General features: G+C 43.8%; 2 protein-coding genes across 5 annotated transcripts; one reads left to right on the forward strand and one right to left on the reverse strand.

Annotated features, from left to right (window-relative positions):
- The first annotated feature begins 19,077 nt into the window (after positions 1–19,077).
- On the forward strand, positions 19,078–23,165 carry LOC131592360 (class E basic helix-loop-helix protein 41-like). Its single transcript, XM_058863818.1, has 5 exons — positions 19,078–19,315; positions 19,573–19,636; positions 19,919–20,026; positions 20,250–20,361; positions 20,479–23,165. Exons 1-5 carry the CDS (start codon positions 19,254–19,256, stop codon positions 21,489–21,491), a joined length of 1,359 nt encoding a protein of 452 aa, XP_058719801.1. The 5' UTR covers positions 19,078–19,253; the 3' UTR covers positions 21,492–23,165.
- Positions 23,166–37,263: 14,098 nt separating this feature from the next.
- Positions 37,264–110,223, reverse strand: LOC131591904 (ras association domain-containing protein 8). Of its 4 annotated transcripts, XM_058863019.1 has the most exons (7): positions 110,066–110,218; positions 108,899–109,046; positions 74,184–74,264; positions 57,533–57,728; positions 44,664–45,553; positions 42,569–42,713; positions 37,264–41,485 (listed from the first exon to the last, which is right to left on the reverse strand). In XM_058863019.1, the coding sequence occupies exons 4-7, from the start codon at positions 57,633–57,635 to the stop codon at positions 41,364–41,366; spliced, it is 1,260 nt and encodes a 419-aa protein (XP_058719002.1). In that variant the 5' UTR covers positions 57,636–57,728; positions 74,184–74,264; positions 108,899–109,046; positions 110,066–110,218; the 3' UTR covers positions 37,264–41,363. The 4 variants fall into 4 exon arrangements, with proteins under 4 accessions (XP_058719002.1, XP_058719000.1, XP_058719004.1 ...); XM_058863017.1 differs by lacking the exon at positions 108,899–109,046 and having other exon boundaries at positions 110,066–110,223; XM_058863021.1 differs by lacking the exons at positions 108,899–109,046; positions 110,066–110,218 and adding an exon at positions 109,179–109,227.
- Positions 110,224–144,179: the final 33,956 nt, after the last annotated feature.

Consider the following 144,179-nt stretch of genomic DNA (forward strand, 5'->3'; position numbering starts at 1 on the left):
GACCCTACGTAACGATAGGAAACTCAAAGGGATTGCCTGGTTCTGCCCAACAACATTAGAGGTTAGAGAGGACACGATTGATCTATAAATATCCTGTGTTAAACTTAAAACAATGTTGGCACAAGGACAAATGGATACAAATGGCCATGAGTGTGTTTAGCCTGGGAACCATTCTGGCCATTGGAGCAGTGAGGGGGAGGAACAGCAAGGAACAGCTTGTTGTAAGGCACTGCAGCATCAATTTTTGAATTGTACCATTTGACATGGGGCTGGAAATGATTCAGTGATACAGAAAGTGCCTTCCCTTCCAAATGCCCATTATGGGTATGCTTTTGGAGCCTTCTTGCTCATATGGGTGCCCTAACTCGGCCACAGGAGAAGGCAAGGCTGTCAATCCCTTGACTAGTTGTGTTAGGGCTTGGCATAATCGAACTCCTAATTTGTTAGTGGAAACTATTTTGATTTCATGCATTTCTTACAGAATAAACTGGAGGCTTACATCAGTAACCAGTTCAGTTCCCCTTTTTTTTTTTTCTTTTTTTTTTTTTTTTTGTAGTTAATACTTTGTACTTATATAGCATCTTTCATCTTTCAAAGTGCTTTACATACATTAATTATTTAATTCTCCCCGTACCCCCTTTGATCTAGGCAACTATTATGATGCTCAGTTTACAAGTGGGGAAAGCAAGCATAGAACAAATCCTTGCTGCCAGGCTCATCCCACCAGGACTGATGCAGCTTTGTGGCTCGAAAAGGCAAGGAAAGGTTCCATGATGTGCACAGGGTCCACAAGCAATCCAGTGAAAGAAATAGGGTGACAACTCTCCTGGATACCCCCTTGTTCCGAAGAGGGAGCAGACAGCGAGGCTGCCAGTGAGGATGCTGTAAGGATAATAAAGGACTAGAAAGTAATGTGCCTTGTGCTCCAGAGAAAGACCCAGAACTCAGTTTCATCAGAGCAAGCAGAACAAAGCCATCACAGTGGCTAGGTGACTAAGGCCCAAGGAACAGGAATAAATACACACAGTTAGAAGTAGCAAATGAATAAGAGCTGACATCAATCTGTGTAGACATGCATTCAGTGGAATGATGTGAGTCTTCCCTCTCAGTTACAAAAAAAAATAACATCTGATGTATTTTTGATTGTTCTTGTGTTGAATGTTTACATCATTTTTCAGAGTGACTGTCAGAGTCTGACCTGGAGATTTCATTGCTAAATAACGGAGCCACTTTTCTTGCAAATTCACAGAGTGATGTTGTTCGTGTGTTTTGGGTTGCTGTGATGATATCAGAACACTGCAAATGCGCTCTGCCTTGTTCCAAAGAGAAGTCTCATATTCCACCTCTCTTTTTCACCCTTTTTAAAGGACATTTTTTGTCTTATAGGGGCAAGCAGTGTAGTTTGTGAGGCAGAACAGAAACCTGGGAACAATACACTTGAGAGCCAGTGCCCATTCTGATGATGGTTTGGAGTCTGACATTGCTGCATCTCAGTGGCCAGTGCCCAGAGTGGGAGTTAAAACACCAGGGTACTGACTTTGACAGGTACTGACTCATTTTGAGGCCAAGAGAATGTCATTCAGCACTAACTCACTGTCCAGCCTTATGGGATCAGGAATCATGGCCCTGTGCGTCCTCCTCCTGGCACAGCAATCACAGCTTGTGCCCAGAGCAGCTCCTGTGCTCCTCTGGGTCAGTCAGCACTTTAACATAATGTCCTTTTTTGGGGGAAAAAAGGGGGAAAGGGCCTGAATTTAGTCACATTTTTCCTGCAGCAAAACTCTTTCCTCTTCCTGCTAGCATTAATTCCTAGAGAAGTAAAAATGGCTAAGGTTTTTTAATTTCACGGCCATTTTGATATGCTAAATGGTGCCAAGAGAGTCAGTGCAAAATTAACAGAGTTCAAGTCTCCATGGAACATGGAAAATGTAGTTAAAATAGTGCTGCTAAAGATTTTGTAATTAGCAGAAATTATTTTAAAGCGTAGCATTTTTAATTAGCTGCGAATGCCGCTCACTCTACATCAGTATTACCCACAAAATTGGCTACACCTAAGACAGTTAAGCTCCTCACCTGCACAAATCCCTCAGGAATCCACAGGTTATAACTGAGATCCATGGAGCTGTGCACTAACTGAAAGGGAAACTGTGATAATGGAACAATGCTGAAAGCACAGTCTTCTAACAAGCACAGTAGAGTCAAAGATGCCGTTGGCTATTGTCTTGTTGGTTCACTCCCTCCTGCCAGAGATCCTCTGTGTTTCTTAGTATTAATTTCTTATTCTCCATTCCTCAGGACCTGTGTTGAAGCAGGGTTCTCTTCTACCCCACTCGAGATCATCCCAGCTCACTGCAACCACGGACTTCCTCAGTATTTGGTAACGGTCCTTAATTCCAGAAAATCTCCTTCTGCAGTTGTGGACTTGCCTTCCTCTCCAGGCCCTTTTCCTTTCTTTGGGAAGTCCCACAGTGTGAGAAGAGCAAAGCAGCATACCTCAGTGCCCAGCCTGGCAAGGTGTGCAGGGAACTGGCTATGTAGGAGGAGACAGAGGCTGCCCAGATGATGAGAGAAAGGCTTTCCTGAGGACCCTCGGTGTCCACAGGGTGCTCAGGCTACCTCCAGGTAATGCATGGGATGTGCATCCCTAAATGAGGCTGGTGAGCTGGGCTGAGGTCTGTCTGAGGTCATACAGACAGCCTGTGGCAGGGATGGGAGTTGTCCTCCTACCATCAGAGCCCAGGCAAATGCCTTTACAGTAAGGTCACTCATGCCTTTAATTCCTCTGCTGCAGAGGAGTTATTAGCTGTATATTAGAAACACTATGCCCAGGGAAATTTAAACTTCAGTTGGCCGCTCATGTAGCACTGTTACAGTGACATTTATAAAAATCAGTTCACACACAACAATGAGACAACAGGGAGAGACAATTACTATGGGCTGTCCATGTGGCTGAAAACCCACTGACCATCCTGTGGTTCAGGACCATCACTCACACAGCTGTGCCCTGTCAGTGCTAGCCTGGGGGTTCTCAGGTATCCAGACAAAAATTGGTGGGTGGATGGCAAATGGTGAGGCCCTCTCCTAAACATCTCTTCCATGTCATTGCTGCACAAGAGACAAGGAAGAGCATTTCTTTCAGGATACACAGCATTTGTGAAATCTCAACTGGTTTCAAATGTGGAACTTCCAGTTCAAGCTATGTTGAAAAAAGCACCAAAAGGTTGGGGGTTATTAATATGTTGTAAATGAAACTACAGGAAACTTCAGATGGAAAGGCCAGCTATGTGGAATGAAGAAAGCAGCAACAGATATCTCTTTTAAACCAGCTTTGGACAGTGAATTGAATTTGCACAGGTCAGTTCAATCCTGGTACTTCTAAACCTCTCAATAATTCACTGTGCAGCTGTAATAATTTCTAACACAACTTTCTTAATGTAGTTTTTCAAATCACAAAGGAGCAGAAATTCCACAGTCTCGTGCCCCTCTGGCAGTCCCATGGCTCATCAGCAGGGCTGTAAAAGCAGGAGGTACCAGGTGAGACACCTCAGACAGCCCAGGGACTGACAGCAGCAGAGAGGTGGTGCAGGATGGGAGGCAGTGGAAAGACCCATGGCAAACCCCTAACATGACACTGAGCCCTCGTGCCAAATTTCAAACCCCTGCTCTAAAGCAAGGCTGTGCCCAAGCCATTCAGCAAAAAGGTCACCAGAAGCACTTCACATGGTGCAAAACAGTTCCTTCTGCCCTCTCCTCTTGTGCTTGGTGCCAGGTGTTGGCCCAGCCCATTTGGCTGGATCATTCCCTTGAAGATGTCAGAGGCATCCATACAGCATGGAAAAAATCACCTCAAAATGCTTGGCAAAGCTTTAGTTGTCTGAAAAGGGGGTTGTATAATGGGATGTCTTGGGAGTAACTTGAAAAGCAAACATCCTTACCAGAGCTGCCTATAGTGCAGTTGCCTGTACAAGGTGTGTAAATGCCTTTTTTTTTAGTGTTTTTCCAGCTGCAGTGTGTTCACCCAGCCTTAAAATTATGTCAGTGGTATCTGTGACTGTCATCTGCTCCTGCCAGCACAGGCCACTTTATATGGGTGCAGTCACAGGGAGTCGTGCCCTTGGACATCCACTGCTCCGGGAGCATCCAACCTTGAGCCCAAACTACAAGGCAAAAGCAAAAACAGCCTTTTGTCTCAGGCATCCATAAGCAGCTTAAACGGGCAACAAGAGGGCCTCCTCTGCAGTGACAGCAGTGTTTTCTGGCAGCTCAGGCTTTGCCTGGTGTCCAGAGCCCAGGAGCTCTCCTCTGGGCAGCCACAGCCCAAAGTTGAACTGGGAACACTTGAAGGATCTGTTTTGTTCTCACAGGCACTTCCAAAGGGATGATGCCAGTCAAACCCTCACTCCGGTGGCTCTCCACGTACCATGTCTGTGCTAGATTAATTTTTTTTGTCTCTCTGATAGCTGTAATAGCTCTTATAATCCCTCTCCTATTCTTTTTACACCTGCTCTATCTGCCAGCACAACCGAGAGCAGACTGCCTGCTGCCTGCTGCCAGCACTGTGGATGCCAGCCAGGGATTATGGACATCCATTTTCCAACACAAAATGAGGTCTCTGGTGCAAGTGAGGCCTTGTGCAGCTGTGTAACGGGTCCTGCAGGGTCTCCTCCTGTAAGGAGGTCGATGGCCTCAGTGACACAAGGAAGGTGAGGGTGGAGGTCTGGCCTGCCAGGGTGAAATAGAAGTTGCAGGAAGGAGTTGCCAGGCCCTGGCTGATGGCCCTGCTGTAGATCTTGGCCCATATCAGGGTAACAAAAGCAAATCTTATTAGTAACTTGGCAGAGACAGCTCCTGATTTCAGCACAGTTTTATCTATAGTTTGAGTCTCTGTGCCCAGACCTCAAAATAATCCATATCACATCTGCAGTCCTGGTGAGGAGCAGTAAAGGAGAGGGATGCTCAGCAGGGCACGCAATTCTGTGTCTCGAGGGCCAAAGAGATTCCTGCTCAAGACAACTGGAAAACTCTTGGGCAAAGGTGGATCATGGGTGGAGGGGAATATTAATAAAGGTGGTACTGACTGATGGATACAGAGATCAGAGAGCAAAGCCTAAGAGAGGCTGGGGCAAGAAACTCCAGGGCATGGGAATGCTTGATTTGATTTTAAAAATGAGCAGCGAATGGCAGGAGGAATGGGGATGTGCTCAGCAGAGCATTGCAAGATTGGGATTCACTGCCACCGGAGATTGCCGAGACGCAGTGCTCAGGAGGTCTGAAAAAAATGCATGGGCATTTATAAAGGTTGTGGATATCTCCAGAGTTACCTGGAGATAATCAAGCAGAAGGGATATAAAACAGAGCTTTTCAGGGGACATGCCAAGTGATACATGCCTAGGGTTAGGAAAATATTTTCCTATAAGCAAGTTAGGATTGGCCATTCTGGTGTTTCTCGTTCTGGGTTTACAGGACTCGGCAACAGGGCACCTTCAGAGAGAAGAGAGTGGAGTAGATGATCTGAGAGCCCAGTTCAGCAGCAGTGCCTCTGGTCCTGCATCCTGCTGCGTGAGAAAGCATGTGAGGAATTATAATTCCCTTTGGACATGTGACCCAAATTGCAGCGGGAATTTGCATTCCTGGTTCCTGCTTCCATTTCATGTCTGCCCCCCACTGCACAACAACACCTGCAAGAGGGCTTGTTACAGTTTCTGAGAGCACAAGCTCAACAATCTTCTCAGAGACATTAAGAAGAATATCTACAAAGGAAACCAAAAGGTAAAGAGGAGTCAAAGATAAGTCAATGCTGTGTAAAAGCTTATCCATACAAAACAAACTTGCTCAAAGAAAAATCAGCTGTCACTTTAAAATCTGACATTAAGTTTCTCAAATCGCAGACCTTAATCAGGAGTAATACTTGAAGAGGAACAAAGAGAATTTATGATGAAAAATCAGGACAGCTGAGTGCTAGGCTCAGCGGGACTAACTGCATGACAATATGGATAAGAATGATAATTGCATTAGTTTAGCCTGAAATGACTGGCCAGAGCTGGTTCTTTTTGGTCAGCTGAATTTCTGAAATGGCTTCATTTACTTTTTAAGCAAACTTGGAAGGAGAATTACAACTAGATTGTGACATGTCCATCTACTCTCTTAGAGGAAAGGAGCATTTCAGAAAAGCACCCTAATATTGGCTTAGAGCTCTTTGAAATGGGTTAAACCAAGTGCCCCTTATAGGTTGTTTTTCAGAATGACATTAAGAGGTAAAGGTATCTCCTACTGATGAAAGATACAGGATCCAAGCCCATGATGATCACACTTTATTCCACACGTTGTACTTTGACCCCAAGCACCTGTCAGACCCTCCCCATGGTGACATTCTCACTTAATCAAATTTTTACATTTTATTTACCCTTTTAAAAATTGGGATAGCTTCAAACAGGCACTAATCCTCTGCCTGTTAAAAACAACAAGATGCCTCCACCTGAGTCGACATTTTCTGCAATAGGAAGCTGTGGGTTTATCTCCCAGCTCTACAGTCAAATTCTGATTCAAATTATATCCCAGTGATCGCAGTCCCAATTCCAGCTGCCAGCTCCATGTTGCTGAGACCTGGTGGGAATAGTTGGGGGTTCTCAAAGCAGTGTTCTCCTAAAACAGTGCACCTTGAGATCGCAGACAGGGGAAGTAGCAGCCGGTGCAGATGGGAGAGAGGGGGCAGACATTCCCCCACAGCCCGCACCTGGACTGCTGCTCTCACTGCTAAGTATTGCTCTGATGGAACGTGCGTTTGCCCTTAGCAAAACCTGGAGCCTGAATGAGGCAAGGGAGATGTGAACCGCAACAAAAATTGGCTGATCATGACAAATCTGCTGCTGTCCCATTGCAGCATCAAATATGTGGCAGTGCTACATCTCTTGGTGCTGCACAGAGGGACAGATGCTCTGTAGGATGGGCCTGTCCCTGTCCTTGGGGCAGGAGGCAGTGAGCCCTGTGGCACAGGCAGCACTAGCTGGGACCAGGCATCTGGGACTGCCTCTCTGCAAAAGGGAACGAGTTACTTTAACTTGTTCTGCACAAAATAACCAAAACATCTGTGTCTCTAATTCCTCCTTCAGCAGCAGCGGCAGCGCCCTGATCCCATGGTGCTGCCTGGCAGGCAGCACAGCTCTCCTGCAGCCAGCCAGAGCACCAGCTGCTGCTGGATGTGCTCAGGACACCTTCTCTGAGCAGCCTGGCTGCTGTGCAAGCCTCTGGTGGGTCTGTGGGGCTCAGGAGTGGCCAGACGGGTGGTGTCCCCTGTCACACAGGCCGCCTTCGCCGTGACCTGGCCAGCACACGCAGCTCCGATTGCAACACAGCCCGCCTCGCTCACTAGCTGCTTTTATTCGTCTTCCTCAAAGGCTTAAATAAACAAGAAACAGGTTAAAAACAAAATCTTGGCCCTGGCCCCTTCCTGAGCTGGCTGTTCCATGATGGCTTCCGGCCCCGTGCACGAGCTTCGCCCTGCAGAGGGAAGCAGCGCCGTCCTGCAGCTGCCTCGAGTGGGAAATAAGGCCAAGTACCTGCCTTTGATATCGGTGCCAGGCCACTGGAGCAGCGCTCTCCACACCATCCTGGTGCTTTCCACATCAAGTGGGAACTCAAGCGTGCTGGTGGGAGCTGGAAAAGGTTTGCCTTCCCAGGGCCACGGCATAAGGACACAGGGATGGTCCCTGCTAGCTGGGTGCCAGCTCCACGTGAGGGGGCATTTCCAGAAGACAAGTCTTGCACACCTCTCCAAAGCCTTTTCTGAGGGGAAGAGGAATTTTATTCCACTTGCAATCTGTCATGGACACGAAAACAACCTTGGAGGAGCCCATCAAACCAAGAGCTTTTGCCCTCAGGACCCACAGTGCAAACTGCACTGGAATAAAGCTCCTCTGGCCATTTTGCTGAAGGGACATTGGGCACCTATTGCAGTGACCCCCTGCCCGAGGTCACTGTATGACAGCTGGGCAAGGCTCCCAGGGCTTTCGAAACGATTCACGTGCACAAAATTGCCTCAGAGCACCTTTGCGATGGATGTTTTCTATTCTTGCCATTCAGAACTTCCAGAAACAGAGAAAAAGATGCCAAGGTACACAATGGGACTCTGTGCCAGCTGCTGTGCATTTTTTCCTGCCCCCAACTTCCCACTTTCTTGACAAGGCCCAAATGATTTTCCGTGCAGAGCATTTGAGGTCTGGTTTTCTGTGTGCATTAAAGAGCTTTATGTCCATCATATTGCTGCTAAAACATGCCACTATCTAGCGCTGGCAATATGTTCTAGGGCTTTAGAGTGTTATAGATAAGTTATGTGGCGTTTTCCATTTAAATTAAAATAGATCAAGCTAAACTCAAGGGAAGCTGATAGCTGCACTTTCATTTTATTTCATTCTATTTCCTCTTTATGATCCATGTTACGCTAATAATCAAAACTTTGATTATAGGTCCCTAAGGCACACAGGCCAGGCTGGAAACTGCCTCCAGATCTCCTATTGCCAGGGTTCCAGCTGCTAGACAATGGCAAAAGCAGGGTGATTGATATCAATGTGGCATTTTGGGGTCTTTATCCTCCCTCTATGGATAAGGTCTCTGCATCTTGTCTCATCTGGTCTGAATTCTCCAGGCATGAAGATCTGAAATTTGCCTGATTCTGGCATCCATTGCTGGTGCCAGTGGGGATCTTGAACTGCCAGTGTATACTTTGCTACCCTGAGCTGCATCCAAATGCTTTGAGGGGACTCTGGTGGTGGACAGCCCCAGAAAGGAGGCTAAAAAACCCCCAGCTTTTGAGGGTAGTGCCCCTGGGAGTGGATAGACTGGCCTCACAGAAGATGGAGACATAAAGGAGACACACTGTCCCGCTGCAGGCACTTGCCAGCACCCAGCTGCTGTCCCTCTTCTGCAGAGCTTTGAGAAACTCCTCAAAATCGTTTTGGCTACACCAAAAAAAGGTGTTTAAAATGAAAAATATAACAGGAATTATAATGTTAATCTGCAAAAATGGGAAGGTAATTAAAAAACTCTAAGCTTCCTTGTCTCAGGTTTGTGGAGTTGAGGAATCATGCAATCATAGAATGGCCTGGATTGGAAGGGACATTAAAAATCATCTAGTTCCAATCTCCTTACCACGGATGAGTATGAATGGGGATGTGGTAATGGTCCTGCTTGCCTGACTCTGCCCAGCTGAGCATTCACCTTAGCTCAGCTCCAAGGGCAGGTACAGGTGTTTGTACCTCACAGTGCCTCTGATCGTCAGGAAAAAACTGTGCTGCTCCAGGTCTTACTGCCTTGCTAAAGACTTCACACACTGGGGGTTTTAAAGAGTGGCTTGTACCATACAGGAAATCCCATAAGTAAAACCTCCTTGCGAAGGCCTGGACTGTGTGCCAAGATCCGTGGGCTGAATTTTGGCCACAGCTGTTTTAGAAAAGTCACAGAGTAAAGTTCAAAGAAAGTACTGAAATGGCTGCATGGCTTCTTCTCCTCCAGCAGAGCAGATTTGTGGGGACCTCCTGCCCACCCTGCTCTGAGTGGGAGGGTGGGGTGAGTATCACCCACTGCTTTGCCTGGCTTGCATGTCACGCCTCACCTGCTCACTTCCGTGAGTCCTGCACCCCTCCAGCCTATGGCTTCCTCCTCACACCTTGTTAGGACAGCAAAAGAAGCAAAGGGCAATAAAACAGAACACTGACCTTTTCATAACACAGACATTTTCCAACTTTGACATAAATTCATGAGCTTTAATGGGCACATGCTGAAGCCTTGGGTTTGGTGATTTAATGCCTTTCTCTTTGCCAAGGCCACCAGCGGGCATGGCAGGTTTGTGCTTGGGGTCTGGGATGCAAAGCATTTTTATGCAAAGGTGATTTGGACCCTCACGGCTGTGGGGTGCGTGCACATGTGTGTGTGTGTGGATGATGGAACAGCAACCTCAGCAATGCCTGGCTGCAGACAGGGGTCCCTGGTGGTCCTGCTGGGGTGCACAGGCTGCACGCCACTTTCTGCCCAGGGGCCAACACTAAAGCCAAGCCATGTGCCAGCACATCCCACAGGTGGGCCATGTGGGTGGCACTGTCTCCATCCTGTGATGCACCCCGGGTTCTTTTTCCAGCACCCTACATCCCTCCCCACCAGGGTGAGTGTCCCTGCTGCTCCTGAGATCAAAGCACTACGCCTGGGGAAGACCCAGGGTCACCGCCACCCTCGCTGTCCCTGCCATCAACGTGGGAGACCGGGACCCAGCGTGGCCTGGGTGGGCAGGGGCTCATCGTCAGGATGTGCCTCGGGCACGGCGCCTCTGCCCAGCTCTGCTTTCTGACCGCACAAAGAAAACATTTGCCCAGACACAGCCCGGCCCCTTGCCACGTTGAAAGCCTGGCTGCCGGCAGCTGGGTCATGCAATGCCTCCCCAGCAGGAGACAGAGCACAGGACTGGGAGATGAGTTAAACGAGGCTGGATTTTAGAGCCTTCCTGAAATCCTCCCTCATAAAAGGCAGCTGTCTGGAAACCTGCTCACCGAGGGGAGGAGAGCCTCCCTGTGAAGAAGGGAGGCTTGCCAGGCCTGCCACCACTGCTGCTCGCATGCAGGCGGTGCTCCCGCCCTGGCTGCAGCAGCCTGGTAAAACACCGGGGAGGTGAATAACAGTGCAGGCAAGTGACCCTGCCAGAAGGATTTGCAAGAGCTTCAGAGCCCCACACACCATGGGGTAGCTTCCTGTGGCACTGCACGCCCCAGGGAGCACTGCAAGCACAGGGGACCAGCTGCCATCTGCTCTGGGAGCAAAGGGCACCCTGGAGAGTGCAGGGAATTCAGGTGCAATGGTTGAGGGGGTATTTCCCAGCTGGTGCAAGGTCCAGAGGTATCCTGGATACGTCCTGACAAGCTAGGATGGGTCTAAGGGCTGACTTATCCTTCTCTCTGGGACAGTGGGGTTTAGTGATCCTTCCATGTGCCTGTCCCTTCTCCTGAGTGTCTGTGCTGAGCTCTGTGCTGTCCTGCTTGTGATCTGGGGTTGGACTGCAGTTGTTGCCTATGCCTATGGAATACTTTGGCTTTCCAGTCCAGTGCTGTTTATACAATGCAGAGGACTTCTCCTTGCTTGCACATTCCAGGTAGATCTGGGGTGAAGAAGACAGGCACCAACATATCCCCTGATTTCTCCTCCTGTCCTTCCAGCTGCAAAGCTCAGCCCTTCCCAACTAGAACCCAGGAGGACTCATACAACAGCAGTTGGGCTCTTTGCTCAGAGTCAGCCTGCTCCAAATAGCATCTGTACCCAAAAACATTCACTGGGCTTCTCCTCTGACTTCTCTCACATCTTCTCAGCACTCACCTGTCTGTGGCCAAGTGTCTGGAATGGGGTGGTTTCTGTTCCACGGAGGAGGGAGACCGTCTCTCCTGTCTTGCACACTTGCATTTAGAAGGACTTGGCTTCTCTCCCACACCTGACCTCTCAGCCTACTCCTTTATTCTGAACAAGCTCAAAATGATAAGGCTCTAATAAACCCACCATCCTGTGAATGAGGGAAAATAATTTAAGAAGTGATGAATGACACATTCTTATTTACTGTAATTACACTGTGTGCTTCAGGAAGGTATTTTCTTATCGCTAATCCAAAACATTTGCACTCCTCTTTCTCTTAGTTTTCTGCTCCTTGATTTCCCTCCAGGCAGCCACTCCCAGAGTGCTCTCAAGGTGCATTCAGTGTTCCTGCAAATCTCTGCCCCTTTGTAGCTAGCAGTGAGGAAAGGGATCTGAGCTTCAACTTCTCCAGCCTCAGCTTTCCACAGCTGCATTTGCAGTGAAGGAAGGACAGAGGAAGAGTGAAACCCTCAAGTTTTGTTTGCCCAGTGTGTTGTTTTCCTACTACATTTCCTAATGGGCCTTGTGATGGCCTGGGACCTCACTGTAGTGTGTAACCACCACAAATATCCAGGTCAGTACCATATGGCCTTATACAGCAAGTCCAACAGTGTTGCTCCAGGTTTATCCTTTTAAAGACTTTCACACTGTTTCTTCTAAGACTGTAAAATATCCCAGATTTCCACTTGATTTAAAAAATATTAAAAAAAGGAACATGTGTTTCTATGCATGACCCAAAACTCTTTCTTCTTCTCCCAGAAGTCCATAAAAAGGCATGCAGAAGGCCTTAGGTTTTCATCAAAATGGTGAGGAAGTGCTTTGCTTCTCCTGGGGCCTCCCAAAGGACTGGAATATGCTGGGTGTTACCACTTGAGGCAGTTCTGAGTAGCAAGCCACTTGACTGGAAGAGTCTGCAAAAGAAAAAATACCACTAACCCTTCAGGCTGTGGTCACATGGAGCTGTTTTAGGGATCCCAACCACCCCAGAGAAGTGCTGCAAAGTTCTGGATTCAGTTTCTCCCTTGAGCTTTGTGCAATCCTCCCATACCTCCTAGGACTTGGAGGGAGAGGACATCTTTCACTTGGACATCTGGCACTGGTGTCCCAACAGACAAGCTCCAGGGCATTTTGTGAAATAGTCTGCAGCCTTTAGAATCTGCTTCAGACAGAAACCCAAGGACACCAGGCAATGCAGCCCATTAATGGAATGAGTCTGTCAGATATTGTTTCACGGGGTGTCTCTGTGTTTCTGTGGGACTGCTATTTGCAATAGGGACATTCATCTCCTGCATGCATTTTCTACATCCTTCCTGACTCTTAACCAGTGTAGGACTTTTTCCATTAGCTTAGCTAAGGCTTGTTAGAAATGTACAGAAATACAGTGTGGTTTAAAATGTTTGCCAGCTTTTAAAATAACGATCTCAGAACTTCCTGCTCCAAACATCACCTAACAACGTGCTCTATAGGTTGCTTCCATGCACTAAACTTTTATGCCTTATTTCACCTTTCACTCCAGGCTTTTCCACCTTGACCAGAATGCTTTTCCCTTGGTTTCCAACACTCCATTGTGCTCCAAATGTATATTGCGCTCTAGGACAGTGGAGTTTCCCAGCTCATTTTCTAATTGTATCCTACTGGGATTCTTTCTGTGATGAACCTTCAGGAGCCCACATTTTTCCTCTGGCACTTCCCTTCCTTGGTTCTCCTGAGTGAACTGGAAATATTTGCACATCTACAAGCAGTTTGAGAGGAAACAAGCATCTCCCTCTCTGCATTCATCCCTCTGAAGAAACAACTGTTTATGACACTGTTGCACAGCACCCCAGAGGTTCTGCCTGGATTAGGCATCCCTGCCACTCCACTTATGACCAGAGGTGTAGTTAATTGTACAGCTGGAAAATTGCCATTTTCCTAAAGAGTTGGGCAAAATGCATTTGGGAATCCCACAGCATGAGCTAGTGCAGGGCTTCATGGCCTGCACCCCTGTACAAATCAGTACACTGATTACACTGTTCCTCCTGTGCAAATACCAGCAGAGCTCATCAGTAAATTTAACCACTGGCAAGAACTGCGCAGGTGGAAATGGCTAAATCTCATTCTGCTGGCCACTGAAACGCTCTCCCTCTGTCACTATGCCCAAGCAAGGTTTTGCAATGTTAGCACATCTACAAACAAGACATCTCCTTCTGTAACAGGAGCAGAGTCCTGTGGACCTGCAGCTCCGGGGAGCGGGCCAGCTCAGGCAGTCTCGCTTTTGCTTTTTTTTCAGTGGAAATTCCCCATCACCAGTTTGTGCAGCAGGCTGAAGTTACCTGCTCTTGGAACAACTCCCTTTTCTTTGGGACCAGCTACAGACTGTCAGCCTTGAACTTATCACAGGCCATGTTGTCCATGCACCTACCACTTGTCCAAAGGTCTCAGCGTGTACCCATAAATAGCTTAAGCACAACAGACCTCTTGGAAGGTTGAGGCCATCCAAGGCCTCCTGCTGGCATGGTGTGCCCTACCTTCCCACCAGCCTCTCCAGTGCAGCTGGGGCTTTACATAAGCCCCCAACCATCACTAAAATGCCAGGTCAAGCTTTGTGAGAAAGCAATTTTCCCATCTTTTTTTTTCTTTGTCTTTTCTGCCTGTTGATATACAGCTTTCAGATCTCTTGTGACTGGCCAAACTGAACCCATCATCCAAGGGGCCTTCATGACCAGACAGAGCTCCTTTCCAGGGACTTCAGAGGGGAAACTTAGGGGGAATGTTGTTTTGCTTGTTCCTGGTTGATTTGGTGTTCCTGGAAGGCATCCAGCAGACAGATGGAGATCCTTTCTGTATCACATACCCAAGATCTGACCAACCTGCTGGGAAGAGTCAATGAAGGTCACAGGATTCCAGGCAGGCTTCAGACTCTCCCATCAGTCAGGGCCAGCAGTGACCTCAGAGTGGAGACACCTTTATTTTTTACTGTCCCTGAAGGCAAGACAAGTTCTCAGCTACCTGCAAACAATTAGCTTCACTGGAAACACACCTTTAAAGGGAATTTACAAATTGATAGGGTAAAGCACAGTTTGTGGTATTTATCAGGACATCACCATGCCTCACTTACTGCTCCAGTGCCTTTCTGACTTTCCCGGGTTTGGAAGTGTCTACATTTTCCTGCCACCACTATCTACTACAAGCTGATTAGCTCGGTCACTGTTAACCCATGGGCTGGCTTGGGAGACTGGCCCATCTCTGCTATCACCTATTTCACATGGCCTAAAATGGGCCAAAGTGACCAGTGTCACCCTGGTAAGGTTTTTGCACCAGTCCTTCACAAAAATGTGGTCCTGACTCTGTCCCCCAGCTGGATCTCCTCCCATTTCCTCATTTTGCAACTCTGCAAAGGGCTCGCTGCACATTGTGTCTTGTCTTGGCCCACCACCGTCCCACACTCATGTTATTTATTTCTGCTTCTGAGCTCAGCTCTGTTTTTGCATGGCCCCTGTCTCTCTTGCTTTACATATGTTGGGGGTGTGTGGTACTCTCTGATGTGGAAGTTGTCCCTGTTTGAGCCACAGAGCTGCACTGACAGGACTGACCACCTTCTCACCACTGTCTGCTTCCTGGCCTGATGCTCTGTTGCAGCCCATGATTTAAAGACCTGGCACATTCTTCAGCCTCTTAGAGCATATTTGCCTTCCCATTAAACACAGAGATATCATTCCTGCCTCAGGAAGTCTCTGCCCGGCAGGCCACCAGGACCTGGGAGACATGAGGAGGGAGCTTTCATTATATCCATGCTCTGTCTGCTCCTCCTGAAGCATCCCCTCCTGGACTCCAGCTCATTTTCTCTGATCCAGCTCAGGTTTTTATGTGCTTGCATTTCTCTTTTCCCCCGATCTCAATCTGATCATTCCCTTACTGAAAAATATATTAATAGCTCAATGTCCAATTTCCCCTGGTTGAATACCTTGTTATTCAACCAAAATAATCCAGATCCTTCAGCTGAATTATCTTTGTGGCACACAGCTGACCAGCTCTCTCTGATTTGATGGTTGATTCTAGCCACACAGCCAGACTGGACAATTTAATCTCTTTTCCTGAAGGCAAGTCCTCACTGACATAAGAGCTGATCCCATCAAATTGGCTCCTAGGCCTCCCATTTCAGAGCCATTCCCTCATGCTGTGGTTATGGACGGAGCTGAACAAATCTCCCAGAAGTATTTTCCTCAAACACCATGGCTTTTGCACTGATTCAGATGGGACAAATAATCTGATTCCTTCCTCCTGGAGACTGGAAATCCTGGTGGATGTTGGTGGTAGGCTGTGTGCTGGCCAGCTCTTGTCTGCAGCAGGAGGCTGTTTTTTCCTGCAGTAACCTGCAAGCCTTTTATTTATTTTTCTCACCAATTTTCTTAATTTCTTAACTCTTTGCTGTGGTTCATCTTGGCTTCTAAATTGGCCAAAGCTTTTGTTGTGCCACTTGTTTTCTGGAAGACATTCTTTTGCATGATACACACACTGATGATCACCTCTTTGATCCATCCTGCCTCTTTAAACTGGGAATCTTCCAGAAAAATTTTGCACTCTCTCTGGACACTGAAGTCTTTTATCCTTGTCTGCAGGTGACCTTTTATAAAACTCTTAGAAGTTTCCAGATGTTGCTTGAACTCCTTTTGCAAAGTCTCCAGCTGTCTCGGCTCATGTTTTGAGTCTTTGGCAATTTTGAATTTCCGCTCCCACTTGGTTGCATAGGAATCTCAGAATTAGGACTTCTCCTAGAAGCTGAGTCTCACCCTGGACATTCTTTCCATGATTTGAAGAGCTGTAGGCTGTTCCAGAGAGGATGAAGCTGGCAAAGAAATGCCCCAGAAATGCTCCAGGTGCTCCACAAGGAGGTTGCTCCAGAAATGTTCACCCTCCCCTGCTCCCCACCGTCTGTTACTTACAGAAACCGTGCAAAGCCCTGCTTTCCTGCCCATGGGAACAATCACCTGCAGGGAACTGTTTTCTTTCAGAGTTCAAGCTCCCTTTGAGTCAGCACTCCCCCAAAAGGTCTTCATGCGCTTTATTTCAGGGTTAAGCTCCTTCTTTTACTTGGGCTGTTTTCTTGATGCTTTTTCAAGGACCAGTCCAGTGAGGAGGAGAGGAATATCATGCTGAAGCTGCTTATTTCTCTCCACTGACTAACACGAGGGCCCACAGGTCTACCTTGGATGTCCTAGTGTGGATGACTGACTCGGGGCAACTGATATGTCCTTGATGAGCAAGTTTCCCTTGCAGTCTGTGGTCCCCCTTCCCGAGGGAACTGCTTTGTAGTCCAGGCTTACCCGAGGTAATGTCCCAGGGGAGATTTAGGTTGGATTTTAGGAAAAAGTTCTTTCCCCAGAGGGTGGTTGAGCACTGGAACAGGCTCCCCAGGGAAGTGACCATGGCTTCAAGACTCACGACAACGCCCTCAGGCACTTGGTAGGATTGTCCTGTGCAGAGTCTGGAGCTGGACTCCAGGATCCCTGAGGGTCCCTTCCAACTCAGAATATTCTGTGACTCCATGAACATGTGTAACTATTTGCTTTTCTCACCAGCAGCAGATTCTCCCACCCACCTCTGTAGCAGTCCACAAGCCTCTCCTTCTGACTCCCCACCCCTGTAACCTATAGGCACGTGGCACACATGTATGTTATTTATTTTTGTCCCCGGTTTAGCTTCAGGGACAGTGTGGAAATGCCATCAAGTTAACAGGGAGAGAGCTGTACAAGCCCGCAGTGCCGCTTGCTGCCTGCCAAGCAGGAGCCTCAAACACCTCATCAGAGCCTTCGCTGCTCCTGAAACCTCATTCGCACTTTATAGACGGGCAGTGCGGTTCGGCAGCCACCCCTCCACCCCCCACCACCCCCCCGCAGACAAAAATCACGAGTTACCCTCCGGGCCAGATTACCTGTAAAGCACGGTCGTTAGACAGGAATGATGTGAGGTTCCCGTCTCTGTTTTGGCAGGCGGGGGAGTGTTTAGTGTTTATCGGGGTAATTCCCCCGCCTCCCCCAGCCGCCAGATTCTGTGGGAGCCCGGGTGTGGAGGTCACGCACCTCCAGGAGCCGGAGCCCGCGGAAGGAAGGGAGCGAAACAGAACCAAATGAAAAGCAAGCGGTCAGCGCTGGCGGTGGGGATAAACACATCGCTATGGATCGCCTCAGCTGACATTTCCCGCCTGCGGTTCTCGCCGGGAACGCCGGAGAGAAACCCGGCAGCCCGGCTCTGAGCGGGGGTGGTGGTGTCGGGAGTGCCCGCTCTCCCCGCCCCGCACGTGGGGCCGGGGCCGCTGCGCTCCCCGCACACGCTGCACACCCCGCACGTTGCAGGGCCACACATGCCGCGCCGGCGTGCGGGCACGGCGCACACGCGGGGACACGCGGGGACACACACGCACGCACAGACAGCGCAATTGCCCGGGGCACGGGAAAGAACAGCATCCCCTTCCCACGGGCACGCCGTCCTTCTGCTGGCAGGAGGGTCCTGGCGGGCTGCCCGGCGGGGGGCGGCGGGCGCGGGGCTGCCCGGGGCTACAGAGGCACGGTCCGCGCTAGCCCGAGCCGGGGGCGCCCGGTGCCGCTCGGTGCCGCCGCCTGCTAGCGGGAGGCGGCGGGGCAGGGCCGCCCGGTGCAGCCCGGCGGCAGTGATGTGGCAGCAGGTCGGGTCACGTTGCCGGCCCTGTGCTCGTACCAGTGTGAGACGGGATTAGGGAGGCGGCTGTCGGTGCCGCCGGCAGGGAGCGGGGGCTGCGCGGGCGCGCCCGGCGCGCTGGGACGCAGCCGGGGGGGCGGAGGGGGGATCCCGCCCCGCCCCGTCCCGGGGCTGCTGCGGCCGGTCACGCTGCGGCGGTGCAAATCCTCTGCCAATGTCACCCCCTGCGCCCCGCAGGGATGGGGGCTGCCCGAGGGCAGCGTCAACAGCAGATGCGTTTAGAGACAGACATATTTTTATGTATATGTGCCTCTCTATACGTGAAAAATATAGAAGAAGGGCTTCTGCCGCGGTCTGGCGTTGCAGGCAGATCCGGCTCCCGTCCAAAGGTCGGGAGGGAGAGCTGCCGGGAGCAGCGGCGGCCGGGCGGGAGCACCGGGGGGACGAGAGCTGCGGCACGGCGGCGCCAGGCCAGGGTGCGCTCGGCGCAGCAACACGCGTGTGCGCCCGTTCGTGCCCACGCATCCTATAGAAATCTATAGAAAACGTATGGCCAACGTGACCCCCTAACCACCCCCTCAAAAGAGTGGCTCGATTATTACCCCCTTCCTCCCCTGGGCACGTTTTCCACCGGCGCGTCTCCTCTCCGAACACAAATAATAATAAAAAATATTAAAATACAACAATAAAAGTAAAATTATTTCATAATTATTAAAATTACAAAAATCATAAAACCCATAAAAACACAGCGAGAGTGGCAGTCATCGCGGCGGTAACGCTGACGATGACAGCGACAGCGGCAGCAGCAGCAGTAACACGGGGGAAAGCCGCTGTCTCGCAGGGCGGCCCCGGGCGGGCGGCGGGACCCCCCCGTCCCCTCCCCGGTCCCGCCCCCGGCCGCTCCGCACGTGAGCCGGGTGCGGGGCTGGCTGGCGGCGCGCGTGCCCCGCGGGCAGGCGCGGCGGCGGCGGCGGGAGCTGCGGGCGTGTGCGCGGGGAGCGCAGCGAAGGCGGGCGGGGGGAGCGGCAGCGGCGGCACTTGCAGGGTGGGGGGGGTGGGGGGACGGGGACGAACCGCCGCACACTTTTGGCCACTGCACGGGAGAGGGGGGACGGAGGCTGCATGTGCGCAGCGTCGCTCGCAGATCTCCCGAGACTGATCTCAGCATCCCGCAGGCTCAGTCAAAAGCAGCGACGAAACATCAGCCGCTGCCAGACATGGATGAAGGAATCTCCCGCTTGCCGGAGAGGCAGCTACTGGAGCATAGGGATTTTATAGGGTAAGGCGCCGGGGCAGCGTCTCCGTCTCGTATCTCTACGGCGTTTCGTCTTCTTGAGAAAGTGCTGCGAAGCGCTGGGAGCGGCGCCGGCTCCCCGGCGGGGCGCGGGGCTCGCCGCCTCCCTCCGCTGGCGGACCCGGGCGAGCCCTTGCCCGGCCCTTCGGGCAGAGCGCTCGGCGCCCGTGTGCCCACTCGAGGAGGGGCTAGGCAAGCTGTCGCTGCACTTGCCGATGCTGGATCTTTGTGTTTTTCTCCAGGCTGGACTACCCTGCCCTGTATATGTGCAAACCCAAAAGAGGCGTGAAGAGGGACGAGAGCAAGGTAAGAATAAGTTTCTGGGGCTCTCTTCTCGCTTAACCGCTTAGTTTGGGGTCGCTGAATTTTGCAGCATAGCTTCCCTCCCATGAGCATCCCCGGGAGGCTGCGCATACAACTTGCCCCCCGAATCGCAAGTGGGTTTACGAGCGAGCTGGCACGGCGGGGAGAGCGGTGCCTTGACGATAATTTGCGCGGCATGTGGTCCGCATGACATTTGTTTTGGTTTTGATCGGCGTTCCGAGGGACTCTGCCTAACACTTGGCTTTTCCGGGTTTTGCTAATTAGGAAACGTACAAACTGCCACATAGACTGATAGAAAAGAAGAGGCGAGACAGGATTAACGAATGCATTGCCCAGCTGAAGGATTTACTGCCCGAACATCTGAAACTGACGGTAAGGTGCCCAGGAGCGTATATGGCCACGCGGATGCAGGCGCCGACAGCCTGGCCGCTGCACAGCCCCCGGGACGCTGGGCTGCCTGCCTGCTCCCGTCCCGCCGTCCTGGCCCTAATGCCTCGGGGACCGCTCTCTGACCAAAGTTAACGGAGGCGGCGTTTGGCTGTAGCCAAAATGTGCCGGGAGGTAGCCAAGCCGCCCCCTGCCCTTGCCTTTGCAGACACTGGGACACCTGGAGAAAGCTGTGGTGCTGGAACTGACTTTGAAGCACTTGAAAGCGCTAACAGCCTTAACAGAGCAGCAGCACCAGAAGATTATTGCTTTGCAGAACGGTAAGCGGGGCCCGGGGGGCACCGCCGCTGGGGCGCACCGGGGGGGGGAGGCGGGGAGCGGGGAACCCCATGCCGGAGCCGCGGGTAATCGCTGTCCCCTCTCGGTCTCCCCCGCAGGGGAGCGATCCATGAAGTCTCCAGTGCAGGCCGACCTGGACGCTTTCCACTCGGGCTTTCAGACGTGCGCGAAGGAAGTGCTGCAGTACCTCTCCCGCTTCGAGAGCTGGACCCCCCGCGAGCAGCGATGCGCGCAGCTCCTCGGCCACCTGCACTCCATCTCGTCGCAGTTCCTCCCCGGCCCTCAGCTCCTCTCCCCGCCGCCGGGCCCCCTCAGCAAGCGATCCTCCTCCTCTTCCTCCCCGCCCGCCCCCCCCTGCGCGCCGGGCCACAAGCCGGAGGGCCAGGCTAACTGCGTGCCCGTCATCCAGCGGACTCACGCCGCCGAGCTCAGCGCCGAGACCGACACGGACACGGATAGCGGCTACGGCGGGGAGGGCGAGGCGCGCCCCGAGCGCGGCCCCGCGGCGGCGGCCGGCGGAGCGCTGCCCGCCCTGGCCATCAAACAGGAGCCGTCGGGGGACGAGGTGCCCCCGGCGCCCAAGCGACTGAAGCTGGACCGCGGCGGGAGCCCCATGCCCGGCCCGCCGGGGCTGGCGGCGCGGGGCGCCGAGGCGGCGGCGGCGGCAGCAGCGGCGGCCGCGCTGGTCAGACCCGACGCCGCCCTGTTGGGCTCGCTGATGGCCCTGGGGGCGAGCGGCGGCGGGGCTCCCTTCGGACAGCCGGCGGCGGCCCCTTTCTGCCTGCCCTTCTACTTCATCTCCCCCTCGGCCGCCGCCGCCTACATGCAGCCTTTCCTGGATAAAAGCAGCCTGGAGAAGTATCTCTACCCTGCCGCCCCCATCCCGCTCCTCTACCCGGGCATCCCCGCCCAAGCGGCCGCCGCCGCGGCCGCCGCCGCCGCCTCCTTCCCCTGCCTTTCCTCCGTGCTCGGCCCCGCCGAGAAGGCGGCGGCGGCGGCCGCCGGGCTGCCCCCGACGCCCCACCTCCCGCACCCCTTCGCTGCCGCCGCCGAGCCCAGCGAGGAGCCCGAGCCCGCAGCTGCCGAGGAGCCCGGCGCCGAGTGCCCGTGAGACGTCCCGGGGGCTCCCCGCCGCCGCTGCCCTCCCCTCGGACTGAGGGACCGTCGGGCCGGCACTTGCGCCCCCGGGGATCCTACGGAGGGCAGGGGTCGCCGGGGCCGGCGATCGCCGGGAGCTGGCGGCCGCGGGATGCCGGGCCTGGCCCGGGGGAGTCCCGCTGCCGGGGCGGCGGGTCCCGGAGCGGCCCCCGCAGAGGACCGTCGAGGATAAAATTTGCTACTCAGTATTTTTTTAATGTTTGGCTTTATAAATGCATAAATAAGAAAGAAAAAAAAAAAAAAGAAGAAGAGAAAGGAAGAAAACATAGTAAGGATACTTTTTTTTCCCCCCCTCTATATAGAGTAATTAATTGTGGCACCTTATTTGGAATGGGTTTATACAGTGTGTCTCTAAGTCCCACTTGGGAACCTGCACTTGTTGTCCGGGAGACCTGGATGGGTTCAGGGTGAGGGCGGGGAACGAGGCGAGGGAGGAAGGGCAGAGCCCAGCACCTGTGCTAGCACTTTATGGAGAACCGGAGCATGGAGGATGCACCCTGAGCCCAAACCTGCAGTGCCTTGAGCACCCGGGGATGCCGCTGGCTCCAGCAAGTTTTGGGTGTGCAAGGGAAGGAGGGTCAGACCCATTACATAACCTTGTGTTTATTTTATTTTATTTTATTTTTTTTTGCTAAGGTATACAGGTGTGGCAAGTGTATTTGTTCTCACCCCATCTTTATATAATTCAGTATGTTCCCGAGAGTTTTTCTTCCCCCCCAAACCTTGCTGTATAAAATGAATGTTACTGCACTGAACTACAAAAAGAAACCCCCTTCTCTCCCCCAAGAAAACACAGAGCAGCTTGTCAGTCTGAATTAATTTTTTCCTAAATTCCAAGTGACACAAACTGGAGGCCGTAGGTAAACACCTCGCTGTGCAATCAGAAATGATTAAACCAGTTGGGATAAGTTTCCCATATGGTTTCTTCCCTCATCCCATGCTCAAATACTGAGATTTCCCTTTCTGGAGACAAACCAGACGCCAGATAATCACACAGATAAAGCTTTTATAATAAGGCTTAAACCAAGACCTTGCCTAGATATTTTTAGTTTGTTGCCAAGGTAGCACTGTGAGAAATCTCACTTGAATGTTATGTAAGAGGTGAGACACCACAGCCTGGCGAGGAGCATGTGTGTGTCCGGGGTCCGTCAGTCCGTTTGGTGCATCTGCTGCTGCTGTTGCTACTGTTTGCCTGAAACGCTGTGTTTAAACAACGTTACAAAAAAAAAAAAAGTCTTACTAGCCTACAGAGTGGCTGTATGTAAATAGTTGTTAATACATCCAATTAATGATGTCTGACATGCTATTTTTGTAGGGAGAAAAATATGTGTTAATGATATTTTGAGTTAAATATCTTTTGGGAGGACTTGCTGAAAAAGTTGCACTTTTGTTACAATGCTTATGCTTGATACAAGCTTATGCTGTCTTAAATTATTAAAAAAAATAAATCCTGTCTGCAAGAAACCAGCTGTTTTAGAACAGTTTAGTATGTGATATATTAGAAATCAATCTTTATATTCAGTATTTTCCAGCACTCCATGAATTCTATTATCTAAATATTTCCACACTATTTTGTGATTAAAAAAATTCTTACTAAGGAATAAAAACTTTAATACACAAAATGGGGCTGTCTACTAATTAAAAATGTAATGATAATTCATTATAATTGGTGCATTGAGCTTCAAACTGTATGATTGTGTGGCTGATGATGATTTAATTCACATTTTTAATCTGGGTTTGAATTTGCTGGGTTTCCTTTAACTCTCTCTGGCAAACTCTGGTTTGATATGTGCACATTTCAGAAAGTGAAGGGTGGAACACACAGTTTCTTCCTGACATCTACTTTTTTCCCTCTTCTTTTTGCAAAATACTAATCTTTAACAATTGGCAGCTCTGGCGCTGCATGGGACCTCTCTTTGCTCACAAGGAACAAACTTTATGATTTGCCTGACAATCTAATGACGTATCATAATCTCTGCAGGAATGAATGATGGGTGTCCCAGTTTGGAAATACTCTATGAAAACCGAATATTTTGTGGTGGGGGGAGAGGAAGAGGAGGAATAGAGTGGTGGAAGCAGACAGATCATTCCTAGCGTGGAAATGCAGCATCCTAAAGGTTTCTACATATTAAATAGGAGAGCTGCAGATGACATTTCCATGCAAAAATTCTTGCAGGGAAATAAAATTAAAGGAACCCCTCAAACAGTAGCCAGTGTTTACGTAAGAGAGAGATGAAGGGAACGTTCCGTGCTCCCTCTGCTGGTTTTCCAATACCGCTGACTGCACTGAAAAGGAATGAAGTCGGAATGGAATAAAAAGCTCCTAAGAATCAGGTTAATTCCATCAATCCCTTAAAATACAGGACGAATTATAAATTGGATGAAAAATAAGCACTCTTTTTAAATTACTCGAGTAGGATTGTTAAGAAATAGGCGTCTTCACATGGAACCTGTAGTAAATTTAATTCCAATTAGAGATACAGGTGGGCTATCTACAAATACCAATAGACACATAGACAGGTTTTTTTTTTCCATAAATAATGGACCAAAGGCTGCTACAGTGCACCACTTTACCTGCAGAAGTAAATTACTAGGTAGGGAAATGGGAAAAAATCTGTGTCTGACTCCATCTGTCTTTGGATCTGTTTGTGCTCCCTGTGCTGTCACAGGAATAAAAGTGAGCTGGGCTCATCCCTTCCCCTCAGTAACGTTGACCTGCATACTTGAACAGTTTAACACTTGTTAGGCCAGTATTTAGGCTGGGATGAAGGTGCTCGTGTATTCCAACTCCAGCCAGAGTTTGAGCACAAAGCCCTTCCTGCCAGATCACCAAGACAAATGGTGGAGCCACAAGCACCTCATAAAAAGCTGTGTCCGTCCTGAAGAGCACAGTTTAAAATCTAAGCATGAGCAAGGCTTTCAGTCTCCTTCAAATTTCCTTCCTTTGGGAATATGAATCGGTTTAGGTTTCACTGGGCCATAAACCCAGATCCTTAGAAGGCTTTATCAATTTCAGCATTTACCATGTACAGTAACAAGGCTTGTTTTTATTAGGCCTTGAATCAAATCTGCCAAATGACTTCACGCCAAGTTGCAGCATCAGTGAAATCTATTACATTTTATGACATAAAACATAAAGGCAAATTATGTGTGTTCTGATAATCCCAATGCCTAACAAAAGCAAACATGGGGGAAAAAGGGTTTGTAATTGAGGCTGATAACCCACTGCTGCTGGAGGCTAAAGGTAAATGACAGGAGGGACTCTAGTGTCAGCCTTAATTATTAAATTCCGGGATTCCCCGGATCCCTTTGGAGCCTAAACCAATTTGTATGTCTTGAATTTCCTTGAGGTTAAAAACAATCACAGAAACACTGGACAAGAACTTCCCATCTTTAAATGGAAGTGCTGAATGTGCAAGACTGGATGCTACATTTACTGTTTACACTTAAATCCATATTCTGTTGTCCCATAAACCACAAGATAAGTGATGCAAGCTTGATTTCTTAAGTAATAAATGTTGAAAACAGATTTTATAATCTGTTTATATATATAAACAGATTATAATATATATCTAATATATATTATTATATATATATTATAAATAATATATATAATACTGGCATGACAGGCTCCACTGGAGTGTGTTAAATAAAGATGTTTGGGATTGTTAAGCCAATAGAAGGCAATATGTACCTCCAACTGAAGGACAAGGAATTTTTGTATTTGGGTTACAGTTACAGAACTTGACTATGAGCCCTGTTTGAGAAAGGCCTGACTTACCATTTAAGTCATGTGAATCCTTTCCTGGAGCACAATGGGCCCCAGAGTAGGTCCTGAGTTTGTGTTTTGGACTTTCTTTGCTTAATTTTCACTTTAGCCAGGGCAGACCGAATGTCTGACAGCCAGCAAGCCTGGTGTGCAAGGTGTGTTTCAGCACCTCTAAATTCCTAGCCTGCCCTGAAACCTGGGTCTTGCAACGCATTTCCTTTTCCCTTCAAACCTCAGCTCCTGGAATCATGTGATCCCTCCCCTCTTTGAGAAGTTTCCTGCCTTCTAGTTGCAGAAATGAACATGAAACTACAGCCTCAGAGAAAGAAAGTAACAAAAATGCAGGATTTCTTCTCTGCAAAAAAAGCCTTGGATTTTTTAAAGCCAGTTTCACTCAGGAAAGTCTGAATCTCTGTTGACCTGTCTCCGGTTCTCCTGCAGGCTCCGAGCTTGCTGGGAAGCAGCAGAGAGAAGCCGGTGGCTCACCTGCCGCCAGCAGCAGCTGCGTGAGCCCCGGACACGTGTGGGCTGGATGTGAGCAAGGGCGAGCTGCTCCGCTCTCTGCATCCTTCCCGTGGCCCCAGCATTTCAGCCTGCAGGGCTGTCAATCTGTCACAAGCAGTAAATTCACGGCAGCCTCGATGACGGCGCTGCCGCGGGCTGCAGGAGCTGCCCTGCCCGGGACAGGCTGTTCTGCCTCGCTGAACTCACGGGGCACCCAGTGGCAGCGCACCTGCTGCTGCCGCTGCTGCAAACATTCCCCTCCCTGCGTGGCCCTGCCGGCGCCCCAGAGGATGCCTGGGACAGGAGAGAAGAGATCCCCTTCTGTTTCAGCAAGCAGGGACTTTGATCCAAGGCAGCTCTACCGGGTCATAGGGACCAAGGAGAGTTGTTTCTCCTGCCTCCATAAAGCCCCGTGGATTGTTCATTTGGGTTTTTTCACTTTGCTTTTTGCTAATGTTTTTTAAGGATGCTACCAAGGCACTCTCACAGCGAAGCAATTTCTAGGGAATAACGTCAGGAAAAGAGCCATGCAAATATGGCACCTTTTTCCTCAGCAGAAAATTGTTTCCCCAAGTGTGTTTGGATTAATACCCGCAGCACAGAGCCAGATGAGCTGACAGACGCTGAAGTGGACTCTATTCTCACTGTACAAGGTTGCCAAGGCTCCAGCCCTGTGGGTGGCAGGCAGGCCCACAGCCTTCCTTACACATGATGTTGTTTGCAAAGGAGCCCATCTGGGTGGGAGCAGCAGCCCCTCTGCATGGGCCTGATAATAATAGACTTGGTTGGAATGCACTGCATTGGCTTCAGGTTTGGAGCCTGTGAGTAGCGACCCTGATCAGCATTTCTGTAGCATGGAGATCACAGCTTCCAGCAAAGCTCATAAGGCCGGGCCCTAGGTTCCAGATGCAAGACCTGGAATATGAGCATGTCCATCAAAAAGAGTCATAACCATCAAGAGCATGACTTTGTAGCAATAAGGCAGCCTGAAATGCAGGGAGAAAAGGCTTCTCTTCACAGAATCACAAATGGGTTGGGTTGGAAGGGACCACAGTGGTTCATCTGGTCCCACCTCCCTGCTCAAGAAGGACCATCCCAGAGCACAGGGCAAAGGATTGCATCCAGATGGTTCTGGAATCCCTCCAGTGAAGGAGACTCTACATCTTATCTCGACAGCAAGATTTCCAGAAGTGTTTGCAGGACTACCAGTAGGAGAAACTGTGTCCTTTTAATATGGAAGTTGAACTTTTTTGTTCTGCACGTGACTGAGAGGCTGGAAAACAACTAAAGCTGAAAAATCTTTATATGCTTCACTTGAAACAAGAGGGCATCAGTCTTAAGCTGCACAGGGGGAGGTTTAGGTTGGACATGAGGGAAATTTTTTTCACTGAATGGGTGATCAGACATTGGAACTGGCTGCAAAGGGAGATGGAGTCACTGACCCTGCAGGATTTTAAGGAAAGACTGGATGTGGCACTCAGTGTCATGGTCTGCTTGACACACTGCTCTTCGGTCATAGGTTAGACTCGACGATCTCAGAGGGCTTTTCCAGCCTAAACGCTTCTGTGATGCTGTGAAAAAAGAAGGTCTGTCCCACTTGTGCAAGCTGGGATTGTCCGGAGGGCAGGAGCGCTCGGGCAGTACCTGCGCATCCACCAGGCGCCTCAGTGCGGACGGCAGTCCCGGAAAGCACCACAGGCAGCCACGGAGCCGTTTCTCGGTGACTTTGCCAGAGAGTCCCCAGCAGCCCCGCCGGCTCCCTGGCGATCCCGCCCTGCTCCGTGCCGCTATCCTTCACCCCCCCGCCCCGCCCGGCGCTTCCCGGCTCCCGCCCCGGTCCGAAGTGCGCGCCCGCCCCTCAGGCCGCCGCCGCCGTCACGCGCGCGCCCGCGTGACCGCCGCGCACGCTGCCTGGCACGTGCGCGCGGGGCCGCGCCCGCTGCGGGGAGGGCGGGGGCAGTGGGCGGGGCCAGCGGCAGAGGCAGCTGCCATTGGCTGGCGTGCGGGTCGCGCTCCGCCTCCTCTCCCGTGGCCCCACCTCCCCTCAGGAATGGCTGCTTCTGCGGCGGCGGGGGCCGGGGCTCCTCGGACGGAAACACGGGGTCAATTAGGCTGGAAGAGTCCTCTGTGGTCGTCGAGTCCAACCCGTGACTGAACACCACCGCATCAACCTGATCTCGGCACCCTGTGCCACGTCCAGCCTTTCCTAAATCACCTCCAGGGACGGCGATTTCACCGGCAGCCCATTCCGATGTATGATCATCCTTTCTTCCTGAACAAAATCTTCCTACTTTGTACTGTTGCGGTCTCACCTTGATTATTGTGTGCAGTTTTGGTCACTGTAATGTAGGAAAGAGATTAACCTGCTAGAGAGTGTCCAGAGGAGAGACATGGAGATGGTAAAAGGCCTGCAGGTGAAGCCACACGAGGAGCAGTTGAGGGCACGTGGTCAGTTCATCTGGGGAAGAGCAGACTGAGGTCAGAGCTCACAGCAGTTCTGCAGCTTCCTCACGAGGGGAAGAGGAGGGACAGGCCCTGAACTCTGCTCTGTGTGACCAGGGACAGGACCTGAGGGAATGGTGGGAGCTGTGTCAGGGGAGGGTAAGGGTGGGTATCACGAAAAGGTTCTTCCTCCAGAGGAACAGGGTCTCCAGGAATGGTCACAGTCCCAAGCCTGACAGCTCCAGGAGCTTTTGGACAGCTCTTGGGTACATGATGTGTGGATCATGTGTGCATGGAATATACACAGGGGATTGTGTGTGCAGGGACGGGAGTTGGGCTCGATGATCCTTGTGGGTCCCTTCCAACTCAGCTCATTCTGTGATTCTGTAATGTCCAACCTAAACCTCTCCTGTCCTCTCAGAAAGGGCTGCAAGGCATTCAGAGTCCTGGCATTCAAGAGTTTTGCTCGATGCACATTGAGCAACCAGAATGCAACATTATGCACATATTATGCGAATTCTGTACAGAAAATATTAATAAAGACCAAGAGGTTTACAACCCCCGAAAGCACCAGCTGGAGGGTTAACAAATCAGGGAAAGCCTTAGTAGAGGCTGCTTTTAATCTCAGATCCTTCTGAAATAACAATGTTGTTACTGTGATATGGAATCCTAGAATGGCCTGGGTTGGAAGGGACTTTAAACACCATCCAGTTCCACTCCCCTGCCATGGGCAGGGACACCTTCCACTCTCCCAGGTTGCTCAAAGCCTCGTCCAACCTAGCCTTGGATACTTTCCAGAGATCCAGGGGCAGCCACAGCTTCTCTGGGCAACCTGTGCCAGGGCCTTACCACTCTCACAGGGAAGAATATCTTCCTAATATCCAATCTAAACCTGCTCTCTGTCAGTGTGAAGCCATTGCCCCTTGTCCTGTCACTCCAGGCTCTGTAAATAGTCTCCCTCCATCTTTCCTGTAGCAACTTGTAGGTCCCTTTATTTCCAAAAAGTTGGTGGTAGCAGCACTGATGCGGTGACACCTGTTGGACAGAACAGCAAGATCAAAAGGTAACACAGCCACCTGAGAAGAGAAACTGAGGCTCCAGCCCTGATATGCTGCATGTTTATGCATTTTATATTGTAAACTCACTGGAATAAAACCAGATCTTCATGGGAGCAGAAGCAGGAGCTGGCACTGTGCTTTCCTCTTCCCCAAGTGCAGGTTCTAATCAAACAGGCTAAAGCTATTTCTCCGTAACTGCTTAATCATCCTGTGCAAAGTAGGGCAAGGTCCTAGAGGATCCAAGAGGAACAGTGTGCACATCTCTGAGAGCAGCTTTTGGCACAGGGAGCAGGAGATGCAGAGGTGAACCTCGCAGGAGGAAGAATATTCAATCACAATCACCTACTGAGCGATAAACACCCTGGGTCCTGAACCATGACTCAAAGGCAGGGCTGCTCCTCTTCCAGCGCTTTGTGTGAGGAGTGGTGCCCTCTGTTGTTCCAGGGAGAAGGTGCTGGGAGTTAGGGAATCGAAACCACGAATGTGAGGTGGGGTTCTTTCCTCCAGTGTTGCAGACTTGCAGATGCTCTGGTTTGGACACAGGGTCTGTCATGCAGAATGCACTGCCATTAGGACTTCATTTTCCAGAGTAAAGTCAGAAATGAAACGTGTAGAGGCAAATGGATCAACATGACTAGGAAAAAAAATGCTTAACAATTAGAAAAGTGTGTAGAATAAGCAAAAAAATTCCTTAATTAAAGCTGCTACAAAGGTAATTGAAGGGTATGGGAATGTGTGTGGACAAGGGCCAGAGTTAAGGCTTTCTGTGTTCCCTTCAGCATCTGTTCTCTAAGAGAGAAGGAGCTACCTTTGCTTATCAAGCTGTCATCATCCTGGGCACTTCTAGTCTGTCTGCAAAGGAAAATCTGTTTGTATGAACTTGGGCTGCACGAGTTCCTGCTCCTTGGCACAGCAGAGAAGTTGTGTTTGGAGTGCAGTTTGCTCTGCAGAGTGCAGAAACAAGAACAAAAAGATTGATCCATGTCTGCAAAACGTGAAGTAGCTTTGAAAAATGCCTAACTGGTCACAGGGCTAATGCTGGTGTTTTAAGTGATGAGGTAAGTACAGTTATTTAAAATGACCTTTGAGAGCAATCTGTGTGCCATGCCCCAGGAGCCAGCCATGGGAAGCACACTCCCATCAGTGTCCTGCCAGGCCTAGGAGGCATTTCCAGGACTCCAGCTGTTTGCTACGATTGCTGAACATGCAGAGTCTGCAATACCTGCTTTTAAAAGTACACAGTAATGTCATGGGCTTGCTTGAGTTTAGTAACCCCAGGGCAGTGCCTTCCAAGGAGTAGAGGGCAATTCAGCTGCCTGGTAGAGCAGTGGGAAGGTACGGCATATCCCTGACTTTTGTTTTTCACTGAGATCACCACTTGTACCTTCAGGAACAAAGCTGCCTGGGCTGGGGCAGCATGGTAGTAGTTTAGGGCTACCCTAGCACTTTCATGTTGGGTACAGTCACATCATAGAACAGAATCACAGAATGGCCTGGGTTGGAAAGGACCTTAAAGCCCATCCAGTTCCACCCTCTGCCATGGGCAGGGATGCCTTCCACTATCCCAGATTGCTCAGAGCTCCATCCAGCCCAGCCTTGGACACTTTCAGGGATTGGGCAGCCACAGCTTCTCTGAGCAACCTGTGCCAGGGCCTCACCCCCCTCAGAGGGAACAATTTCTTCTTCATATCCAATCTAAACCTGCTCTCTGTCAGTGTGAAGCCATTCCCCCTTGTCCTGTCACTCCAGGCCCTTGTCAAGAGTCTCTCTCCATCTTTCCTGTGGGTTCCCTTCAGGCACTGCAAGGCCACTGTGAGATCAAACCATCTTTACTTGTACAAGCCTGTGAAAAGGGATCTTCTCCTTTCCCCAGATGTTTCTGATGCACCCACACAGCAGTGCCTTCAGGATGCAAGCCTGACTCCTTGACTGAAGGCACCTCCACAGCACAGGAGAATTTTGTCAGCTTCTGGCTGACACCAGAAGCAATAACATAATAATATAATAACTAGGCAGAATTATCTGAAGAGGAAATCAGAACAGACTCAAATCATGCAAGAAGCTGAACTCCTGCATATGCTGAAACCAGTGTGCTAAAATCAACAGTAAATGAAGATACTGATTTTGCAAAGTTTTAAGTTTGAGACAGATTAATCAATTAGATCTCAAAGGTAAAATCTTCATTGGTCAAACCTGGTGCGACACTTGCTAAAGGAGAGAATAAGTCTCACCTCTTTTGAAGTGCTCTCATTGTTCAGTTTAGAAGGGATATAAATCCTCTGCTATCAGGAAGAGGTTTAACCTGAGTGAAGAGTTAGGGAAAGCTTCCTTTGCAAGTAGGTTATTTTGGTAATGCTACACCAAGGGTAGTGAGCTGCATGTGCCCAGTCAGCTCTATCTATAGAGCTCAAGGCAGAGTGTTAGGCTAGGTGACCCCCAGCCTGACTGAACCATTGCGGGACAACTTTTTGTTGGTCAGAACACACATTATAGCAAATGACCCATGTACAAAAGTCAGTACATGGAGATGAAGGGCTTGTCCTCCTCCTGGCAAAGCCTTGCACATTCCTGGGCTTTAGTTTCCCAAGCTGACAAAAGGGATAATGACATCTAATGACTTGACTACATGCACATATATGTATGTTCATATATAAAAATTGTATGACTGGGATCATTTTTATAGTCATAGTAACATAAGGAAGTAGGGTTTTTTTCCTTGGTAAAAATGTCTTCTGCCACTGAACAGAGAAGTTAAGGTACTCACACTGCCCACGCTCCTGCTTTTGCAATTGCTCACAATACCTGAATTATGTGCTTGTCCTGTGTGACTGCACCCTGGGGGCAGTCCATTCTTCCTACCAAAGGAGGGAGATGTTCCTAGAAGTAGTTGCCTCCTACTGTAAAGTTCCTCAAATAATGTACAAAGGTAGCAGCAAGAACTTTATTGAGCAGGACGTGAGATAAGGTACTGCAGGACTGATTATTTATTGCCCTGTCAGATGCCAGCAGCTACGCTAATTATTATTTCAAATGCGTTCAGATGGCAACATCTTTAAATGATCTTTGGCCTCAGAACTGAGCAGAAGGGACTCTCTGTGCTCAGACATGCTGAAGGGTGCTCATTCTGGGCAAGACTGTGGTATAAGTGCAGCTGAGGTATTTGTTAGTTAATTAAAATTATTTGGAGCATGTAGAAAACACTTTGGAGTTGGCAAACAGCAAAAAAAGGCACCTTCCTACAATTCTAACTCTTGTGTGCTTTATCTCTTCAGCCACTAATACCAAAGGGCACTTGGGTATCAATGGAAAATTGTGAGATGGCAGCCTGGCATGGTACATTCATTACTGGTTACATGCACAGTGCTAGAATGTCCTAAGACTTGTGGAAACACTGGAACATTTAGGACCACCAAGCAAATCTCAGCCTGTTCAGTCAATTGTTTCCATCAATTAGGTACAACACACTCCCAAGCAGCACTTGCAAAAGGATTTAGGCTGCCTCTGGCAATAGCAGCACTTTGCAAAAAGAGCAAAAGTTGAAATGAAGTTTTATTCCTTTACTTGCTTTCCGTTTTTACCCCTTTAGAAAAAGAAATCTACTTAAACTAAACAAGAATTAACCTTCAGAAATGCCCAGCTCCCCTCAGCACACCTGCATCTTGCTCTTACTGCAAGGTAAAGCTAACTCTGAGTGACTTCTTGGTAGGATATAAAAATACATTTCATGCTGCAGTATCTGGATGGCACAGCCAAGTTCAGGACCACGTTGTGCTCAGTACTATTTGCCAAACAAATAGGAATCGAGATGCTGTTCCTCACGAGGCCTGCTGTATACATCGACAAAGTCAAAGGGGATGAGGCAGTATTATCTCAGGCTTACAGCTGGGGACTCTAGTCCACAGGGATTATAGTAGCTTGCCCAAGGTCACACACAGGAAATCTGTGCCAGAGCTGGGAAATGAAACAAGAGCTTCCAAGGCACAGGACAGTATCTGACATGGAATGTTTCAACCCACATCTGTACAGGTTTCAGACAGCTTCCAGGCCTGCTCAGAAACTGCAGGAATGACATCATTTGTGCATCAGTTACACTGACATTGTGCATAAGACACATCTCTTTGTAAGTATTACTGCGTCCTTTCTGAAAGAACACATTTAAAGTTGGAATGTTGGGTGTCTTACGCGATTCCCTATCACGTGCTGTGCATTCCTAGAAAACCTGCTTCCCCCATAGCAGTGCATGGCTGTTGCATGTTCTGCTGCCCTCTCGTGTGGGCCTGCTGGGAACTGCAGCGTTGGCACAGTCGAGGAGACCTGATTATCTGCTTCCTGCCTCTGGCGTAATCTTTCATCCCAGCCCTACAGCTAATGGACATTGTTGCCTTTTTAATTTGCACTGTCACTGTCTCCTCCACGCTCATTTTGTGTGTGACATAAGCGATGTGACAATGGAGAATCCCGGTCAGAGTCTTGGCAGCCACGCCTCAGGTCTGCCAGGTCAAGGAAACACTTAAGACAACTTTGTAGCAACAAAATGTTGTCAAAGGTCAGCTGGCACTCTGGGGTTTCCCTTCAGTGTGCCAGGAGGGCCAGTTCCACCTCATCGATCAAAGTTCACCTCAGGCTGATTGGGACTGCTAAAGCCAAATCATCTGTTCTGGGCACATAACATTTCGTCAACAGCAGTTTGATACACACAATAAAAGATGTGACAGGTAGTAATTTAGGAGAAGCTCCACAAGCAACCACGAAGAAATTCCAGTTATTTCCCACTTAAAGGCTGGCCTGAATTTCATTTTAGCAATAGCTCCTGATGGTACTTCTGTGATACCATGTGACTGGCTCCAAAGCTACATGATTCACTTTCCATCACACTAGCACTGGAAGGGACTTCAGGGCAAATACGAATCAGGTTAAAGGTGTTTTACTTAGTCTAAATCTTACTCCCCTCCATCCATCACCCTTCCCCCCCCCCCCCCTTTTTTTTTTCCTTCTTCTTTTTGTTGTTGTTTCTGTTTTAACCAGAAGCCCTCCTTTTAAAAATACCCAGGCAGGTAATTACTGGCACTAATTTGTGTTGCATTGGATAAGGTGGGGTTTTTAAGCACACTTTCCACAAGCCCAGCTGAAGCTCTTCTGAATGTTTTTTCTTTGAACTTTCGTTCATTAAAAATAAAACATAGAAAACCTTTCTTCCCTACAACTTGACCCAAGATTGAATATTAGATATTTTATGCTATGTTTTCCAACTAAGTCTTCTAATTACCAACTATCTTCCTCCTTCTGCAGAGGAGTAGAACAAGACAAAGCATGTAGCTGAAACATTAAGCAGTCTGGTGTAGTGGTATTTCACCTCTATCAGCTTCCAGATGTCTGAACAGAAGTGTGATGACACTGTGATGACACTCTCTCACTCTTCCAGAGATCCCTGCAGCCTTTTCACACCCATTCAGATCCAAAAAGCCTCTAGAAATCAAACTTCAGATTCCATGGGGGTGAAGCTCCAGGGCTGCCTGTGTGGCAGCAAGGAGGGAGGAACACACACAGCCACCAGAAGTGGCATAAGGACACTGTCAGTGCCCGAGTTGCTCAGACAAGCGGTGAGGTTGCTCAGGGAAGTTTATCAGCTCTGATTGCATCAGCTCCTTGTTGCACTAGCAAATGCCGAAGAGGCTCCTTTCCAGTCAGCCCTGGACAGCACACAGAGCTCACTGCAAAGGATGGGGGAAAAGAAGTACACAGCATACTGTGTACTGTATGCTGGAAAAAGGGAGCAAAATAGACCAATTGAGATTGTCTCCACCCAGTATTTCTGGAGAAAGTTAATGATGAAGCAATGTCTGACACAGAAAGTACTCATTAACATTAGCTACAATATCAAAGGTAGCAAATACATAATTTTCGAGCAAGGCAATTAATGGGGACCACTGTTCATTGTGCCCTACTTCAGACACCAGACATTTTAGTTGAAATAATCATTAAAAATTTGGGTTATAAAGGAATACTACCTAGCTGACACAGGCATGACAGGCAGAAGAATTCAGGCTTCTGAACAAAATGGATCATTGATCTCGACTGGTTTTGCAACTTATTAGTGGTCCAGTTACACTGAGCTAGTTAGTGCTGCAGCAGCCACATACAAATACACCACTTCATTCTTTAAAGGCAAAGCAAAAGATCAGAACCATCAGCTGTAGCCCTGTCTCTGCTGAGCACACTGGGAAACCTTACTTACCACAAAAGCCAGCCAGCTAACTGGCACAGGAGCAGGAAAGGGCATCTTTCGGAGCACAGGGCCTCCACAACTTCCACAGCCCTGACAACAACAGTGCCATGTGCTAGGGCTTCAGTGGAGTTCATGGCATTGTCCTATTGCCAGTCAACAGTGCCACTACTGTTAGCTCACTTCTCACATCTAATGAGATTAGGCTCCTGTTAGCTTAGGAAAATCCATTTGTTGGGATATTAGACTAAGGACTGCATTTGGATGGCTTAAATCACAGGTCTCCAGCTGTATCAAGTTCCCAGCCTTGATTAGCTCAAATGATCTCGAGCAAGCTTCACACTCTGTCTGGTCTCAGCACAGTACCTACACCTGAATCTGGCCTAAAAGGCCTTCTGCTTCTCCTTCAAAGATTAATTTCTTTCTGCTCCCTGAAGCATCAGGGCACCCTGCATTTGTTGTGGGAAGAAACTGTACATTCAGCTTCTCTCCCTGATCACCTCCAAGTGAACCTCTGCCTCTTTGCTTTAAGTTACACTTGCCCTGAGTCACTGACCAATTCTGTCATTTCAGGGTTACTGTTAATTTTAATAACAGTTCCTCAGCTGAAAACAAGCTCCTCTTCCCTCCTGCAGTGCCTGGGCTTGATCTGATTGAGATTACAGCACATTTACAGTAAAGGAACTCTTGTCTGCCATAGAGGCCCCACACCAACTAGCTGTGTGTCCCACACCTCAAAGAAATTGTCATTTAGGAGAGTGCCTGTGGCCTAATGCTGGACTGGAATTGTTTCAGCTGGACAGAGCAACTTTGGCCTTAGCCCTGCCTTCAGGCCCAGTGTTCTGTGACAGAGTTGCAACAACTCCGTTGTGAGACATGCGCGACACGAACGGTGCAATCCCAGTGAACCATGAACTGTAAAGACCCAAAGTTTCAGAGGGGAATTTATTGTATGGGAGCATCTCCAATATTTTTTGTCAACCATTCATGAGAATAATAAAAAATAGAAGCTTTTTAAATGACAAAAAATATAGTTACATATAATACAGATTTTCATCTTGCATTGAAGCGGAGCAGTAATAAAACGCTCACTCATGTTTTCACAGTTTGTGTTGCTTCTCTAGGTTAAAGCATCAGCAACTCAAATGTTCCAATCAGAACCCCTAGTTAGCAGTTTCATGGGATGACGGTGAGGGTGAATGCTCTCAGCATTCTGACACACTTCCCAAGTACAGCAGGCACATTTTCAGAACTACTAAAATTCTCAGAGGTACCAGCTACACTTGAAGCATCCTTGCTGCAACTGAAAGGGTTTTGAATCAGAACATTTTTAGGTCCCAGTCAGAAACACATCTGTGGAACTCTCAAGAATGTCCTTAAATCCAATGTGGTTCAAAGGGCTCTGAGTTGATCCTTTGTGACCCCCCTGTTCTGCCCTCACAAGCTCCACACATGGGCACAAAGCTCTAACCGGTACTTGGTCACATGTGTAAAGTGCTTGCAAGAGATTTAACATTCTTCAGCACTCCACTTAGAGACCTAAAGGCATTCACTGCATGCCTACATTGGTATTGACTACACACACTTAGACCCAGCTCCCCAGTATTATTGCAGTAATTCCTTGCTGGTATAACAGCTCATAGACCAAGCTTCATTTATTTAGTTTTCTACAAACATAGGATAAAAAAACCCCACCTGAAGAGAGCTAGAACAGCTTTCAATCAGTCACTATGTTGGCATTGAAAGCTTTATTTTGAAAACTTTAAGCAGCAATACTGAATAAATAGACAGAATGATTGTTTTGTCATCTCCATACAAGTGATGGCCTTCATCCAAAACATTAAAATACTGTAGCAAACATAATAAACATGCACATTTCAATGTTCTAAAAAAAAACAAAAAACAAACAAAAAACAACAAAACAAACAAAAAAAATGAGGTGTAATATAAAAGTAACACTTCAACACTTTTTTTTTAATACAGTACAGACCATTAGAGACTATTTTCTGGAAAAAAAATATCTGAATACAGTTTTGTTATTTACATGTATCATTAAGGCCCAATTCACTCAAGTTAATGCACATCAGGAATTTATATGCTTCAAGGTAACTCACTAAAAATTACAAGATCGATGTTCCTTTGATCATATGATCCCAGTTCACTAAAATAATGCAATACTCTTCATGCTAAAAACAAGGCAATTGCTGCCCCAAGAGGAGATTTTTATTTCACTGAAGGATCTTCTTCCCTATTACCTCATATGTTTGCATATTGCTAATGCTAGTAGTGGTAGTTCTCTTCTTCAAGAACTTCCTCCAAACTTGCCAAGATTTTAGAAAAGCAAGCAATCTCAAAGCTAAAATACCATTTCCAGAAACAATTCAGGCACTTGGGAACCTAAGTCCCACTGAAAGAAACTGGGAGCTGACTTGTCAGAGTGGGACTTGGTTTCTCCCTTGCTCATGCATTCAGTTCACCTTAGCCTTAACCTACTGGCTTTTCAGATGGTCACCCCCCTCTTTTCCCCTAACAACATAGCATCTCCAGCAAAAATAAACTGTATCCTCATGGATGAGAGAGGTAACACAGTTAATTTCCATTAGTAATAAATTACAGGAGTTCTCCATATAAATTCCCTGTGCACTGGAAAATAGTGCTTGTGTATTCAACTATATAACGCAAGCAAAAAACCCCATTTTTATCATGCTGCCCAATAAATAATATGGCACTTGTTAAAATTAGTAAGTGTAGCTTCCTTTCTGCTAATGCCCCAGGAGGTTTGGAACACTTCTGAAAATGGACTTTTTGTACAGTTGTAAAGAAAGAGTGAGTTTCTGCAGTTGATCAGAAGCAAAATTCTAAATGCTGTAGTGTGAGGAATTTTTCTAACTGTTACACATGAGTCAATTCACATTTAATGCAAGGGCATGCCATTTCTTTTTGGTTTATTTACAGAGAGGGTGAAAATGCTACGGAACTTCAGCCTGGGTGAAATTCAATAAGCAAGAGGAGTATGGTGGGGGCAGGGGAATTTGTCAGTGTCTCACAACTGGCAGGTCTGGATACCAAAGCCTCTCCTTGGCCACAGGAGTGGCTGAAGCTGCCAATGTTTTTCAGATCACCTTGACATGTGCCAAAGCCCTGGCAAGGAGGGACCACTCAAGGGGTGCTGCAGTGGTCACTCCTGAGCCAGCTCCAGGCTGGCCCCTGTGTCCAACAGCTGCTGCAGTCAGCAGGTGCTACTTTATTACTCAAAAGGCAAATTCTTCCCTTGATTCTATGACAAAGCTGTAATTCAAGCCCTCCAAAGCTGCTCTTACTCTTCCTTTTAATCCTTTTCCTCCTCCTCCTTCTGTCTTACAGAATAACCTGGCAGAGAAAGAGAGCCCAAACTGACATCTGTGGGAGATGGACCAGTCAGAATATGACAAAATCATTAGCTGGGGTAAATATGCTGATCTCCCTTAAAAATACTTCATCTCAGGACAAGACTTTTTCCCCCCACCCCGATGCAGCATAATTTGGGCCAGACTTTGCAAGGTGCTGAGTGCCTCAGTTCTCTAACATCAAGAGGTGCTGAAGATGCAAGATATCCACTGGAGAGGGCCATTTAATTTCTGTAAATTGAACCCAGAATGTAAGGCATATATGCTCAAGTACCTTGGACAGATATTGTCCCCAAACTATGTATATTTTACACTTTTTATATATATATATATATACACATTCTTTCTTTTTTTTTTTTTTAATACAAAGTTATGGGCACAGTAAACGTGAGCACAGAATTGTGATAAACTAACAGTAAAATGGGTGAGCACTGCAAAGGTTCCTCAGGCAGGAATATCTCATTTTCCAGTTTGCTCACAAGGGAAGATGAAAAAAAAATGGCCTGATAAGTTAAACAGTAAAAATTCAGAGTCCATTTGGAAAGGTCCTTTATATATTCACAGCCTTATCTGTTGCTGTTAATCTAAATACAGCAGCATTTTTAGAATATATGGTGCCATTAATAAGTGGAAAGGAAAAAAAAAATGCATTAAACACTCAAGAATCCTTCATCTTCTGCTATATCTTTTAAAACTTCCATTTGTCAGGAAGCTCCTTTTTCAGAAAAAGAGACTTAAATTAACATTTATCTGCACATCAGTGAATCAACACAAGAGGATGCTAGGAGTATTTCTCTATGGCTAAAAGCTTGGAGTTTCCTAGTAGTGGTAAAATCCTGATCCTGCCAAGGAGGACATCAGGAGCGCAAGTCTTCAGCACTGCGGTGAGGGCACAGTGTCCCCCTTCATTCCCCAGGCATCTCCAAGGCGGGAATGATGCTGTGAGTTGCTGTTAGAACAGGAAATCTAAACTAAGGAAGGCCCATCCCTTCCCTAACTCATCCATGAGGTCAGCCCCCAGCGCTTACAATGTGTTCCACTGATGCCAGTCCCTTTCTCCACAAACCTGGTGTCCCCTGCAGCATTCTCACTTCAAGGCCTGCAACGAATGAGCAATTTGGGAGTGGATACTTTCTGCAGGGAACCCTTTTTGTCTAATTCTTTCTTAGCTTTGATTGCATTAGAGCAACATCAAGATGTGATAATGTTCTCTTTTCATATGTTTTGTGAAAAATGGCCACCAAATGTGTCAATATTCTGCTTGGAAGCTTTACATTCTGTAAGTGACTGTCTTTCAAAGGGACCAAATGTCTCCACCAGGGAGCTGAATGAAATCCTGGCCTCACTCCTATCAATAAGAACTGCTATGAACTTCATAGGACTCTGCCAGGATTCTTCACTTCACAAAACTTGAGTGGATTCTGGAAGGTTGGAAGTGGATACTTATTTGTGTTGTGTCTTTCTTCCCCTCCAACAGCAAGATTTGTAACAAAACAACAACACTGTAATGGCTAGTGAAAAAAATGAAGTACAAAATCACACACAGTGAAAGCCTCCTACTCTCTTTTGGTAAGATATATGAAGACAACTTCTTACATTGTTCTTTTCTCAAAAGGCATATACAATGTGGCAAAATATTTCAAATATACATTCTATATAATAAAATATCATCTAACTAGTGCATCCTCAATCATATGCTGGAAATATTTTTACCAAGCCAAGGTTTAAAATCCATAAATCTTTTGAACACTAGGTGCTTCATTCAAGGCAGATACAATAGCAAGTAAATCCCATAAGCTCACTTTTCAAGCCTTAAAAGGTAGCAATGGATGGAACATGACATATGATGACCCACGACAGAAATGAACAAAGTTAGTGGTGAGAAACCACTGCAATGGTTCAGCACCCCTCAGAACTCTGCATTGCAGGTTGCTGTACTTGATCAGATGGGGAATGTTGGTACACACAAATTAAAGTCACCTCGTCAGACTGATACACAGCCATACGTGATAATTCACAAGTTAAAAATAAAAATATAAAAGGTCAACATTCACAGGTCCATTGACTAAAGGGAATAAATTAAACCTCATAAGTTGCATACACAGTTTCCTTCACTCTCAGTCTTCCATTTATGCCTATACAAGGAACAATACTTTCCCAAACACTTCTGAAGTGGCAAAAACAATGAAGGTTTTTGCACTCAAGCTGTGTTGACAGCAAGGTCATCCTTGCCAGTTATGAACTGAGACAGTTCCTGTCTCTTTAGCATCAGTGCACAGGGTATGGCTCCAAGTAGTGTTGGAGGAAGAAGAAAAAATCACACGGTGGTGTAACAAAAAAACAAAACAAGACAAACTTCTTCCATTCATCATTGGCAGAATAAAATAAAGTGTATCTTGTCCAGGGTACCTTGCTAGGTCCTCTCTAGAAGAGGTATGTACTGTCATACATAAATGCCCTCCGGGTTAAAACCAGATGACAGGGGGTTCTGTAGGATCCGAAGGTTACTGGGGAGCTGCCTTGATGAGCCGGGGCGCTTCAGTGACCCAGATTGAAAGGTTGGCTCTGCATGAGAAAAAGGCAATTAGAAAAGTCACCAGCAGGGGTGCACCTCTCCTCCTACAAAAAACTAATTCCACCTGTAACAAACTACTGAAGTGCCTGAATAGGAAGTGAGAAGATCTAAGGTGCACACTTCCTACTTATTTCAAAACAGAACAAAACCCACACAGAAGAATTACCCTCCCATGAGAAACACGTACACAGCCACAGACACACACTTATATGGTGATGTGCAGGAAGAGCTTGAACCTGTAACATAACTCAAAGCTTCAGCTTCCTGTCCACTTAATGTTCATCATACAAGTGCTGCATTTGTAGGCTGGGTTGTCTTTTCTTCTCTCCCCACCCCCTTGCCCTCCCCATGCCTTTTGGTTTTAAAGTTTTCTGAGCAGAGGGACAGACCCAGCACAGGAGAATGCCAAAACAAAGAACCCCTTGGAAGCAGAGTGCTGGAAAAAGCACACGACCATGCTGGTGCCGCAGCTGTGACACGCATTCAAACCGCTCCGTGGTTCTGCCCAGGGAATTCTGAATGCAGATGTGGGCACGTGCAGGCTGCACTGATCTCACTGGGGGCAAAGTCAATTCGCACCCGCCGTAACAGCCATCTGTGCAGGGCTTCTGCATAGCTGGCAGCCCAGCTGGATTGGCTCCTATTCCCGTGTGGCTGCTGTCTGGGATTTCTTGGGATCCAGACACATTCCTTTTTCCGCTTTGACAACCTCCCCACCAGAAGAAGAAGAACCCAGATGAACAGCAATGTCAGAGGTACAATCACGTTCTGTGCTGGCAGCCAGCCATGGCGGCCGCTCTTGAAAGCTGCAGGCTTAATGCATTGCTGATGGGACAAACGCATGCCCTGGCACAGTGGGAGAGAAGTTCTCCACATGCTGCTCTTTATTTAGAGCCTGCTAAACCCTTGGAATGAAAAGACGGATTCAACAATGCGGCTCTCATAGTGTTTTACTATGCCTTCGCTAAGGGAGCATTCACTTTGCTAGGAGTGCCAGCATTAAGCGTCAGTAAAGGCACTGCCCGCCCCTTCTCCCTCCTTCCCTCCCTCCGAAAGCATTCCGAGGGCTGCACCTCTCTCGAGCTCCACATGTGGGGCCTCCACCTCCATGGGGTCTGCCGGCAGCACCGTCACCTTGGTTCCGGTTTGCTGGATGAACTGCTGCAGGTTCACCTGGCGCAGCTCCTTGGTCAGTTGCTCCAGTTCTTGTTCCCTGTCCTGCCAGGAAACAGAAAACATCTGCTGAGTAAATAAAGCTGCAGCATTTCATGACCATATTGACAGCTGGGCAACTAATGCTTCTCCTTTTGATGAGAAAGCAAATTCAAGAATTTAAAGGTATTTTAATCTTGTATTTTATAAAGTGAGTCAACACTCACTAGCACTTACTAGAATCACAGAAGCAATTAGATGGAAAAGACCTCTGAGATCATGAAGTCCAACCCATGGCCCTAATTGGGCTTTTCTTAATGTATTTTATTTTTATATTGCTTCTTGGATGACTAGCAGCTGTTTCTCATACCACCTGAAAAAAACTTTGGCACATCAGCATATAAAGATAATAGTGTGAATGCTGAAAAAATAATCAACTGGGCAGGAGCAGTCTGGCACCAAGTCTTACTTCTTCCTGAAGTGTCCAGCATGGCTTAGACAGCTCATTTAATTCTTCTGATCTTAAAAGGAGTAAAATTATTTTCTCTTCTTATTATTTGTATTTTCTATTTAAACGTTTTTGGCCAGAACTTTCTCATTCTGCAAGGGTTTTGAGCAATGAAGCCAAAGCCTGGCTGGTTCCCCACCCCTTCACAGCACAGATGATCATTTAGGATCTTTCTATGCACTTCTGTCACAATATGCAAAACTTACAGCTCTGCTAGATTACAACAGTCTTGGACTATTATTATTCCCACACACAGAGATTGAGCCGCTTTAGCAGATATCTTTAACTTTAGGTACACAATAAAATATTTGTCTATTTCCTCCCCTGCAAAGCTCCATAATGCAGAGCTCAGTTTATTTTCTTGTGGACTTCCAGATTTGCGCACCTTTAGGCTTAGAACAAGATTGGAAGATCTGAATTGAATGGGAACTTTCCCAAGAAAACCTAGACTACTAAAAAAAACCAAGCCAGAAATATTTTGAACTCCATCATAGCCTCAGTAAATGTGACTGAGGATAGATAAAACACATAAAGAAGACTTGAACCTTTCCATCAGTGCAAATCCTTAAGCACAGCATGTCTGGAAACTTAGCCTAGATAAACATGGCCAAAACTGCTTACAGTTTTCATCCATTTTGCTTTGAATTAAAAGATCGCTTTTTTCCCCCTCATCATCTCGTAAAGAAAGCTCATACTGACATAGTTCTAAGGCAGGAGTAAGGATACAAAATCCTCTTACATATTCACAGTGGAATCACCTTAATGCCACTGCAGCACTGCAGAATATACTAACTGTGAACCCTGGGAATCAGCAAGAACTACAACTCCAACGACAAACAGCGTGGTGCCTTAGGACTATCTTATGAGGCACATAAAAATCTCAGGAGCGCCAATCTTTCCTCCACCTCATCCAGCCAGCAGCTGGAGTTCCTTTATTCCTTCATGCTCTATCAAGTTCCAAGTTATATCATTAACTTTAGCAAGGAAACAGGGACTGGACTCTCTTTAGACACATGTGCCACAAATGCCTGAGGTGTAGAGAAAATAAAATCCTGAGCATCAGCGAATCAGCCAGGAAAAGAGGGATGCTGTTCTTTAAAACCAAAGCCCTATAAGGTTGTGCGTACTTTACTTTTAGCTCTGTACCTTTCCAGGTGCTGCTTTTGGACTGTTGTTTGTAATTCATCTCTTTTGGTGGCAGACAAACCTATCAAAGATCATAAGTTTATCCCCAGAAAAGGCTACGATGGTGCAAATTACTGCTTTTCTTCTCAGACAGTTTAAATGAGCAAGTTTAAACACAGGTGAAATAAAAACTTGTCTGCTCTTCAAAAAAAAAACCCACAAACTGAAACGCATTTTGAAAATGAAAGCAACACTTTCCCCCTTTTACCCTGATTCACTTTGGAAACTTTCTTGTGTTTTCTTTCATGGGCTTCAGATTTGTGTAAGAAAAATTTGTCACAGTCTTTGACTGTCTCTAGCTATGGATAAAAAGACAGTCTTACCTGTAATCGCTTGGTAGCTTGGCCCAAAGACCTTTCTACCGCTTTAATGCCATTTTCCAATCTCAGGCTTTGCTGGCCCTGAATATCAATTTCTCCCTTCACCTTCTCGATCTTTTCCTTGACCTCTTCTTCATTTACTTGGGACTCTTGAACTTCCCGCTGTAGCTTCTCTGCTTCAAGGCCACTCTCCATGTTGTGGATCTGAGACACATAGTCCTTGAGCTTGCTCTCACACTCCAGGATCCTCTGCCTCATCTCCTGTAGCTGCTCCGTCAGCTGCTTTTCATTCTCCTGTTCGATCTGCAGCTCGTTTTCCCAGAACTCTTCCTCTTCAATCTCCACTTCATTCCGTTTGATCTTCTGCTCCAGTTTGAGGATTTCTTCTTCCAGGCTGGCGTTGTACTTTTGCTCCCAGTAGCGGATCTCGGCTTCGTTGGACTCCAGCTGCTTCTCGATACACTGAAGCTTCTCCGTCTGGAGGTGGATCAGTTTCTTCAACTCGTCCGCTGTTGTTTTACAGTTGTTGAGCACCTTTTGCTTGAACTCAGATTCCTTGCTCTTCCCGAAGATGTCCATCAGCCCCTTGGCGCCACCGGTGAAGGTGAGGGATTTCCTTTTCGGCTCCCTCCTCTTCATGGCCTTGTCCCCGGGTGGCCTCAGCTTGGCCAGGGGCGGCAAGCTCTGCCGGTACAGAGTCCTCTCGGGGATGCGCGCCACACTGTCCGACGTGGGCCGCTCGCTCAGGGAGGGTCCGGTGCGCCGCAGGATCAGCTGCACGTCGCTGGCGTACTGTCCCCACTTGTTGAGGGACACGATGGGGTTCTCGTGCGGCGCCAGGTGCCGCTCCGTGTCCCGCCACTTCTCGATCAGCGTGTAGCGCCCGGTGCGCCCTGCAAAGGAGCACAGCGTCAGCGCGGCCGCGGGGGGGCGCCACCGCGCCGCGCTCCGCCCGTGAGGGACGGCACCGGGACACGGTGGGACACGGTGGGACACGGTGGGACACGGTGGGACACGGTGGGACACGGTGGGACACGGTGGGACACGGTGGGACACGGTGGGACGGGACCCTCCCGCCCCCCACAGGCTGTTTCAGAGCACCTGCCCGTGTTGCGGCAGACGCTGCCTCACGGTGCCCGCACATCACCGAGTTCGCCTCCAAACCCCCTCTGCGCAGGGCGGGAGCGGCAGCAGTGAAGGATTGACACCGTGAGAACCGGCAGAACTGCGCAACCCCGGGGCTGCCGCCAGGCTCGGAGGAACCGATTCATGGAATCACACAACGGTTTGTGCTGGAAAGGACCAAAAGATCATCCAGTTCCAGCCCCCTGCCATGGGCAGGGCCACCTGCCACTATCCCAGCTTGCTCAGAGCCTCATCCAGCCTGGCCTTGGATACTACCAGGGATCCAGGGGCAGCCACAGCTTCTCTGGGCAACCTGTGCCAGGGCCTCAGCACCCTCACAGGGAAGAATAAAGCAAGTGACCCAGCAGTGTTGGTAACCACCACATAAATACACCCAATGCAAACCTCTAGACCAAGAAAACAAGGAGTCCCACATCTTTCATACAGCCATGTACAAATGTCAAATGTGGAGGCAGTGTGTTTGCTGTTAAACTTTCATCAATCAGAGGCAGCTGTTAATGACTGACAGAGCCTCAGTCCCGTGTTCGTGCACTCAGACGCTGATCCAGCCTGGGCCACAGCCTGTGGTGCCCGTGGCAGTGCTGCTGATGTGACAAACCTTCACTGAGGAGAGCAGCAGAGGCTGCCTAAACTGCAAACAAGCAATCGGGGTCCCTCCACAATCTTGTTATCTGTGACAGCAGCTCCCAAATCCCCACTGGGGCAACTCAGCCCTCAGGAAGAAGCTCAAGTCCTCTCCTCTAAGTGTTGAAAGTTTTTCTGAGTGCTCTATTGACAATACTACTTAGGTTCATGGCTTCATTTGTGTTCTTATCAAACACACTTCAATTCAGCTCAGCAGTCTTCCTCCTTCAATGCCCCTTATGGGATATTTTTCTAAGCACTCAGACTATTCTGAAATAAAGCATTCTCCCATTCCAGAAGAGCTTCCCCTATTAAAGTAACCTCACTTAAAAGCTACAACATTATTTACAAAAAAGATGGGAAAGATCAACTGCTTTTAAAGCATTTGATGCCAATGAATTTCTGAACGGCTCCACAATTGCCATTAACCTTAAAAACATCATTAATTACTTTAATGCATTACCCACATTCATTTTCATGAGGAATGATCATTCAAGTTATTTATTCCAGCACATAAAAGCCTGAAATATCTGTCATATATGCAACCACAGAAGGGAAGAGTTAGAAGAAATGTAGTTATCAGTGGTAATGCATTCAGTGTGTTCCCTTACCTTGTACTACCTGCCAAATCCTCACATTTTTCTCAAAAGGACAAAAACATCCTAATCTCAGGCTGGAGATCTGTGACCTCCAGTCGTAACACTCACATGAACTCCTCACTTCAGATTTACAGGAAACAAGCTGCGCTGTGGTGATTAATGCACTGTGCACCCCTCTAGAATCAGACACTGCCTTCTGAAGAGCTTCCAGAGCTACAACTACTGTGTTGGAAATGTTCCTCTGCTCTCACTTTCTCACAATTAGCTCCCAAAGCAAAGAATAAGAACAAAAATTGTCTGCAGAGGCACCACCTAGAGAACAGGTGGTTTTGGCTCATCCCAGAGGAACTGGTTGGCATAGTCATAGACCAAAATGTCCACATTCACTTCCAAGTTAGGAGTGAGGGCTGAAAGATTTAGCTGATGGAAGTCAGCAAAACAAGGCAGGCAGCATGAGAACAGCAATCCACCACCCCGAATGCCATATAAATTAATTACTCTGGGGGTAGAAACTGGGGAAAAAAAAGAGGGAAAAAACCCCCAAACCTATTAGCATACTAACATGCTTGGCGAACACTCTCAGAAAGATATTTAAGGCTTATTTTAATAAAGTTCTTTAAAATCAAGTTTATAAAGGTTTATGGTATAAAGTGAGAGATTTTTGCTAATTCACAATATTGCAAATTGATCCATGAAGACTTGTAGTTTGTAGTAGGCATTGGTATTGTTACAGGAAAAATAAACCTACTACTGTTTGCCATAGCATATGAACAATAAAAGAAGAAAAATCAAATAAAAACATACCCCAGGACAAAAACTGCACTTCACTGCTCTGTTTTGTTCATCTTAGAAGTTTCCAGCTTGTAATCGTGGTTGTGCTACTAAAGTTCATGTTGTGTCAGAAACACTCAAGTTCAAAGAAGTCCTGAAATTGTAAACTGAAGTAGGTACCAATAGGGGAGCGAGCAGAGTGCAGTTTCTATTCACTCTGCTATTAAATTCATTACTTAAAAGAAATGTAACAGGAGACAAAAGGAAAAAAAGGAAAATAAAAAAGAGGGGGGAAGAGAATAAAGCTCTAACAACCTTGACCAAAAGTAAATTAGAGAATTAAGCACAGACTTGCCAAGAACTATTTTCATCTTAGCTTAGGATTCCAAATCAACACGCAGCCCTAAATAATGAACTCGGCACTCAAGTTCCACATAAAAGAAAGTGTTTTGTAGAAGTAATACTTGCACAGTTCAACAACCACACCTGGGGCTCAGGACTGCTCTAAAACAAAGCTGTTCTCTTCCGAGATCATTGCCCAGGTCTAGTGCTCAGCCTGTGCATGACGCAGATTAACAATACCGAGACAACCACAACTGTGATGTTTGCCTGCATTAGAGGGGATTAATTCACAAATGAAAGGGTGAATGAGTTTATTCAGAACTAATGACAGAGTATTTCAGAACACAGGCGTCCCTGTAGCAAACTGCTGGTTTTGATGTGCAGCCACCACTGACAGGGAGAAAGCAGCTTGCCTGGGTTGTTGATGAGGAGCAGTTTGACACCTGCATGCTGCTTCTTGCCCTGTGTGTTGTCACAAGCTTCTAAACACAAAAAGCACCTGGCAGAACTCAGTCCACCTTCATTCATGCCATCTTATTATTACTTCAAAAACTAAGTTACATTCGCATTCAGGTTATGGCCACGTATCAGCAATGTATGGCATTCCTTAAATCGCAGTGTGTTTCTCCCAGCTGAGTATTATATTGAATCCCACACAGAATTTTGCAGTATCTCCAGGGAAGGTTCAGTGACCAGTTCAGCAGTGAATAGCCCTAAAACTTCTGAAATAAAACTCTTCTTTAACTGCAACTAGAACATATTGGACTACAAAGCCTGGTATTGATAGGAATGGTAGAGAAAACCATCCAGACAGGCAAAAAAAGCACAAGCAATGCTACGTTCTTCAGTTTCCTCTTCAGAAAACAGGGATTCAAGGGCTGGAGAAAGCACAGAACTTCCACACTGTATTTCAGGTCCAGCTACTTCATGGGCAGCAGGGGAAAGGCAGTTCTGCCTCACTCTGCTGAGCCCCCGCTGCAGGGCTGCATCCAGCTCTGGGCCCAGCACAGGAAGGACAGGGAGCTGCTGCAGCCAGGCCAGAGCAGGGACACCAAGGGCATCAGAGGGATGGAGCAGCTCTGCTGGGAGGAAAGGCTGAGGGAACAATTGGGATTGTTCAGCCTGGGGAAGAGAAGGCTTTGGGGTGACCTCATTGTGGCCTTGCAGTGCCTGAAGGGAACCCACAGGAAAGATGGAGAGAGACTCTTGACAAGGGCCTGGAGTGACAGGACAAGGGGGAATGGCTTCACAGTGACACAGAGCAGGTTTAGATTGGATATGAGGAAGAAATTGTTCCCTCTGAGGGGGGTGAGGCCCTGGCCCAGGTTGCCCAGAGAAGCTCTGGCTGCCCCATCCCTGGCAGTGTCCAAGGCAGATGGGGCTCTGAACAAGCTGGGATAGTGGCAGGTGTCCCTGCCCATGGCAGGTGATTGGAATGGGATGATCTTTAGGGTCTTTTATATTTCATGCCATTCTATGATTCTGTGATTACTACATGGTCCCCAGAATGGGGACCCTACATGTACCATATGGTATTACCATCTTAAAACAATCACCAAGAAGTTGTATCTGTTTTGAAGACAGCAAATGACAAGCAGGTAATAACAGAAGCAGATACGTATTTACATCCCTAAAGCACACTGTAGCTGCACAAAGGGCAGAGTCAAGGTTAACAGGTTAAGTTTCCACCTGCAGCTCCCTAAGCATACAAACTTATCACAGGTTCTATTAATACAGGAACACCTCCAAAAGAGTAATTTCTTTCAAAATTGAGAGACATCAAAAAAGGAAATATATATGGACTCCAGAATGCTGATGTTCTGACAACTTGCAAATAGCTGTCATGAGTGGTTTGAACCTGGATTTCTTGTGACATTAAATGGCAAAATGCACTCAGTGTCCTAGATCTGGCTCTGCTGCACAGCCAAACACAAGCTCTGGACCCAAGTGCCCAGGCTATGTGCCCAACCACTGTAGTCTTAGCTTGGGATTGATGTAATTTGCTAATTTAAACACAGATTCCATCACAATGAACAGTGATTAAACTAATGAAATATAGGTACTAGGTAATGAACATTTTTTTAGACTCTCAAGAGGCAGATTTTTAAGTTATACTCCATGAAGGTAATAGGACAACATTACTCACTTTAAGCTCCTGTATATGCTTTAATATTTGCAGCTGACACAGTAGACAGAGCAACCACTTCTGCTGCCAAAAGTGAAAATGAAACTCCAAAGGAAAGAAGCAGTAGCAACACTCTTGGCAGTGAGAGGTCATCAATTCCCTTTTTCAGGACAGAAATGATTCATCCCATTACTCCCACCCAAATGTCTATCATCCTCTACAAGCAAAGCACTTCAGGCACTACTTTTTTTTTTTTTTGCTATGCAGGTAGTATTATATACACACCATGAAAAAATGTACCTGTGCCTTATCATTCCCACCAGGCTACAAACGTTTAGGCCAAGCACCAAGCAAGATGCATCTTTCCATTAAGTGTCTCCCATGCTTCAGAGCCAGGACCAACAGCAGTGAGTCAGTGCAAGCAGGTGACTCATTGCCCTGGTCTCACATTTCTGGGAAAAGTGGTGGGAGGAGCACTCTTAAACAGGAGGGTACCTCTCCTTCTCTAGAAAAGGGGTTGGGGTGGGCAGGAGCAGGTCTTTGTCACCAGAGGTGATAAGAATAATTTAGGCTGGAAAAGACCTCCAAAATCAATTGAGCCCAAGGTGTGTCCGATACCCACTTCACCACCCATCCCAGAGCACTGAGTGCCACATCCAGTCATTCCCTGGACACTTCCAGAGACAGGGAATCCAAACCTCCATGAGCAGCTCCTTCCAATGCTTAGCAACCTTTTCCATGAAGAAATCCCTGTTGATGTCCAGCCTGAACCTTCCCTGGCACAGCTTGAGGCCATTCCCTCTTGTCCTGTTCCTTGTTCCCTGGGAGCAGACCCCAACTTCCTCTGGCTGTACCCTCCTGTCAGGGAGTTGTGCAGAGCCAAAAAGGTCCCCCCTGAGCCTCCTTTTCTCCAGGCTGAGTCCCCCAGCTCCTTCAGCCACTCCTCACAGGATTTGCTCTCAAACCCTTCAATGCAGCCTTGCTCACAGTTTCTCCTCTTTCCCTGAGACCACCAGGACACACTCAGTGCCAGGAAAGTTCTCTGTCACGCGCATTCCTAGCTCCCATTTTCCCCAGGGGTCCCATCGCCTCTGCTGCACAGCAGCTGTGCTAAGGGCCTGCCCTGCAAGGTGGCACTCTGGGGAAAAAAAAAAATAAGGTAAGAAAAGAAAATCTGCACCTAGGACAGTTTTAAGACAGCCACACTAAAAGGGAAGTTGCACTAGTCTCAGTCTTGAGCTGAATCTGAACGAGCACCTCAGACTTATCACAGTGCATAATAAGAATAAACACACTGTGACCTGCCTTCACTCAGCTCTCCATGGAGGTAAAGCCAGACCTGCCAACACTCAGCTCAAGCCAAACCCAGACTGCCCAGAGCACTGAAAAATGCACACCCTCCACAACATGGATACAGCTTCCTGACCCACTTGGTTTCCCAGAGACAGCCTTCCAGCCCTAGGCTGTCTTCCTTAACAAGGCAGTGCAAAGAAAAAGTAACTGCATGTGGGTAAAAATCTTCTAAGAACTCTTAATATGTGGAACACGTGGGTGAAAATGCTCTGCCTTACCAAATGGACAACAGCATTAACTCCTGTATCTTTTACAGCACTGACAGGAAGGTAATTGCTGGCAATTATAATCAACTCAGGATGATTTGAACTCAGTATCTTTGAAGTATGAAGCTGACATTTCATTCATTATGTGATACTTAAGTTAACATCCATAGCAATTTAAAAAAAAAAGTAATTCTGGCTACCTGAGAGCTCATTAAATACCCAAGATTAAGAGAAAAAAAAACAACAACCTTCAAAATAGAGGTTAGAGTTCACATTACTCAGATTTCTTAACTCATGCTATATTTTGCAACCACAGGTATGAAATACCAAAGAAAATAAAGAGTGAGAGGAGTCCAGTCCTAGGAAGAAATACCCACAGAGACTCCATTGAAGGTCTGCTGAGTTCTACAGGCACAGCCATCTCTTCCTGCCTTTACCAGAACTGAAGCCATAGTTCATTACTGTTATCTTGCTCTCAAAAAGAGAGTATGCAGGAGTTTATCACAACCTGACAGAACAAAGCTCTCAGTCATCACTTCATACTTTCAAGTGCCTTTTTTCCAAACTCCCTGAGGTACCACACCTATTTTAGAGCTGTGTTCTAAATAGGTGAAACAATGTGGAAGTTTGGCTGAGGTCACACAGCAACATGTGGCAAAACACATCCAGCAGTCCAAGGTCCCTCTTGGTGGGGTTACTGTCACTAAATTTCTGAACCAGAAAGTTTATATGATCACATCATAGGATCACCACAAAGCACAGATTTCTTGTACTTATTATCCCTCTTAAATTCACTGTTTCATTTGAATGAAATCTTGGGGTTGAAAAAACGAAAGTTCTAAGCAGATCCTTAGCAGAGACAACTCTTACTACCCCAGCTTGCTCAGAGCCCCATCCAGCCTGGCCTTGGACATTTCCAGGGATCCAGGGGCAGCCACAGCTTCTCTGGGCAGCCTGTGCCAGGGCCTCAGCACCCTCACAGGGAACAATTTCTTCCTCATATCCCATCTAAACCTCCCCTTTGTCAGTGTGAAGTCATTCCCCCTTGTCCTGTCACTATACGGTTTTATAAAAGAAGTGGTTTGATCTTCCCAGATACAACTCTTGGTTGAGCCTTCAAATGCTCTAACACATGTGAGACAGCACTGACATTTTGATAAATACACTCCATTTATCTTTGAGGAAAAATACTCAATTGTAATTAAAAAAAAAAAAAATTCTAATGGCTGCATTTGTTTAATTTTAAAAAGAGACAGCTGTACTTCTTGTTCAGTGAAGTGACACTCATATTCTCCAGCCAGAAGCACCAAAATCCACAGCACTATTTAAAGCAAGTCTGCCAATTCAATTATTTGCCACAGAAAATTGCAGGGAGGAGGGCAGAAGGTTTCTTCTGGTAAGAAATTCAAGCTTCATGTCTCTAGACTGAAGTATTCTCTTTCTAGGAAACAAACATATCATTCTGAGTAGAGGAGATGTGTTCTAGGCTTCAGGGGTAAAAGAAATCACAACAAATGCAATAAAAATTGTCATGGGGCTGGAAGTGGGAAAGCAGCACTTCTGAAGGAACAGGACAAGTGTACTTGTGACTGCACTATTTGTCACCACATTCCTTTGGTGATTTTTTATTTTTCATGTTTGAATGGAAAACATCTAGTAAAAGCCAATTTAAAGAAAGTCTATAGTTAAACTACATTTGCCTAAACCATCAGCTAAAATGATTAGCTCACTTTGTTTTAGGATACATTTGCTTTTCCCATCGCTATTAAAATGATTTTTTGAGAGGTGCCACTATGCTCACCCACATTCAAAACAGACTTTGTCTGCATTCATCAACCATCTCATCACACACAAAGCTTAAAAGTATCAACACCTCTCTTTTTACTTTTTTTCACTTGTCCAAATTATGAAGAGGAATCAAAATGACCAAACAACGTTTCTACAAAGCCATTTTGGTTTTTACATAATGCACAGAAAACTTAGCGGAGAATGCACTGTCAAATGCACATTATTAAAAGAGACAAGGATATTCTTGGAAAAATTCATTTCTCCTGGCAAAAATATTTTTAAAACAAGACTCATGCTTCTCTATTTAAACCGTGTGCTGAAGTGTATTTTTGTTTTGGGGAGGGCTTTGTTTCTCATGATGAAACAATCACTTCTCTTATTTGTATTAAAAAGCCAAGTCTTCTTTGTCACTTGCAAACAGCTTGAGTTAAAAAGAATATAAAGCAGACCTAGATAAAACTCATAAAAGGTAGTATCGAGTGTTCTTCAAGATCCCAGTGAGAGATGATTTCACTCTCTGGAAACTTGTAACTGAATAGTTTTATGTCTGTCTTGAACAGCATTCCAGTGACCCGCCCTCCAGCTAAGGCAATTCCAACTCCTTCTAAGTACAGATACAGGCAATTTTAGAACCCTAAGTTATAACCAACCAATATTATTCTCTCTTGCATTCAATAAATTACATACATATTTTTTAAAATAAGCTTTGTTGGGGCACCAAAGGACACAATACTCCTTTTTTTTTTTTTCCTTTTTTTGTTTTAAAGAATGAGAGGGCATTTGAGATTGATATTTAACTTCAATCCAAACAAATTTTTAGAAAAAAGGAAAAAAACCCACAACCAACCAAAAAAAACCCTATAATTCTTCCTTTGGGTAGCCATTTCCTGTTCTGCAGTGATCAAGAGATGGGCAGCAGGGGAAAGGGAAGAAACTCACAGTGCAAGAACAGGTAACACAAATGTTATTTATCAGGAGTAGAGCCCCAAAGAGACTTTTTACTGGAAGAGCTCCAATTATCAAGGAATCAAGGAGCATTAGATGGACAAGTTAAGTGACAGAATGCTATGGCCAAAGGATTAGACACTAAATATGAGACAGAACCTCTTACAAAGGCTCATAGCCCAGCAGAACTTGATTTTTTTTAATGCTAAAATAGCCCTAGAACATAAGAAAAAAGAAAATACCCCAAGAAACTTGTGTATCCTGAAGTTGTTACTGAATTTTCATGACATGGGGGAAGAATTGATAAGTGCAGAGATGGAAACCTTTTTGTTGCTTTTATCACAGCAGGAGATCAAGAGACAGGGCCCTGCATTTGATCAAGTGACAGCAAAAGGCACTTTTTAAAATACAAGAAATTCCATGTACGGACAACACACTGCCTGCCAGGGTGAGTGAGCACTGCTACAGTCAGGTCTCCACACTTGTGCACATTCAGAACCCAACTGCCCCCCATTCTGAGCAACCTGTTCTGCCTGGCCCCGCTTTGAGCAGCAGAGTTAGATACTGTCCAAGTGTGCCTTCTAACCACAGCTCTGTACTAATTTTGATTTTCCTTTATTTGAAATACAGGACAAAGCTTTATTTTTCACATGGCTAGAATAGAGGCAGCTTAATTTGTCCATGAGAAGCTTCTTAACTCTGGATGTCTTAATCCAGGTATCTTTGGTTTGTGCTTTCCTGCACAAGTGGCTATAAAATAAGCCAGTTTGCAGATATTCTGGACTCTGCACTTGAAGAAAATAATATATTTCTTTCAATTCACATTTCAGGCTCAGTGAAGAAGACTGTGTTGTATGCTTTAAGTCAAGGACCTAGTAATAAACTGTAATGCACAATAAAACAAAAGGAGCATCTCACAAACTTTACAGACAGACAAAATAATCATGAGTGCGGCCAAGTTATGTGACCGCTGAAGGAGCCAGACTGCAAAGTGGAAAATCCCATCAGAGCCAAGCGAGGAGGAAGCCAACTAAGACTGCCTACTTTCTACCACCAAATGTCAGGTGAGAGCTAGAGGGATGCATTTTCATAGATTCCCTTTCAAATTTGAGTGACAATTACTCCTGGTAAGCTGGGACCTACAGACAAACCACAGGGGCAGCCAGATGGCTCTGTCCTGATGAATGGCCTGACAGGAGGGCTGGGAAAGCCCTCCCTGCCAAAGACATACAGGTGTAATTTATATGGTGCTTGAGACTGTCCTAGCTGGCCCAGTGAGAGGGGAACTGCTCTGGCGGTTTTCTAGAGAGGGTATTTGTCTTGGGAAGGAATTTCCAAAGGATTATCTTGATTTGGCTGTGTTTGCAGCTGAAATTTATCTCAGCATGGAAGCAGAGTCGCCTGTCCCAGACAAACTGGTGACGTGTTACAGAAGTCAGCAGAGCTGACAAAACCTGTGTGTGTTTCCAGCACTGAGGGAGTCTTTACAGAGTTCAGGCTAACAACTGAGGGTACAGAAGAAAACCCAAGGAGAAATTACACAGGAGAACATTAAATTACTGTCTAGAACTGTGAGTCTGACATTTCTGTGGGAGAAGGGAAAGGAAACAGAATGAAAGGGATGCTGAAAACAAAGTGAAGAACAAAAGTATCAAAACCACTTTATTATTTCTAAACATGTGTCGCTTAATCATGACTAGAAAATGATCATGCTAGCAGAATTGTTTCTCAAAAAACCTGCAGGCAGAAAATGAGATATGGAAGCAACTGATGAACCAATTACCAATAAGCAAAAAGCTTCAACTAAATCAGTAAAGAAACATTTAATAGTTTAACATCAACTACAAGATTTGAGAGAAAAACTGACTTTCTACAATTTTTAAATGAAGCTTTTAAAGGTATTTGGTGCATATAGATAAGCACATGCCAGCATTTTGTTCAATCCTCTTAAAGTATAAAATAAATAAGTCCCAGTCTTTCATTCTATTAGATGTAAGTAGATGGAAATTATGTTTAGAAGTTTAACATTTAAATAAATAATCATCCATTTCAGAGAAATTGATTTTGTGCTTACAGGGAGACTAGCTTGTTGACATTCATAGGCCTAACTCGCTTTTTATTGAGAAAATTATTATTTTCAAATTGAGTCAGACTGCTAATACAATTTGCAAAACTGCTGGCATACTAAAAAATGCAGAAGCTTGCCTTTAAACTATTAACTTTAGGTAAAACATAGGTTTTACCTAAAATTAATAGTATGTATTTACCTAAATTTAAATAGTATGTAAAGCAAATTATAACATTTTAGTGAAGAGTAAGTATCAGCATAAGAAATACTGACAGGATGAGGTTGAAGTTCATTCAGGATGCTCGTAATCACTGAGAAATATCTGACAAGACTTTCCTGTGTTGAAGCCTGAAAGATTTTATTTTTCTCTTCTGAACTGTTCAGCAAAGGGCTAACAGCATGGAGACTTCCAAGTTACCCTTTCATGAGCAGCAAGTTATGTGGCATGCAATAGTCAGAGGAGACCCTAAAGGATCTATTTAATTGATCTATACTACTCCAAATATAGCTAAAGATACTTAAAATGGGTATAATTTCAATGAACATCATTAGCTAACCAATTATATTGCACTCCTTTTATATTTTCTTTGGTACTCAGAATATTGGCAGTTTAGCACCTTCCTTAGTCCAGGCTGTATTTACAACAACCAATGGCAGCATAATTAATATTACTTAGAGAATAAATTTTTACTGAAGGAAAAGTTATAGATTTTGAAATGTTTCTTTTCTGTCTTTTCAATCTCTCTCTGGCAGGTGAAAAAATCCAAGACTACAAGTTTACACTGCAAGATTATCCCACCGTGCATTGCATTTTCTGCTCTGCTGGTACCCAGTGCTCCCCCACCTCCCCTGGGTTTAGCTTCACAAAAAAAGCTTCACCCCACTTCCCACCTTGCAGTACTCACCAATGGCCTGAGCAAGGGCTATTACAACTTCCTGGCATGTTGTGACTTCGGTGACCCCACACACGATTCTCTGCACTCCATCCACCCATACTTTGAGCTCCATGGTTCACCAGATCATCCAAGAGCCATGAATGCAAATCAGTCAAGTCATTCTTGCAGCTGCACCAGGCACAATGCAGGTGACTTCCCGCAGCAGCTGGAACAGAGAAAAAGCCTGGTGTTTAGAGCAAGGAATCACCAATTTGAAAAGTTGACAATTTCACTTTGACGTCTATCAGGTAGGAGAGCCAACACAGCCTCCTTTCTTTAAAAACAACAGGAACCATACATCCACACATTTTGAGGGCAGAGTGGCTGGAAAGTTACCAGCAGGAAAGGATGTGGGGTGCTGGTGAACAGCAGCTGAACGTGAGCCAGCTGTGCCTAGGCAGGCAAGAAGGCCAGTGGCACCTGGGCTAGATCAGCAATGGCGTGGCCAGCAGGACCAGGGCAGTGACTGTCCCCCTGTCATGGGCACTGGTGAGGCCTCACCTCAAATCTTTGTCCAGTTCTGGGCCTGTCACTTTGGGAAGGACATTGAGGGGCTGGAGCGTGTCTGTGGAAGGGAACAGAGCTGGGCAAGGGGCTGGAGCAGTTCTGATGAGGAGCAGCTGAGGGAGCTGGGAAAGGAGCTCAGCCTGGAGAAAAGGAGGCTCAGGGGGACCATTCTGGCTCTCCACAGATGCCTGGCAGGAGGGAGAGCCAGGGGCAGGTTGGGCTCTGCTTCCAGGGAACTGCCTCAAGCTGTGCCAGGGAAGGCTCAGGTTGGATATCCAGAAGAATTTCATCATGAAAGGTTTGTCAAGTATTGGAAGGGGCTGCCCAGGGAGGTTTGGCATCTCCATCCCTGGAGGTGTCCAGGGAATGACTGGACGTGGCACTCAGTGCTCTGGGCTGGGTGACAAGGCAGGGATTGGGCACAGGTTGGACTTGGTGTTCTTGTCCAACCTCAATAATTCTATGATTCCATTCTAGGATCCCATGCTTTAACCATGTCTGTCTCTTGTGCAGACTTACCCAAAGTTTCATTACAGTTTATTTCCTAGAATTTTATGAGTTGTTACAAAAAGAGCACCCAGAGAAATAGTACTAAATAAACAACTCCAGAATAAACTCATAACTATTTCCAGTAACAGGTGCCCCTATTCCTTTATATGCTGCCTGAATGTTTCCAGGGACTAGTAAGGATGCTTTAAGTGTTTGTTCAATAATTTCTAGCAGATGGAGCTGTAGAAAAACAAGGGGGAAACATTTTTAATTACAGCCGTCCATGAGAATCCAACTTTTGTCTCTCAGCAGAAGCAGCTGAAGGTTCCTATTCCCAACAAACCCATCCATTTTGTACCAGAACCCAGAAAGCAAAGTGAGCAGACAGTTTGCTTCTCTCTCCCTCTAAAACAATGAGATGCATCAGGGGAAATGTTGTAGGGGTGGTTTAACCCTTGCCAGCACTGTTCTGGTTCTGTGAGAAACCAGATGTTGTCTAATGTATTTTCCTAGGTTTTTCCATAGGCACTGCGATGATACCAAGCAAAAAAAATTCATAGTAAACCAAACAAAAATCATTGCCTTCAAAAGACAGAACATTCCCTCAAAAATGAAACAAAAACCAAACCACCAATAATGATGATTAAGTCTTAAAAAAAACCCCAGAAACTAACAAGAAAGCAAACACCCAAAAACCACCTACAAACCAACCAACAACAAGAAACCAAAATCAGATAAAGAAAGCCTAATGAAACAGCTGGGCTGCTTAAGCAGCTGGAGGGAAAATAATCAGTGATAACATGATAAAAAAAGCTCCTGTACTCAGGTAATCCCATATGGATAAAGTGATAAAATTAAAGACAGTATTTTTTAAGAATTAAGTACCAGGAAAATGGATAACACAGGGATGAAGTAAAAGAAATCTGAAAATTATTTAGGGGAGATTAGTGAAGACAGGCAGGGTAGGGTTACACGAGAAGCATGGAATCTGATGATGCTGATGGATTGAATGGAACTGCACCACGTGGAAGCAGAAACGGTGCACAGAACACTACTCAAACATGTAGTGCTGTTCACATTTACAGTCTAACCAGAGCTGCTCTCTCCTGTGGATGTGAACATCTCTTCCTGCATCTAAAAGATGCACCACTGCAGCCCCCAAGCTAAGGGGAAAAGTGACTTCCCATCTACAACCAAACAGTTCACCCAGCAGATGACAAATACTGACACATGATGCAGAGGATACCTGGAAGATCCTCACCTGACAGGCTGGGGCAGCAGCAACCTCAGAGCCTGTTAGAGCCACAGGGGTCCCACCACACCAACAGGATGAGCTTTCACAGAAAAGCACCCAGAAGTAAAGTCAGGCCAGCAACCACCCCAAAATCCCTACCCAAAGCTACCTGCTCAGAAGTACATGTAAAATTTGTATGTAAAACCAGATCTGAAATAGACTTGCACACTCAGTAGAAAAGTGATCATTTTTAAGAATATCAGCATATACAGAAATAGTCTTAGACATGAACAAGCACCTGAAAACCCGAAGAGGTTTTGATAAACATTTTCCCACATAAAGCTAGGTAATTCAAAGAAAACATTTATCTGCACAAGCATTAACCATGTACAAACACAGAAACACTTCAGTCAGGTTAACACCATTTTAATGTACCAATAAACTAAGCAGAAGAAAATATTTTACCAGCCTAAAACACAGCAGTGAGTGAAGAAAACACCTCACAGGCCTCATCTGTGACCTCTGCTATTTATTCTTGGACCAGTTGTCTTCACAAATAAACATACCTCACATTCCAAGCCCAGCTGTAAGGAACTTTATTAATTAACTTAATAACTTGCTGAGGGTTGAACAGTTCAGATTTCCTGGCACCAACCAAGCCATCTCTCCATGTGACAACGCACACGTCAGCAAAGCATCCGACAGCTCTAATTGTTTTTCTGTCTGTCAACATCCAAAGTATTATCTCAATTTAGCAAGCCAGCAAATGCATTTTTCCCCCAGTCAGCACACAATGTACAGTCTTGTGCTCAGTGCAGATCAGGTTTGGTCATTTGTTTTCCTACAGTCTGTCTTTAAAAAAAGCAAAGACTAAAGGGAAGCATCATATAATAAGGAAATATTTGCTGACACTTCCAAGTTTGAAGAAAGCATTCACCAAAGCTGCAAATGATCTGAACAAAGTGCCTTTGAATCAGCTCAAGCTCAGGGGAAACATCCCCATTCATTTCTTACAGGACAAATAGTTTTAATAGGCTAAATAAGATAAAGAATTTGTGGTATGTACATCCCTCAGACCAACAGGCAGGGCTGAATTAAAGGAGTGTTTTAATAAAAGGGCTGCAGGTGGAGTCCCCATCCCTGGAGTTGTTCAAGGAACAACTGGAAATGGCGCTCAGTGCTCTGGTTTAGTTGACAAGGTGACGATCAACCATAGTTTGGACCCAATGATCTCAGAAGTCTTTTCCTCCATGAATCCGGGGATTCCATGTGCCCCACAAGTGTTCACAGGATTCCTTTGGTACCTGCCACTAAGAATATACATCAGAAATGTATGATCTCTGTGCTGAAATCATTGTGCCTCATTAGAGTTTCTAAGCAAAGCTCATCTGTAGTAAGTTAAAAAAATAGATCTAGGACTTGTTTGGTTTCTAGGATTGTGCAGAAATTCACAGAGAGGTCTGAAAACCAGAATTTTTTTCTGGCCATGTGCTTATCTCTGCTTCCCAAATAGAACTCTGCAGCACCTTTTTATTAACCTTTGGTTTTCCTTCATAGGTATTTGGTTCTTTATTTGCTGACAGTTAACTTTCATACCAGTAAAAGCTGATTTGCCTCCCCCACTTAGGGTCATCTGAGAGCCCCAAATATATTTTTCAACCTGACATCTGTGCCCAGAATGCATACTGTGCTTTTATGTTAGAGGAGGCAAAATAAGCCTTACCTCTATTACCATGCAAATCTCTTTCTGAAGACAATGGAGGGGTTGGGGGGTGGGGGGAGAATCATCTTACTTCAGGTTTCTCAATCCCATAAATTCAAAACCAGTTCACCTTATGCATAACTTATTTCAGCAATGACTGGGAATAGGAATGCAAAACTAATTTACTGAGAGGCACACAAGCCAAAGCACGCCTGTGATCACAGCTTTTCCTCAGTTTGTCAGCCACCAGCTCCACAGCCACACATAGTTCTGCTTGGAACCAAGCACTGGAAATCTGGCATTCCACTTCTTTCCCCCACTTCTCCATGACCTTGGCTGAAACCTCCTCAATTCCCTTCTTTACCATGAGTTAAGCATTTTCCCAAAATTCCCCTTTTATCCTAATTGGCTGATGGTGTCTTACTTTTTCAGATATTTGTTCAGTTTTTAAACATAAAGAAAATCCAGCATATATATCTAGATAGATATATATATATGTACATACATACACATACAAATATATATAGCATATATTATGCTTATATTATGCTATATTTAGCTACCTCTCCACAACTTGTTTACAAAATATAGAAAAGGCTGAAGCTTCACAAAAGACATGCTGGATCAGACTAAGTGCAAAGGATTTTTCTAGCATTTAATAAGAAACAATATTCTAAGCAGATACGAGCAAGACATGTTGCCAGAAGCACCAAGTCACAAGGAAACCTGAGAGGTAAAAATTAAGATGGCAATTTCACCTCATTTCTACTTTTTAGAAGGTTCAGACTACCTGAAAGCATCATGCACCTCAAATAAGGACTAAAATCCTACTGCAGCAGAATTTTGACCAACCAGTTCAGTGACTGTCTGTAGCCCCAGCAAGGAACCAACATGTTGTTAAGCACACTTGAAAGTCAGGGTGCTTTCATCTGTAATTAACAATAACCAAACATCATTTGGAGTTTGGCATTTACCCTTTATTTTCCATTCCCTGTGCACTATGACCATGTTGTGCTCCTTGTTTTTCCTTATTATGACACCAGGTAGGGCCCTGGACAAACAGACAGCTTGTTCTACCCATGCTATGAGCCATTAATAAGCAAAATTAGTGCCAATAAGTCTTGATTGGAAAATACCAAACAAATGAGCACAAAGAGGCCAGTCCAGCTACCCAGAAAGAGTTCATAAACCATCCAGAAGAGCATGAACAGGGAGGCATTTGGAAGGTCTTCCCCACCAGAAGAATCCTGGTAGGGAGCCAAGTAACATGTTTCAGATGAAGTTAACTGCAAATACAGAATTGGCTACTGGAAATAACCTCCCTATTACTTACCAAGAAGCCTCCTCCCTTAGACTGATGAAGAAGAAATACCCTACAAGATATGCAGCCTTCCATCAGTAAACAAACAAAAATATTTCATGGCAGGTTGAAGTAAAAATATCAAGTGAAAGTTTTTGGCGGGCAAAACTTTTATCTGAAAGGAACAGGTTGTGGGTTTGAAATCAGCCCATGCCTTTGGAAAAAGAGTGTTTACACTGAGGTAGCATCCAGCATTTTTTCGTGGGACTAACCCTCGTGGAGGTTATTCATTTGCTATTCCAGAAGAATGCTCTGAGATAATAAGCACTGATTGAGACAAATAAACCAGAGGTCCCACAACCATGAAGACAGAAGTGTTGAGAACAAGCTTGAGAGAGTTTAAGACCAAGGAATTTTTCTCCATGAGACTGGCCAAATGATGGTCTGACATCTGTGTCAAACAGGCCAAAATCCTGATGCCACAAGTGATATCTAAACACACACAACACACACACACACACTCCCCCTCACCTGAGAGGACAGCACAGCACCAACACAGTTTGTACAAGCATTGACATGCAGGCAGTTGTTTCTGGCAGCCAAGGCTGCACAAAATAATGCCTCTGGATAACCCAAAATTCCCCAAGTCACAGTTTCCCAGACAAATCACCAGTTGACTTCCATCCAGGAACCCTCAGCTGCCTTGAACAGGAACTGCTGCTTGCACTGCAATTTCTCCTGCTGCAATACAGCTAACAATTTGGTGGGAAAAAATGAGGGAAAGAAACATTGTTCTGAAGCACAAATGCTGCAACTGGTATTTTGCCTAATTACAGAACATTCCCAAACTCTCCCTGAGCTACAATCTCTCCTTGAGCTGCAATCTTTACAGCACAGAAAAAACAAATTGTCTCTTCTCTTTGTATTGGTGAGAATTAGCTAGAAGGAATTAATTTGTTTTCTTTTAGGGATGGAGGAGTGATAGGAGGAGGTAAAGCATTCAGCCACGCTTTTTGTCAGCTCTTGCAAAGATACACTTTGTTAGTGGCAACTATTCACTTATTACCTGAAATAATTATTTCACCTTGAAAACTTTATTTTTGTCTTCACTATCTTAATTCTAAGACGTATCTCTGACTTCAGGAAGCATGTTAAACCTTTAGGACTTCTTCCTGCACAGTGTTTTAATCTAAATCAATCACATGTGACAATCTGAAGAAACCAGAGAAACCACTTAATAAAGATTTAACTGCAGCACAGCACAGCACAAAACATTCATCTAACTTGGGATACAAGTGATGACATAGCTACAAACCTTCACAATTATGAACCGTGTCCAAAATTCTCATGGCCTTCATAGAAAAGTGAGTTCCAACCAGCTGTCACAAACACAGATTGATGGCTGGAGTGATAGTACTCCTATCACAGTCTGTAACACTTTGGAGCTACCAGGCTTGACCCAACTGTACTGCAAAACATTTTCAAATCCCGACAAAATATTGGGAAGAAAATAAGCCAGCAGGTGAGTCAAAGAGACAGATGGCTTACTGAAGTTCCTTTGTATTTGGTCACTGCTGAGAGCACAACTTGCATTTTTAAACAGTAAGTTTGACATCCTTGCACTTGAATTAATTCAACAGGAACAAACAACTCTGAAATTAATACTCTCCTTTCCTTAAGATTAGATTTTAAAAAAAAATCTGAACTCCACATGGACTAGTGTTACAAAAACCCAAGGGTGTTTTGGAATTGGTAACAGCACTCAAGTCAGAGTTTCAAGGAATCTTGCTTCTATTAGATCTCAGTCAGGGAGTTTCTAAAGCAGAAATTTAAAAATTTAAAACTTAAGAGAATTATATTGAGGATATGTACCAGCAAATCAAAACAATATCTGATGCAGCACTTCTTTCAGCTCTTGAGACAGGAGTTACTGTGATACAAGGCTGAATTCAATTCAAGCAGTCTTACTCACTAAATCCCAAATCTGAATGTGCTTCAGGATTAGGACTGAAGTATCACCTTCATTTTACATGAAGCACTCCTTTTCTTCATTCTCAAGTTTAGCTACTATCAAACAAAATTGTCAGTATGAAACATCACAATCCTAGAGAGGCAGGATTGAGAGGATTCATCCTAGAAAGCCCCACTGGTGACCAGTGTTCTAGGAAGGGCTGGATCACAGAATTACACAGTGGTTTGGGCTAGAAGGGACCTTAAAGCCCATCCAGTTCCAACCCCTGTCATGGGCAGGGACACCTTCCACTATGCCAGCTTGCTCAGAGCCCATCCAACCTGGCCTTGGACACTGCCAGGGATGGGGCAGCCACAGCTTCTCTGGACAACCACAGCCTCACAGGGAAGAATTTCTTCCTCATATCTAATCTAAACCTCTTCTCTGTCCCTTGGGAGCTATTACCTCCTGTCCTGTCACTCCAGGCCCTTGTCAAGAGTCTCTCTCCATCTTTCCTGTGGCTTCCCTTCAGGCACTGCAAGGCCACAATGAGGTCACCCCAAAGCCTTCTCTTCCCCAGGCTGAACAATCCCAATTGTTCCCTCAGCCTTTGCTCCCAGCAGAGCTGCTCCATCCCTCTGACCCCCTTGGCCAGTCCCTCATCTGGACTGGCTCCAGCAGGATAGCTGGTGGCAGCACAGCAGAGGTTCAGACAGCAGCTGGGACAGATTTATTCTGTGGTAGAGGAATATCCTTTTTCAAATACATTAGCCAATGAGCCTGCACTGCATATAAATGCTGTGACAAACAGCTCAAAAAAAAAGTGTGTGTTAAACAAACATCTCCTGATTCATCATCTCAATCAACAGGCAGATGTTTACTGCACTGTAATGTCTTTCAAGTCATGTAAGTATTTGTGCCTCATTAGTAGCAAATATATAGTGCATTTGAGAAAACAGTTTTATTGCACACCACTTTATTAATAAACAGCAGTGTTAGGTGGAAGTCACATCTATACATCTCTAATATGGTCTAAGTAGTGTGTGGGAGTGAAAGAAAACAAAGAGCAGAGAAATAAGTAAGCTGGTTCATTGCAGGGGAAATATTTATACAAAATCTACAACACACACACCTTACTTCAAAGTTGCCTTAGACCTCGAGATGCCCTGGGTTCAAAGGAGACAAAATAGGTCACTCTCCAAATTGGTTCCAAGGAAGACACAGCTCCACCCATTCAACTCTTCCCCTCTCCCCTCGCGGCTTGTCCACAAACACTCACGCCCAGCTGAGAGACTGAAGACATTCGTGGGTAATTGCCAATATTTACACTAATGAGGCAATGAGCTCATCTGCTCCCTTTTGGCAAGAGCTGCATTAACTCTTAGTTTTGTAGGGCTGAATCTTCTTTACACTTCAGCCCACATGCAGCATTTGCTTTGCCAGTAGACTACAGCCACCCTGAGTCTCAGCTGTCAGAGAGGTGTTCCCTGCACCTCAAATGTGAGTTGAAGGCAAATTTAAAAAAAAAAAAAAAAACAACAAAAAAAAACCAATAACAAAACCATTCAAGAAACTTGTTACACTTACCACATTTCAAGACATGGACCAAAACATAACACCTTCCTCTACTTTGTGGTGAACCTTGCATACAAATGAGCCCATTCCTCCCCTTCCAAATTTGCAAGGATGAAGGATGCAGGAAATAAAATACATCCTGCAACTGAAATCTACTTAAATTTGAATTAATAGAAGTTTTAAAAGTCACTCAAGCACATGATTTAAAGCTATGGTATGACACAACTACTGAAATCTCACTGTAATGAAATGCAATTTCTGAAACAGAAACAAGGTGAGGCACTTTCACCTTAAGCAACATAACTGTTCAAAAAATTATAATCTCAAAGTTTTATTCAGTGAGCAGCTACATTATTCATTAAACATTACCTAAGAAATTTCAAGTTGCTCTCCTGGCAACTTAGAAAAGTCTGCAAGACAGAATAGAACTTATTACTACGAGGAGTATTTAAACAGTTAAGCAAGATAAATAAGTGGGGGGAACCCATTACTTTCTAAAATTTACACTTGGCTGTGCTTACTTCCATATTTCCCCAGGCACAAAAGAACTTCTTTGCTTCTTCTATTCTCTATTTATAGGACTCAGCTGGATCATTTAAGTATTTCCCCTCTCTTGACAATTGTGAGCATGGCTAATTTTATTAGAGCAAAATCTGAGGTAATCATAACACACAGCAATAGCTTATGGGCTGAAATACTTAAAGTACATTACTTAATTCATGGGATCATGGAACAAGTTGGGCTGGAAGAAGTTCATCTCATTCCCATCCCTCTGCCATGTACAAGGACACCTTCCACTATCCCAGCTTGCTCAGAGCCACATCCAACCTGGCTCTGGACACTTGCAGGAATGGGGCAGCCACAGCTTCTCTGGGCAACCTGTGCCAGGGCCTCACCGGGAACAATTTCTTCCACATATCTCACCTAATTTCCCTCTCTTTCAGTTTGAAATCCCCATAGTTTTCAGTCCAATTCCCATTTCAGAACAATTCCCATAGTTCTGTGGCAGTGCCACAGGCAGCTCTAAGGTCACCAGCTGGCCACACTGCACAGAATGGATGTGGAACCAAATTCTACTTCAGGAGGTGAGGATACTTAAGTTCTCTATTCAGCTAATTTTAGGGAAACTGTTACAAACTTCATACTTTCTGAACTACTAATTCTCTATAAGTTTTGCTGAAACTCACCTAAACTCTAAAACTCACCGGGAGGAGTGAGAAGTGCAGATTTGAACGTCATAATAAATACACTTCCCCTTTGAAGGCTTATAAAGATCACATATCACACTCATAGAAAGACCCAGCAAAGAGCTCTTCAGGAAAAACATGATTCTCTGCCAAAATACTGACAGCAATTAACAGAAGTCACAGCCAGCAATGCCAATAGAAAATAGATGTTAGGTCAAATTAAATATGGCAAGCGAGTGAAAAAAAGTTTTCATTTTCCTGCTCCTGCCTTCTTTCTCCGTGGCAACAATTTTTAAACCAGCACAACTTTCAATGTATTAATTTCCCTCTGTATTTTCAGACAGCGTCTACATTTTGCAGTTTCTGAGATAGAGCCTTTCACTGCTGGCCATGCAGTCACAGGCTTTCATCTCAGCTCCTAATGGCTACATCTTCCTCCTCACTGCACCCTCAGCAACCCCATTGTGTCCATTTGCCCAGCACAATGATGTCAGCACAGAATTCTGGAGTCAGCAGACTTGCCAAATGCAGGCAGGGCAAAGCAGCTCTCCCCTTTCTTCACTTGATCCATTGATTTTCAGGAAGTCCTTCCACACTGATCTCTGCCCTTCTTATTCACTTCTTGCTCAGTTTACCCAGTGAACTCTTTATGGCTCACTCACCATTCACCTCAGACATGCACATGGAAGTGCAACTCACCAAGTTACTGGTTAAATCTCTTTATCCTCCTTCACTCCATTCTTTAACTGCACAGCACCTACCAAATCACCATGGATCTGCAGGTGAGACCCTACTGCTTTTCAGGCTGATTGAGCTTACTCTATTCGCCTCCACAGCTTGGGCTGGGTGCACCTTCTCTTTGGGGGTTCTGGTGCCTTTCAGAGAGGCCAAGACAAGCACAGTTTTGCTTTAAAGCGCTCCTGAAAAAGCACCCAGAAGATGGGCAACATAATCAAGACCTTCTGGAAGTGCACTCACCCCCTCCAGAAGGAATTGTATCATTATTCCTCCTGTCATGGTGGGTCTTCACCATTTTTTCTGAACTTGTGAGATGCCTGGGGTGCCAGACACTGGTACTGAAGAGCACAGAATTATTAACATTGGAAAAGATCTCCAAGATCATTGAGTCCAACCTTTGACCAATCACCGCCTTCTGAACTAGGTGCCACATCCAATTTTCATTATAGATCTCCAGAGATGGTGACTCTACCACCTCCCTGGGCAGTACCTTCCAATGCCTAACCACCCTAACCATGAAGAAATTCTTCCTGAAGCCTCCCTGACATAGAGCCCAAGTTAAACAAAACAGCATCTCAGCACTGCTGCATGGATTGTTGTGATGAACTCTCTGGGTTATCATCACACTGCTTATGAAGGACAAAGCCCAGCTTGCATTTCTCTTTGGAAGCAGAAAAAAAAACCCAAACCAAAAACAAGAGATCTGATTAGGACATTTTTCATTTCCCCTGGTCTTTCTTACTTGAAAACAGCCCAGTGACTGTGGATTCTGTTTCTCCACAGAAACAGAGGAGAGGCTGTGCAGTCTGAAGAGCCACTGGTAGCACTGAGTAAGTTAATAGACAGGGTTAAGGATTTAGAACTGTGTGAGGGAGCTTAACAAAAACAGCCTGGCCAGTATTCTTTTAAGTAAAAAGTGGTTGCTGGGATTTCTAATCTTTACTGATATGCAGCTATGGAAATGTACAATACCAAGTAACATCAGGAGGCCAGAATGGCTTATTAAGCACAGTTACCTAGCAAGCAATCCAAATCCTAGAAAGAACTCAAGGGGAACTGCCCACACAAAGTTTGTGCTAATCAGAAGATAGTAAGCAAATAAATACCTGAAAATGTGCAAAATTTAAAGCACTAACAATATGCTTTAAATGATAAAAATGTCCAAAACATAACATTATATTAAAATCCAACTACATGAGTCTCCTCAGACCTAGGAAAGGTTATATGAAAGAAATCCTAAATTATTGTTTATAAAATTCTTATTTATAAAAGTACAAAGGCAGACTTAGAGAGTGAGGTAAGCCAGACATTCACATTTCTCTTCCTATTTAGTTATTAATTACTTGAATATTAACTTGCAGGTATTTGTAAGATTTTTTCAATTTGACAAATGAGATACATTACACTTTGTTTAGCTGCTATTTTTTCTTCCTCACTCCAAGATATCAAATACTAAACCATGTTTCCTTAACAAATACAATTCAAAACTTTATTTCTTTAAAGCCCAGATATTCTCATACTTAAACATTGTGCAACTGTCCTTTGTAGGAAGCAGTCTACAGAACTGCCAAACCTACATGGAACAAAGAGAAGAGATTGTATCAGAATGACATGCCTCCAAAAAGCTGAGTTTCTTTCCTGCCAGAGAGAGAAATGACTAATATGCATTGCAATTAGTGCAAAAACAATACTATCTTTGCAGTTCCAGGCTGGGAAAAACTACAGTTTGATGTTTACACAGCAGTAAATAAAGTGGGAAAACTTTTGAATTGGGTAATGAGCACATTTTTCCTCTCAAATGTTTAATGACAGTGAATCATTAAACACCCATGAGGTGAGATCTTCCACATTTTGCTAGTACAAATATAAGAATATTGCAGAATTCCCTAGTGATTGATAAATTAATAAAACACAAACCAAGTTATTTTAACTTTAGAGTCTGCAGGAATTGCATAATTCTGTTTTTTCCACTGTTCTACAGCAAGTAAGAAGATGCAAATCTTGCCAAAGCTTAATAAATTAGAGAAAAAAAAGGAGGAAATGGTTTGCCTGCAGCAGTCAAGGCTTGGATGCAGCAACCTATGTCTCAAGAACCAAATATTTTTGAAGCAGAAAAGCCAGGGACTACTGTCTTTTCATCTAAGTGGCATTTCCACACACCATCCCCCCCTTGCCATTTATTATCAATACTTCTGTCCTTTCCAGACATCCTGTCTCCACTTACATTCCATTTCCAGTTTGCCCTCAGCTGCCAAGCACAAGATGAATCCCAACTCTGAAAAACCACTGGAAGAAAAATTTTTTTCCCCCAACTATTACACCACTGTATTTCTTCATAAACACTTTCAAAGTATTCAACTTGAAATGCATTTCAAATACGAGAAGCATTGCTGCTCCAAATGCAAAGAAACCATTCAAATGTGGATGTAAGATCCGAATTTTATGTAAGGACAGATTCACCCAGGACTATAAAGTAAAGGAAAAGAAGCCTTAAATGAGGAAGGAAGAAGCTGCACATAATAAAAATGTGACCAAGTGAGGAAGAGGAAAGAAATGGATGCACATGCCATGGTATCTTCAATTTCGGCTGCCCCACCTGTCTAAACAAGTGCAACACAGCAAAGAAACAAGAAGTACTTTGTGGAGTGGGCAGCTCTGGAGTGAGGAAGAGACAAGAGACAAAAAGTATCTCTTGCAATGCAAAGGATGCAGCAAAACTCAAGGATCCCAGTGATACCACTGTCAAAGAAATCTTGTTTTTTTCCTGCAGTGACTCAGTGCCCAGGCAGAAGGAGAAAGGTGTGCATGCAGCAAAGCTGAGACAGGCAGGAGACACAATGAGAACCTGAGAGGCAACACTTTTCCCTTGAAATTATTCCTCACCTCAACCAGAACTCACCAGCACATCAGAGCAAAACTCCCTGAGCCAGAGATCCTCACAGGGAACACCCAGAAACTTCTCCCACCTATTAATGCCTTTTAGTGGATACCAATCGAAGGTGAAGGGCAGGAAATCAGGAGCTCCATGAATGGAGCATTTTCTGATTCATGAGCTGGGGCACTCAGATGAAAAGGGAATTGCACTCTGCTTCTATGGTTCTGGAAGGGAGCACACAGGTTTTTTTTGCCCAGCCAGAAGAAGTATCTGCCCAGCTTAGATAGGTCAAAGGCATCTAAATCATGACAAACACAGGTCACAAAACAGCTGGTAGATACTAATCACGTCTCAGTGCTCACAAACCAACAAAGTCTGGTTTTGTCGCTTATCCAAAATCCCAGAAAATGCAATATCACTATGCAGAAAAACATGAAGTGGCATCCTGAGAGTGAAAGTTTCTGAAGTGGGTCTCAAAACAATTTTTGTCAACTGCATTTAAGACTTTGTGTGAGTTAATTCAATTTAAAGCATTGTTAGACCTACTCTGAACTTCAAAGAAAAAGTTATGTCTATTTTTGTCTCCCTTTCATGTTTAAAGTTTAAGTATTGAAAGAAAAGTATTTCACTAAGTTAATCCTCTGATTTGCTGTCCACTTGTGCTACCACAGTGAATAAGTTCTGCTCCTTTTTTCATTATTCTATTTATTGATTAACACTGAATAAAAGTGGATTGATTTTTTTTTTTTTCCTTAGAAGTAAAAAAAATCTATTATTACTCCATGATTTCAGCTGGGGAAAAAGAAGTTTTAATAAAACACATACTACAGGCTGACCCAAACAGACAGCAAAATAAAGTCACGTAACAACAACAAATTACATTAGTGATGCTTGAGGCAAAAAAACCAAACTGGTTTGTTCAAAACAAGTGAAGGTAAATAAGTAACTCTCCCTGTATGAGGATGGGCAGGCACCATCCTGATGAATTTCCAGCAGGCAAATACCTTCTGCTCTCATACAATAAAATCATTCAGAGACAGTAACTCACATGACTTGTTTCAAAGTGACAAATAAAGGAGTGACACCAAAGTCACCTGGCAGCCAGCCACAAACTCGCTCCACTGAAAGGAATTTATTCAAATAGAGTCAACAACAAATTCTTAAATATTTTAACTTGGCAGAAGAAAACCTGGCTTAACACCACTACATTCCAAGCCTCCTGGAGCTTCAGGTTAACATACATATGTATATATGCTCTGGCTAAGTGTCACCTAGCAAAAATAAGGCAGCAGTGTCTGTCTAAATTCTGTGTGGTGCTTCAGCAGCACTGTCCCCATGGCTGGTACCAACCCCCTACAAAAACCATCACACCCCTTTAGCAAGATGATGTTGTTGGCTGAAGGTAGTAATTAATGCTCTGAAAATATCTGCTTTAGAAACAATCCACTGATGTGCATTAAAGAGACACGTAAGGTGCCTAGAATGTGAGGCTGAAAGTGCTTTAATGAAAAACCCAAAACACTTCTCAAATATGAGGCAACTTATGGCAAGTCTGAAGCCAGACTCTAGCAACACAGCATTTTGGGTGCTGTACATATGGACAGATGCATCCACACACATGTACCACTCTTCAGCAAAGCTCCTCTTCACCATAGAGAGTGCATTTTATATATGTGCATTGATATTTCTACTAGTTCTACACTATATTAAGGATAATGGAAATATCTATTCTATGCTGCTTTTCTTCAGCTTTTCCTGCAGTAAGATAAAGCTGTTGTACCTTTATCCTTATCTGTACCTCTGATACACAGAGCATGTGACAAGCTGTCATTGTGGCAAATGAACAAAGCATTTTAATTTATTTAGCTCTGTTGGTGCCTCAGCTGCTTCAGTTATCAACAGAATACTGCTATAAATGCTGCATTTGCAATAGAAGGAGTGGTAAAATGGCAATATACACACAGAGATGAAAAGGGTGTGTGATTGCTATGGAAGTCTATCACTGAGAAGCTGATGTGTGCACAAAAGGCAAATCAGCATTAGACAAGGCCTGTAAATGGTGACAAGCAAGAGAAGAAGCTGCATTCTCAGTATTTTTCACTTGCTTCACCAGCCTCATCTACATCACGAAAGACGGGACTGAAAAAAATCAAACCAATATAAAAAATAAACCAATGCGTAATCTGAAAGTATATGTTTAGTCTAAGTTCTGATATTTTTCCTGTATCAAGGATTCATCATGTCAGGAAAAACACTACCTGCTACTATTTACTTTTCCTGACAACTCTTTTTGGTTTTTGGCAATGTTTGAGTGGCTAAACTGGGGACAACTCCTTACAGTAAACCACAGAATCATTAAGGTTGGAAAAGATCTCCAATATCATGGAGTCCAACCTTTGACCAAACACCATCTTGTCACCCAAACCAAAGAAGAAGCACCAGTTATTGCTTGAACACCTGCAAGGATGGTGACTCCTCTTCCCTGAGGAGCCCATTCCAATGCTTGACAAGCCTTTCGGTGAAGATATTCTTTCTCAAGTGAAGATCTGCTGCCCAGGATCATCTGACAAGCAGAGGAGCCAAGGACAAAAGCTTCCTCTCATTCCACACTCCCCAGTGACAGGTTAGCTGTGGGCCTTATACAGCAGGAAGGTGCATATCCATGGAGATGACACCATTCAGGAGATGAAATTCAGCAGGGCCATGACAGGTCTGCCCAGAACACAACTGTTTAGAGAAAACATTGTACAGAGCAGGGGGACTGGGATCTTGCTCAGATTTCTAGTCACAGGAAGAAAGGAGGAAATTATGAACTTAAGAAGTTGCCCCATCCCTGGAAGTGTTCAGGGCCATGTTGGATGGGGCTCTGAGCAACCTGGGATAGCAGAAGGTGTCCCTGCTCATAGCTGTGGGGTGGAAGGAGATGATCTTTAAGGTCCCTTCCATCCCAGGCCATTCTGTAATTCTTTAAGCGTTAGAGTTTTCAGAATGCTCTATGTGCAAGTACTTTCAGAAGGAAGCAGGCAAACTCTCTCTTGGAGGGTTTTGGTGCTGAATTCTTACCTGCAGATGAAGACAGATGTCTGCTTATGCTCGATCTGCTGCTCCAAGCATCAGTGTCCACTCTGCTTACAAGGGCAGTTCCTAGAAGGAAAAAAGGAGGAATATTGCTATACGTAAGTGAAACAACCTTCTTGAGGATTAACTTCTATTCCCCCTCCTTCCTTTAATGTTTTGGAAGAACGCAAGTGTTCACCTGGCACCTACAGATCTACAACTGCCTGGTACACACAAGCAGTATTCTATTTTTGAAAAGTTAGTTCAAAAGAAAAGTGGAATACTGCTCTTAATTTGCTGCTTCTTATACCTGGTGTGACATGTTCTTGCTATAAATAATTAAGTGTGGTAAACAACATTTCTACAGCTTTCCAGAACATTAGAAAAAAAACCAAAAATCCCCTAAACACTGTATTAGGTAGTCACAAGCATCTACCACTGGTAAATTGTAAATATAGGAGATTGTGAAATAATCTTCTTTCCCAATTTTCTTTTTAAGGAAAATAATCCTCAGACTGGAGCGCTTCCAGATGTAAAACCCTCCAAGTGCTCTGGAGCTGCACACCCTGACTCCCTCGCAGCAGTGAATCACGAGCAATGCATGCACAAACAGCCAAACAAACTGGGCAAAAGGTAACAAATCCCAAACTGCTGATTGAGACTAATAATCAGCTTGGAAGGGATGCTTACAACAACCATGTTTAACAGCATCATTGTGACAGATATTGCCTAATATTATGGCACAGCCAAGGAGAACATGTGAGATGTGGTTATTTTTAAGACTTCACAACCAAAGATTTTCTGGATAATATCTTAAAGGAACATATATTTTACGTGTAACTCTACATGGGAACTTTATAGAGTGCAGCATGGAAAAACAGCTCTAAATCAGAAAAACTTTCCACTAGTATTTCAGCATCTCCTCTACTACTCTTGTCAGACAATGAATTTTGCCCAGACAAAATGTTTGTCTCCTAATATCATTCCAATGGAAAGATGTAATAAGTACCAACTCCAGCATAAGAACATCATAAGAGTTCAGAAAACAACAAAAACCTCTAAAAGATCTGGAAAGAAGGGAGGTCTGTAAAATACTGGACCATGCACACAATGCATCAAAGCCCTGTAAGAGTAATTGCTTCTCTCATTATAGCCCAAAACGCCACAATAGCACATTCGGGAGCTCCAAAAGTCTCAGGCACACATAATTTTCACCATGACTAACTGAACATGCAGCTTTCATCCATAAACCAGTATTAATTAAATTCTTGGGTTGCCAGAATATGTTTTTGTGATGTTTTGTGCTTTCCACTCTGCAGAACCACTAACATTTACTAACAGTTCACATAAGCCTTTCACTCTAGACCTGAAACGAACAGAATAATTTTTGGTGAGTTTATGTCTCTCAGCTGAGAAGCTGTAATTTAACAGAAGGAAGATATGCTTGTTAAATCTCCATAATGTATTTGATTGCAGTTCCATTAGAGAACATTCTTTTAAGTTCTCCACTCAGGTTTATTCACCACATAGTCCTAAGTAGGGTCAAACAGTCATAGAAAACGCAGAACATTCATCTAACCCACCACATCAGGTTAAATCACCAGTGCTTGAGCCACAGTTACTTACCAATCCCCACTTACACATGTTAGATTAGGAAAATAAATCTGGTTTTAGGATACAGATGGTGAATTAGTTAATCCAGAGGCACAGATGCTTGAATTTTGCTGGGGGAGGGAGAGAAGAGAGAAATAATCTCACCCTAAACTATGAAAACTCAGCTTTGAGATGCTAAAAGTTATCTTTATCTACTGCAAACTGATCAACTGCCAATACACAAATAGCAAACATTTCAATTACTGCTGTTTGTTAATTACTCCAGGACACTTCATACAAAAGCCAAAGAATAGTGGATTCTGAACCTGAGAATGGAGTGGCCGTGGTGCTGATCCAGCAGCAGGGACTGAAACTTCCACTCCAACAGAGCTCCATTATCTGCAGCTCTATTGAAACCCTAAAGCTCTTCTCAGACCACTCTGCAAACTGAGTGGGAAGGAGGTAAGGATAAGAGCCACATTCTGTCCTTAGGGACCCCTATTAAATCAGATTCCCAACATCAGCCACTTCCTCTTTGTTTTCCTCAAGCCATATGGCTTCCTGACAAAATCTGTACAAACAATAAATCCATTAATCAAGCCACTGCTGGAGGAAAAGGCGCTTTTTTTCCCCCTTCTCTTCATCAATCCAGACATTTTAATGGAGATGTTTTATGTATTTTATTTCATGAAAGTCCCAAGGAAAATACTAAAGTGGTCTTTGTTCTGACACTGCAACCCCAGTTCCAGTTTGTACTTGTAGAAGGAGATCCTCACAGAAAATGCAAAGATATACAGGAATAGAGACAAGTCAGTCAAACCAACAAGAAAGTAGTCCAGCATAATAGAAACTTAGCAAGGATACAAGATAAATTGCTGCCTAAGTTTGCTGGCATACTGTCTCAAAAAACCAAAAGTTATGAAGAAAACACAATTAACAGAAGTAGGTAAAATAAGAGACCTTAAAAGTCTATTCCTGCAAGGCTCTGAGGAGATGCACACGTGCAAATGCCACAAGTAGCTCAAAGGAAGAGCTTCTTTTAAGAGATACCACAAAAAAAAAGGACTTCCCCAGTGGTCAGGTTTCTTTTTAAGGTGAATCAAGATGACCAACCTGCTATACAATCCATCTGTTTTGGCACCTCCACACTGGTAAAACGGTGCTGGTGACAGTGTGCATCTCAGATCAGGAGGAAATACACACTGCACATGCAGGGAACTCAGTGGGAGGGTGGAAATACAGAGAGCAGTAAGATTTCTGCCTCCTGTGGGTGGGAAACTCCCTTTCCAGCAGGTGGAGAGATCTACTCCTCTGAAAGAAGGCAGAAGAACACTAAACCCAAACCTAACCAGGCTCATTCTTTCACCAAACTAAACATACGCTTGAGGGACTGCTGTAAATGCAAACTCCCTGTTTTGATGATCTGTTCCCATGGAGGTTTTTCCCAAAACTTCTTTGACTGAACGTTTATTAGTCAATAGTCTGCAGTGCAAGAGGAGGATTGGGAAGAACAAGAAATTACTTTCCAACTCAGGTGGTCCCTTTCAGTCACATACTTCTAAAGCAACTGTGACCCTTCCACTCACATGGAAGGGAAACTAGATTGGCATGGTAACAAATCTTTTTACCTTAAATCATGTTTTATTTGCTTCACAGGTGGTCTACAGCTTACTGAATGATCAAAACTGTTCCTCAATTCATGTGAACAAAAACAACCCTCTGTTTAAATGAAGTTCAGGAAACACAAAGCAGCTTATCATACTGACAAAGACCTTACAGAGAAACAGCATTAAAAAAGGTGTGAAGTTCACTTTTCAAAACTTGGAGTGTCTTTCTTTTGGGGGGGAAGGTGGTGTTTGAGGTTTTTTTAAATATAGGAAAGCAGCATTCTTGATTAAAAGCAGGAAATCTTTGAAATTACATCCCTTTCTGTCTGTTGAATTAAGTAACAATTAGCCACAAAGAAGAAAAAAAAATACAGAAAGAATAGCTTAGAAAGTTTGAGTCATTATCTCCACAGAGACACATCTGTAATGTTAACAAGGTCAGATCATTTCAGTCAGTTCTTGTGGGTAATGGGAAATGCAAGATGTTAGCTTCTGTTCCTATCAAGGCAACAACAACTCTGAAAGGCTGCAGGTATCAGCTGGAGCCTACACCACTATGAATTATTAGCCTTGAGGCCACAGCCTATAAAGATACAGTATCATATCCAAAGTACAGATGGATTTGTGAATGCCTGGAGGTAGTGATGAAAGGTGTGTTTGCTTTGGACAGGGTGGTGAGGAGGATCAGATGCTGCCAGCTAGGGAGGCCTTTTACCACATCTGGGGCAGATGGTCCAAATTATCTTCTCATCACTGGTAATCAGAAGTCATCCTTCAGCAGCTATATAATAACCAATGTAAAAATAAACTTGGGATTGGTGTTTGGCTTCTATCAAGAAGAGAGCTTGCCTGTCACAAGTCAGTCAGTGCAGGCAGCATCCTGGCTTGGAGTCTCATTTACAAGCCTGTGGTATGGAGCTCTGCAGGTGCCAGATGTGTCTTTGCATCAGGTGTGAAAATAGAATACAGGAAATGCTGACAAGAAAATTTAGGGACACACCAGTGAGGAGGAGAAGGCAGTTCTCCCCCCTGCCAAACTCACTCTTCTGTCCTTTCTGACCCTATTCATAATGAACAGCATGTGCTCCCAAATTAACAGGATCTGATCACCCTGCTTTGGCTACTGCTCTTACCTATGGGGACAAAACTGATCCAAACTGGAAGCAAGACACATTACTAGGAGAATATAAAGAACACCAAGCTCTTCATGTCTTCACTGACATGAAGAGTCAGTGCAGCCACTTATTCATGTCCTCACTTGACTGTTGAAGGTGGCCAGTCATAACAAGATGCAAAAAAAAAAATTATCACCTCTGTTCCCTGAGCAACCCAACACCTGAAAAAGAATTGAGAGGACTTGTCAAGCCCAGACTTCACTGCACCATTAAGTCCCACACCCTGTGTTAGCAGAGGCAACACCATTTACATCCCATAAAAGAAGGTGCTTCTTTGTTACTGCTCTGTTATTTAGCTCTTCTCAGGAAGAGAAAAAAAATGCTTATCTTCAAATTCAGCCTTATTTCTTATTTGCTCACAACACTGTATCCTAGTTTAAGCTCTGTGGTGTTAAAAAGCAAGTGCTACAAAAAACATGACACATGAACCAAGAAGAGTGAAATTAAAACCATAAAGCAGCTTGTTATAAAAGGAAGTCTTGACTGAGATCTCTGGAGTTCTGCCTGTCATTTGTCTCCTTGCAAGTACGTGAAGGGCATTTGCTTTCCAGGAACAAGAGGATTGAATTAATTTAATACATTTCTAAACCTTTAGAGTTCCAGTTGTTGAGAAAAGAGAAAGAAGAAGAAAAACATTTGAAGTAATTTATTTTCTTTTTGTTTAAATGACACAGCTAGGGGAGCCCTGGCACATGAGCTCAGAGGACATGAGAGTAGAATACTCAGGTAGAGCACATTGCTTTCTCTTCCTCCAAACTAACACTTTGTTTTGTAACCCCTGTGATTAAAGCCCATGGAACCATTACTCTAGGATGAAAAGGGGGTCTTATACAGCAGGGAACCATCACAGCTCACCCACAGACTCACCTGCACATCCTACTCTAGTCCTTTATCCCCATGGCTACGCCTGGAAAACACCAGAGGAACTGCACAGGAACCAGGAGCTCCTCTTTTTGTCAGCTAGAAGACTTCATTTTTTTCAACACAGGAGGCACTGAGGTTTCACACTCACTGACAGGAGGTTTTCCTCTGCTTCCTTCAGCAGCCCTGGAAGCACAATGGTTCCAACAAGCTGGTGATCAGAGGATTCCCTCCCAAAACACTGCTCTGGCCACACCACTGTGGTTCTAAGCAGTCTGGCTCACTTCACAAGGTAATTATCCAACAGAACAACACAAAGTCATGGCAAGAATTTGCTTTGTTGCTGAAAACTTCTTTTTCACTCACAGTCAACCCAAGTCTGCCCTTTGATTTAAAGAGAGCAGCTTCCTCACTTTACATTCCTGCCTCACCTGCACAATTTCACACTTGACTACTAATTCTTCAAACACAGCAAACTCCTGCCATACCTACCTATGACTAAGTGTTTTTTGCACCGGTTCTCAAAAAAGCAGGTATGAGAAAGCATATTTAAAGAAAAAGAGCAAGAGACTAAGTAATTCAGTCAAGCAGCATTTAGCAGAAATCAGGATTAGGCCTGGTTATTCACATACCCATGACCTGTTCGGGTTGGAGGTTAGCTCTTGTTATTAATACTAGAGGTTAGAACTACAGGAAGCCATTTTAAAGGAACGATTCAAGTTAAAACATGTATGTCATTAAGCATGCACATCTCTGAAAAACTACAGTTGGGCAAGTCATCCAGGTATTTAGGTAACATAGAAGGGGTAGCACATAAAAATAGAAGTACAATGACGTGGCATTTGCTTTCATTTCTTTCCTTGAGGGTAAGTCTATTTGACAGCAAATGAAAAAAACCCAAAGGAATAAGAGTCTGATTTACTTCCATTTGTGTAGTTAGAAGCACACAGAACTAATAAAAAATGAACCTAAAACTCCCTTTCCAGAGGAGCTGTGGCTGCTCCATCCCTGGAAGTGTCCAAGGCCAGGCTGGATTGGGGCTCTGAGAAACCTGGGATAGTGGAAGGTGTCCTTCCCTATGGAACAGCATGAGCTTTAAAGTCCCTTCAGATTTTATGATTCCTTTACCACTGAGCAGGTGTCCCTGCCACACTATGCTGGTGGCTCACCATGCAGCCTGTGATTGCAGTGCAACCAGAAACCATCAGCCCCTCCAGTTTGCTCACAGTTGATACTGCAATCCTGAGTAAACAATGCTCCACTTTCTAGTCATTGACAGACAATTTCCATACCCACATCATACCCTATAGTCAATTTTTGAGAGCCTGTTCTATTTTTGAAAATAATGAAAGACTGCTGGTATCTTTGCAAGTGAAAGCCCTTCTTTTCTACTTCTCTGGGTTATTTACACAGCATCCCTTTGTGTGATGATTTGGCCTGGTTTTCTATGAGCACCAAGGTAGGCCAGTTTGCAGAGCTCACATCAGAAGCATATATAATTAAGATATCATAAAATCATTAATAAAATAATTAAGATATCAGGATTAAACCATTTGTAAATTCAAATTGGTTCAGTTTAGGATTAACCCAAGCCAGCAAAAATATCCAGTGTCAAGTCAGTCTCGTCTGTAACATCAGCAGTACATTCAACATCACTCTGGATTTCCAAATAACCCTTTCAATACAAGACAGCTCTTGCCTAGACCAGAGATTTTCCAGAGGGTTTAAAGGTTAACTTCAATTACTCTTTTCTTGGCAAGGAGTTGTAAGCCACTGTTAATAACTCCGATTCCACACTTCTTAGAATTGCACAGGACAAAGCAAAGCAGTTAAGACAGTGCTCTCAGCAGCAAAACCTGGCAGGTGACAGAAATCCAGCCCCTGTTCCAAAGGCCTGCAATGCTGTCTTTTGCGACTGCCACCATGCAGGCAAGTGTACTGCTGCAGCCTTCCATCTGATTCCACAAACTCATCTTTTGCCTGTTTCCAAAGCATACAGCTCCACTGGAAAGCAGAATTCTGAACTGTACCATTCTTCCTGCCTGCTCCATTTCTGCCTGGCCCACATGGAACCCCCCAGTTCTGAATGAACTGGGACAGGAATCAAATCCACATTTGTAAGAGCCAGAAGCTCACAAAGGGTCCAGCAATATATATATGCATGAGCCAGTGAATTCCTCCCTGGACATGCCAGTGGCTCATCCACAAGGAAAGGACATCACCAAGACAAATCACTTTCACTCATGAGACCCCACCTCACCTTTGTACACAAGGCAAAGTTGAAGTGCTCAAGGGCCAAAGAGACTTCATATTCATCATTAATACATTAAGAGATCTTTATTTGAGATAATGTCTTGAAAAAAACTTCATTAATGTATGAAAAAGTGGAAAAGTGGATAACAACATGTAGTTTTCTTGTTTATCTTGAAACACCCACAAAGTAACTCTATTTCAGTATAAGAATAATACAGTAGGTTTGTTAAGCAATAATTTCTTCCAGGTAACTTGTGCCTGCAAATAGCTTCTATCTAATGAACTTCAAACGTCTTTAACTGAAAGCACACACTGGCTAATAAGAGGTAAAATACTGAAGTGTGCAGCTGTTATATGTTTCATGGCTGTAAAAAACAGTCACAGATGGCACCTGCAGAGAGCAAAGCCAGGCCTGAAAGCCTGCAGATTTCCAGCTTCCTCCACGAGCATTTGTCCTTGGGGAAGATGAATACTCTCCATCAGTCCTTCGTCCAACGTCCCTGTCCTGTGCCATTGTGTTCCCCTCCCAGAGTGTGTGAGGAAATATTATGGGGATTATAATACACCATTTCTTAGTTACTAACCAAATAAATAAACATCTTACAGCAGCTACTGCTGTTATATAATCACAGATTTCTTTTCATGTGGAGCTTTAATCTCTCACTTCATTATGTAGTCAAAAGATGCCAAACTTCCTTTTTCTTTCCTTGCAATTACCCGTGAGTCAATGGAAGACAAACACGGAGCTGATTTTTGCTGGATTTACTGCACTCTGTCCAAGGAAATTTAATCAACCCTCTGTGCAACAAATTCCAAATACACTTGGACCTCACACAGGTGCAAGTGTAAGGCAAATGTGAGAGAGAGAAAAGTTAATTTCACTATTGCAATCCACTGCCTCCTTCCCAAACAGCAGGAAGAAAAGCCACGGCATTTGTCTCTCTTGAGACTTTAACTTAGGAGAAACCCTGCAGAAAGTGATCAAGGCACAGCAGTTTCAGAACTAATTACAATCTCTAGTTGGACACTTACTGGTAGTTAATTAGCACTTGGGAGATACAAGGGCCAACACATCATCAGCTACCAGGAAATGCAATTTATGCATTAAAGTCTCTGAAATTTATTTATTTATTTGATAGTATAAAGGTACATAAGTTCTTGCTTCATCTACTACAAAACTTAATTTCTGTCATTGGGAACACAATTTAACACTTGAAAAGTCACTAATAATCAAGAAGAAAGCAACACTTACTGTCCTGCTCTACCGCTCAGCTCACGGCACAGTTTGGTGCTGTCACTGTTAAATCCACCTCCACACATCTCACACCAATGGGGTTGCTAAGGGTAAATAATTAATTCTAATGTAAACATTAAACCCAAGTCTTCTTATACAAACATGACCCCTATCAGTCAGTACTTGAATTCTCTGAAAAATTTTTGGGGGTGAGATACAAGGTATGGAATGGGAGACAAGGAAAAGCTACTTTAATAGATGACCACTCAAGTCTCCTAGGTCAAATAAAAAAAGGAAAGTAACCACATAAGGGTTTGTCACAACCAGGAAGATAATGGGCTGGTTAAAAAATACAACAAAGTGGAAACAAACATAATAAAGCTTAGTGGCATCCCTGCCTGTGGCCTGCTGTAGACCAAGATGATTTTTAAGCTCCCTCCAACCCAAATCAGTCTGTGATTCTAGATAACCAGACTCTCCAAGCACTGGAACAATGGAATGAGAGAAAATCTTCATATCCCCAAAGCTTTTTCTTCACAAGCTCTTCAAAGCAGGAAATCCTTTATTTTTCAAATTTTCCTAACTGACTAATGAAGTCCTCACATTAACCCCAGAGTCAGACCAAGGCAGAAGACAACACTTTTCTTCAAAGACTCTGCCCTATAGTTGAACAACCAGTTGCTTATTTACTTTTTTTTGTTTACTTGGTTTTGTTAGGGGACTGTCAGACTCATTACCTAAAATTATGTACCCAACGTAAGCCCAAAGAAATGGAAAGATTTCTTCAGGGTTCAAAAGTGGGACTGAGATCTGCTGCCATTAGCAGGAAAAACAGGAAAAGAATCAAGATCAAGAAAAGCAGCAATGAAGTCCATTGCATCTGTTACACTGTTTTCACACTTCTGTGGAACTGTCTATCTTTTGATTGAGGGCAGTGGTCAGCAAACCCCCCAAATTCCCTTTGGAAAGGTCCCATGCACTATAACACCATGTGGGAGTTCCAAACTTGTGCAGTCCAAAGCCAAAGAGCTGCAAACACATGAGAGTAACCTCTGCCAGGGCCTCACCACTCTCACTGGGAGCAATTTCTAAACCTTCTCTCTGTCAGTGTGAAGCCATTGCCCCTCATCCTGTCACTCCAGGCCCTTGTCAAGAGTCTCTCTCCATCTTTCCTGTGGCTTCCCTTCAGGCACTGCAAGGCCACAGTGAGGTCACCCCAAAGCCTTCTCTTCCCCAGGCTGAACAATCCCAATTGTTCCCTCAGCCTTTCCTCCCAGCAGAGCTGCTCCATCCCTCTGATGCCCTTGGTGTCCCTGCTCTGGCCTGGCTGCAGCAGCTCCCTGTCCTTCCTGTGCTGGGATTTGGAGACAATTTTAGTTAACACTGACTCAGATCCCATCCAAATTACACCAGCTCTGATGAGCTCTCACCCTTTCAATTTCCAGAATTTCAATAAAAACCAAGAAACAGCTAATTAAAGCCTTAGTTAGGATAGCTTCCTCCCCTGGGGCAAATGGATTCCACCTACACACAAAACTTACAAAACAGTCAATAGCAAAGTGCAAATACTGCCTGAAACTAACACTCAACGATCAATGAAACTGCAAATACAACACAGAGGCTAAATAGAATGTTTTAACCTTCTTTGAAAATGACCAAGTCTAAAAATGTTAAAAGACTTTTGGAGGCTAAGAAATGCACAACCTGTTTCTATAAAAAGTCTAATGCCAACTCATTTAAAACTACTCTCTTGCTACTACATCCAAACAGCAGGTGGGTACACAGCAACACTGTATAGCTGAGACACAGAAACAACCAAACTGTAAGCACAAGACCTACATAGTGACCAAACTCCATCACAAACCCACAGGACATCACTACCTCCCTGAAAAGTACTTAATGAAAACATCTGTTTTTCTCCTTTATGCTTCATACCACTTAATACAAGTGATGAAACCACCTGAACAAAAAGCTCAGCTCTTGGGAGTACTTAACCCATGCCAGGATAGCTGGGAGCTGAACAAGAAAATCCTCACTAAATTTTCTGTATTTACTCAAGACACATACAGACCATGAATTTGCCTGGTTCGTTCATCCATTCGTTAATTCCTACAAGAACACAAGACAATTCCACCTCCAAGGAAACCAGCACAAACCAGTAATTACCTCAAAGAGCCTCAATGATGCCCTTAAGCAGGCAAATATTTCCTTATGGAAATGCCATATAGGCACCTAAAATTCCACTGGGCAGAATCTAATATCACTAGGTCTGCATTTGTATTCCTTCTATTGTTTGCTTTCCTGTTGCACCATCGGGTGCCATCTGCACAGCTTACTCTTGAAATTGGTGCTTTGTGGAAAAAAAACACAAAGAACACTCAGTTATTAATCATAATCCTTAAGTATTATGTTAAGAACACACCAACTCAGTTGACTTAGCATAGTTATGCATTAAAACTATCGAAAGCTTTAAAGGACATTTACATAGTTTCTCAGATTAGCCAAATACTAAGTGAAAAATCCCACTTTATGGTGAGAAAATGGGCCAGTTCTCAGTACATTAACAACATCCTAATTTTTTGAGTTAAAAGCCACATTCAAGCATTTTTACTAGACATTGCTGTTTATAATAACTGGACAACATCTGAGTTCAGGCAATCTCTTTAGCTGGAAGAGACACATCTATAACAATGAAAATTTTATTCACTTTATAAAAAAGTATCAACCTACAGCACTCCTTGTAACATAATACACTAGTTGCACACAATATTAAATTCAGCTGCAGTGACTGAGAATCCTCTTTGCTGACAGAAGCTCAAAAAATAATTCATTTTTCACCTGATCAATTATAGCTAAATAATTCTATACTGTAGACTGTTTCTCTGCCACAGCACCAACTCCCTGCATTGAGATTCCTCTCTATTTCCAATATCAGAGTTTCCAACAGAAACTACTTTTAATTAGGTAACCTCTGGAGTTCCATAAACAAAACAGCATTCTACAAACTGGTTATGAGGGCCTAATTTTGACTTGACCTTTGGATGCTCTGTACTAAAGAAAACACAGAGCAATGGGGTAACAGTGCCATGCAGAAGCACTTTAATTTGTCACCAAAAAGACCTATTTTGCTCACAAAATCTACCAGTTTAGGTTTGTACTACTTTCCTTTGCCAAATTTCTTTCAGGAACACTGTAGCTCCTTGTTCTTTGTGTTGGTTCAGGTCTGCGAGGCACCAAGGAAGAGATGTAGAGGCCAGGTAAGCTGTTTCAAAATAATGCTGTATGTACATGATTATCACAGAAAAGTTAGTAATTCTGGCAAAAGGACTACAACAATGTGGTTGGCAAAGCATTCCATCAGATTTTTCAAACATTCACAGGAGGCATTCAGAAACAAAGGGGGAAAACCAACATGAAACAAAGCAAGGTAAGACTTTCAGTGCTGTGCTACACAGGAATCAAACGTGACTCACTCACAGCTTATCTCAGCCTCCTATCAGCATTTTCAGGAGCAAGCCTTCCATGACCACAAGTAACAGCCTGTTAGAACTGATACAAACATCTAATAGCTGACCCACACACACCCAAAAAAAACCCCCAAAAAACCCAAAATAACCAAAACCCAAACACAGCCACACCATGAACCAAACCTCAGAAAGATCTGACACAGCATGAGGAGAATGTGCTACTTCAGGAGTCAAGATCTCCTCACTCCATTGTGCTGGTGGCAGAAACTCTGTTCTTCAGGCATTCAGGAAAATGGGAGAGCCACTAATGGCCAGAGCAGGAGTTCAGCAGGACAAAAAAAACCCATTATACAACCTGAAACAACTTTGCAGCTGATGGAAAGAGGCTTTGGAAATCCAGGTGTTCAGCAGAACAGCCCAGGAGTGCCACATTCCTTCTCTGCAGAAGGCAAGAGCAGAGTGTAACACTACTTTTTTTGTTTCAGAAGATGAATGAAAGTTTAATTAGCCCAGATCTTCAGAGGAGGGAGCTAAATTTTTTAAAGCCATGTCCAACTGTGATGAGAATTAGGAGTAACAAGAGTTATCTATATTTGATGTCTAGCAGAGGAACAAAATTATCAAACACAACTAACATTAATAGAACCAGACACTCTTGTTATTCTTTTTTCTCAGTTACATTTTAGAAAGGACATTCCTTTTTTTATTATTTGTAAATAGAACATACTTCTCAACTATTTATTCCAGTCATTTTTGTCCTTCTTGCCCTTGAGATTAATTTGATGTAGAAAAGCACATACTTTGCATAAGACATAATGCCCCATATGAGAACAATTGCTAGATTTTACTAAGTGACCTGGCATCACCATGAAATTATTTCTTTGCTGCATAAAATATTTTTAAGATGGATTTAATATAGGACAAAAACATTGGTTCAGTCACCTCCAAAAGAACTCATAATAAAAAAGGAGTGTATACAGGTAAGTATGCTGTTATGCAATTCTTAATAAGTAAGTTTTGGAAATGCATTAAAATCAGAATCAGCATTTTCTTCACAGTTTGCCATTAACAGACAAGTAATTATTTTATTTCTGCCAGTGTAGCAAGCTAGTAACAAGCCAACTTAAAAGTTATTCCATTTCAAGCTGGTTTCCTACCCAAAATTAAGTGAAGTTGGTTTACATTACTTGACAAATGCAGTAAAGGCAAGACACCTGACACTTGAATACAGGAGTCTCATACACTGGATATTATTGCATAGCTGAAATAAAAACATAATTTAAATATAATAATATTTAACATGGCAGAACCCTATGTCCTAGAAAAGCCCTTGCCCACAGCAGCAGCTTTGGCATAGATCAAGTCTGAGGTGTAAAGCCCCACAGGGAAACCTGAAGGGTAAAACACATCCAGACCATCATTTCCCCACACAAATAATCACTGTCATTGCACCATTTAGAACTGGATGTTCATTCATCAAAACAAAGCTGTGTATTCGGAAAATAAACATCCCCTGTGCATTTTTCTACCCAAAAAGAAGCAAAAATTAGACTGAACAGAGAGTTCAGGAAGTTCCTCCTAAGTATAAAGCAGAACAGGCGGTGCTCTAAAGTTACAGCAATAATGCACAGCTACAAAAAGCCTCACCCAAAACCAACCCAAAAACCTGAAAAACATGAGAGGAGTGCCTGTGGTACACTGCATCAAAGAATTAGATTGGTTTGAGTTGGAAGGGACCCTAAAATCATCTTCTCCCAACCCATTCCACTACTCCAGGTGAGCCCCATCCAGCCTGGCCTTGGACACTTCCAGGGATGGGGCAGCCACAGCTTCTCTGGGCAACCTGTGCCAGGGTCTCACCGCCCTCAGAGGGAACAATTTCTTCCTAAAATCTGCTCACCATCATTCAGACTATTTTAGCTGTTGTTGCTGTAGGAAGAGGAAGATCAAATCTTTTCTCTCCATTTGCAGCAGGAAGAAGTAATCCACGTGCAATCCAGTTCAGTGCTACAACAGATGCATATCCAAGTACAGGACCAGCATGTCTGCACCACGTAAAAACAGAGACCAAACACCCCAAAAGGCAAGTTTCAATGCAGTTACAGAAGGGAATATCCCATTTTTATACACCATATGAATGAAAACAACAGACTAAGCAATGGCTTGACACCACTGTTAAGCTCTAAGAATGTTTCACCTTAAAATCAAAGTAGGACACAATATCTCAAATAGCTGTTTAGGCTCCAAAAGGAATTATCATTTGGAGCATAGAGGCTGATTCTGTTCAGCCAACCACATTAATTAAATACATACTGCCTAAAATAAACCTGGAACTATGCACAGTGTACATAAAGAGGTGCAGGGGAAATCCATCAGTTTAAGACATGTGCTCATAAACCAACCATAATTACTATTCTAAGGACTTCGGAATTGACTTCTTATGCATATTAGTTGAAAGGCCAAAAGCTATTTTTATAGCATGGTTTATGGTCTACATAAACCCTAGAAATATAAGATTAAGAGCTAAGTCACAAGGCAAAACCAGTTTTTCAACCCAAGGTGGTGTTGTAATCAGCAAGGGGAGCTCTTCCTCTCCTCCAAGCCAAGAGTTAGAATTTTCAGTCTTCTTCTGGAAGCAAACGTAACTGCAGATCTGCCCCTACCAATATCCCCGTGGGCTGGAGGGGACGAGTGAGGTGGTTTTGTCTGCTTTTGCTCACAGCACAGTACATGAAGCCCTCATACAAAGTAAAACCAGTTACACTCAAGTACAAGCCCATACCTGTTTTATAGCTAGAATGGCCAAATGTCTGTGACCCAGAGCGTCCTGAGTGCTTCCCTTTTCACTCAGCCGTGTTACAACACAACACTATGACATGCTGTTGGTTTTTTCCATCCTTAAACAATTATTCTGGGGAAAACACAGATCTTCCGAGTACTAATGAGGTTATTTTTAATTCCATTAAAAGCCACTTGACCAGGACTGAGTGTGTGCTAGATGATGGATCAGAACACTCTTTACAGTAATTCAATTACAACATAACTCCTTGAGCCTTCTAAAAATAAGGAGTATAATGGAAGGAGAGTGACTATTGGTGAGCAAACTGCGTCCAAGAATGACGTGAATGACAATCTCAGCTCAAGGATTCTGGGTGGGAAAAGGAGCTCCTTGCAGCATTCACCAACTGACTACCAGCATCAGAAAACTGATTTATTTGTTTCTGTGTTTTTATTTTTATGTCTATTATCCACACAAATGACATGAAGGTGATCAAGAATTCAGCCTTGCTGTACTTCTGAAGTTGTTTACTTGCATCTTGGCTTTCTACATACTCTGAAGAGAGCCTAGGTAACAAAATCCCTGGTAAACAATCTTTTATGCTTTAACTGCATTAAACAGTGTGGACAGAAAACCATTTCCAATGAGAACAACATAATATAACTCCTATTTCTGAAACGAATGAAATATCACAGGATTCTGAGCTAGTCAGTAATTACATGCTTCCATCACACAAGGCTTTCATTCACTAATACACATCTTGTTCATTATTATTGATTTTTTACATTTTTTTTCTTTAAATCTGTGACCTATATAAGTGGTGAGAAGTCAAATAGTTATAGGAGAACTGAGTACCAGGCATGAAACAAGCAGCTGAATAATTGCCCAGCTGGGCACACAGATATCCTGTGTTATCCTTTAAATAACACCCATGACATGGGAAGAGTAGCTGTGCTGAAGTTTCATTCAGGTTTCCATATTTCTCCATTTAAATTAATGTACAAGATCAGAAACACCAGCACAAAAAAAGAATTTCTGCATGTTAAAGCACCTCCTCCAGTAACATTTCAAAGAAGATTAGAAGTTCCATTGGATTATTTGATGTTCCTGCATTTAGCTGCAGGTAAACAGGTAGTTTAGTAGGTAGTTTGGGAATGTTCTCCCTAAGTAAAGGTTTATTACCTTGCACATGTACCTTTTTAGAACTTGTCTTTAGCTTTTAGACTTACTGATTGCTGGAACAGAGAGCAGAAGCCATTGCCAAATTATCATTATGGCAACACGTTTCAAACAGAAGGCAAATTTCTTAATACAAACAAACAAGATTTCTTGGCTTTACAGGTAGCATCAGAATTATTTAATTATGCTAATTTCTTGCTGTTTCACTCATAACCCTGTATCTGTGCTGTAAGAAAAATCCAAGTCTCTTTTTCTCCCAGCTCCTGGTTTATATTGGCAAATTCCGATCGAATTCCAGCCATCACAGCAGGGAAGAGTTGCCCACATTTTAGAATGAACCTGGAACCTTCTACCTGAAGACAGACAAGGCCATCAGAGCAGTGATGCTGCATCTTCCTCCCCTTAAACAAGCCTGCCATACTGCACCTAAAAAAGCACCTGGAATAAAAGAAATCCAGGCAGGAAGATGGATCTCCAGCAAATTCCAGCTTATGACAAAAGAGTATATGCAGATGAAATGAGCTTCCCTTTTCATTCCTGATACTACTTATCTTTCTGACCTCATGAGCTTTAGAAGAAAAAAATACACAAATGATCAAACTGATACTTCTGCTAAATAAAAGAAACCTTAAAATGCACAAAATTACATCTAAGTTCTTAATTGTAATTTTTTTTTTCCTTAAGTGTTTGGAAGACATCTCTTCCAAGATCTCAGGCAGTGCTTCTGCCTTACTCATTTTCCAAAATCAAAATGGGACCTTGCTGTAACTTATTTACAAAGCTGAAAGCTTAGGATTTTTTTTTTAATTTTATTTTAAAAGTAGTCTTATTTACCTACGAAAAATAGAGTATCTTCTTTCAAACTGCCTTATAACTGCACAAAAGAAGTGAGAGGAGCTCTCTCCTTCAACATTTATGTCCAAACACATCCAGGACAGCAGCTGTGCTCAAGGAATATGGCACCAATAGGGAAGAAGGTCACCTGCCCTGACTGACAGCTGAATATTTTAAAATCCAGAGAGGAGACTTTGCAGTTTAATGCACCTGTTGAAAGCTGAACTGGCATTACTGTTTCTGGTGAAGCTACATGCAGGATTGGCACCCAGAGCACACAAAGGCACAACTACACTACTTCTACACTACTATCCTACATCAGGAAAAAAGTTTAAAAATTTCAGGTTACAAGTCTCACACTCAATATACTGTTACTGTGGCCTCTTCTTGCACATTAAAGTTACAGAAACACAGAAGTGCCAATCCATAAAGAATACTTGCTTTCAAATGGTGGTTGCAGTGATTACAATGCTCCCAAAGCAGCTCTAAGTGAAAGTGGAACCCTGATACAAGTATGTATAAATCATTATCAGGAGTTTCACTTCACCAGCCAAGCTTCAAGAGCAGAAAAGTTACCTTCCCACACTTACTGAATGACCAAAGAACTTCAGGTTTCTGTTCTCAGCTCCACATCATAGTGGTACATTCTTTAGTGTCTCCACAATCTCACCAGTTCCATTCCACTTAGAGGCAAGAAGAGCCATCAGCTCCTTCAGGGCTTCTCCCAGAAAGTTCAGCCTTCCGCTGCTTCCCTCCCTGGCCTGGCACAGCTCTTCTGTCACACAAACTCCAGGCAGATCTGGCCTGGCAGCTCTGTTTTGCTGGCAAGGGCAGCACCACAACTCAGAAAATCTTCATGATGAGCCCCAGAGTCGCTTTTTTAAAAGAGTGTGGATTGATGATGTCTTTAGGAGTGAAGTTGTCGCTGCAGATGATGTGTGCACAGCAAGGGAGAACACCTGCACTACTGCAGTCAGCTAATTAAATGAATTTGGCTTGCTTCAGCACCTGCAAAACCACACCAGCAATAAAGAAACATCCCCACCAGAAACTATGATCTTACACATTATACACATGGCAATTCCACAATTAGGTGACATGGCACAGGCTCTGAACATACAGATTTCTGATCTGTAAAGCAGCTGAAGTTAAGCATCTCTCAGAAAATAAATGCATGAATTATAGTTATCATTTCCCAGTCTCCACAAAATATGTGGTGCTAATATCCTGACACGACTCTCAGTTCTGGAAGGTTTAGTGTAAGTGAACAATTTTAGTCTCCCCAAAGCCAGCCAGAAGCTGAAGTTGACAAGCGAGAGCACTAAACTTCCAGTTTCCATGGAAATGGAATTTGGATCAGTACAAACAGGGATTTCAGAATTTAAAACCCAACCGCTCTCCATCTTCCACACTTTACTTCAACATTCATTTTCCTGGGTAATAAGGGGTCAAGAGAGGCACAAATGGCACACACATTTGTGATCCAGTAACTCGCCCTGCCTTGTGGCTCCTCATTTTCATTTAGAGGTTGCCAGCCCCTTCTAACCAGGCACCAGAGCCATCAATTCAGCAGCAGCCAGCCAACCACATTTATAAACATGACAGTATCCCAAAACTGTGCATCTGGGAGGACAGACTGGTTCCCAGTTACGTGATGCTAATACACATGAAATAGCTGCTTTACAGCCCCATGCTGAACCACCCAGAGCAGGGCAGTTTGTCATATAGCACAATCAGTAACGAAATTCTCATTTTTATTGTTGATATGACCCAATAGAACTGCACAGCAGCAGAACTGCGAGATTTTCCAACTGTAAATCTTCAGGCAAGAACCAAAAAAAAAAAAAAAAAAAAGTGTATTTCATCACCAGTAATGCAACACTCCTGCAGCAGGGGCGGTCCAGTGCTGCAAGGGAGAATTCCTACTGCAACGGTGCTCACTGGCAACTAAAATAATTTGCCAATGGTTTTTATAGCTCCTGCTCCTTCTGTTTGGCAAGAGCAGAGGAAGAGTAATTTTCTGGAAGTATTTACATTGATTTTGCAGCTGATGACAACACTCCATCTGCTCTCAGACACTTCAGTGCCTCTGCCAACTTCTTCCCTAATGTGGCGCTTTCTCCAAGCCTTGCCAAGGCTTCTCTGCTTCCTGCACTTCTCCCACCATGTTTGAAGGGGGCATTTCAAGTTGAGATGTGAACACCTAACCCATGCCCAAAGTCACAGATCAGCAAAGAGATTTCAAATGAACTCCCCCTCTTAAGACTATCACCTCCAGAAGCCTGAGGATGTGGCTGATGGCATCAACAGAGCTGGCAAAATCCCTGAAATAAAAGGGTCCAGGACAATGAGAAGAAGCAGAATTTAAAAAGTACCTAAATGAACTCATTAAGAAAAGCCCAAAAGTCCCAAGGAAATAAAGATTTTCCCTGACATTTAAATACACAACCAAGTAAAGCAATATCCTCTCTATGGCAAATAGTGGCCTGCCCAAAAAAATTACAAAATTTCAGATGCTTATGCAGCAAGTGCAATTCTACCCACAAAACTTGTGGTGTAAATCAGAGAAGGAAGGATTCAGTGTGTACCCATTTGCCTGACACCTTTCACAGAATTAAACATTAAAAGAAGCAGCAAAAGCAAATGAAGATTTGGAAGCCCGATTTTTTAAAAAACTTTAGGGCATTTATCAAGGTAGAAACATACACAAATAACTTGGCTGCTGTCTCCAATTTTTATACAACGTTCACACTACCTTGATGCCATGCCTTATCGTTCAAGACAAAGTAGTCCTAAAAATGTAAGAGCTCATCTTACAGCATCATGTAAGTGAAAAATAACCCCCCCAAAGTCACATACAGCACTCTTTTTAAGATGAATCCACAGCAGGAAAATGGATTGCAAGGTCAGAGATTCCTGAAAAGTGACTATGACTTTCAGTAGCTCACATGAGAATTGTAAGCGTTTAAACCCCCAAGTACTGAAATAAAGAGCATCAGCCTGCTCATGTTTCATTTGAAAATAGGAAAGTATGTTAGTGTGAAATTGTGTCCCTAAGAAATAATCCCAACAGGGTAAATCCAGGAAATAAATGCTTTAATCCCTTTTCTATCAGTACATATTTATTAGGCCCTGTCCAGAAATAATCAGGATCTGTGGTATGCAGGTTGGAGTTGACATCTGAAGGTTTCTTCTAGCACAACCTGTCTATAATTATCTAACCTATTTGCTGACAACCAGAAAAAGTATTACTGTGTATACAGGCAAATTCTTTCTTCTGACAATTTGCCCTTTTCTTCTAATTTCACTGACCACCTAAATACAGGAAAAAAGCAAATCACAGCACATGAAAAACAGGCGTCAGCCTCATTCCACTGCTGCAATTTGTCTTTGCTACTTCAAAAACCCAGGACCACACCAATAAGCCCAGAAAAAACAATGGATTTGAAACGAGCCTTTTTCTCTTCCAGAACCCCTACAATATGTAAGCAACTTGCTACTTCAAGTTATGGGCTGGAAAAAGTTGAAAAAATTTGGAAATGACCAACTGCTTTGCATTTAGGCATTGGACTCAGGTTTGCCTTTGTAGCAAATAAAAGATCAATTCAGCAGCTACATCAAATACAGCAGCTTGTTTTGGCAACCTTGTTTTTAGGAGATCAGATTTAGCTACTCAGCTTTAATACTCTTGGTTTTGAATTAACCATCTGTTCTGTAACATTGAGACAGACATGGTGAAGTGCAGTGTCAATCTTAGGGATCTTGAGGCTAAAACACACAAATACAGATATATATATATATATATATATATATATGTATGTATATGTATCCAAAACAGGCAAAAAGAGTCCATCAAAATCACAATCAACTTTCCCCAAAAGGAAGCCGTAGTGTTGATCTGTCTATCTATTCTGGGGTCTCATTTTACCCAATTAGCAAGAGGAACTTGGGCCAACCCAGCACACATTTTAATCAATTAACACAAAAAGGGAACAACTCTGCAAGGCTTTAGAACAAAAAGACTTGCATTTACAACAGCTGTAGGTCAAAGATCTTAATCTGGGTTCTTTTGAGAAGATTGCCAAAAATAAACATGCTTTTCCACTGTAAATTGTCACTGCAAAGGAAATGCAAAATTCTCACATGAAAATATACAGTTAGAAAAGCTCCACAGGCAATGATAGGTATTTTTAAAGTATTGCTGTGAAAATATGGAAGCTTCTTTTTCTCCTTTCAAAAAGATAGATGCAAGCACACAGTTGCTCTGCTATTTAAAATCTCATCAAAAGACAGGATTTTTAAGTGTTGCTTGACCGCTGAACTTTTAACAAACACTTTAATCAACTGATCCCTTTAAGAAAATCACATCATCAAAAAGCCATTTATTTCAGCAGGCTACCGACACAAATGGCTGAAAGTTGGCTAAAGCATGCTACAGAAACACATGACAAGCTCAGAGTTCCCAGGTCTTCAAACACTGTCTATAAAAAAATAAAGCTCCCAGTAACACCAGTGCATTTCCATGCAGTATCATCAATACTATGGTGTGCAGCTGATCCACTGCAGGAGGCTCTCCAAGATCCCGCAGGTCCTACTCCCACACGTGGTCAGTAATTAAGGCTTACTGATCCCAGAATGCCACTTCTGCGACCTCCAGGACCTGCTTACAAGAGCTGCTACAACTGCTTTTACAACGGCTCTGGCCATGAGCCTGCACCTTGGTGTAAGGCTGGCAGCACCCAAACACTACGGGTTTATTTCCACTCTAAAGTATTGCAGCTCCACGTCCCAACAGACACAGCCTCTACTGCAATTCACCCTCCTATTCCCATCTATTTTCTCAAAAAAAAAAAAAAATTAATCCAACCAAATGATGTGCTACTCCTGCAGTCAGCCCCCTGTGCTCAGTGCACAGCAGCTTCCCATGGCATGGATGATTGTGACTGCAGAGGTGTTTAGCAGTGGCTCAGTTCCAGCTCTGCCCACCCCAGCTGGCACAGGGCCACTGGCTGCAGAATCAGTGCAATATGTGCATATTCAGAGCCCCGTGCTCAAATTCCAACAGATCATCACTTTTTAGTAAATAAACTAAGGAGCTAAACCATAAGCTTCCAAGACAAGCAAGCAAGCAGTTAAATGGAGTCTTACATTTTACCAAAACCAGGAAGGGATACCAAAATAATTCTCAAGAACCCACCTGAGATACCACAATGACTCCAAATTTCTATCTAATCTTGATTTAGAAAACAGAAGTTATCATTAAGGTAGGTAAGTAGGTAACTATTGATGCACATGACTAAATCAGCAGATGATGCCAAAAACACACCACTGTCCTGACATTTCCCTTTTAACCTCCCCCAACTCACCGTGTAAGTTCTATTAAATGAACTTCTTATTTACCGGTTTTTAAATTAAGAAACTCAAGATTCTGCAATTCAGGTACTTTTACATTAACAACTAAACACATTCAGGTATTTGCCAAAATTTCTAAGAACTGATGCTATAGTTGCTGACTGGTTTTGCAGTCAAACCTGACCACTCAGTGAGTTTCCTTACTCCTGCAAAGTTTGATTTATCTCTATTTCATCTATCATTGCCTTCTATCAAGATTGCTTCACCTAGAAGTAAAAATTAGTGAAGAATTAATTAATTTGTCCTTTTTTCATAGCATGTTCTAGCATTGCTTTACCAGAAAAGAAAAAAATCAATTAACTGAAAGGAAGAAAATCAGATTTCCATGAAAAAGGTACATCAAGCCACCTACTCAACATCAACTACATAAAAATTATATGACAGTACTTGAGCCAAAGGGGAACCCTTTCGCTCAACAAATAAAAAGACAGCAGAATGGTTTGATCAAGGATTTCATTTCAAGAAAAAATTATAGTGATGTAGCACCTAGTGAAGCACAGGATATTAATCACTTATTCCCCTTCAACTTCATTAAAAATCTCTTCTTCTGCTGCCACTTCAAAGCTTGCAGCTGAAAGCCTGATTTGTCCTGCTGGGTCCAGAGTGTGGTGGCTCTCTAAATCTCAGAGTTATCACCAGGGAGTGACAGGCTCCTCCATGACAACTCCAGACACAAACACTCACTCTACTATTCCTTCCACAAAGCAAGCTGGTGTGTGAACAAGCAGCCCTGAAATCCTGGATTTACAATACCAAGCATGTATTTTTCCATATCACCTAACTCAAATATGTAAATAAACATTCCTATAGAAAAACCTGTATTTTAACTCCTTGTTAAAGGTCTCATCACATAAATGCAAATATTGCATCCTGTTAGAAGCATTTTGGATAGATTTTTTCCTTCTCTTCTTTATCATCTCTAATATTTGCTAGGTTTGTAACTTTTTTTCCAACACAATAATTTCAATATATACATCTGCGACAAGTTTCCCCAAAGCACAGCTTGTTTGTCTGCCGCATTCAGGTACAGAATCATTAGATTCCATATAAAAATCCAGTCCCTGGAGAGCTGAGAACTTACCCTACAGTTTAGAGGAAGGTCATAGTAACTTGCCCTACTCCACCTCTTCAAACAAAGATTATGCAGCAGTTAGAAAACAAGATGCAAAGAAAATCCTACATGTTCTGCATTTATCCAATAGAAACACTGTAAAGATAAGCAAAAAAGAGGTTTCTTTAAAAATTACTTACAAGCAAGGATTTATTTACCCCTCTGGCTTAACTGCTGGCAGTATCAGCAAGGCAATCCCATTACAGATGACAGTGGCTGTGTGGTACAAACACCTCTTAAAGAAAAAGAAAATAAACCAAAAGCCAGAGCCCTTCAGGCTGGAAGGAGCTGCTGGAGCCCAGCCTCCTGCTCAAAGCAAGGCCAGTGTTCTATTCAGACCAGGTTGCTTTCACCAGCTGGGTCTGAAAACTGACTCAAAGGATGAAGATGCTTCCCTAGAAAATTAAAGCCTTCTTTACGTATGGTCATTAATAATGACATAGCTCAGAGACCTCCCACTAGCCCTAAGCCAGTGACAAATCTTAAATCGCTTTCTTTAAATACTTCTACAGTTAATGAAGTTCAGAGCCACTGAATTACTCCAGTTTCCAATGCATTCCAAGAGTTTTAAATGAAGCACAAAAAGTATCCCCTATTATTGATGCTGAATACATATTTAAGCAAGTTGTGCTCACAAATTACTACATCAATGCAGGAAGAGTTGGAGCCTCAGCTCTGAGGACAACCTGAGGTGACTCAAAGAAAGCAACTGGTTTTATCCCAGCCTGGGACAAGGTGGAATAAATCAACTGGAATTTCATAGAAATAACCTATGTAGGTAAGTTTGCACAGTAATTTTTAATATGAGCCATCACAACTGCTCTGCTGTCCCCTCTATCCAAGACACAACACAAATCAGTTCCCAGAGACAAACCCAAACATACAAACACATAAAAGCAAACTTACCTAAGTGATTTGTGTCACAATATTTGTTCGGGGATGATGGCTCAAATTAACTTGCACCCAATCACTCTTTACCTCACTCTCTACACACATTTTCAGTACTTCAAATAAGCTTCAGCATTTATTAAATGAGTGTAAGAGCATCTTACATGAAGACCAACAGATTAATTCCGGCATATAGTATATTTTTAATAGCATAAGCTGACAAAGACACACATTTTTACAAGCCCACATAAATCCATACTTTAAGCTTTTTTTTTTCTTTTTCTTCTTTTTCAAATAAAACCCACATCTGGCAAATGCTAATGGGAAAAAAACAAAAACCCTGAAATTTCCCTAAGAAGCAAATGCAGGCACAATTCATCAGCTCTGCCTCAGGTTCACACACATTGTGAAATTGGTGGCAATGAGCAAATAGGTACTAGGAGAGCAAATAATATTTTATTTTTTATAAATAAAATAGGACATGCCTGGTCACCTGAACAAAGCACAGAAAGCACATATCTCAACACATCTACAGGGTTTAGTGTGTATTGAAGAACAGACACCATTTGCACCTCAAGAGTGCCAAGAAGTACAAGGTAAACAGCCAGACACCCTGAAGATGAGCTCAGCACAGCAAAATAGAACTCAGAATTCTTAATAGAACTGATGGTAAAGAATTTCTCAAAGAATACTCCCATCAATTTGCTACAGTATAATTAAAATTTTAAAAAAAATAAGTAAAAGCTTCAAACTAATACTGATTCTTTACTTTGTGATGTCTTTTGAAGGTCTGTGTTAATTCTCAACATCAGAAATAAATCCACTGCAGGAAATCATATGACAAAAATACATGTTTTGGAAAAGGACTGTGAAAATGAACCAAGTCAAACTCAAGATTTGCCTAGACTTTAATGTCTTACTTGAATGTCAGATGTAGTAGAAAGGACCCATACTGGAGCACTATAGTTATTTCCCTTTTCCTAGTTCAACAAGTACAGGACTGTATTAAAACATCGCAGGAGTCAGAAAGAGAGAAGAAGAACACAACACAGAGCAAATTGAAAACAGTGGTTATACAGCAAGATTATTTTGAACACACAAGAACACACAAACCCTCCCAAAAAGCCCTGTATGCTCAAACAGCACTGAAGCACTGGCATTAGAGGTACTATCCTGCAGGAAATCTAAAGTAGAAGTTGCAAGAAAAGATGGAAGAACAGCCAGTGGTTTATTTGCCACACAGTGTCTGTGTACCAGCTGCTGGCTTACACTTGACACCCTTCCCAGCTCCTGGAATCGACAAGATACAAGTACCAATTCATGGCTGCCTCCAACTACCTCGTAACAAACCTGACTCTTCCAGTCAGCTCTTCCCATAAAAAGATGAACCTTTCCTTGACACTTAAAATGTTCAGTATTCCATAAGAACAACCCAGGTTACACTTCCCTTCGCTTAAGCTTCTTGCCAGCAGAGAAGCTGTACCCCAGCTACGTGCCTGCTGTTATCCCACTCGAGGTGCCAGGTAAATCAGCTTAACGTGTCTCAAAGGCACTTCCCCCCGGATATGTGACAGCCACAGCACACACGGCATCAGTGACTCACAGGGTGGCTCGCAGGTGGCACTGTTTGGCCACCATCACTCTACATCTGTGCCTTTGCCACTTCCAGCCTGGCTGAGGAGCGTTTCAGGGTGCAACAGAGGCTGTCGTGCTGCTACACAAGTTAATCAAGAACTTCTTCCAGAGCTGGACTTCATTACAGGGACATTATCCTGGGAATGCCAACAGTATCGCCCACTGAGGATGGGACATGCACCTACCAACTGCTAAGGTCTAATTATTCATCTAGTAGCCATACCTTTTATTTTTTCAGGAAAAAAAGCTGCTGATTAGTAGTGGTCAAATGTCCAAAGGAAGTTCACAATGTAATTTTGTACTAAGATTTGAACTCTAAATGAAGCAACTCAGATGACTTCCCCTGCCAATATTAAAATCAGACCAGAGATTCCCATCTGCATTGTACTTGGAAATCCCAGCAGTGAAGAGGCTCAACACTACAGCTACATATTATGTCATCATCACAAGAGATTTAAATATTCTTTTCTTCATTAAATCCTTGAACACTTCCAGGGATGGGTATCCAGAGCTTCTCTGGGCAGCCTCTTCCAGTGCCTCACCACCCTCACAGGGAACAATTTCTTCCAAATATCCAATCTAAACTTTATAAACTTGAAGCTATACCTTCTGCTTTCCTCTTGTTTAATTTCCTACTCTATTACAGAACTGTCTTCACCCTATCACATGCTTTATGTCCATGTCAGCAAGAAAAAGAAGGGTATTCTTAAAAATGGTGTATACATTGAATGCTATTCTCATTCATACTGGTCAAGCTGAGGATAATGGAGGTCTTTTGAAATAAAATACAGTTTGTCCAGAGATCATTGTGGACTATTAAAGTAAACCATGCTCAGGAAGCATATAGATTTCCAATTATTTAGGCTTTTGCTCATACACTTACAATGACAAGCATGAAGGGCACTGCAAAATAGGAAATAAATACCCTTGCAGCATATATTAAAATAAATCCAGTCATCCTCTACTCTGCTATCCACAATTAAAGCAAACATTTTTACAAAAGTTGAGGTAATATTTAAGTTTTTTAGAACAAAATAATATTGTCTAGACGTGACAGAGCACTTGCCAAGCACTTAGGAAGCCACTAGGCTAAGACAGGAAAGTGTATTTGAAATTTCCTTCTATTTATGCCAAATTTTTATCTCACAGTGTGCAAATACAAATTCAGAAAATGTAAATGGCTTTTTAAAAAGTCAGAACATACTACACTAGCTTATGCTCAGGGAGGGAAACATAGGGGTTTTGCAGCTAGTAATATTGGTATATTGTAATATGAAAACACAGCCAACTGCAGTTCCTTACCCTCTGCTGAAGATGGATATACATAACAAGTAGTGTACCTAAAAAATATTTACCTGCCACAGGCAGTTTAGTATTAGAGTACAATAAAAACACCAAAACCTTGAGGAATGTGACTGTATTTAACTGTTCTGCACATCTGCAATCATTAATGTTTCTAAGCAGCTCCTGGAAAAATAATCAAAAGCTGAAGAATGAAGGAAAAAGCAGCTGATAAATGAAACTAAGCATCTTGTCAAGAAAGATAAAAATGTGGTTAGAGGTCAGTGAAGGACAAGGGGAGGGAGAGAGTGGAAGAATTCTAGAAAATTTCTGGCTGGGCCTCCCTAGAAGGCTAAGGCAGAGAGCTGCCAGCAATAAAAACGCTGTCTCTCAAGGAGCAGGGGAAATGAGCACTGACAGGATGTCAGGATCACAACAGGACAGGTGCTTCATGCAAGTTAAACCCAACTCCTGGACAAGGCAACAGCAAAGCAAGTGTTCCCCCTGCTCCGCTCCAAATAGCTCAGCAGCAGAGGAATTAGAGGAATGCTCTGTGGCTGGGAGATGGGAAGGGAAAGTGCCATTGTCTTTCTCTCCCATCCAAAAGCAGAAGCTGTGCTGCAACTAGAGAGGCACCTGGAAAGCCACAAAGTTGTGAGGGAGTGTTTAGGAAGCCTGGTGGCAGGGCAGAGAGGGGTGGCAGTGCCATCAGGCACACACAGGGAGCACAGGAACAAAGTATGGCAGCAGGAGAACAGCAGGGGCTGGGAAAGAACCCCATGTTTCAAAAGGCACACTGGAAATCCAACACAGAATCATGGAATCACAGAACGGTCTGGGTTGGAAGGGACCTAAAGACCATCTCATTTCAAGCCCCTGCCATGGGCAGGAACACCTTCCACCAGCTCAGGTTGCTGATCAAGGCTGATGAGGAGCTCTGCAATGAGTTACAAACAGAATACCAGGAAGTCCTAATAGACCCAAACTCCTTCTCTCTTGCTAAGAGTTGAAGTAAAACCAAACCCACCACCAGAGTACTTTTTAAATTGTAATTTCTGGCTGCTGGCACAAGTTCAGCTCTCTCACACCCTACCTAAGAAAAGTGAGCCTCTGCCCTTAATTTCTGCCTCAGAAAAATGACCAACCCATGGCACAGAGAACGTGCCAACAGCAAACTCACACACAGCTCTCCTCCTGTAGCACACACCGCCTCCTGAAGGTATGTGTCTCTTATCTTCCAGCCTTGCCCACACAGACTGCAAGTTCCTTTGATTCACTAAAACAACAAGGGAGGCAAGCAGCAGGCACAAAGTAGGATATGATCTTAATTCTTGAGTTATGAGGTCGGACTGGGTTTTCTCACAGCTGATGATGATCACAGATCATCATCACTACACTAAAAACCATCTAAAGAGAGCTCTCTGTGCTCTCACACAGGACAGCTTAACCCCAAGTAGCACTGCTGTGGTCTATATCAAGCTGGTCTCTTTCTGGTCTGTTCCTGGAAAATAAGGGAACACAGGGTACAACCTTGCACATTTAATTTTGTTTTGCTCCCCTCTTCCATTCTTGGAAGAAGAAAAGCCAAAGACTTTTAATTTATGGTATATTTCAATTTGAAACAAAGGCTAAGTTCACAGGACATGAGGAAAGCAGGTAAACTGCTAAGCAAATACAAGAACTGCAGTGAAAGAACACTCATAGTAAAAAAGAAAATTCCTTCTCTATTCAAAGTATTTCATAAACTCTTGTTAATTCAGTCATTTTCTGCCAGAACTTGTTCACTAGAATGATTTCTGACATAAGATTCTGCTACACTCCAACTCCTTAAAAAAAAAAATAAAAATCTATGTTCCCTTGTATGCTAAATAGCCTTTGTTATCTCTTTGGAATATCAGGTTACCAATTCCAATCCCATTAACTGCATGAAAACTCTGCATTGTACTCAGTGTGACTGTTCTTGGTTAGATCTGTGCTCCTCTGTGCCACTTCCACTGCTCAAAATACAAAGTCTCCAACTCAGCTTATTCAAAGTTTCTGTCCTTGCTCCCAGTGAAACCAGAGCAAATGCTTGGATTGACTTGGACGCATGGATGAAGCCCAGGGCAAGCTGTCTAAAAAAAAACCCAAACAAAACCAAAACAAAACCAAACCTAAAATCCACCACAATCACTTCCTGGTGGGCAAGGACAAGGACATTCAACCACTGCCATATGTTTCTCTCCAGATGGGAATTATTATTCCAGGTACTACTGCTAGTTAGTATTGCCAGCTACATAGATGCAATGGCACATTTAGGCATTTGCTCTCTTGATTCCCAATACTGACTTCAAATATTACCAGCTGTGGCACCTTCCTACTTTCTTCTCAAGGAAGACTCTGACATGTGCAGCCACTGATGAGTTCTTTTTAACTTTCCCTCACATGTCACATAGTGAAGGCAAAAGAAAGAAAGACAGACACAGATTTTGCAAGTGTTTAAGTACCTAAAAAAGGTGCAATTTAATATGGAACTGGGGGATTTACATCAGTGAGTGTTCTCTCCTCTGTCTGCAAGGAAAACTGATTTCTTTATAAATTTCACTTAATGCCACACTGGTCAGAATTAATGTTAGAATTAATCTGCTATATTATTTTGCTATAAATTCACTAATTGTCAAGATACATGCAGCCTTTATACAGCTTCAAGCTTAGTACTCAAGAAACACAGACTGACAAGCAAATATCTACCTTTTAGAAAGCAAGTTTATGCTTTGCTCTCAATAATCCCATTTTACTCAGAAAGGGGTAATCACCATCAGCACAGGCATGGCAACAGGGAGCAGAAGGGAGAGGAGAGAAAGCAGATCCGATCTGTTGAAGATCTTCAAACAGCCCTGTAACAAGAACAGCAGACCCTTCAACCCCTAAAGCCACGCTGTCTCCCCACTTCAGCACAGACACAAAACATCTGGCTGCCCAGTGGAATTACAGCCTCTATCAACGCTTACAAAACTGCTGACAGACAGCAAAACCTAAAGTTTCCAAAGGTTCTTCTGGAAACTCCAAACTCCCTTTGAACTACAGCTTGGAAGCATTGACAAACACTTCAGGAGTCCAAAAATATTTTAGCAAAACACTTCCAGTTCACTTGAAGCAAAAGGAAGTTCCAGCTCTAAAGATTCATAGGGAGAACACAATACAAAGAAAGCACCAACAGCCTGGCCAGTTTAAAACTGGACAATGCAGAGGCACTGCAAGGTACAGGCTGGAAACACGTCAGGTACTGTTGCAGTAAGGGAAGTAAAACTCAAGGTTACACCGAGTACAGCTTTCAAAGCAAGTAAATAAATTCAAACTACAATGTCAAGCCTGGAGCAAGGGCAGAAGCTGAAAGTCAGTTGCATTACACATTTCTAGAAGTTTTCCTCCCCCTTCTGCTCAAAGGGGTAGTAAGGCATTAAAATCTGACGTTTCAAACCACCATGAAACCATCACAACTGCCAACATGGGGAGAAAGAGCTCTCTTTTCAAAGGCATAGATGTCACATCACACTACTAAGGAGGGAGCAATACCACAGCAGAGGACAACATCCAAGCTCACCTTTAAAGCTGTGCTGCTTGCTTGCAGGTGAAAAACAAATCCTGGAGTATCTCCCAACTTTTCCAAGCTCAAATATCCTCTTAGTACATCTACATGAGCATTTTTCATTGAGAAAGAAGGTTAAACCCTCTTAGCTGAAAAACACATTGCTCTATCTGCAGTGCTCATTCCAATCCTCAAAATTAATGTCAGTCCCACACAGAAAAACTTCAGGGATCTTCACAGGTTATCCACGGACTACTTGTAGCCTCTCTGCTAGTATTTCCTCTGAGTTGCACTATCTGGGACTACACAGAACACACAGGCCGTGACGTGAAGATTCAGTCAGCAACGACGGGTGTAGACGTGTCTTGCACAGCAGACTCCAATACTGGAATTTAAGTAAAAACATAACTCATAATACTTGGAATTGGCAGCATTGTCCTGTGTTATGGGTTTTTTTCAGTTACTGTGGATGAAGTTGTGAAGTCCCCAAATTCAATTTGAAAGAGAACAATGTAATTGATGTAACTTTACTGCTCATATTTTGGAGTTAAAATTAATCCAGTAATGTATATCACTACCTTTGGAGACACAAGTGATCAACAGATCACTCTCAACTGTACTATCAACTACTATAGTAGCATATCTGTATATAACTGTATATCAACTACTATAGTTGATAGTATAATCAACTATACCACACATTTTGGGAACAGTAAAAAAAGGAATTATCTAATTATAAATATTTATTCATTTAAATTATAGACCTAACTTGCTACCCACACAGAGGAGACTACAGAGATGACCGTCTGTCCTCATTACCATTCTTCTCTTCTTGTGCTAAAGATAGCATGGAGAGTAAAAATAAATAAATCCTCAACAGCATTAGGAATTAGACAATGTCATGTTGAAAGATACCCAAAATGAAGAGCCTTATCTCCCCTGGCTGGCTGGGAGGGCAGGGGGGCTCTGACCCACAGAAGGGAGGTAGCACTTAAGCCTCCCCTAGGTGGTCTCTTTGCAGCAGGCTCTACTCCCAGCTGTAATTGCTTGCCAGTCCTAACTGGATGCCTGAACACTCTGGAACAGTTCAGCAAAGTATTTAAACAGATGGATGGTACAGGCCACTGGAACAAACCCCGTTTTTCCCTGGCTGCAGCTCTCTTTCAGCGCATTCCTTTGAAGTCTGTGCCACTGAGGAATCAACAACAGCTGAGAAACATGTGTTATCATACAACACCGAGTGCAGCCACAGCGCTGCACAGTAAGATGCTTTTGTGCAATAATCCTACACTACAGCAAGCATTACAGGGTCTTTTGTTGTGGGTGAGCCTGTTTTCCAAGAACAACAAGAAAGTAAACAGATTCCTCCCTCCTTAAGGAGTGGCTCAAAAGCAGAAAGGTGAATTAAGCGGATTTCTCGAGCGCCTGCCATCTGAAAGCTCACGGCGCCTGTCCTGGAGCCCTCTCGGATACATTAACACTCTCCCTATTTATGTCATCACAAAGATGACCAGATGCTTGCAGAGATCCAAGTGAAGGAACAACCCAGAGGGGTGTGCAGTTCCCCTGGCAGATGTGACAAACCCCTGTACCTACAGCTTGAACCCACCCTCCTTTCCCAAGCAGGACAAGTTCTGTGATCCCAGCTCCACAGGTGACAAACCAGAGAGAGATGGAGCAGGATGGCACCGCTCAGCACACACAGACCAGGCAACCCCCTCTCCACACTTTATCAGCACAGAGGGAGATAACATACAGCCCTCAGAACAGTCAAGGGAGAAAACAACATGAGCATCCCCCTTATCAGCCAGGAAAACCGCTCCTGTCACAGGCATGAGATCACTGCAAGCTTTGAAGGGGAATGGGAAGGGTAGGATGAATTTATGAAACTGATTTTGAAACTAGATTCACTGTCCAGATTCAGAATCTTGGAGCTGGCTATGAGCATATGCAGGAGGACAGCAAGTTAATGTGGAGGACAGCATGTGTACATATGTACACACAAACGCACATATACTTGCCTAATAACTTTGTACAGAGCTGAGTCTCCTTTTCACTGAAGAGAGACAATCAACAGGTTAGAGCCTCACATTTACTAAGTATCCTAGTCCCAAAAGTCACAGGAAGGCAGGCACTGAGATTATAATAAATCTAATCACACTGTAAAGTCCCAACTCCACCATAAAAAAAATTACAGGACAACCCAGACACTCAAAAAAGCCCCAGAAAACCATAAAACATTCACATTTAATGTCAAGATAGAAGTCTTAAAAGACTTAAAAACCCAAGCAAAAATCCTAAAATTAGAAAGCAAACTGGTGGACTAAGCCAAGTTCATAATTACAGACCTCACAAAATAAAATTACCAGGAACAGCAAGCATCACGCTGAGGGGGGTCCTCAGCCCAGTCCCCACAGGACAGTTTTCCACCCTGTAATTCAATTTAACAATTTCTTTCTGGAGAGGTCAATGCTGTCCTTCATATTCAGCTTGAGGCAGACTTAAGGGACTATAGAAGAATAACGCACTGATACTGTCAGAGATACTCAGGGGATAAAAATAACCCCAGTCTCAAAACCTTTGCAGCAATGTAAAAATCCAGGCTCACCCAAAATAAACGGTGATGCTCAAGATCCCTACAACTTTCCAAGAATGAGTATTAGCATGAGCCAAACTATCACCTGATCAGCAATCAAAACCACAACTGAACACTTACACGCAATTATTCTTATAAATCATGTGAAAAAGCACTTAAGGGAATCGGGGAAATCTCAGTATCCCAGGAGGTGCAGGCAGGAAAGCAGCTTAGGCAGGAAGTCACACTGCCCTGCGATGGCAGAAGCAGGAACAGAACCCAGCATCCTCAGTGCTCAGCTCTGCACTTTCAGCAACTCAATCTCCTTCATTCCTTCTCAGAGCTTCCCTCAAACAGATTTAAAGAAGTTATATTAATCACCTTAATTTGGCTCTTCAGAATTGCTGCTGGTGTTTCCAGTAACAGTTCGAGTTAGTTTTGAAAGACTTAAACTTCTCGCTAAATATGACTTGGTATTTTTCTCCTCCTATTTCCCACTATCCCAAACTTTTTCATCTCTAGGAAAAATTAATTTAAACAACAGATCAAATTCTGCTGGGCTCGCGAAGGTGGAAAGGATGGAGAGATTACTCAGCTGTAAAAAGTGAACCACCTTTATCTCTCAGTTGTCCTAAAGGCACACGACTAAATACGATGAATCCCAAGCAGTCATTTCAGTTCCCTCAGCAATTCATCCCGTATCAAAAAAATTTTGTGCTCTACGACACAGAAAAGTACTTCCAATTTCATGTCTAGCCTACTTTCCAATGAGATATCATCAATCAAAAAGTTAATCCGAAATTAAATTTTCTTCTTTAAAGAAAGCGGAAAAAAAAAAAAAAAAAAAAGTAAGGCTGATTTTATTTGCTCTTCAGCTTTTGGAACAGTATCTATCACAAGAGGCCATGTAACAGAAAGAAGAACCACCTCCCACCAAAAGAGTTGACAGTTCGTTCACAAGCTACGTATCCTCTACTTAGAAAAGACAGAGTCCTTTACTTTTACAGCACTTCACACAATCGCACCGCTCCCCAACACAATGAGCTGGGAGCCCGAACGCCCTTAAACAGGTGCCTTTGCAGAGATCAATTGATTCGCTCGCACCCCACAGCCCGGCGAACACTCAATTCCACCGTGTGATGCCGACTAGAGCTGAGGCAGAAACTCACAAGGTCCGAACCAGACTTCCTAAAGCCCCGACAGCACTTTTTTGCCATGGATGCGAGCAGTTTCCAGTGATTTTGTTAAATGTATCAATCTCCGACACACCTGCAGCTTGGTGATGGAAGGTGTGACAGGTGTAGTTCCAAAGGGGTCACCGAAATCTCTAACCTTCCCCCGACTCCTCATTTTCCACACTGACGAAACCCACGAGCAACACTTAAATGCAGTTTAGGACTGCATTTAAATCACCATTCTGCTGGACAAAAAAAACAAACTCAGGCTGGCACACACCGGACTAACACAACCCCAATCCGGACCCTAGAGCAGACCTCCCCAACAACACTACAGAGCTGGAGAAACCAAGCAACAAAATCCATTTCCTTACCCTTTAAAGTTCATGCCTCTGTATTGTCCTACCGCACTGTATTTGCTTAAGCTTTTCTCATCAATAGTACCCCACGAGAGGGGAAAAAAAACAACAACAAAAAAAACCCTAACCAAAAAGTCTCATGCATTCCCTGCTGGCAAAACACATTTTCTTCTAATCTTTCTTCTTACTAGGGAAGAAAAAGAAAGAGGGAGGGGCTGGGGAAGGAATAAAAGAGATTAATCGTGAAACAAACCTGCACCGCCGGGAGAAGGGGGAGAAGAAAAAAAAAAGGACCAAAATAAACAGTCCACGTAGCAAAAGGGAAAAGAAATGGAGAAAAATAGGTTTAATTTTCTTTCCGGGGACAGGAAGAGAAGGGGAATAAAAACTACTACAATGATTTCCCTGTGTAAGAAAAGTAGGTTTTGAATTCCCTTCCTCAAGGACACCGAGAAATATCCCTTACTTTTCCACGAGATGCCCAACGGAGAAAAAACAGAATGCCAGGAGAGGAAAAGCCGGAGGAAGCCGGGGAAGTAACGAAGGAAGAAGCGAAAGGACAGAAGAGAGTGAGAGAGAGCTGGGAAGAGGCGAGAGGGGCAACGGCAGAGCCGAAAATTCAAAAAAAAAACAAAAAACAAAAACCCAAACCAAAACAAACAACAACAAAAAAAAAACAGGAAAAGAAACCCAAAAAAGCCCCACGAAAATCCGAAGGGAGATGGGAAACGGGCGAGAAGGACGGGAAAGTTGGCGAGCGAAGAGGGGGCAGGGAAGGTAGCAAACCCCCCCAGTGGGGACGAGCCGGGAGCTGCCAGAGAGGGGACGCGGAGCCGGGAGAGGGAGCGAGGGACGGAGGGAGGGAGCGGGGCAGGGGAGCGGGGTAGGGCAGCGGCACTTACCGCCCGTCCCCTCGCTCTCCGTGCCGGCAGCGGCTCCGGGCGCCCGTCCCGCGGCGGCTCCCGGGCAGCGCCAGCGGCCGCCGGCCCCGCCTCGCTGCCCGCGGGGGCGGCGCGGCCGGAGCAGCGCCCGGGGCTCGGCGCGGCCCTGCCCCGCTGCTGCCCCGCTCCTCCCCCGGCCCCGCCGCGCCGCGGGGGTGGGCGGGCGTCCTCCGCCTCCTTCCTGCCGCTCCCTCGCTCCCCTTCACCGGGGGAGACGTGTAACGGAACCGGGGCGCCAGCGCGGCATTGTGGGAGCTCTTAAAGCCGCAGCCGCCCCCGCCGCCCCGGCAGCTTCGGGAGGCGGCGGCGCTGCAGCCTCGGCCGAGTGGAGTCCCGTGCCCGGCACTCGGAGCCGCCGCCCCGGCAGCCTGAGGCGCTGCAGTCCCGGCTGAGGGGAGCCCCCCGAGCCGTGCCCGGTACCCGGAGCCTCCGCCCCGGCAGCCTGAGGCGCTGCAGTCCCGGCCGAGGGGAGCCCCGTGCCCGGAGCCGGGGCCGCCCGCCCTCCTCCACAGCCCACGAGCCCTGGCCGCGCCGGAGACCTCAGGTTGCTCTGCTGTTTTCCACGAGATTTTACCCGGCAGACAGCGTGCTGTGTTGTGGCTGATACGGATTTTGATGATGGAAAATTCCCCGGAAAAAAAAAAAAAAAAACGAAAACACAACAAAACCCAACCTCATAAACCTCAGAGCAGCAAAGACTGCAGGCGGCTGTTTGGGGCAAAAAGTTTTTGAGTATGAAGTTTTAATCAGTTTTGGGAAAATGACCATTAAAAAAATCCGAAACCTATTTGGAAATGAACTTCAGCGCTGTGATGCACAGGCATTTTTCGCTGTCTGCAAACACTGGCGCAGGGTCTGCGCTCGGTTCGCAGCAGCAGAGCAGCAGCAGTCAGTCCCAGCTCTTCCCCGGGCTTGTGGCCTTCCCAAAACTGCCTGTGCCATGTCCACGACACACCAGTCATTTAAAGAAGAATCTCATCAAAAGAACTCTTGTTCTTGTTTGTGTTATCACTGTTCCTCTTGCGGGTTTTGAGCATCCCGAAGAGTTTTTATGGAGGTGTTTTTTTTTAATTCCTGGTCCTTCAGCGGAGAGCAGGGTTTTGCTTCCACACGGCTCTGTGCTGGTGCTACATGGAGGACATTTTCAAGACTACACGCATAACTTCAGTTTAGATACGAGGAAATAAATATTTGTGAGATTTGGGGTTGGGGATGTTTGTACAAATATTCCTAATAGGTCTGGAACTTGGGTTATGATCACATCCTTTCTCATGGGTTCATTTTGCTAAGCAGATTTTTTGTAAGCACACCTCCGAAGTTCCTGGTGAAAAAGTCTTCAGAAGGCTGTCACTTTTTTTTCTTTGTCTAGGCCTTTTTATCCTCTTTTACAGGAAGAGGTGCTAAGCAGTGTATGAGAAGAGCCCTGAGCACAACATGAAGTGAAGGTGTGTTTGTAAAAATTAGATTATTCTGTTGGGGACCATGTGCTTTCTGTGGTCAGTCACACACAAACACTCACCTTCAGTTTGAGAAACTTTAAAGCAAACAACACTTGAGGGATAAAAGGAAAAAGGAATGGTGCTGATGACCAGTTCTGCACTCTACTGGGCGAGATTTGTTTGCACTAGGTATTTTTTACTATGACTTTCAAAAATGTCAGACAACACCCTAAAAGCTGTTGTAGGTAGATTCTTTGTTGCAAAATATTTAACCAAATATACCTGTCAAGATCCCAAGGGCCGCTGTTCTCAGAATATACCACAGCTTCCTTTTGTTTTTCATGAAGCCTGTAAACACAACAGAAGCCATAAAACTCAAGGGAGAAATTTTCCCAAAATTCTGGCTTCCCAGGGACTCTTATGGAGTGAATGATCTGGGAAGCTATTGAAGCTATATGACCTGGGAAATTATTGTTAGGAGGAGAAAAGCCTTTTTGAAAGAGTTAATGGTTTACTGAAAACAAGTACTTGATAAGTCATTGAGTTTATGTTTGCCCACTCCAGGTGTTCAGCAGAACCAGGGGCCACAACATCAAATAGTGTTTTCTACCCGAAGTTCACTCATCAATTAGTTTCTCAACCCCACCAAATAATTTTTATACACTTTCTGTGTAATTTCCTGTGAGAAAGTTTAGTGAATGAAAAACACCCCTTTATAGAGGGGAAATTAATGGCCACATTTAAGAGATTTCTGAAGGTTCAGCACATGCAAACAAGGCATAAAATGTTTATGCTCAGTGCTGTTGTGGTGTTTGACTTGCTGGCTGAGCACTGGCATTTTTTAATATTCTAATGTCTTATTTCTTCCTATTTCCCTTCTGCAATTTGGTTATGAAGTCACTGAAGGGAACACATTTCTGCTGCTTCAAAATAGCATTTGTGAATTTTTCAGAGCAATTTTTGCACAGCTTGATATGACAGGATGTCCAGAGAGGGCATCAAATACATTTTCAAGAGTGATCTTGTACATCAAAAATGTAACGCTTTTGGAAGATGAGGTGGTGGCAAAAAGAGAAAATTGAATTTCTGTGTTGCCTCAATAGCATAAATTTAAGCAAGAATTTGACCAAGGCTAACATGGGGAAGATGACAATGGTCATTGGAGCAAAATGGGAGGAACCAGGCTCAAATCCAGTCATGAAATGGGGCTAAAATTGTACAAATACCTCCCTTATATAACACAGCAGTCCATCTGCTCTTTTGTGAAAGAACAAGATGCCTTGTTTCCATAGAAAATTGGTTAGGAAGATGTTACAGAGTGATGCTAAGTTGTACCAGCCAAGGACAGGAACTCATGCTGGTGTGGGCTGACTCTGCTGTGACAGTTTTTCACTCCTGGTGCCCACCCCAATCACTTCTTAACTTTGTTACTTTTAATGTAATCCCAAATAATTTGTGTCACATTCACCTTCACTCAATCCTTTTTCCACACTTTGCTGGAGGAGGGTAAGGAGGATCTAGCCAGAGAAGTTTTCAGATCTGTAGGAAAGCAGTTTTCCCATAAAGATCCTGCTTTGGTTTTGCCAAAGGGGTAATTAAAGTATCCCAGAAAAGGAGTAAGCCACCCTTTGGATTCTAGTTGCACTGGGAATTCCTTACACCACACAGCCACAAGCGTGCAGAGCCTTACACATATGTTCTTAATGAGCACAGAAAGGAGAAAACAGGCCCACATGCCTTTTGGTTATGTAAGTTTTCCAAGAATGATGCCTTTTTGACCAAAAGCAGGAAGAGAATGTTTCTGAGGTTTCTTAATTTCCTCCTCTCCTTGATCTATCAGTGACTACCTCTGCCCTTGCCACTGTCTTTTCACCTTAAGAAACGCAGTGTCTCGGTGGGCTCTTCAAATTTAATCCAGACTATAAAATCTGGCTCTCTGGGAAACAGAAACAGCACTGTGTGGCCAGTGACAAATGATGAACGCTGCTTTCTCTGTCATGGATTTGCAAGAAACTCTTCATGGTTGGAACAGAACAAACCTTGTCCCTGCAAATGCTTTCTTGACGAAAAGTAGGGCTGGATCCAGCAAATGATTTAACTGTGCACATATATCCAGGCATGTGAATAGCTTCAGTGGGACTGCTTACATGATCAAAGCACTTTGCTGAATTTGGTCCATAGCAAATAAATTTGAACTGATACCAAACAAGCAGAAAAACGAGCTAATTTGGAGTGGGGTTAATTTATGTCCAGTGGTGTATTTGATTAACTGCAAAAGGAACATTTCAAGAGGCTGGTTTCTTTTAAAATAGAGCTGCTGTCTGATATTCAGGGGAAGCAAACAAACATCAGATTAAAATTTAAATGCATTCTTCAAACTCTTTCTTCTTAGTTTTGTTTTTCTTTTCAGTTAATATTTATTTCGTGGAGCCTGAGGAGAAATAATTCCTGGTTGTTTCTCCTCTGTGTTTTCTAGATCTTGCCTTGCTGTGCATTGAGTGTGAGTGATGTGCTGTGTTCAATATAGAGAAAAATGCGATCTCAGTCTTCAAATGGTTGAAATTCAAAAGACAGATATTCTAAGATGGGAAATAGGTTCTATTTCTGTTTCACACAGCAAATTCTGAATACTCACAGAGACTGCAGATTTTAAGACTCTGCTCTGTGGAAGAGATCCAAATGAGCTCAAAAAAAGAATCCCAAACCAAATTCTTCCCTTTTCTATCTGACCTGGCTGTGAATGTTAACTCACACTAACTAGGGAATTAGTCTTGAATAAACAACCAGAGCAAATTTATTTTTGTTGTCAGTACCAGCTCTCCCAGTTCCTGGGTCCAGCCTAAGCACAGTACAAATATATTCAGGGATAGTTACGGTTCTGGCAGGCAAGATACTCAATATTCATGAGTGTGGCTCTTCTGTTTACTGCACAGGAATGGGAATCAGGTGAGCCTGGTTCTGTCTGTTCATTAATAAATGGCTTTTTTCCTCTGATTTTTCTCGATTAGTAAAAAGTCATCTTCCTTCAGAGATGCACCAGTTCGCTCAAGTTAGAGGAACATGTTGAAGTCTGGAGTGGGAGAATGTTACTGAGGAGTGAAACAGCAGTAGCAGACTTCATCCTTGTGCATTGGCCATAAGATTATAGGATTTGGATGAAAACCTTTAAACCATTTTTTAAAGGCCTGTTTAAATCAGTAGTTGCCTGTCATGGTCAATAGTAAACCATAATTTTTTTAAGTATTTTTCTTCAAGTTCTGTCTTCTGTAGATCACTGCACAAGAGTCTTGGCTTTCATTAGAGAAAAAAACTAAGTTTGTAGTTTCTATGGTTACAAAGAAAAGCAAGAAAGATGTGAACCTTGACAATTCTGAAACCAAAATGGAAATTAGAGGAAATCTAAATGTTGTATAATAAGGGAGGAGAAATTACCACTATCAGTCTTCAGATGCTTAATTTGAACATAATGACAACAAAAATGCACTGTCTGTTAAGTTTTATGCAAGTGTTTTGTTTCACCTTTTTGCCAAGTCCTGGAAAGAAGTTCCACTATAAATCTAAAGCATTTCGGAAGAGATAAAATGATGTACTGTGGCTCTGAGAAAGTGACCAGATATCAGCTAAAACAAATTAATATCTCTATGGGGACTTGCATCTCTCTGGCCTAGATGGTGACAGAACCATTGCACCAAGCAAAGACTGAGAAACCATCTGAAGATCAAACTATTTAAAACAAGTCTTCTGTTGAAGAGTTGCCTCAGCAGATTAAAAAATTCACACCTTAAAAGAACTTAAATGATTGGGACAAAAATAGTTGTCTTAACTAGGAGGGAATAACAAGGAGAAGATTTTAATTTAGGAACCTGGAAATGTGCCCTTGAAATGGGTGTAATATTTAATGCAGGAGTTAATTTGCCTCATGTCTGGAAATCTGTGCCCTTCTCTGATCAAGGACATTTAGACAAGAATATTTTTACAATGCACAGAAAAGTTGTAAAGCCTTTGTAATTCCAATGTTTCTTTGGGATGAGTGTTTTGGCCTTATTCTTCCTGTAAAACATAGGGGAATCCTCTCTCTCTCTCCAGGTGTGATATAAAACTTCAGGATGGTTGGATATACTTCCATGGAGTTCAAAAACCAAGAATATTTAAAGGGTCTGGCATGGTACTGTTACTTTTGATGAGGGACAATTATAATTTCCAGTGTAAGATACAGCTCATTAGCAATATATTTAAATATATTTATAACTATATCCACTTTCTGTTTATAAATCAGTTTTGTTGTTACTCTTCTGTGAAACTGGCAGGTGTGCCAAAAGACATGCCTGCTTTTCTATTATGCACAGATCTTCATCATGCACATAAAAAGGAACACCAAACCCATTTCAAATTTTGACCTTGTCAATAAATTCTTGACCCTCGATTTTTTCCTGCTGCACAGTATTTCATCTCTATTGAAAATGATAGGAATTACCTGTCCCCTGAAGCATCAAAATCAAGGCTAATATACTGTAAAATACAAAGAGTGCAAAATTTCAAAAACACCTCAATAGTTTCCAAGCTTAAACCCCATTTTTATAAGTAAGCTAGGGCCAGATCCCCAAAGCTTTTGGAAAATGCAAATAGATGCCTAGAGGGCTTTCAAAACACACATTAAAATGGAGAAAGAAAAGAACCCACCGCAGAATAAAGTATTGCTGCTGAGGTTTCCGTCTTCAGAATTTTGCATGGGAAAAAAGAAGAGTTTTTTACTTCTCAGGGATTTTTGGAAAAGCTTGGGAGTAAACACTGACACTTCACTGCACCTCCAGAAACTTTGTAATATACATTTTAGGCTCTCCTACAAATGTGTTGCAGCAAAAATTTGTGCTTTACTCTGCAAGGTCTGTATTTAACCTGAGTTCAGCACATTCATTTATTTGTCAAAAAGAGTTTCACTGTTGTCTTGTAAAGTCTTTTTCTCAGTCTCACTCCTTGCTTTTGTGGTAGGTTGGGAAACATGAGAGGGCAAGATACCCTCTTTCAACAAAGAACTAATTTCCTGATCCTTATGACCTGAGTGAGCCAAGCTTCCCCACAGAGAAACAAATTGGATGACTGTTTTAGGATAATTGGATAGTTCTATGCCTTGCAAGTAAGTTCTTGGAAATCAGAGCTGTGAAAAGCTCTTTTCTGGCTTTACCTGTTGTTGCCTCTCATCGAGCCCTTTGTTTTCGAGAGGTTTCACTTATTGTCTACTTCAAACTGAAAAAGAGCAAAGAAATTGGCAAAGTAGGTTTTAGATATTTGCATTATCAACTGGTTGTTATTGGGTTGAAAATTTTCTTCCTGTCACTTTCCTTGTCCCTTCTCTTCCTTTTACATGGTGTCTTTTTTGTTAAGGCCAAAAATCTTCAAAAGTCTTGTAAGCCTGTGTGATGCTGTATCCACAAACCCGCATTCATTTACAGATCTGTGCACATCCTCACTGGATTAGGGTTTTCTGTGTCAAACTTGAACAGTCAAGTGTCTTGGCTTCTAATTATCTGTTGGGGGGCTGACAGTTCACTGGTGAATCAAGGTGGGAGATTCTCAGTATTGGTTTGTGCCTCGTGTTCTTCTCCCAAGCCACAAGTCCTGCAAATTTATTGTGCCACAGCCTGATTCCCTGTCCTCTGGGAGCACGGATGGATCTGAGCAGTTCTGGAGCGGGGTCACAACCAGGCTGTACCTCCACACACCCCACATCTTGGCTGAGGCTTGCTGGCCCAGGAGGGAGCAGAGGTTGGCATCCCTTCTCACCAGCTGTTTTCTGCACAGCCAGCACTCAGTCTCCAGGGAGCATGAGGAAGGTGCATTTTCCAGCATCCTGATACAAGGGAGAGCCTCCCCCACAGCCTTGGCTATGGATATGCCCACGGGAACAGCTGGAGCATGGTGTAGGGATACCCAAGCCAGTCCTGGAACAGTGGTGGTGTAAGCTCAGGCCCAGCCTGAGATCAGGGCAGGCTAATTTCCTTTTCTGGGAAATAATCCCAACACAATGTATTCTTTTGTATACTAGGGAAGGATTTTAGGGCAGTTTTTTATAGAGAGCAGCTCTTTTGCTGAGTACCAAGCCAAAACTGGCCCAGCCAGTTCCCTTTTTGAGGCTCCACATCTCTTGTAACTGGGAAGGACTGGTGAGCTGCAGCAGGATGTCAGAAGTTGGGGTGTTGCTGCTCATATTCCATCGTGGTGGTGGTTATCTAAGGTCCCTATGTGGGAAGGAAAGGGGAAAAGTCGCCTTACAGAGCATGCAGATCACCATGGGCATTCCTGCAAGAAGGAAGAGCAGAATCCTGTTGGGAGGGAACTTTCTGGGGCTGTGTGCTGGTGGTTGAAGGCAAGTGGCACCTTCTGGGTGAGAGGGAGCTCTGATCTGCAATAATCTATTTTTGCCCAAGAGAAAATATCATGCTCTTATGTGAAAATATAACTGCAAAAACCCCCCTCCATACTTGTAACCATAATGCCTGGAGAAGGGTCATTTTCATTTTGGGTCCAAGGCCACGTTTTCAGCATTGCTTCAAAAAAGAGGTATAATGATTTGTACTCAATGAGGATCTGGTCCTTAATTTTGTATACCAAGTAAAAATGAGCACTGGTTTCATTTGTTTTTCCTCCACTACTCCTGAAGCACAGCCCTCCAGTGAACAGAATGATGAATACTCCAATGTCCTGAACATGATGGATTTTAATTTCTTATTAGAGGAAGCAGAGGAAGAGAGAAAGTAATAGCTTTAGAGAGAATGGCTCTGTTTGTTTTTTTAAGTACCTAAATTTGCCTGGTAGTCTGCTATGTAAGTGAATTTCCTTGAAATCTGATTATTGTTGTACCATTTTTTTTATTATTATGTCTTTTTATGTCAGGCAGCCCACCAGCACAATTCCTCAGAAGAGGATGAAAGTGGTGTAAAAACAGAATAAGGGCTGTAATGCTAAACGGCAGGAAAAATATTAGCATCAAATATAGTTGGTCAAAACCCAGCAAAATTGTTAAATTATTGATGTTTTTTCTGAGTACTTCAGCTGTAAGAGGGATCTGTTAACATGACATGGTAGAAATTTCCAACACATAGACATAATTTAATTTGTTCACTAAAACTTTCTATGTAAATGTGGGCACGGGAGGTGCAAGTGATGCTGGCACACCCCTCTGACACTGACTGGATGTATTTTTCTTCCCTGCTGTAAAATCACAGCTCCAAGCTGCTTTCAAGGGTCTGCTCCGTAAGGAAAGGCAAGCAGGAAAGCTGAAAACACGCAATAAATTGATTTAGGCCAATTTTTATTCTTTCAAGCAATAACAAGTAACCTCTAATCTCTTTGTTTTTCTGACCTACTCCTGACTTCTGCTGTTTGCTTTTTCATGTCACTGGGTTTGTGTCATGCCTAAACAAAGAGGTGGACTGATCTTTTGTTCCTGGTCAGTTTAAATTTGTTTTCTACTACCTGTATGTGCAAACGGCAGAGGTGTGAGGTTTGATATGCTGAGGGAATCTGAAAAACAGGTCTTGAATAAGACCCTCTTTGTAGGCATTGTAGCAGAAGAGGGTTTCTCAACTAATTAACCAGCCTTTCAGCCAAAGACAGGAACAAAGGAAGAGCCAAGCTGCTATAAGATAATCATTCTGTTTATCAGAGCTCTACAAACATCACTTGCAAAGTAATGATAAGCCCTTTGCACTCAGATAGTGCAGCTGATCCAGGCATATCTCAGATCTCCCAATTCAGAAGAGGCTCTTGCCTACATTCACAGGTGAGAAATGGTGTTCCAGATGGTACAGTGAATATTTTAGAGGCTGGCAATGAAATCAGAGGCATTTGGGACATGCAAGAATTGTTCCTGTAGACTGAGAAGTGAAGGAGGGGAATAACAGGACATTGTTACTTGGAACACATAGAGAGGGGCAGAATGACTATAAGGAAAATTTGGTTTAGACAGAATTTTGTTTCTTAGTAGTGAGAGGGTTAAGAAGATGATGCTGTTTGGGTTTTGCCAGTTAAATCTTGCTGTGAAGCTACTTTTGTTTTCTTTCATCATAATTTCTTGTTGTTTTTCTTTCATCCAAAGGCACCCTTCCTAAAACAACGTTCCCATCCCTTTTGAGGAAAGTTTGCCAAAGTCATGCACCTCTTTATGCCTTGCACTTTGTGAATATTTCATCTTCCATAAGCCGTGCCAAAGACTCTCATCATGAAAACAAAGATCTAAATAATTCTGGGATAAATGAGGGCTGTTTTTCTCTTTTCCAGTATTAAGTGTTTATAAACTTCAAAGTAATAATAACTTTGAAAAAAACTATGAAACTGAATGCTTTGAAAAATCAATGCTTTAATTCAGAATTGTCACCATGAAGTATCTGAGATGGTTTTGATTTTTTTTTTTATTTTATTTTTTTTATTTTTTTAAACACAAGCAATTTGTAGATACCCACAAGACCCTGTGCCCTCAGGACTAACCTGGCATCTCTTCCATGAAAAAGAATGGAGTTCTCAGAAGTCTCATTTAATGCCTGGTACTGTGAACTTCTGCTGAGGGAGGGCATGTCTCAAATCTGAGCAAGTATTCCTTTTTAACTTGTTTTCTCATGGTCACTATTTACTTTCCATGTGATGCCTGCCTGGATAGACTGCAGCCAAAGGAGATGTTCAGGGCCAGGGCTGTTTGTCCCTGTGGGTCATTCCCCTGATCCATGGCCCCTTGGATCAGGAACAGCCCACAGGGGAATTGTACATCAGGACAAACAAGTGTGCCTGGCACCGGCCCAAAGAAGAGGAGAGGTCAGGGACCTGTGGTGTAAATACGTGAGAGAAAAGCCAGGGGGATGAGGGATGGGAAGGGGTGGCCTGAACCGAGAGACCCCTGCTCAACGTGTGACACTGATAGATCTTTTCTGAGGGCTCTGTGTGATCATCACATCAGTCTTCAGGAAATTAAGGGGCCAATTTCACCTTCTCTACTCTTTCTTCAGGGCTTTGCAATGGTTTCAGAGCCCAAGCAGGGCATGATTTGCTTTCTTGCATGGCAGGCTAATGCAGGCCTTCACCTGGGAATGTGATGGAAATGGTTTTCGCTCAGTATCCTGTGAGAAAACTCCTGGAGTGTCAGTAAAACCCCGTGCTTTCTGCCAAGTGAATTTTTGTGTTTCCATCTTCCTAATTGCCGCAGACACAGAAACCCCTCAGACCAGCCTTAGTTTTCAAAGCTCTTGAGAGAAAATCCCTGCTTTCCTCTGGCACTGTAAAAGTCTGCGGGCACAATCAGGTGCCCTTGGTATCTGCCTTGGGCCTGCACACTCTGTGCCCTTCCCTCAGTGCCACAGGAGAAATCCTTCTGTGCAACAGCCACGCCACAGTGCGAGTGTCAGACAGCTCCAGCCAAATCAGTTCTGACTCGAGCCCCCAAAGAAAACTCTGCACATCTGTAATGTATTTATGGCTCTGCTTGCTCATTTGTCCTCCCTGTGGTCTCTTTTAATGAAGGGTATGAAAAATTAAACTCCTTCATAGGCTCCAGCGAACTAAACAGACAAAATGAGTGAACGCTCTGCTCCTGAAGCACCATTCTGCCAGTTACTGGTTGACAAATTTACATGGGTACATGGAATGGGATCTGTAATGAGCTTCCTGCACAGTCAGGGCCAAACTGTGCCAGGAGCAGGGCTCATGTGAGTCCCATACTGGGACTGAGGGTAGTTTTATGGCCCTGAGATGGGCAGTGCTGTTTGTGCAGCTGTGAATGAATTTGCAGTACAAAATTCCAGAATTACATTTTTTTAATTATGCAGCAGCAAAATAGCCCAGAGAGGGGATGTGGACCCAAACACCCCTGGTGGTGCATAGAGCAATGGAGGGGAAAGGTTGGAACTGTCGTTCTCTATGCTATGTCTTTAAAAAATTGGAATTTCCCACAAGCTGGAGGCTGCCTGTTCAGTAATTTCAAGGTGGATATAACTAACACACTGCACAATTTACATAAGACTTATCTTTGGTTAAATTCTTTTAAAAGGATACCATCAATTTAAAGATTACTTTTCCCTGGGTCATTAAAGTTAGGCACATACTAATTTATTAAAAGGTAATGTATTATATCTGGGAAGTGATAGTATCTGCCAGAAATTCCAGGGAGGCTGAAGAGGTCTTGCTGTGATGAGCCAAGCTGATAACAGCACATGGTGAGACAGCTGCACTGATGGAGCTGCTGTTCCTCATGGACCGGTGGCAATAATCCTTTGGGAAGGTGGTGTGGAGAGACACAGCAGTGGAGCCTACAGCAGGGAAAAAATCAGCAGGGGAAAAACACATCAAATCTTATTTACCGGGCAAGGCTGCAGCACATCACAGGAGCGGCTGCTAAGGCCACTTAGCATGTGCCAAGTGCTGTCCAGCCATGTGCAAATAAAAAGCTCTTCTGCGGAAGAGCTTTCACAATCACAAAAATGTGCAAAAAGCCTGAGTGGGTGCCCCATCAAGCAACCGGCCTGCCAGGAGACCTGGGGAAGGTTTGCAGTGTAAATAACCCTTTCCTAAGTTATCTCTGCTAGACTTTTGCAACTAAAATGACCCCGTGGGGATACAACGGTGCCCAGATTACCTGTGGTGAAGGGAGCATGGTGATGTTCCCAGCCCATGTGATATCAGCAAAATGTGTGAGCAGCAATTTCAGAAGTCAAACCTGAAGGCTACACAAACTCCCTCAGCAAGGGTGTGAGCCACTGAGGCTGAAAACTTGGCTTGGGAGAGAGATGCTTCAGTGTAACAAGCACTGGAGGAAAATTGCTCTGGGAAGCACCAGCATCAGCCAAGGGACGAGGTGACAGATGTGAACTGGAGCAAGTCTGATCCCTCAGCCTCACTCAGCATGCTGGGATTATCCCTGCAGGTCACTGGGAAATTCAGAGTCGAGCTGTTCACTGGAAAAAGGAGAGGAAAAAAATCTCAGTGGGAATCAAAGCTGAATTGCAGAGATTGCTGCAGCAAACCTGGATGGAAAACCCATGGCTAAGAGTGGGGAGGAAAGAGCAAAGGCATCGTGAGAGGCCCTGGCAGTTGCTGTGGGCTTGGACTTGGCCTCTGTCAGCAGGATTGTGTAAGCAGGGAAGCTCCTGCCAGTGCCTCACTCTGGGACCGGGGCAGGGAGTGGAGGCTGGCAGGGATGCAGGGATGGTATTGCCGTGCAGCACGAGTATCTCCCATGGACAGGAAATGTGTACAATGATTTCCCTCCAGTGAATGCCAAACTAGGCTACAGGGACAGGGCAGAGGGAAGGAGTATAAAAACTTTATGCTGAAATTATTTTGTTAATTATTGCGATTCTAAGCCAGTCCCAGGATTTAAGAGTAACACCCTCTAAGTTCAGCATTGAGTACCCTACCTGATGTCTTCTGTTTTGAGATCACAAATCATTTCCAGACCTTTGGCTCCTAACAGGCACCATCAGCACAAACCTTTTCCCCAAACATTCTCTGTTTTTAACCCCTGAGAGGGCCTGAGAAACTCAAACTGTGATCTACTTTTTCCCTAAATCGCAAAGATCCATCACTAAGAACTGAGGGCTGGAATGCCATGGGGCAGGAAAGGTTTGTTCCAGAGGCCAGAGCAAAGGCATTTCCATGCAAGATCTACTCGAGGCTCCATCATCCCACACCACAGGGACACAAAGCCTCCTCCTGTCCTGCCCAGGGGCAGGATTTGGGCAGGTCGCCCAGGAACACAGTGACAGACCCTGACTCAGAGCATGAGCAACCTTGCCCTTCCTGTGGATGTTTCCTTGAAAGGAGAAAGGAAAGTCACTCCTTGAAAGGAGTGACTTAGCCTTAAGCAAAACTGGAACACCAAGAAATCGTTGGAATTCAGGAATCACTTGTTTTCCTTTTGCACAATTTCAGGTTCTCTATTTTCTTTTTTTTTTTTTTTTTTTTTTTTTTAATTTATTGCTTCTCATGCTCATTTTCTGGTTTGAGCAACTTTTAATGTGAGAAAGACACACAGAAAAGTTAATAAACATAATTTCTGGACTGTAAGACAGCTTTCAAAGGAGCTGAATGTGGTTTTTTTGGTGCTACTGTCAAGATATCTTCAGGTTTTGAAACTAAAATCTCTTTTACTAATTTTTATAAAAACCTGCCTTCACTGGGAAGTTTTGATCTGAGCACAGAATCTGAATTGTGTGTTGGGCACTGACTTGAGATGGATTTGTGGCTTAAGCAAGAAACTTCACCTCTTCCCTAGTTTTCCTATTTGAACTATTGTTTCTCTTCCAGCAGAGCTTTATAAACATCCAAGCAAAAAGAATTTGGAGAAATGTGCTGCTGTTATACAACTGCTAATCATTACTATTCTTCTGTTGTATTTGGTGACGTAAGAAAGCCCCAGCCAGATGCCTTGAGATCTGAGGAAATGTCTGTAAGGCATCTTTGTGGTAACACATGGGTGCAGATTCCATTCATCATTTCCTTGACAGTTTAACTAACTACACCCAAGCCAGAAAAGATCCCTGAAATCCCTCCCAGAAATATTAGCTGAAGGACAGGAGCAAGTCATTATAAAAGCTCAGGCAGCCTGTGTGCAAATGCCAAGGCTCAGGGACTGTCAGGAAAGGGACTGCAGAACGTAATCAAAAAATGCTGCCTTGCTGTACATAGGCCTAAATTCTATATATAGGGATTTACACCTCCACTGGACAAAAGAAAAAAAAAAAAAAAAAAAGAAGAAAAAAGGAAAAAAAAGGAAAAAAAATCAGAGCTCTGCACATTGTACACAGTTGGAACCATTCATCCAGAAACTCTGGTTTGAACTTTCCAAAGTACCTGTGGGATTTAGAACAAATCCCAGTTAACCTCAGTAGAACTGGGGCCCTCACACACTTGAATAATTGAAAGCTCCAGTCAGAATCACCAGAAACATGTTTTTCAACCTTTTACAATTTGCAGCACCTTAAAACCTTTCTTTTTCAGTGGAAGTGTCAGTTCCTGTATAGTGATTTAATACTGCAGAAAGTAGGTTTGCTTTTCTTAGTTACCCTCTACAGACCCCTTAAAAACACTCTGTGAACACACAGATCACAGGTTAAAAACTGTAACTTTGACATATCTCAAAGTATTTGTTGTTTTCTCTAGAGCCCTTTGTCCTGGCGTCATTCAAACAACTATACAAATCAGGGTCTAGTTCCTGTGATTAGATAAAGCTGAAAAACATCAATTTTAAATGTTTAGTATTGAGGGTTTTTTTGGGTTTTTTTTGAGTGCAAATTGCATAATGTTTTGAGCTCTAGCTTACAATTTTTGAATGTTTGTTGTTGGTAATGATGTACCCCTAATGGTACACACCTTGTGTTGGTCCTCTGCGCATCGTATAAACCCCATGTTAAAACCAAAATTTTGTATTGACATAATATGGGGAGGAGAAGACACTCTCCACACTTGTTTCCTGCTGAATACCTTGGAAAACCTGGGGAAGCATTCCATCCAGGACCATCAGAACATGACATTATTACATTAGAGAGTGACCTGTGCAAACTGAGGCGCAGATCCACGCTGTTTTCAGGGACATTACAGAAAACCTGAACTCTGCTCTGTATTGAAGCCTACAAGAATGACAACCTGAGGAGAGCACAGAGAACCAGGACCAGGCCATTAAACACAGCTTTAAAGGTCCTATTCCTCTTGGCACCAGAAGGAACCACGGCCATGAGCAATTTGCTTTGTGTTTATGGCTTTTACCTTGGTGTGTTGTTTGTCTTCTAATAAACTTCTTGACTCACTAATCATCTGTTCAGAGGAGCTTTCTGAGCTGTGACTGGGGAAGAGATGAATGCATCCAGTTCTGGAATTATGCAGTGAAGTGCTACTCTGCATATTACAGCTGCAGCATGATATATTAGCCTATAAAACACAGCACAGGAAAGGCTGAGAAAAATGGGATGGAGGGATTTGGTGAGCTGTGTGATGAAGGGAGGCAGTGCAGGGAAGAGGTGTTAGCCTTGGTGAGGCCTAGCAGGTAATGGAAGATGATGGAGGAAGGGATTTGGGGTGAAAGTTCTGTGCCTGACATGGTAGTAAGAGAAATAGTCACTGCAGGACCATAAAGAGCAGCAGCTGGAAGTGATGATGAGCTGTGTGATGCAAAGAGGCAGAACATCACAATAATCTCTTCCAAGCTGGATACAACGGGAACTGAAAATCACAAGCCAGGGGTTGTCCCACAACCTGGGCACTATCACCGTTCTTACACTCTGCAGCCCTGCCAGAGGCTGGGGCAGTAACAGGGTTTTAATGACTTGGGAAAGCAGCAAGGCCCTTTCTGACACAGAGTGACATGTGGGAGGATGGGAGACAAGTGAGGGGCAGTGTTTAATCAAACTACATCCAGCCTGAAGGCAGTACTCGAAAAAACTGGAGGTTCTTCTGTATATCAGGTCAGATTTCTCCCTCAGCCCCAAACTCACCAAGGGATGACCTGAAGATCTTGACCTGGCTGTTTTTCTAAAGGTTTGGATGACTCTCTTTTGTTTGGTTTGATATCTGGTTTGGTGGGCAAAAAGAAAAACATACAGACACATTTTGGCATTGGAAAGGAATTGTTAATTGTTAGTTTGAAAAAACAGATTTCTCCAAGGTTAAATATCTGAAGATATTAATGAAATGAAACAGAGGCTTTCAATTCTGAATCACTGGTTAAAATCAACTCCAAATGAGGAAGGACCCGGCATTGCTCCTTCTTGGAAAGTGCTTGGTAGCTTTTATGAAGTTGGCTGGGCTTGCTCAGATAAGGTCTGCCCTTTGATTTTCATCATTTTGTTCAGTTTTGAAAGTGATTGGGTTGTTGTGGTCCTCAGCCATGCTGAGGCGTGCACAGCTGAAATGCAGCAGTGTAAGCAGAACTGCAGGAACCTGAGCACTGTTTCATCTGTTCATTTGTTTCAGTGGCTGGTCCCATGGCTTAGTTCAAACAGCCTTTCATGGCTGCTAAATGAAGGGAAATCTTGGGAACATGCAGCCAACATGGCAGATTTGGGGTCCAATTTGCTTTTAAACCTTTGGGTACTGCTTATAGGGTGGTATGGGATAATGGTGTGACTGAGCATTAACATTATAAAAGATCATTTCTATTCTGAAAAGAGAGTTTTTTTAAGTGCCAGGAAAAGCTACATGGTCACTGACACCTTTATCTGGTCCCTTGTTCTCTGAGCCACTCTGAACATGTCTTTACTTCCATGACCTTGTACTTTTTTTGCTGTAGGAAAGCAATGGCCTCATTAAATAAACCTGACCAAACAGGTCCCTGTTGCACAACCATTGTCTGTGTGCTGAGGGTCACAAGGACAGAAATAAAAAGCCATTACTCTGGTGGCTCTTGTGATATGCATAAGGAACATGAAGCAAGATTATCTGTATTGAGAACAGAAGTTTTCTGAGTTTCAAGTACCTATTTTTACACTTGATTAGCATCTCCTCTGCCCTTCCAAGTCCCGCTAACAGAATATCAGAAGCAGAAGAGTGACCCCTTCTCCTGCTGAAGCAATTCTGCTCTTTGGGCTTATGGAATGCCAATAATGACTGTGAACTTGCCACTGGCAAGGCAGGACACACTTTGGAGCAGATACTTGCTGACAGAAGAAAAGCAGTGGACTCCTGACTTCCTCTCCAGGCTCCAGAGAGGGATGTGTTCTAGTGACCAGTTTTCTGCCTGCCTATTTGTAGCATGGTCTTTCCAGCTTTCCCTTTTCATTCTTGGGATGATATTCAGCCAAGTGTTGTCTGTAGGTTCTCTGGTGCCCCATCCACGAGCTAGAGGAGCAGGAATCACAGAATCATAGAATAGTTTGTGTCGGAAGGGACTTAAAAAATCTTTTAGTTCCTACCCCTAGCCTTTTATCCCTTGGACCTACCTCTGACTGCTAGCACAGAGCTCATCCAGTCCCTTTCTGTGAGATTAGTGAGGTGTGTGAAGGGGTCTTGTAAGAGAGAGGAGTGACATGGAGGGAGCTGAGACAGCCCAGCCAGGAGAAGGAGCCAGGCAGGGACCTTTCCATTCTCTTATCCCAGAGCCCATCAAAAATCTCAGCAGGTCAGAGTGATGTGGTCTCTGGATCTGGCCAAATGGTGTCTGCAGTTTTTCAAAACTTCCTAATGTCAATAAATTGGGGCAAGCTTTCAAAAAGGCAAATTTCATGTTCCTTTTCCAAAGGCTAAGGGTGTTAAGGCCTCTCTGAAAAAGATTACCAGAGTATTTTGACAAGGCAAAATGCAACTTAGCCCTGGTCTTAGAGATAAGAGAAACTTCTGGATAAGATTTTCCCATGTAGTTATTCAGCATGGAAATGTTAGCTAAAATATCAAATGTTTGGTAAATATACTTGAACAATCTTAACAATAGAACTGTCAGCCCCACCTACAAGAAAGAGTTTGTACCGTTTTGGCAGAAAGATCTAGGATTGAATGGGTATAAAGCAAAGCTGGGAAAATAATGCTGTTAACTATTTCCCAATGAGTCATCAACAGATTTTTAAAAACTTTATAATAACAATGGTTTTTTAGAACACATGAGATGCTTTTCTTCAGAAGGCAGCATTATGATGAGGGAGGAGAGGAAATGCATGTGCTTTTCATCTGCAAGGAACACAAAGAGACTAGGTAATGTAAAGCAGGCCTTAAAAGAGACAAATAAGAGTGTTAGAGAAAAATACTAGGAGAATAAATCTGGAGAACAACATTTCAAGTGCACACAGAAATGCTTCCATATCTCCTGAAGTATATGAGCCAGGCAGAGGAAACTGCTCCCAGAGCCATGGCAGGGCTGATAGATCAGCTCGCATGCTCGAGACTGATAAACAGGTTTTGTGCAAATCTCTTTCAGACCGTTTCCCTTTTCTTCTGATAAATATTTAAGAAGAGATTTGTCTCACCAAGATGACTTTAGTATGAGAAAGTGAGCAGGGAGTTTAACATGGATGGATCTGAAAGAGTTTTACGAACTTTTTGTTTTGCTCTGTTTTGACTTTATTTTATACAGCAGGCGACTGGTATCGCTTACCAACTCCCACAGAGAGCCTTTGCTGCTGCTGCTGTGGTTACAAGGCACTCACAAACAGAAGTCTGAACGACTTTGGGTACCTTTTTGGTCATTCAGTTTCCCTCTTTTTCTCCTATAGCCTCTGCTTGTCTGCAGAGCCCTGGAAAGAGGATTGTCCCTGCCCCACCCTGCTGATGGAAAGTTCCTGGAAACCATCAATCAGGAGGAGTTGCCTTTAGCAACCAACAACAAATCTGCCCCGGTTCACCTCGGGGATGGAGAGTACGAGGCTATTGCTGTGTTGATGTTCAGCTGAGAATTCCTGGCATCGGGAAGACTTAACCTGTAGGAGCTTTTAGAGGGCAAGTATTAAGTAATGTCTGCAGGGTGTGATGGGAGGCTCCTCCAGCCTGGCTGCACCCCAGTCACTGTCATTGAGAGCAGGAAGAGATGCTGAGCCAGTTTGGAAAGAAAGAACCATGAGGTGCCTGTCCCAGTTGCTAAAAACATCATCAGGCAGCCTTGCAGTCCTCAGCAAGACTTGAAAAATCTGCAGGGGTGGACATGTCCCAGTCAGCCTTTCTAATAGCCTGAATTATAGTATATTTTAATGTTCTTATTGCTGACTTGTTATGTAAAACCTTAAACACCTTGTCAATGTGTATATATTAAAAGACATAGGCGTGTGTGCTGTTTATATATTTTTGTATTGAAAAAACTATATCTGCCTGTGGATATTTTACCCAGGTACCCCACAGGTGTGCAGTGCTGTCTCCAGGCTCACCTGGAACACCTCCCATCCCTTCCCAGCACAGAGCAGTGAGACAGCACAAGCTGCAAGGTTATGGAATACAGGGATGAACAACCAGAATTACAGTCATTTGTAAGTCTTATCCGGGCACCAGGTGCTGCCTTCCACAGAGAGGGGCTTAAAAAAGTGCAGCAGCCTCTGAAGGTGAGTGTCAGCACAGGGGTTATGGATTCTGACCCTCCCAACTCAAAATGTTTCCCTAGGACACGGCACTGTGGGTTTCAGGAGTCGTCCCTGTGCTAATACCAATGCCCTTGTGAACAGGAGGTGGAGAGGAAAAGGAGGGAAAACATGAACATACATTAAAAATCAGCTCAGGTTTCAAGGGGGAAAAAGCCAAAGAGGAAGACTTCCTTATTCCTCTCCTCCCTGAAGCCCCAGATGTGGGGAAGGAGCCTGTTGTGGGGTTGGAGTGAAGCAGAGCTGTTGTTGTGCAGATCCCAGCATCTCTACTCATCCTGCCCTTGGGGAATTTCAACACCATCTCTGGGATTTTCCAGAGAGCACAATCTCCCAGTTAGTCATTCAGCCAGTGCTCTTTTGAAAGAATTGAGGCATTTTCAGAGAAGTCAGAGGGCATCACTGGCTTGGCTTGACATTTACACTTGTGTGTTTTTATCAGAAGACAGGGGAATGCCTTTTAATGCTGGTAAACTTGAACACAGTGAATTTTGTGTGCTCACTTCCTCAGACCTATTCACAATCTAAAAATAATGGTCTTTTCATCAATTCATTAACAAGCCCCTATCGCAGTGCACCGCACCTTGTTATTGACATTCTTAGTGATATAAATAGCTGCCTGACCACTTCTGCTGGACAATCAAATGCCAGAGCATATATTTATTTCATGATAGAGCAATCAATTTTTAATTTTCCCCGTCTCTTTTTGCAGCTGTCTAAAAGCTACAGGAATGCCTGAAGTCAGAGGAACTGCTGCCTACCAGAACAGGTTCTGCTCCCTGAGTATCTGGTCTATCCTTTAGTAAGTCTGGGCACTTGAACACAGCAGGGGCCACAAAGGCAAAAGTGGAAGAAACTAAAATAAAATACCCAGTTTTGCATTCTTTGGACTTCCTGGTGATAGGGTGGTGAATTTTTACTTTAAATTAGATTCACTATGAAGTGAATGCATGCAGTAAATTTCCCAGCAACGGGAGAAATATTAAATGGTATTATTCTTAATTAGCAATAGATGAACGTTTTCTTCATCAAGCCCAGACTTTCACTCTGCTGGGCTAGGTGAGAAGTCACTCCTTGCTTTGAAGAATTTAACATCAAAAGAAACCAGACGGTCTTCAAAGTCAGGCACAGTCCTCTTTTCACTGACAGATAAATTTGACCTGCAGATGTCCTGTGTCCTTCTGCACAAGATCATTCCTTTTCCCACAGTTTCTTTAAAAAATAAAATGAACTTTGCTAATTAGCAGCATTGTACACATGATCTTTTCTTTGGCAAGTCTGTTCCTTAATGTGCCAGTTAAAATAATTCAGTTACCTTTGGCCCTCTCAGTTTATTTAGAGACCTCAAAGTACTTCAGCATACACACAGCAATAACTGATAAGGGAATGAAATTATAAACAATCCTAATTTGTATTATGCTGGGTACACCAAAAAGCTGCTTCTCCATAATCTGCTTATTGCCTTTGTAATCCTCACAACAAGACCTCTGAAAATCTCCCTAGAGCATAAAGATAGAAAATAATCAAATGGGGAAGGGGCAAAGGGAAGCAGGTTTAATAATTGAGGAAAATCTCATTTGAGCAAAGTCTAATTAATGAGCACATGGAGCTTCATCTGGTTCTGTGTAAAGGCTCCAAATGTGGCTGGAAGGGAGGAAAACAGTGATGCCTGTCAGATGTAGATTATACATCTAGACTAGACCTGGGCAAAACCTGAGCCTAGGCTGGAGGGACTTTGCTGTAAAAGGTATACAAGGAAGCAGGCAGACCTAAAGTAGCTTTAAACCTCCAATCCACTTCAACAAATACCAGTTTCCCATTTGATTGCCCTAGTGCTGAGAATTCACCTGTTTCTGGCAGAAGTAAATGTGGTTTTACTTCCTGTGGGGGATCTTTGTCCCTTAAATTGAACCTATCTGTGGGGACAGTCCTCTTGTCCTGTCATGGGTAAATTCAGTCATTTCAACACTGTCTTTACCACAGCTTTGAGCTACACCAATCTCTCTGAGTTGACACTGCCACGTTTGGGACAGCCCAGTTCCTTTGCTGGTTTCTCCCATATTTCTGTGCCTCTCAGTCCTTGGGACAGAGACTAGAAAGTAGTTCCTGTTAGCCCTCTGAATGCCAGTGTGGTAGATGAACACACAATGCACAAACGCTAGACTTAAAGGGAAGCATGATCCATACCTGTGACTTGCACTCAGATAGATTTAAATGTATTTTGAACTGATTATTTTTTATTTTGGGGTGCATTCCTGGCTCAGTACTATTTACTCCTTGTAGTAAATCTACACCCAACAGGGATGAAGGAAAAAAAACTAACCACAAGAGACAACCAACAGCACAGAGGTGACTGAGGCCAGTTCTAAGGAGAAGTAAGTTCTGGGAAGTTTAATGCTCCTGGTCAGGCTCTGGGGATCTTATGGACCCTGCTGACCTGGCAGACCATGTAGCAGATCCCTGGGGGCAGTGCTGGTGCTGTTTTTGCTTCCTCTCCTTGAAAGAATTTGCAAGTAAAGGCCCTGTGATGAAGGCAACATCTTTATTCAGTACAGTCTCCCTGAAAGCAGAACAGAATTTCTTCAACCTTTGTAATTCAGAAGTATTTTAATTCTGTAATGGCATTTATTCTTCAGGCTGTGAATTGACCATAAATAGTTCTCAGCAAGAATTTGCCGTTGGGACTGTGGTATTTATTAGAGACAAGTCACATAAAGTACCTCAGGCTAGACTGCAGCCCTTTTGGTCTCTGCTCATGGCAGTGAGGAGGCTGGGAGGGCATGAGGAGATGTCCCCACCCCAAAACACATCACAGCTTTCCACACTGCTTCCTCGCTGCCTTGACAGCATGGCAGGGCTGGGACAAGGAGAGGGAAAGACTTGGGCACATCACAGACTGTAAACCTGCACCCCAGGAAAGCTGACAGCTTTGGGGACTTACAAGCACACGCACCAATGGAGCTCAGCATATTGCACAACCCCAGAATAAATGCTTAAAATAATCAGTCACTGCTTCAAGGCACCCATATTCACAGGAATCTAAAAATAATAGTGATTAAAGAAAACTGCCTTGAGTTGAGACAGTGTTCAACATTGTCGTGCACACACCATGGATAAAAGAGTCTTCAGTTCTTGGAATTCAGTGGTCAAACAGCTTTTTGCAGCATTTTAAAGTTAATAATGTTCCTTATCCTCAAAGCAGACATACTTGATTCTGCTGTACAATCTTTTTGACATCTGCATGCTGCTAACTAAGTCATCTTTACCCAGTACCACCAGTGAGATCCATGGGTTGGGATCAGTCTTTGGTCACAGGAATAATTGCCTGAGTTTGATGAAGCACGTGTCACCACCTTTCACATCAAGAAAGGCACAGATCCCAGCATCACTCAAGGCAAATCTGCCCTCTCTGATTTGAGTTTCCCATATACTTTATTTATTTACAGTGAACATAACCTCACAGAAGAAGCCTTGGCACAGTGAATGAGAAAACAACTGAACTGTTTGTTTCCAGGGTCCAAATCCTAAGACACTTTGCAGGCAGGTATTGGTTCGAAGACTGATGCAGCAGGATAAAAGTTTCCTTGTATAGAATAATTTTATTGGAAGCAAAGCAGCCCAAGAGCCAACTCATCCACCAGTAATGTTGTCATTTTTTGTTACTAGGAGAAAATATATCCCAGTGATTACCAGTGTGTATAGTGCTTATTAAAAATAAATCCCATTCTTTCTGGTCTAGTCGAGAACTTTCTAAAATTCTTTTGCTGCAAAAGGGTGACTGATGTGGGACGCAGAATGCTCCTATTTTTAGTCTTGTAACTATACTTGCCAATCGTTGAAGAGCATTGATACAAACCAGAAACAGCTGGATCTTCCGTCAGCAAAATGGGAAAGTAGGTGGTGTGTAGTCATTGAATTAAGGAGCTTCATTGCTGCCCATAATCACTGATTGCATATTATCTAATGGCAGAAGAAGAGATATTGTGAACATCTGACAGTTTCAATTTGAAGTATTTTTAGGAGACGCATCAATTGAAGCACTGATTAGACAGAAGTGGACCAAAACCATCAGTTGATTGCTTGTAGATGTTACAATCTATTTTTAAAACAAGTCTATAAATTTATTCAGCTGCAGTTTCAGTCTGCTTGCGTGTTGTGATCTTGCTCTGTTTTGCAAACACCAAAGGGAGCTGACTTATGTCAAATGACCAACCCCCTTTTCTCCCCTGAATAAATAGTTCCTGTGGCTGATTTCTACTGGGAAAGAGAAATATCTTTTATTTCTGTTCTGTGTGTAGATACAGTTTAGAGTAATCAGCCGCATTCAGGACACTTCACATTATTGTCTATTCTCCTGACAGGTCAAGAAAAGTAGCCCAGCAAGCTCTGTTTTGAAAAAGACATTATGAACATGTCCAAAGCAGTGTGTACAGCTGGGTTCAAGTGCTGCATTTCCAAGGTCTTTCTTTGGGAAGGAAATGATGATTGATACTAATGCCTGTACACATTAATCAGAATGGGTATTTTCTTGACTGCCTATTCAAACAACACCTCTGATATCATTTCCAGTCAGCGTCCCCAAGGCTCACAGCAGATGTTCATTTGATGGCCTCTCATCTCCACTGTTGTTTAGAAAGTCCATTTGGAAATAATAGCTCTATTTCCAACCACAGAAAGCCAGGGCAACATTATCAAAATAATTTACCCTGGGCAATCCAAATGAATGCCCTGAGGGGGAAGAATATGTAACCACCACATCCATTAGAACTATTTTGGGAAAGTACTAGGAAATAAACGTGTTTGTGTTCTGAAGATCCCTTTGTCTCTCCTTCCCAAAGCTGCTGACATATTTTCAGTGCTGCTGGGTGTCCAGACATGCACTGGATGTTCTTAGTGTTGTGTAGTTGTAGCTGCTGCTGTGGTGTTTCATTCAGTAAGGCTACTTTGGCATGGTGGAATAGGGAAATGGCTTAAAACATGACATTGCTCTGGTTTTAATGGTCTGTTAAGATAACTCCAGGTTCTTCACTCTTTTCAGAGTGCCTGAAACTGTGTCTGAAACTGAAGCTAGTGAGAACTGTGTTTGAAAAAAATCTTTAATAAACAGGGGGCTGAAAGAAAGGTTTTAGGTACCAGAGGCTCTCCATTTGATTTAAAGTCTGGGTCACTGGCTCAAGCTAAATTCTCATTTAACCTTGACAAAGCTCAGTTTAAACTTGTCTGTGTAAGTGGAAGAAAAACAATTCAGTGGGGGACTTTAATGTGCTTTCAACACAACTTGACCTTGTTTCCACCTGTGTGACCTGTGAAAGTCAGGATGCTGTCAGCTGGACCACGACTTCAGCACAGCTATGCTATCAAGAGAGAGCTGATCCATAACAGCATTTGGCTCTTAAATGCTGCCTTTCAGCCAAAGGGTTTCTCTGTGACCAATAAGAATCATTATGGTTAGTCAAAGACTTACTTTCTTATTCTTGTTGATTCTTTATTCCACAAAACGAAAATAAGGTTTTTGGGAAGGAAGATAGTTTTTATTTTTCCCTTGGACTTAATTGAAAAGCTTTGGATTTTCATTGCCAAAATGAAAAAAAAAATGAAATTATTATTATTATTATTATTAGTAGTAGTAGTAGTAAAATTATTATTATTAGTAGTAGTAAAAATATTATTATTAATAATAATAATATCAATAATATCAATAATATCAATAATATCAATAATATCAATAATATCAATAATATCAATCTGGCTTGTGTGATTTTTTATTATAAACATCCCAAACATTTATACATAGCCAGGCATTTTCTTGCAAACAGCATCTGTTCTACCCAAGGTTTCTTTTAGGCTTCATACACTTTCAGTGAAGCTCTAATTCTTATTTCTGCCATATCAAGAGGACATCTGGGGCTCAGACAGATGAGGTCTGGTGGCAGAGCCTCAAAGTGTCCTGTTCCCTGACATCCACTCTCATGACTGAGCCTCTGCAGGAAGAATGACATTCATCAGTGCTCCCAAGACAGCTTCAATGTTGGGAACAGTCTTTATCCTTGGAATAGAGAACCAGCCAGATAATGGTATATCTGCTGAAAAATGCTGATGCTCTTTGGTTTTAAAGATCCTGCTGCAGGCCAAGCTGTTGAGACAGTGAGGAATATAATTTATTATTAATCATTTGTCTTTCTGAATATCTGTCATATGTCTACTGAGCACTTCCTTTAAGAAGGGATGCAGAGGAGAGGGAAATGTAAATTATGTTACTGAGGCCTTCCTGTCCCCCATCAGAGAAATGGCACTTGGCAATCAGAGTCTTTAACATAAACAGTCACTGGACATTTTAAATAGCAGTTGGGCTTAACTGGAACAATCATGCTCCAGTACCTGTATAAACATTAGCCCCTATCTGCCTATTGTATAAATTTCCTCTTTGGGGGCACCAGGAAGGGTCTATTTTCATACTCTCTCCTGCTGCTTTACCCACCCTGGGTATTCCATAAAAGTGTATTTTGTGCTTTGAGGTGATTTATTGCCGTGGCTTCCTCAGCCTCATTTGAATGAGGATTTAAATAATTGGATTTCCCATCTTTCTTCCTGTTTGCATGGCTGTTATAAGCAAACAGCTTTTGTAGGACATAGGGCCTGTCATAGCTAGGAAAGAACATATTTTGAATATGATAATCTCTAATTTAACAAATAGCATTAATTTACAAGGATTACAGGTTTTGGATTGCTGCTGGTTAGTGAAAATATCCAGGGAAAGATGAGTGCTCAAAAAAACGGAGACAGCTGTTCTTAATGTGTGTGTTTTTAGTGTGACTTGCCAGCAAGCTGTGCCAGCTCATTATTATACATAATGTGATATATACATGGTAATATATATACCTTAATACTTTTGCCTCAGGAATATTGACTAAAAACTTCCCTTTCTCTTTGACTGGTAATCTCTACATATATTTTCTGCAGGTTCCAAGGCTTGTTATTCTGCCTCTTCCTAATTTATTGAGCCAATGTAAGCTTCAAGTGTCTGTACCAGGTAATGGATGAATTTCATTAAAAATTGCAAGGATAAGTTTAATTTGATATGAGCAGTGGGAGACCAGGTGCCACAGCAGAAAATGTATTGCAGGGATTTGTATGAGTATATGGGAGTCACAAAAACATGTTATTTGCCCAGATTTGAGGCTGCTTTTACCCGAGGAAGTGGGACCTTAGGAGAAATGTGAGGAACCAGGTTCCACTGTGCTGTTAGGAACTGGGAAGGTGCTTGACTCCCAGGAGAGAAGTCACAGGGTAGAGGTGGGTTCAAGGTGCCCTGCTGGAACATGAGCAGACAGGAGGACAGGTCAGGTAGGGCTGGCACTGCTCCTGCAAGAAAAGACAGTGGTGGTCCAAGCAGAGTTTCCTGGAGCAATTGTCTGGCTGCAACAGTCACTTCCACCAGAAAACACCAAGCTGCTTTCAGGAAGGTGTGCCTCAGTCCCTTAACTCCTTCAGAAAACGGCTTCTTTAGTTAATCCTAGCTTCCTGTTGGTTTAGACTCTGAAGTTTGGGCATGTTCCCTTTTCTCTTAGGAAATGTCTGCGAAGGTATCCATGAACTTTATCGTCCCTCTGTGCATTCTCAGTCTATTTAAAGGGATTGGAGAAAAGAAAAAGAAAAGGTAACAATTTAGTAATCCTGGAAGTGTACTGAGAGACTAATCTGGACTGCAGTCATCCATCCTCCCTTGCTATTGAATTAACTCACTATGTGTACTCAGTGCATATAACAAATAATGAGAGCTCATGCTGAATTCACAAACAATTGCACAGAAACCTCCAGGTTGTTCCCAGTGCCAATATACATCATGCCAGGGAATGTTCTGTGGTGTAATTGTACATCACAGGCCTTCCCTGTAGGATCACAGTGCCTGGCTCTACTGTTTCCTTTAAAAATACAAACCATGGTTTCATGTTTTTGTACCATAACAGGCACTCCTCCCTGGATCTTGGAAATGCAAGAGCTGGAAGTGAACTCTGGTGTAAGAGACAGCCTCCAAAAATAATTTTCCTGTACATTTGGGCTCTTGCTATTGCAATGATGAGATCCTAGGCTTTTTTTTTTGGACACCTTTCCCTGAAGAGTTGTGAGCCCTGGGAGCACCTGAATAGCACAAGAAAATGGGGAGCTTGGTGTGCTCTCAGAGCCCGGGCTCAATCTTTGCAGCTGGTTCTGTGAGGAGAGGCTGGGTAAGAGCAGAGGGTTGTGAGCCTTGAGCAATGCCTGCTGTTATTTTGAAGTGAAATGTAGTTGTCGGTACACTTTGGAATTGATACTGATGCAGAGACATGGCATGGCAGTGAGGATTGAGAAAATTAAAGATTTCAGTGGGTTTATGCTATATTGTTAATCACCTAGCAAGCAGAACAGCCTAAGAAGTGCCTGTAACCTGTACAGAACCTAGCATGGTGTCAGGGTCTTTCAGGTAAGAATAACCAGGAGAGCGTGGTGATAACTTGATATGCTGGACTGGGTTGATTTAATTTTTTGTGGTTTTGTTTGTTTGTTTGGTGGAATTTTTTTGTTTGTTTGTTTTTGTTTAGGGGTGTGATTTGTTTATTTTGTTTTGGTTTTTTTTTTCTCTTTCTTTTCGAAGGCAATAGATTACCTATTTGTTGCCTCATCTGGAAGGCATTTATAATGATCAGTGTCAATATCTATGATGAAATAAAGCACTCTAAAATGTGTTTTCACTGAGACTATTTTTCACCTGGCATTAATTCACTGGCTGCATAGTACAGTCAGATGTGTTAGCCAAGAATAAACTCAGGCCCCAGTGTAGGGCTAGGGATGTTTAATGTATCTTGACAGTCATTAAGTAGTTGGTAAAGGACTAGCAATGAATTCATTATTCTCCTTATGAATCAATTCCTATTTATAGCAAACTATCAAAAATTCCATATTATAATATTGAGATTGAGATCATACAAAATGGTTCTTTCACCAGAGGCAGCCATGAAAGGACTGGTGAGACTAGAGCAAATTACAGTTAATGATAGACTCTTTCTCAGAGAATTAAACACTTTAATTGGTTAATCAGGTTGGGCATTTGAGAAAGGAAGACTTGCAATTAAGTGAAAGCCTGCCTGCTGTACTTTGGCAGCCTTATGGGCCTCTGGCAATTTTTCATCAGGATTTAGATTTGCCATCATGTTCTAATCCTCACAGCTACACCTCGCCAAGAATGAAAGCTGCTTCTTGACCTCGTGGGATTTGGGGGGTTCCTTTGGAGGAACAAAACTGGTAGATCAGGATTTTGGTATTGATGCACTGCTGTCTTGGGGTAGAATTCATTCTCGACTTCAGACGGAGTGTCTTTTGAAGGCTTAGGTGAGGTGTGATACCCAGACCCTTCTGCTTAAGGGTGAATTTCACCTTCTCTGCAGATAGGTGAGGCAGTGGCATCAGTTCCTTGTGAGTTTTGGTGCAGCACTGAAGTCAGGGATGTCAGGGTGGCAGCACTCGCTAGCAATGTTTGAAGACATAAGTTTTGTCCTGTATTCTTATTTTTCAGGTGTAAGCTTGCATCTTGCATCTAATTCACAAGAGATCATTGAACATTAGCTGAAGACCCAGTATGTGCAACAAAATTCATTACACGTGTTCCTGGGGAAAACCTTTCCTCACTCTCTCTCAGCTGGCCTCCAGTTAAACATCAAGATAACTCCATGTAGCGTTCTGCCTTGCAAGTTTAGCTTGTCATTTGCTCAGAGAAGGGTTTCTCTCTCAATTTGTGTCTGCTCTCTACACTGCCCTGGTTCTCTAGGCTTTGAGGTGCTAATGTTGTGTTGTGACTGCTTTTAACAGGCTGTGTTACAGCATCTGTAACAAAGCACCACTGTGCAGGTTTCTGGGTGTCCCACATGAATCAATGAGCTGGAGCAGCTGTTCTACATCAGAGAAAGCTCTGCCTTCTCTCCTCTGGAGAGTTTCACATTAGAAGTGAGGTAGGATTTTGTTCAAAGCAAAACAAGACTCTACCTTGCAGCAGAGAGCAGTTCTTGCTTGATGACTGTGGGGAACACGATGTGCTTTAGGCCTGGCTAGTTACTGCTGGCAGTGGCACCAGTGAAAGTTCATGTTGCAGGCTTTGTGCTGTGCTTGTTCAGAGGGCTTAATAAGTGAGCTTTTGAAGCACAAGGGAGACTTAGCTTTTCCCCACATGGGAAGAACAAGAGGGGGTTGCTGTGGGGACACCACAGAAGCCTCCATGCTGAGCTAAGCAGTCTCATCCTGTGCCGGGGCCACAGCCCAGTCTGCAACTTTGGATTAGGGGGCATAGAACTGCTTTGGGCCATGCATGGAAGGCTGCAGAAAAGTGGTGCAGTGGAATGTAAAACTTTGCAGCTTGGATAGTTTAGATGTCATGAGAGAAAGAGGAGCTGGACCTCACACTCCACCTCACACCAGGGCCGGGGCTCTGTGAAGACAGCAGGTGTTAACCTGGTAGCTTAACTTTGCTATGTTGTCCTCTGGGATTGATGAGTGGCCACATATCCTCACCTTCCCCAGGCAGATGAGTCCTTCATCCAGCACTCAAAACATTTAGAAAATGAGGTGTTCGTGGGTCCTGACAAAAGGCAGTCACTAGTGGCCAGCAGAGAAAAGCCATCAGTGGCCACGACAAAACCCCAGAGAAAACCTGTACCAAAGTAGCTTTGTTCTCTGGTGCCTTTTACAGAGGACAACCCATTGTTTCCTGCAGACTATCATTTCTTTTCCACCCCCTACAGAGAAGTCTTCTTTTAGCTAAGCAGAGCAATGCTGAGGGCAGCTCCTCCCCAAACCATGCCAGGACGGTGAGGAGAGGGCACAGCCTGAGGTGAAATGCATGGCTGCAGTCACACCTGGGCAGCAGCTCTCAGGGAGTGAGGGAGACTTCTTACAGGGGGTAAATACTCTCCATAGATGAGAGAAATCCCAGCCCATCACTGGATAAAGCTGGATTTTGTGTCTATGCAGGGTGGAGGAGCAATGAAGGCATCACAACCTCTCCCAGGGCAGCTGGCAGGAAACATGTGGAGGCTGAGGGACTGAAGGGGAGCCTCCATACCACTGGGTTTTGCCAGGAAAAGAGCGTAGGCAGCAAAGTAAGGACATCATGATGCCCTGAAGAAGGTAAGAAACCAGCCTTGTCAGAGCTGAAGCAGAACAAGAACCACTGGCTGTCTGAAGAGCCCCAAGTCTGCCCTTACCCAGACCCTGAGTCAGCCATGCTGCCCTTAAAATCCAGCTGGTTGTCTGGTTGCCAACTAGTCTGGGTCTCCTGAAGACCCAGGGGCTCTCCTCTGCCCCTTCCCAGAGGGCAGTTACAGCTGCCCTGTGTCCCTGGAGCCCTCTGTCCCAGTGGGAAGTGCAAACAAGGCATGGGCAGCAGGGCTGTGCCATTGCTGCCAGCAATGCTGCCCCACATAAGCCTCTGCTTTGCTCCAGCCTTTAATTCCAGTCCCTTTGGGAGCTCAGGTTTGCTTAGGTACCAGAGAGTTTGTTGAAATTCGCCACGGCTTATTCACCGAACACATTACAAACGTTATTGAATTAAATGTAAATGCTCTGGAAATACAAATGCCAGCCAGTGTTTTTATCTCTTCTGTGTTGCTTAGGCATACTGGAGAGGGGAGCTGGCTCATGGTAGGGTTCTCAGGAGTCTCCAAGCTTTTAGTGTTCTGGCATTTAATACCCATAGCCACACTTCTCATATTCAGCTGATAAATTGGCCCTGCACCAAGGGAGCCCATGTTTATTCAAAACATCCCAGCCTTGCTCATTATTGTGACAAATCCATACTCCAGGCTTGCTGCCAGCTTGAAAGACTGGGTTCCTGATCAGCAAACTTTGATGACAACCAATTCAATATAACTTGCTATATTAGCAGATGAAGTGGGAACGAGCCCCAGGGAGATGAAAAGCCAGCAGAACTTCTGTTAACAATTAGGTAAAACTGCTGCCTTCATGTTGCATTTGCATGAGCAAAAGCTTTTTGATGCACTGGGCCTTCACCTTCTGTCCTTCCTCTACAAGAGGTGCATGTCACCTAACAACACTGACATTTGGCTTAGCCTATTAAGAACATGCCACTGCTGTACCTCAGGATACGTTTGAGAACAGCTTTTTTCCCCTGTAAAACACAAATACTTCTGTGGGCTTTAAAAAGCAAATTATTACTTGAACTGTTGTATGTCTTCAGAAAGTATAGGAGCATCCACAAGGTCATGCTGGTCTCAGTTTCATACTGTGTTAGAAAATGGAGGGGTGCCCAGGTGAATTGTTTTCAGAGGTCTCACGTGTTTTGAACTTGTTCTCCTCATTGTATTAGTCTCTTCTCATCCCTTTTTGCTGTTAGTTCGCTGTTTTTCCTGCCCAGCTGGAAGCAGTTCCCCACAGATGTCCATTGCCATGCAATGATCCTGGTAAAGAAAAAGCTATATTGTCTTCTTCTTCCCCACTGTGGCAAGCAGGAAGTTTGGCAGATGATGTTTCCTGACAGGAAGCTGATGCAGGGCATAGGAATCTCTGTTATCTCAAAAAAAATCACCCAGCAAAGGCAATTTAACATGAAACTACTTTGGTGTGATTGACTCCAATTGTTATTCATAGCTTGGTCTCACATTTGCATTGTTATCTAGGAATGAAATTGTCACATCTCTGTCCCATGTAAGATTTGTGATTGCCTTGCAAGCTGCAGAGTCAATTCAAATTGGAAGCCCTAGTTAATAATGTACAAGATAATCAGTTTCACATGGCTGTTCTCAGAGATATTAAGGAAAGTATCAAAGAAATACAAATACCATGTGACATGATTAGTGTCATACAAAATGATTTGGGATCAGCACAGTGTCTTTGGTATCTACTTGGTAATTATTACGATTCCCTGGTTTATATACATTTATATCTGCAAGATTGCAAGATAATTATACTTGAATTTATTGCAGGAAACTAGAAATTGTGTGGTTTGTTAACAACAGACAAGTAGAGTACAATTGGCAAACATGACATGGGTATTTGTGCAACATCTAACAGCACATATTATTACTTTAAAAGATCCAAAATGGTTGTGTGAGAGGCAAGCATGAACCCCAGCCAGTTTAGCACCTAGTAACTGGAAAGCAAAACACCAAGGAAAAAACTGCATTGTAAAGCAACTTGGCAGCTCTCCAGGGCTGGAAGCAAAATCTTAAAAATTAGGGTTTAGAAATGTAGCAATTTTCTACACCCTATTTCCCTTTCTATTTGTGGGGGTTTTTTTGGTGTGTGTGTGTGTTTTTTTTTTTTTTTGTCTTCTTCTGGGCTGGGATGCCAACAAGAACAACAAGAACTTTTACCTTGTGCATATATTGTAGGTTTGACTAAAAAGTATCTCCTGTAATTGCAGCTAGCTGGTCTTTGATGACCTGAGCAGTTTCCATGTGAAACAGAGGGATATAAATCTGACCACCTTATTCTTCGAGCTCAGGGGAAGATAGCACCTTCAGAGGGATGGGGCCCAGGGCAGAACAGAGCACACTTGCATGGGTTTTTTCTGCCCTGCTCCTGGAGCTATTGCCTTTTGCCTCCTGCAGACAGATGCTCTCCCTGCTGAGACCCTGCCTAGCACACTGCCTCTTCAAGCTGAGTTAAACCTTCTGGGCACAGGCAACGCCTGGAAAGGTTAATAAAGATGCAGTGGGAACCCAGGCAGTGATGGGGATGTTTTTCTCAGTTTATTGGCAATAGCAGTGAACCATGTGCCCCTGGGCTGCATCCTTCAGACACTGGTCAGGCAGGTTTTGCTCCAGAGTCAGGGGGCATTTGGTCTGAGTGGCACATGAAGGATTCAGCTCAGCTCCTGTAGAACCAACAGCACTGGTGTGGTACAAAAATGTCATCCATTTGAGACTCCAGCCATCACCTGGGCTGGGGCACCAGCAGTTTCGTCTAGGAGTTGCCTTGTACCTACTGTGCTTTTCTAGGTAAATATGGAATTCTCGCACCTTGGCTTTTTGTTCCTTGAATACTTATTAAAAAAAATTAAAAATAGAAAAGCAAAAGCATCTTGAAACTCCTTAGCCTTTTCCTTGCCAACAAGTCATCTAGAGTTGCCACTCTAGAAGGTCCTGGGACTTGTGGAACATCGCGCAGGATGTTGAAGTATCCAGTATCAGCATAACCCTGCGCTTTTCTACACATCCTGAACTTTCTGTAGACATCAGGTGTGAATATTCCCTGGTGCTTGTGTGTAACAAGAGCAATTTCACTGCATGATGGCACTCTACAGCATTTGGAAAGAATTCTTTTCAAAATGGCAGTGTTTCATTTCACCTAGAAACCTTGAAAGAGTTTCAAATATATTTAAGCTTTGTGGCTAGGCACCGAGTGGATAAGCAGTTATACCTCCTACTGAGAGTACTTAAGGGTAGGGGTACCAGGAAAATGAAGAATTTAGTTTGGTACACAGATGGTGTTAAGAATAACAGAAATGAAGAATTCTGAATTCTTTGCTGTACAAGAACAAGGCTAGGAAAAAAGTCTCCTACAGCAGAGCTCAGTGGAAGATAAATTATGATTATCTATTACAAAGCACAGGTGTTTCCA

Source organism: Poecile atricapillus, chromosome W, assembly GCF_030490865.1.
Source record: "Poecile atricapillus isolate bPoeAtr1 chromosome W, bPoeAtr1.hap1, whole genome shotgun sequence".
Classification (NCBI taxonomy): Eukaryota; Metazoa; Chordata; class Aves; order Passeriformes; family Paridae; genus Poecile; species Poecile atricapillus.

What these genes read in the sequence shown, in the direction of transcription:
- LOC131592360 (XM_058863818.1), top strand. Translation starts at nt 19,254, where the DNA reads ATGGATGAAGGAATCTCCCGCTTGCCGGAGAGGCAGCTACTGGAGCAT. An exon ending in TGAAGAGGGACGAGAGCAAG is followed by an intron (nt 19,637 to 19,918) that starts GTAAGAATAAGT and finishes TTTGCTAATTAG; the next exon opens with GAAACGTACAAACTGCCACA. An exon ending in CCGAACATCTGAAACTGACG is followed by an intron (nt 20,027 to 20,249) that starts GTAAGGTGCCCA and finishes TTGCCTTTGCAG; the next exon opens with ACACTGGGACACCTGGAGAA.
- LOC131591904 (XM_058863017.1), bottom strand. Translation starts at nt 57,635, where the DNA reads ATGGAGCTCAAAGTATGGGTGGATGGAGTGCAGAGAATCGTGTGTGGG. An exon ending in AGCCCTTGCTCAGGCCATTG is followed by an intron (nt 45,554 to 57,532) that starts GTGAGTACTGCA and finishes GCTCCTTTGCAG; the next exon opens with GGCGCACCGGGCGCTACACG. An exon ending in ACATGTGGAGCTCGAGAGAG is followed by an intron (nt 41,486 to 42,568) that starts GTGCAGCCCTCG and finishes TTTCTCATGCAG; the next exon opens with AGCCAACCTTTCAATCTGGG.